We start from the raw sequence: 144,179 nt of genomic DNA, 5'->3' as shown, positions 1-144,179 counted from the left end.
GCTTAGAAATGAATAGTTCAAATTTTCATAAAATTGTGTAATCTATCTATAAAATAATTACAATGTTTTCAACTAAAATGATTTATTAAATAGCAATAATGCTTTAAATTATTTCAGGCCCATTATTTTTAATTCAAGAAAAAATTTTAATGAAAATGATTAAAAAATCCAAGTGATGAATAATAATTTTCCTTGGCATGTCTAATATTTAGAGGGTTTGGCCAATTTGTAACTGAACTAAGCCATATGTAAATGGATATTTATAACCAAAGGGTTGCAACATATGCAAAATAATTTAACAGAGTTGACAATCCCTAATATTAAACTATTCAAAGAGCATCCTTAATAACTTGTTTAAATGTGATTAGGCTTATATATTTTAAAATGTTCCATCAAAAATGCATCATTTTAAGTGGTCAAAGTTTATGTTAACAGTAGTTCTCAAAAGAAGATGGGGAATATTAACATGAAAGAATGCAAGAAGGCTTCAAATAATTAAATACTGGTGCAGTGGATACAGAATTAGATTTGGAGTAAGGGACACAAATTTGAATACCCCTCATTCACTTACTAGCTCTGTGACTGTGGGCAAGTCATTTAATATTTTTTATTATATTGTAGGAATGAAATTACAGAATATATTGTAAGCTTCACAAATTTGTGTGTCATCCTTGCAAAGGGGGTCATGCTAAATTTTGTTTCATTTTGATTTTTGTATATGTGCTGCCTAAGTGAGTACTAGATAATTCATTGGAAAGAGTTTTGTAAAACTAAAGTGCTCTATTTTATTGAAGTAAAATAACAACAAGAAACATGCATTTCAAAATAATCTTGAGGATCAGTCTTTTTTTTTTTTTGGCAAGGCAATGGAGTTTAGTCACTTGCCCAAAGACAAACAACTAGGCAATTATTAAATGTCTGAGGCTGGATTTGAACTCAGGTCCCCGTTTCCAGGTCCAGTGCTCTATTACCATACCATCCTAGATGCCCTATAATCTTGAGTTTTTAAACTATATTTAGTAAACTTGCAAGGAAGACAAAAAAAAGGACATAATCAAAGTTGGGGTTGTTGTGGACAAATTAATACATTAATGGTGGGTTTGTGAATTTGTTTAACTGTTATGGAAGCCAATTTGGAATTGTGCAAAGGAAGTGACTAAAATATGAATACCCTTTGACCGAGAGCTTCCACTAAGAGTGATCAATCACAGAGTGATCAATAACAAGAAAAAGGCCTCATATACAATACCTTTTTATGGCAAAAAACTGGGAACAAGGTAGATACTCATAGCCTAGGTAATGGATGAAAATTTGTGATATGTTAATGTAATGAAATATTACTTTATTATGAGAAACTATGAATAATGCAAGAGCAGTGGAACATAGACTTCTATGAACTGGCCCAAAATAAAATAAGGAGAACTAAGAAAATACTAACAGTGAATGGCAATGTAAATGTAAATAGCAACAAAACAATCAAAACTTAATATTATGAAATGAAAACGACCAGACTTAGCTCCTAAGAAGACATAAAAGAAGAAACTTTGCTCCCACTTCTTTGCAGTGTGGGGTGTCATATGTATAATACATTCTCATCAGGCTATTTTGACAGGTTTAGCTTTTTTTAATTCCTATTTTTAAAAATAGTATTTTAATTTTTCCAATTTCATTTAAAAATTTGTCCAAAGACATTTTGACATTCATTTAAAAACATTTTATGAGGTCCAAATATTCTCCCTTTAACATTTATCTTTTCCCTTTTCTGTCTTATTAGCCTATTTGATGGGTAAGAAATGAAACCTCAGAATTGTTTTAATTTGCATTTCCCTAATAAATAGTGATTTAAGATATTTTTATATGACAATAGATAGCTTTGATTTCTTCATCTGAAAAATTCCTGTTCATACAGTGGCCATTTATGAATTGAGTAATGACTTCTCTTATAAATGTGACTCAGTTGTGTATATATATATATATGCATATATATGTAAAATAGAGATTATCAGAGACACTTGCTGTAAATTTTTTTCACAGCTTTCTGCTTTTTAATCTTGGTTTCATTAGTTTTGTTTGTGCAAAATCCTTTTGATCCAATATAATCAAAATTATTTATGTATCTACTTTATAACTTGTAATGCTCTCTATCTCTTGTTTGGTCAAAAGTTTTTTTCTTCTCCATAGATCTTGCAGGTAAAATTCCTTACTCTCCTAATTTGTTTATGGAATCATCCTTTGTGTCCAAATCATGTAACCATTTTGACTTTATCTTGGTGTTCAGTGTGAGATGTTAATCTATATCTAGTTTCAGCCATATCATTTTTCAGTTTTGCCAGCAGTTTTTGTGATATAGTTAGTTCTTATTCCAGAAGGATCTTTGGATTTTGTCAAACACTAGATTATTATGGTCATTTATTACTCTTATCTTTAAGACCTATCTATTCTACTGATCAAACAGAGTTTTGATGACTGCCATTTTATAATATACTTTGAGATCTGGAACAGCTAAGCAACTTTCCTTTGTACTTTTAAAATTAATTTTCTTGATATTCTTGTCTTTTTGTTCTTCCAGAGGAATTTTAAAATTATTTTTAGTAGTTCTATAAAAAAAAGGGGTTTTGGAGGCAGTTTGTTTGGTAAGGCACTGAATAAGTTCTTTTAGGTAGAATTGTCACTTTTGTTACATTGAATTGGTCTATACACGAGCGATTGATATTTTTCCACTTGTTTAGATTTAATTTTATTTGAACAAAGTGTTTCGTGATTGTATTCCTATAGTTCCAGGTTTTGTCTTGGCAGATGGCTTCCCAAGTATCTTATATTGCCTACATTTATTTTTAAGTGGAATTTCTCTTTATGTAAATATGTATGTATATATATCTGCATACATATACATTGTATACACATATGTGGGTATAGATATACATGCATACATGTAGACACATATATATGCTAATGATTTATGTGAGTTTATTTAGATGGATACCACTTATCATATTAAGGAAAGTGTCATTTATTCCTCTGCTCTCTAGTGTTTGTTAAAAGGAATGGGTGCTGTATTTTTCAAAAGCTTTTTCTGTATCTTTTGAGATAATCATATCATTTCTGTTGGTTTTGTCATTGATATGTTCAATTATGCTGATAGTTTTCATAATATTGAACCAGCCCTGTATTCCTGAAATGAATCCCGCCTGGTCATTCTGTATGATCCCGTTGATAAATTGCTGAAATCTCCTTGACAGCATTTTATTTAAAATTTTTGCATTAATATTCATTAGGGAAATTGGTCTATAGTTTTATTTTTTCTGTTTTACTCTTTCTGGTATAGGTATCGTCACCATATTTGTGTCATCAAAGGAACCTGGTAGGACTCCTTTGCCTAATTTCCCAAAAAAGTTTATTTAGCATTGGAATTAATTGTTCCTCAAATGTCTGGTAGAACTCAATTAGGAATTTATCTGACCCTGGGGATTATTTTCCTTTGGAAATTCATTGATTGTTCCAGTTCTTTTTTTCTAAAATAGCTTTATTTAAGAACCTTATTTTCTCTTTGGATAATCTGGGCAACTTATATTTTTATAAATATTCATTGATTTCATTTAGATATTTAGATTTGTTGGCAAACAATTGTGCAAAGTATCACCTAATCATTGCTTTAATTTCTTCTTCATTGGTGGGGAATTTACTTTTTCTTTTTTTTTTGATACTTATAATTTAGCTTTCTTTTTAAAAATTAAATGAATGGTTTTATTGTTTTTTTCTCGTAAACCAGCTATTAGTTTTGCTAATTAGCCCAATGTTTTTCTTACTTTCAGTTTTATTAGTCTTTCCTTTGATTTTTCAAAATTTTTAATTTGGTGTTTAATTAGGGAATTTTAATTTGTTATTTTTCTTGCTTTTTTAGCTGCTTGTCCATTTCATTGATCTGCTCTTTCTTTATTTTAGTGATATTAGCATTTAAAGATAGGAATTTCCCCCAAGCACTGTTTTGGCTGCATCCCATAAAATTTGATATGTTGTCTCATTGCTGTCATTTTCTTTGATGAAATTTTTAATTTTTTCTATAACTTGTTTGACCTATTCATTATTTTAAGATTGCTTTTCCTAATTAATTTTAATCTATCTTTCCATGAGTCTGTATTACTTGCAATTTTTGCGTCATTGTCTAAGAAGGATTGATTTTTTTCCCTACCTTTCTGCATATGATTGTGAGGTTTTTATGCTTTAATACATGATCGATTTTTCTGTAGGAAATGAATAGAATTTTAGAAAAATTAGATATATAATAGATCTTTGTAGAAAACTGAATGAAGTTAAAAAAGGAATATAACTTCTCAATGGTCATGATACAAAAGAAAAAAAATACTAAAGATTTATGTACTAAATGATATAGCATTCAACTTTCTAAAGCATAAGTTAACTTTATTACTGGGGAAACTCAACTTTCCCCTCTCAGAACTAGATAAATCTAAATAAATAAAAAAAATTTTAGGAAATGAACAGAAATATGCTATCAAAGAACTCTAAGAAAGAAGAAGCAATGGACTACTTACATGACAAAAACAGGGGTGACAGATATGTACTGGACAGGTCTATTGGTATCTTTGTAAGGCTAGGAGAAAATGAGGAGGGCTGTTAGATTGTTTGGTATATTTCCTGAGGCAAACTTATGGGAGGCATGGAAAGGTTGGGTATGTAAGCATGGATTGATTACAATTAGTATAGCTGGAGGAAGCTGTGGAATTAATTAAATTATATTTCTATTTGATATCAAGTTTTTTCCAAGTTATGTTACTCCCCATTTCTGTTGGTACTTTACCTTAGTTTTTTTTTTTAGGTGAACCTGTTTCTACTGGCTGTCTTTCCCTTATCTCTGATCCCCTCTTTTTGCTTGTTACTCCTTTTCCTTTGGGATTTTGTTTTTGGTTCTATTTTTTTCTCTTGCTTTTCTCTTGCTTTACTTGAGTTGTCTCAGGAAGATTCTGAAGATTACAAAGTAAGATGAGGAATTGGACACTGAATTCCTTTCTTGAGCTAAATTGCTGAGTATTGAAACTCTACTGTAGGAAAGCACAAATTTGATGGATTGTAGCCCTAATGCCAAATGTTTCTTTATCTAAAAGACTTATGGAAAACTTGTACAAAGCAAGTGCTCACAACAGAGATCAGAAATGAAACAAGGACACTCTCAAAGTCTCTCTGAAGAATTTTAGTGTCAATTATGATTCGTGGGAGATGCTGGCACAAGACTGCCCAGCATGGTATGCTTTCTTTAATGTGGGGCATCAAAGGAAATGTGAAATGCTCAAATCTAGAGACATTTCCATCTCAAATGTTTAAATTAATTGTATTCAACCTGTGGTAGAACTTTCTGAGTGTATATTGAACTGACCAAAATCAAACACACTGATCCTTGACCCCAACATTGTAATGCTATGGATCCTCTTCGAGTACAAAGGGTGAATAACAACACTTTGGCTACATAATTCTTCTCCCCCCCCTTTTCCCTCTTAGTCAAGTAAATTCCTTTTTTCCTCTCCTATCCTTCAACTAGTCATTCCTTCCTTCCTTCCGTCCTCCTCCTCTTCCTCTATTCCCCAGTAAGCTCTTTTCTTTCTAAAACCACAAAGGTCACCTTTGTCTCATTGCTAGCCCTTGATTTGACCTTAGCATATCACATACTCCACTCTGTCTTCTTCCTTCCTTTCTCTTCTTTCCTGTACCCTTCTAAATTGTTATGTAATCCCATAAAATGGGTATCACCAGATTCAGTCCAAAATATCCCGTCTTCTGCTTCAATGTAGATCTGATAGTTTTCGGCCTTCCACTCAGTCTCCTTGTGAACATTTAGAAAGAAGTTTCTTACTGGTCTCTTTACTATCCCTCTTTTGCTGTTAGCTCTTGACTGCTGCATTGTTTTCTCCTTCCATCATTTTCATTGTTTGGGGTGTTTGAGTTGTAAATAATCTCTTCAGTTCTACTTTTCTTTCTAAATATGTTTCAAATTTTTCATTATTACTGACTACTCTTTTTTTTATTTTTAACCATATGATTAAGTTCAAGGTAGGTCATTGCATGCCCCAACCTGAATTCATTTAATTTTAAAACACATTCTATTCCTTCCTTTCATTAGGTAAATGTCTTTTACTTTGTATTTAAAGGTCTTTCTCTTGGTGGTTTGAGGAATTTGTTGTTTCTGAAATGAATTGTCAAATTTAATTGTTATGTGTCTCAGAATTCGCAACCTTTGGTTTTTTTTGCCGCCCAGAGCTGATCTGTGAATTCTTTCAATTGGAATTTCATTTTCTATATTCAGAAGTTCTGAACAGTTATCTTCTATTATTTCCATCATAGTGTAAAGGTGTTTCTTTTCCTCTGTTGTGTTCTTCTCAAAGATACATGATCCTTAGGTTCTTTGTAAGTATTCTGTTTTTGAAATCCATGTTTTACTTGTAGGGTATGTATATTTTCTTTTAATTTAATTACTACTTTTTTTTCTAGGTTGTCCTTTACTTTTTTGTATCTGGGATATGGGAATTTTGTTGTGTGTTTCATGTCCTTGTGACTGCTAGTCTAGCCTCACTTCTGGTAGAATGGGAGATGGGGGAGTTGACCCAATGAACTCAGGGTCAGAGCACCTTAGTTCATGGGTTTTTGTTTTAGATTCTGGATGTAGTAGACCACGGAAACAACTGATGTCGCTTTATCTTTGGTACATAATTTCTGTTTTAGAGAGGTCTGAAGAGTCATGGGGATCAAAAAAATTGTCTGCTTCTCTATCTTGTTGTTCATATGACCTGGATGTTCACATATCCATTTGAATACTCAACTGTTCAACCCATAGGGATTTTTCACTTCTCTGAACTAGTTTCCAGTTTGTATCCTAGAAAATATTGTATTTTTTGTGTATAAATTTACATAGATTTTATAACTTCTTTTTTGATTCATGTATGTTTATCTTATCTCCTCAATATTTTAGATATTAATCAATATTAATATAACTCACAAAGAATGTAAGTTATGCCTAGGCCACTATAAAACATCACTGATACTTAAGAAAAAAACTTGTTCTTAGATTGTCATTTTATGTAACTTGAACTGGTTTTCAGTTCTGTTATTTTTTAAACATGAATCTGATTTGAATTTTCCTCCTTTCATTGATAAATACTTTACAAAGTTTGTGTTATATACAAATATTACAAATAAATATTTTTCTTACAAAAAACTACAGAAATCAATTACATTTTATTATTTGATACATGTCTTCTTTCTAGCTACTGGTATTTTTTCCCCAAGTTCACTCTTTCCTTTTAAATGTCTAACCCTATTTCATAGTGTTATCACATTCTTCTCTTTTTTACTTTAATTGATTCCTGTTAAATGATTAAAAAAAAACCAGACAAATCTCTTACAGATTTCATTTATTCCTTAAAAAGCAAAGCAGATTTTTCTTGGCCTCCAGACATGTGATGATGCTTCTGGCTTGAAATGTTCTTTTAGGAAAGGATTGTAATCTGATGTGGTCTATCTATAGAGTGTTGTATTCTAGTGAGACACTGTTGCGTAGTAGATAGAATATTGTACCTGGTATAAGGAAATTCTGAGTTTGAAAGCTGCCTCAGGCTCAGTGCAATACTAGGCAAATAATAACCTATATTTAGCTTTTTCATATGTAAAAGGGGAATTAAAAATAGTACTCATAAAAAAACTCATAGAGTTTTGTGAGGATCAATGATATAATGTATGTAAAGTTTTTTGCAAATCTTAAAATGCTACATAAATGTTCTAATACTCTGGAGTGATTCTGTAATTTCAAAATCTCATTCCTCTAAAATTAAAAACAATGAGTAATTCTGTATCATACTTTCTTTTTCATATTAGTGTGGTAGTCTCTAGTCACTAGTGAGCCAATAAAAAATGAATCGCCTACTATGTGTCACTTTGCTAAGGAATTAAAGCTAAAGGAATTAAAGCCCCTCTTCCTAAGGAGCACATGGTTCATTGGGGGAGACAACATAAAATATGCAAATGATATTTGTCTCTGTCTCTTTTTTTGTCTGTTTTTTTGCTTGTCTCTGTCATCTCTCTTCCTCCCTTTCTGTCTCTTGTCTCATGACAGCAATATTCCTTTGTTCTTTTATGATTTTGTCACATTATAAAAGTTAGATCAAATTCTCATTCTATTCAGATTAGTTTCCTCTTGATTCTGGATTACACATTGACTCTATATTTGTTACTCCATGCTGGGTTAATTTGTAGCCCAGTAAGAATCTGTGTATTTTGAATTCTTTTTGCGTACTAATATTTGACAAATTGTATAGAAGTTTCAGAATTGTTTATGTCCCTTTTTTTGTCCTTTCCCCACAATCTTTTATTCTATCCCTTCCCCCAACACTACTTTTAGCCTGTATCTAAACCTGATTTTTTGTATTCTGTATTTTCCATTCCCTGAAGTTTAACCTAAGTATAATATACTACTTGCTATCCTCTCCTATCTCACTCACGTTATAAATGTGTTTCATATATATTACCATTCCAAATTTTCTTCTATTCCTATCACTCCTGTACAGATTGTACCCATCTGTGTTGACTTTCCAATTAAGAAAGTGCTCCCATCAGGCTTCAGTTATCCCCTCTAGACCAATAACCTTCTCGGTTTATATACACTTCTAATTCATCTTGCTTGTTTCTCATGTTCCTTGTGTTTTAGTTCATTTAGTGGCTTTTCCTAGAGCCAGCGTCAGGTAGAATTACCACGTTCTTCCAATTCCAGCCACGCTCTGTGCAACTTTCTGCTCATAAAGAGGGTTAAGAGCAGCCATTCATATTTATCTCTCTTATGCTCTTTGTATCATGTACATGAGGCTAGCATGCTGCTTTATCCCAGCCTGAAGTAACATGCTTGCTACAACCCGATGTTCAGTTCATTTGGAATAGATACATTCCGAATACCAAGCTTGAGAAACTCCTGCCAAGTCCAACAGCCATACATGCATTCATGTAAATAGAACTCATAACTTTATAGCCCAGAGCAGCAGGGGTTGAGTCAACTAAAATTTTTTATTGTAGCCATTTAGAGATTCATTTAAATATTGCTCATCAGCAACCATTGATCCTAACATGTTTCATAAGAATGAAAAGGCTTGTGGACCTGCAGTTTTAAAGTATTAGATGGTATCAAATTGTTTATGCAGAATTCCCTGGTATAATGTGCTTTCACTTTCCTGTTTGTTTTCAGGCTTCATTCAGCCAAAAAGAAGTAAGTCGTTTTTCCATTTAAACTAATGCATTTTGTTTAGTTCTGCTGGAGGATTATTTGCAATCAATTTCTAATTTATTGATCCAATAGTTAATCTCTTCAAAGTCAATGTTTATGAGTTTAAAGTAAAAATATATTTTTCTATTGTTACTGAATGCATTTATGTAGTAAGAACAAGGTTTCCCCCTTTTTCATAATAAATTAATTCTTTCTTGAAAGTATTAGGGGAATAAATGCAGCTCCAGAGTTGATCAGCACTGGATTGGTGAAAGGAGAAACATTAAAATTCAGTTAAAGCTTAGTAGTTTAGGAAACAGTGAAATGAGATGAGATGCAATGAATGTAGTTTTTTGGGGAGGGATAGAGGAGGGAGATTACATTTGTTTTATGAAGAGTAGATACAAGGTTGATCTCAGAATCAAGTAGACTTGAGTTCAATTGCCATCTCTGATATATAAATGTTAGCCCTAGGCAAATCTGTTAAACTCTCAGATAACTCTGTAAGACTTTAAGTTGACTGAGTAGATTTGCATTGATATAGAACGGGTAATTCTACACTGGAGCTCTTCATATTAATGTGTGAGGCACAAACACTTATGAATATTTTCAAATGTTTGATATTTTCCTTGTATTTCATATGAAAGATTGTCACACCTTGACTTAATATGTACTTTTTTTCCAGGCACTGTGCTAAAAGCTGGGTATAGAATGACAGACAGAAAATGGTCCCTCTCAAGGAGCTATCAGTCTTTTGAAAAAGAAACATATAAAAAAAATTAATAAATATACAAACATAAAATATATATAGATAAGTTAGAGGACAAAATAATCTCTAAAATGAGATAAAATGACTAATCTTCTTGCCATCTTCCTTTGAAACCCTATAATTAGAGTTGGAATATATTTTGTTTGTCCTACACAGGACTCCCTGATATCAGTAATAAATGTTAAGCTATGTGAGTTTGATAGCAATGGATCAATACTGGGAGCCTGAGGGTTCAGGAAAACAATTGTCTAATAAAAATATCATGAAATGCACTTTTTCCTAATCTTTACCTATGAAAACTTGTTTCATGATCCCAAAGTAAGAGAAGACCACAAGGTAAGGAAGTTCTGTTTGGTAGGGTCACGAAGCGTTGACCTTAGGAATTCAAGGAAGGAAAGGAAGTACTTTTTGCTACCACCAGGCCTGTTTATATATGAATTCATTTTTCAATAACTTATTCTTTTTTTAAAAAAAATCATATATAGTATTTTGTTTTTTCCCAATTACATGTAAAACGATTTTCAATTTTAATTTTTAAAATTTTAAATTCCAAATACATTCTCTTCCCACATACCTGTGAAGGCAAGAAATTTGATATAGTTATACATGTGAAGTTACGTAAAATATATTTCCACATTAGTCATGTTGCCAAAGAAAACATAGACCACACCAAAATCCCAAGAAAAATAAGAAAATAAAAAACAGTATGATTTGATCTGTATTCAGATGCCTTCAGTTCTTTCTCTGGGAATGGAGAGCATTTTCCATCATAAGTCCAACAGTTATCTTGAATCATTGTATTGCTGAGAATAGCTAAGTTGTTCACAGTTGATCATCTTACAATGTTACTGTTATGTTTATAATGTTCTCTTGATTCTACTCATTTTATCTTGCATAGTTCATATAAGCCTTTCTAGGTTTTTCTGAGAGCATCTTGTTTTATGCATATATGTATATTTGAATACACACACACACCTACACCAAATTTGCATCCTAGATTCAGAAATAGTTTTCTCTTCACTGATGCAACTTTAATTCCATTATGTTCATTCTTCATCAAGATAACTGGACATATATTGCCTTCTTCTTGATTCAGAAACTGAAATGGGTAGGGCTTATGTCTTACCAATGCCCTTATACTCACATTTTTAGAACATTGATTTTTATGTGAGATTTAGTTTAACCATCAAGCCCAAAGATCCTCCATAAAAATGCTAGTATTCTCAGTGTATTTACTTTTCACTTCAAGGGTTATTTAATTCATTGTATTTGCATTCCCAGTGCTCTAATGTAGTATTTGGAACACAGCAGGCAGCTAGGGAGCAGGAAGGATTTGAAGTGCAAAAGAGCTAAGTTACAGTTCTACTTTAGACATTTATAAGATGTGTGACCTTGTAAAAGTCACTTAATTTCTCTCAGATTTAGTTTCCTTATCTGAAACAATAAACGTAATAACAGCACCTAGCTCCACAGGTTTGTTGTGAGGGTCAAATGAGATTTCATTTGTGAAGCACTGTGTAATCCAATGTGAGCAATTATTATTGAATGTTTATTGATTGATTGATTACCTTTGAATGCCATCCATGGAGGCAATTGAAATAGAACTTCTTATTTCCTCTTACCCAATGAAATGCATATGGAAATGAGTGGCTAGGTGCTTAGTTTTCACATGCAAATATTGGTTCTTGATAAAATATAAATATTTGTAGAAGCTGGTAAGAGGATGTCATTCCATGCCCAAGTACAGAATTTAAAGTTTTGCCCTTAAGTTATCAGCTTCAGATTAAACATGATTCAAATGAAAAGCTTTTCCCTTTTAGCTATTAGGCTTATTGAAATATTACAATCCCTGTAAGTTTCTGTCCCTTGTTTGATCTACAAAACAAAGTGAGAGATGCATCATTAGTATATTAAAAAGTACATATATTAGCTCTTGAAAGATGTATTTGTGGTACTGTTTGATATTTATATTTATTGTTTATGAAATCTGTGTAATGTGGATGTGCTTTGTATACATGATAAAACCATCATTAAGCATGATGATGATTTATATAAAGATGGAAGAGATAGAAAAAAAGATAAATTGTCACTTTGATTGAGGGTTGCTTTTTTTTAATCTTTGAAGGAATTCATTCCATTATATTTGTATTTGATGCACATATTTGAATATGTTGTGCTCCTGTGTGATGAATGGTTATTTGACAAAGGAAATCTGGTCTTAAGCAGAATAATATAGCTCCATATTTGTAAGCAGTGGTATTTAAAAATCACATCCCTTAAATGTATATCACATTTACAAATCTAATACCTACCTATTCTGGTCTTTGCTGACTTGGTCCATGTTGACAACAAAAGGATAAATACAGTGCATACAGTAGGTTCCTCTGGTAATACCAGGAACATGACACATGTCATCCTATGATAAATTGGCTTTGTGTCTGTTCAATTTCAAATCTAAAGCTCTGGAGGCAGAGGTGTTAGGAAGCAGGCATAATTCTGGCAAACAGGGACCTCAGATGCACAAAATTAGTGTGCATGGAACAGATAACACAGAGAGAGATACACCCAGAGAAGAAGTTTGCACAGGTTTGTCGACTTCCTGGGGTTTAGGTAGTATTGGCAGATGTTAGGTGTGGAAAAAACATCTGTAAGCAGGATAATGAATGTTACCAGAATTTGAAGTGACAACTGTATCGAGCACAAATGCTGTCTAGTTGCCCCATTTGCATACCAATTAAATAAAAAAAACAAATATTGGGTTATGGAATCTGGCTGACAAATAATCTGTAGGGCTTACTCAGTACAACTGGGTCAGGTCTTTTGGTTGTTTGACAGATGCAGTATCAGTAGCAGATTGAAACAGAACATGTAGTGAGATTGTAGGCATACACATTACTTTAAGTAGTGACCTGGGATGGCTTCAAGAAAATGGGTGACCCAAAGGTATGCTGGAGCAGGAATTCTCCAGCAGCAAATGTTTTCCTTGCATTAATTTTAAAAACAGAAAATTTTTATTTAAGAAAAGTCAAAGTTTGATCTAAAAATAAATTAAAGGTTTTTTTTGTTTATTTGTTTTTTTTTTCTCAGCTCTAGGTATTTTCTCTGATTATCCTTCATTCCTGGAATGCTCTCCCTCCTCACCTCCACCTACTGAACTTCCCTGACTTCCTTTAAGTCTTTACTTTCATCTCTTTACAGGAAACCTACCTCAGCCCCTCTGAATTCTAATGCCATTCCTCTCTTAATTATTTCCTATTTATCCTGTATAGGCAACTTAGAGGATGCAGTGGATAGAGGACTAACTTTGGAGTCAAGAGCACATGAGATTGAATGCAGCCGCAGACACTTGATACTCACTGAGTGGTCTTGGGCAAGTCACTTAACCCTGATTGTCTTGTATACACAACCATCTCCAGTCATCCTGCTTCATATCTGGCCACTGGACTTAGATGACTCTGGAGGAGAAAGTGAGACTAGTGACTTAGCACAGCACATCCTCCCTCAAATCAATTCATTGCTTATCATGGTATCAACTCCCTGATGTCATGGTCTTCTTTGAAAATGAAGAAAAAAACATCCTCCTTATCCTGTAAATAGCTTATTTGTGTGTATTTGTTTTCATGCTGTCTCCCTAATTAGACTGTGAACTACTGGAAGGCAGGAACTGTTTTTGCCCCTTTTTGTATCTTCAGTGTTTTACACAGAGCCTGGCACTAGTAGGTGCTTAATAAATGTTGATTGAACTACCTATATTTATGACTGGTTTTTATTCAGTCTTCTCAGTTCCTTAACAAAAGAACTAAAATTCTGTTAAAATTGTTGGCCCTTTTTAATTACTACTCTAATTTGTATACTAATTACAAGGTTGATGGAAGAGTTCTAAAGCAGGAATTGAGTTTACAAGATTCTCCTGTAGGGGTTTATAGAATTACTAAAAGTAAATCGAACTCATTGAATTTCAATGTTACTCAATATTTCCCAAGATATCTGAACTATAGCTTCATAGGAATACTTTATACTTTAAAAGAAATTTGATAAGAAAATGAAGTTGGCCTGGGTTTGTGCTTTCCTCATTGTAAGGGACTCCCAGGGTGAAAACCTCTTTTATAAATGCAGATCAGCATCCCTTTTAGAATTTAGAGACTTTGAGACTAGTGATAGTGAGAGATTAAACAACTTGTCAAGGGTTAAAAAATTGTATGTCAAAGCTGGAACTTGAACCCAAACTGTCCTGATTTTGAGGTTTGCTTCTACCTACTATTTTACACAATGCTTTCAAGAGAATACAAAAAAAAGACTCCAAGTGATGGATCAAAAAGTTGAAAGGTCCTAGTAGTAATATCAGTGACATGGTGGAGTCCATGACTGGGGAGGCATGAACAATATTAGAATCAGGATTTTCACCAAATGAGTCTAATAGAGATAGCAAACACACAGACTCTGTTCAATGAGGCAGATGAACTGACTGCTTCTCTTCTGCCTTCCTGATAGTGTATTCCTCGTGTCAATTTTAGCTTCTCATTGGTAGGAATTCTAAGTAGAAGTGGGAGGAATTAGCCTAGTGTCATGAAATACTTTGGACAGTGCAGGTCCTCATAGTAAAAATGAATGAATCCCTGTTGAAGTGAGTAAACTTTCCCCTAAGATATTGAATTATTTACAAAACCTATTTGGAAAACTAAATTTCTGGTGCAGTTTTTTTTTTAAAATAACACATTTAAAAAAGATAGAATTTTGGAATTTATTGCTTGTATGACCTTGACAGATCACTTATCTAATTGAAATTCAATTTTGTCACCTGTAAATGTTGGACTAGATGGTCTTTCAGTACTTTTTAGGCTAGATCTATGTTCTCTAATATAATGGTGAAATTCTTACCTCAGAGAAGAGATAATAAAATGTACTTCCTTTCTTTCATTGGAGGAGTGGAAGACTGTAGCTGTGGAATACAGTATATACTTCAAAAACAGGCCAACATTTTGGTTTGTTTTGCTAATTTAAAAAATTAGATATAAGGGAAGGCTCATTGGGCAAGCAAGAGGAAAGAATTGATTAAAAATGAATATATTATAAAAATAAAATGCATAAATTTTTAAAAGGTGAACTCTTTATTTAAAGGAACCTGAAGGAGGAAGTAAGTCCTTGTTATAAATGAACAGTGCTCTAATATAAAAATAACTGCCTGTTTTATATTTCCATTCATAATGTCATAGATATAGTACTTCCTCAAAGATGCAGATCATAATTAATACTTGCTTTTTTATCACTTGCAACTCTTGACTATATCATCTTATAAATTCACCACAAGTAAGTGACTTAATTTTCTGAAGTTCTTTTAAATCCTTTGACGTTGTGTGGATATAAGAATATATTGTGTGGATGCACCTTTCCAGCTTTCAACAATTTCTTTCTTACTGAGTGACTGGGCCAACTTATTTTCCACTCCTGAGACTCAAATAAAATTATTTATTTTTCCTTTATGTCTCTATTGGTAATGTATTTTGAGTTTATCCATCCCTTCTGCTACCCCTACCCCTGGCTTGAAGCCCCACCTTGAGATACTCCATCAGACTTGGAACTTTAATTCTTCAGACTAAATTTACTTTTTTAAATGCCATGATTTTGGCATATGCAAGGGAGACATATTCCTGGAGGGGATTCTTTAACATGGCATTTTACCAAGAAAAACACTTTTTTATAGTCAATGAACAATAAAATCTTGCAGTCTTTATAACTCTCAATTTTGAGTCAAAAGATATAGTCTGCAATGGTACATTATTTGCAAATGTCTGTCTTTTTATTTCTTACATCTTCATCAAAGATACTCTAAATATACATACATTATTTTACTAAAACATTTTCATAGAGATGGAAAAGTAGGAATGTAGGTTGGTAATTTTTGAGGATTTCCCAGATACATTTCAAAATTATTGATGTCTTTTAAATAATATTAATATTTCTGATTATATATATATATATATATAATATCTCCTTGTCCTCAATAAACCATCCTTTGTATCAAAAACAAAAGTAGTTTAGCAAAGACAAGCAATATATTAATTAAACCTTGTCTTTCAGTGTATGTACAATATTCTATATCAATAAGACCCCTTCTCTGTAAAGAAGGGAAGAAAATGCTTTTTCTCATGTACTTTTCTAGGCAAAAATTTTTGTCATAATTATAGAAGGTTTAGTTTTATTTATTTATTTTTGTTCTTTCCAGGAACATTATCATCATGTACAATTTTCAAGTTCTACTTACTTTACTTTGCTCCAGTTCATGTAATTCTTCTCATTCTTGCTGAATTCATTATATTTGTCACTTCTAATGGAAAAACATTGATCTATCACATTCCTAGACATTGTTTAGACCTTGTTTAGCTATTCCTCCACTAGATGAATAACTACTTTGCTCTCAGCTCTTTGCTACAAGTGTTGTCATAAACAGTCTAGTACATGTTGAATCTTTCTTTCTATTTTTGATCTCTGTTAGGTACATGCTTTGCATTGAAATTTCTAGGTTAAAGATACTGAACATTTTATCATCAAATTGCTTTCTAAGATTATATAAACTCATGGCACCAACAGGAGAAAGACAGGATTTTTATCTTTCTGGGACTTCTCTAACATTTATTTTTCTAACTTTTTTTCATTTTTGGCTGATGTTTGAATATCATGTAAAACAAGAATTGCTTTGATTTGAGTTTCTCTTCCTAGTGATTTGGAGAAATCTTTCATGTGGTTGTTAATAGCTTATAATTCTTTTGAAAAGTGTTCTTAACTTTTGGTTTTAAATATTTGTTTTAGTTGTATATACTTTTGATAAAAATCCTTTTTGGGATATTTGATGGAGAAATTTGTTTTCTAGCAATTGCTTCCTTTGTTATCTTAGATAAACTGATTTGTATGTGTGTATACAAAAAAAATTTCTCTTTAATGCATTCAAAATTGTCTATTGTGCATTTTGTAATCACTTTTCTCTTTTGTTTGATTGCGAATGTTTTCCCCATAACTATAAAAGATAATCTTGTTCATCTTTATTTATATTCTTTTATTATTGTGAACCTTCATATTCAAATCTTATATCTATTTTGACATCCCTTTCCTTTCCCTCTCCCTCTCCCCCCACCCCAGGGGCAGCTAGGTGGTGGAATGGATAGAGCACAGGTTATGGAGTCAGGAGGACATCCCTTTCCCCCAAAGCCTTTGTCATACTTTTCTTTTTCAAAAAACTTGATATTTAATGTTTTAATTTCATTACAGTATCCATCATGAACCTCCTTTGTGTATTAATTGATCTAGTCCAGTTCTTCTTTGTAGCCTTGTTTTCTTTGGAATCATTTCTATTTCTTCATGTATCAAATATGAGACTGTGATGCTAGAATTCAAATATGGTAGGACCATGGTCACTGATGGAAATAAAATCTTTTTGCATTTATGCAATAGAAACATATCTGTATCTTTTCTGTCTTTATTCTTCTGTTTTCACCTCTAAAGGCTCTTGGGATGACTTTGCTTAATTGGCTAACTAATCAAACTCTCTATAAACTTATTTCTCTCTCTCCCCTGCTTCTTGCCACTTTGTGAGCTAACTATACTCATAGTAATTTTTATCTGTTGCATAAATTAGGATTTGCTTTGACTATCTTAGGTGAAGAGCAAATACCGTTACTATGGTCAAATTTTGGTTAAATTATTATTTGATTTGGTTAAACCAATAAAATAACTTATTTCTGACTCCATTTCATCATGTGAAAAACAAAATAACCATCTGTAAGACCAACACTATGGAATGATGGAGAGAATTTTAAAATCTTTGCATGTCTCTTCAAGTAAATTCAAGTACCAGAAGGTATTCTGTTCTCTCTAAAATTTTTTTTAGGTTTTTGCAAGGCAAATGGGGTTAAGTGGCTTGCCCAAGGTCAAACACAGCTAGGTAATTATTAAGTGTCTGAGTTTGGGTTTGAACTCAGGTCCTCCTGACTCCACAGCCAGTGCTCTATCCACTGCACCACCTAGCTGCACTGCCCTAAAATATTTTTGAGTTGACAAATTAAGTCTAGAAAGTTATAAGGAAACATTTTCTAGGATAGCTTGTAGTTTCTGAGGAAAACCCTAAAAATCTTATTTTTCAAGTAAGACCATTGCTTTAAACTGGGTTAAAAAGTCAGATATAAAATGCTTTTGCATTTTCATTAGTTTGTTTATAATCTGTGATTTGTCTTCCTTTAGTAATGAGTGGAAGTGAAGTTGAAAATTTTTATCATTGTCTCTCTTTAAATATAGAATTAAAAAAACAAAACTCCAATTGTTATGCAGGAGATTTCCACTCTTAAAAATCTTCAAAATGGACAAATCACATTTTTATTAAACTTTCTTTCATTATGTTCCTAAAAATATACTTTGTACAGAAAACATCAAAAAATTTCACCTCCTATCAATCCAGCATTTTTCTTGGCTGGCCAAATTCCCCATTGAAGGCAGTCCTTTGCTTTTTGTCTGCTCTCTATGGATAGGGTCCCAGAGAATGGGCTCTTCTCCAGCCTGTTTTCCAGAGCTGACACCGCTCCTGCCTTAGTTCAATGGATGTAGTCCCAAGTTCTTTCAACAAAGCAAAGACTTGTATGAGCTGTGACAGAGCTATAGAGCTTCTTATCAACCAGGGAGAAGGAAGAAGGTTAACACTTCCAAAAATATGACAGAAAAAGAGGAAAGGATAAAGAGTTGTTATCACACATGCCACGGAGGGCAATACAAGATAACTGATATGTCAGCTATGCAAGGCTAGAAAGGCATCTGGAGGCTAGTAACTTGGTGGTATGCCCTGGAGAATTTTTTAACTAACCTCAAGCCAATTTACTTCTCTAATGGAGAGTGGAGAGCACAATTATTTTTGTGATCAAGCATCATCAGCAGGCCACATTTATTATAAAGCAGATTATATTATCAACAACTATATCTCAAATATATCAAATTATCATGATTATCTTCATTGATTTGGAGTTAGAAGGATCCTTACAGATCATTAAGTCAGTTTCCTTCATTTTACAGATGAGGAAACTAAGGCCTAATACGGTTAAATAATTTCCTCAACATCACGTAGTAAGAAATGGTACACTGTCACTTAGGCTATCATAATTACTTTTCATTTCATTGATTTAGACATGTGTGACAAGCATTACAATAACACCTCGTACTTACATAGCACTTTACAGCTTACAAAGTACTTTTCTTATGACAACCTTGTGATGTGGATTGCATAAGTAGTATCATATACATTTTAAAGATAAAAAATGAAGCTCACTGAGATGTAATTTCTGGTCCAAGGTCACTCTAACAAATTGTAGAGTTGAGATTTAAATTAAAATCTTCTGACAACCTTGTCTGATATAGATTTCAATTCCCCACTATCTCAAGAAAAATATGATTGGATGAGACTACAATGTGCCTTTGGAAAATAATGTTGTTGCTTAGCCTAATCTGTCATTTTTCACTTTGGGGGAACAACATTATCCACTACCTCTTAAAATTATGTTTTAATTGCTATTTCATGGGAGATTAACAAGAACACACTGAAGAATCCAAATATAAAAAGGTTAATATAAAAGACATTTTAAAGTAAGGTACTGTGGTTCTCTTGAGGCTCCAAGAAGCTGTACAGTATACCTAGAAGTCATACCCCAGTAAAATCAATTTTTACAGATGGGTTAAATCAGGTTGAGGAAAGCAATAGCCCTCAAACAAGTCAGTGAATTGGAGGGATGTCTATCCCAAGTATATGAAGACTTCCCCTGATGGAATGGGCAGGAGAGGACAACTTATTCCTGTGGCTTGAAGCTAACTGAAGCTGGTCATCCACTGCATCCCAGACCATCAGCATTCTTCCTGACTTTTATCTAGACACAGGACTTTGATGGTTCTGGAAGACAGAGTGAGGCATCAACTTTGTGTAACTGCCTCATTTAAATTCAATTCATGTGTAAGTCAAAATATCATTTGTGATTTCATTGGTGTTCTCTGAAAAAGAAAGATGAACAATATCATTGCTTCAAAGGCAAAGTTAAATGTCTCCAATAGTTTCATCATCGTTTAATACCCTGCTTCATCCAATCTTCATATTTCTGGATCAGAAATAGCAGAGGATGAACTAGAGAATTCCTACAGTACACTTATCCTGCATCTTCAGCTATGGAAATCCTTCTCCATCAAGGTCCTGCTTAGGTCTCATCACTACATCTAAAAGGGATTCCTACCACATATATGGAATATAGTGACTATTTACAGTATCTAGTTAAAAAATATTTATTGAATTGAACTGAATTTAATTGCCATATGACTTCACTTTGCTTAGTCTCTTAATGATAAATGAAAGTACACTTAAACAAAGACTCACTGACCAGATGGGGCATAGTGGGGAGATGTGGGCATTAACAAGGTCATTTTAAACCTTTTGCTATCAGATACAGAAGGATCAAGGTAAAGTCCAAAGAAATGGGTAGGTCTGGGGCACTTTTAGAAACTCTTTTCTTTCTAATTCCTAAACCCTGATAGTACTTAATTCAACCCAAAGGTTTTCTACCACCAATAAGGTAATGACAGTCCATTACCAGGCTTATTTAACTTTCCATAAATATTTCTCATTAGTTCCCTTCATTTACTCCATGGTCTGGTAAAACTATATTGTTAGATCATAACCAAACTCAACATTCCATCTACTATCTCTATAACTGCAGAAACTTTTCTCCTTGTCTGGAATCTTCTCCTTTTTTATTTTCGATTTCAGAATCCTCTTCTTCCTTTAAGGCTCAGCTCAAGTATGAATTCCCTAATCCTTTCAGATTTTAGTGTTCTCTCTTTTATATTACAGTGTTTTTTATTTATCTGCATATACACTACTTTTGCAAAGTAGAATTTGAACTTTTTTTATTTTTTATTTTTTTTGCAAAGCAAATGGGGTTAAGTGGTTTGCCCAAGGCCACACAGCCATGGAATTATTAAGTGTCTGAGGTCGGATTTGAACTCAGGTACTCCTGACTCCAGGGCTGGTGCTCTATCCACTGTGCCACCTAGCTGCCTGAATTTGAACTTTTTGAGAGCAGGAAGTGATTCATTTGTGTATCTCTAGCACCCAGAAAACTTCCTTCTATATAGCAAGTTCTAAATATGTTGATTTAATTGAAAACAAAATCCATGATAAAAAGAAAAATGGAGAAAAAAGTAAATAAGAAATAGAGTTACTTTTCTGGATGTCAGGAGCTAGAGCAGAACCTTCTGGTAGCCAGAAAAGCACCTATCATGTGACAGGTAGTTTGATAGACTCTGGAAATAGAAAAAGAAAGGAGCTTATATTTTAATGGGAAAAAATTTGAGTATACATACAAACATGTATAGAATAAATATGAAAAGAATATAAATTAGGCAGGGAGGATATGGAGAGATCAGAGAAGGCTTCACATAGAAAGAAGTCATAGAGCTATGTCTTAATGGAGGAGAAGGATTTTACATGACCAAGATTAGAAGAGAATGTATTCCAGTCTGTGGGTATGCCCCTTTACACATGTCAACTCACAGAGAAGGGAATGGATATGTAAAATGTAGAGAGAAGGTCAGTTCTTCAGGATCAGAGAGTGTGGACAAAGAGAATAATCTACAATGAAGCTATAAAGTTAGGTTGAAGACCAGTTGTGGAGGGCTTTAAAAATGTAACAATTTTTATTTTATCCTAGAGTCAAAAGGAAGGCACCAGAGTTTAATAACTAAAGGAGAAACTTTGTCAGGTATGTGCTTAAGGAAAATAACTTTTGTGAGAAAAAATTCTATAAAAATGTCTGGAGAAATTTTATAATGATAAAAACTATCTCTAAGTGCAATAGGTTGACTTAAAACATATTAGATTCCCTCTCATTTAGAAGTATTCAAGAAGGTTTGATTGACTACTTGCCAGGGGCATTATAGTGGAGATTCTTTATGGTTATGACTTTTAGTAGATACCTGCTGGCATCTCTTCCTCCTCTGAAATTTTATAATTCTGTGCCAAGAAGATTGAATTGAAATACAGAATTTCTATCTTGCTGGACTTTCTTATCTAAAGCAGAGAAAAACAGAATCAGAAAGTTCCCTGGACCAGAAATTTGGAAACCACCTAGGCCAGGTTTTTGTATTAACTAGCTTCTTTCATTAAATATTTTCTATTAACTAGCTGACTATGACCAAGTCACTTAACTTCTTTGGTTATGTTAATTGCTTTTCCAAATGTTGAACCATCTTTCTATTCCTGATGTAAATCTAATTTAATTATGGGGAACAGATTTTATGCTTATTTGCTGTAGCTTTTTTTGGTGAGGAATTCAATTTTTAATCAATATTTATTAATATATTGATCTATAGTTCTTTTTCTCTGCCTTATTCCTCCCCGGTTTAAGTTATTAGGATCACATCTCTCTCAACAACAACAATCAAAGCATTTAACTGTGTGCTTCCCTTCTTTTTTTTCAGTTATTCAAGCACTTGTATAAAATAAGAACTAATTGTTCTTTAACATTTGGTTGAATTCATCTATTAAAAAATACACTGAATGCTATATGATAATACCAATTAGGCATAATTCTAGAGAAGAGTTGAAAAAATTGACCTCCCTGTCGTCTTTGGGTATAAATAGCACTTAAATTATTTTGGTTTCTCTTTCTCTCATTTTTTTTTTTTTGGTAACAAAATTTGATAACAAGTATTAGATTGCTGAGTAGGGAAGAGAAGGGATATATTTAGATCAATCTGATATCAGAACACAATGCATGGATATGTTTTGTTTTTAAAGAAAAGATAAAACAATTATTTCTGACCGACTTTTCTTTTCTTTGGCAATTTATGACATTCAGTCAAACTTTCTAAGACAGAGTTGTTTAGTAATGCTAATATTGTATTTATGTGAACATTTTATGTTTTTGTAGATACTTACTCATTCTTTTAAATTTTCAAGTTTTCTAGAATATATTTCTCTTCTAATATTTCTTTGCATTTCATCACTTTTGTGCATTAACTTCATTTATTTTTATTATGGTAATTTAATTTTTATCTTTTTCTTTCAAAAAATTAGGTCTAGAAAGGGTTTATGATTAGTTTTTTCAAAGAATAAGTTGTTTAATTTCCACAGTTTTTAAAATATTATTCTTTAATTTTCATGATTATTTTCTGTGCTTATTTTGAAATTTTAATTTGGTTCCTGAATTTTTAAAACTGCACACTCAGTTCATCCAACTTATTTTTTTCTATTTTGCTTTTTTATGTCTTTAGAGACAAACTTTTTAAAAAATAATTTTAACTATCTCTCAAATTTTGGTGTATTTTCTCATTATTCTTTCTGACATTTAAAAAATTTTTTTATTATTGTTTCTTTTTTTCCATTCTTTATTCAGGATATCATTATTGAATATTTTTATATTCTGTCTTTTGCTTCTGATTCTGTGATCAATTACTAATTTGTCATGCAGTATTCTGCCATAAAACAAGTGTTTAACATATGCACTATTTAATTTTAATTTTTCAGTTCTTTGTGACCTTCCACATGGTCTATTTTAATGGTCATATGATATGTAAATACATGCATATATATTTTAAAATCATTCCTTTGAGACCATATTTCTTTCAAATTTAATTTTTCCTAAAATTTTTATTCATTTTAGATTTTATTTTCCTTTTATTATTATTGTTTTGCTAATCTTTATTTTGAATTTTTTAACTTTTTGGGAGGGGCCATTAAAGTTTCTTATGATTATATATTTTCATATCTTTTTGATAATTCATTTGTTTTCCTTTGTAAATATACTTTCTATATAATTGGTACATATACATTTAACTATTATTGTGATTCTTTTCATATTAAATTTGAGTCTAAAGCAGCTTTTCTTTTTAAATCTTTTGAAAATATAAATTTTTATTTTTTCCTGTTTTATAGCATGGTTGCAATTCTTGATTCTTTAGAATAATTTGATATAATATATTTCATTCTATATTCTTATTTTCATTATATATATAAATTTTTTCCCTAAATGTTCCTTATATAGATCCAACTGTGGGTTTTGCTTTCTTATTCATTCTATCATTCATTTTTGAATTAATGGGTTTTTATTTCACTTTCATTCAAAGTTAGAATTTTCTAGATTTATGTTTAATTCCATTAATTTTTTTATTTTTATTTTATGCTTTTGCCACAATTTTTCCTTTGCCAAATTCTTTGAATAAATGGCTATTTCTTCTTTCTTTTGTCTCTTTCTAGGCCTGCCTTGTCTATTATTTCCTCAGATAGTTTTGAGTGGAATGTGTATATGTGTGGAGGGAGGTTTCTAAAATCTTTCCTTAGCTTATTAGGATATTTATCTAAAGTAACATTTTTTAAATGGCCCCTATTTTCAAAAAGTATTAATTTATTTTGCCTTTCTCCTTAATGTTTTTCTTTTCTAGTCTATCTTGTATTATAGTCTCTATTCAAAGTTGAATTCTATTCTTTATTCTCTTTATGTCCTTCATAGAACTTCCAAAATATTTAATTTGAGCTTCCCCCCTCTATTTCACTTATATTTTATTTCATTTGTAGATCTTATTCAATCTTTGCTTTCCTCTATATGTATATTTATACGTGTATAGATGTATGTATATATGTATAATATGTATATTTTTAATTTTTCAATTTTGTTTTATAGTCTGCCTCTTATCAATATTAATTCATAAAAAAGCAGTGTTGATTGGCAGCCATGCCATGTTGGGAGTCTTTTTTGTCTCAGTTCATGGGATTCTGTTTTGCCACCTGCACTTCTTACAGTCAATTTATGCTGTCTCTGTTTCCATGTTACACCTTCTGCCCTGGCTTTGGCCTGCTTATGACTTTCTGCATATCCCTTCCTCTTGGGTAGGAAGGGAGATATCTTGAACAACACAACTCTTGCTTGGAGAATTTTCTCCTCTTGTCCATATTAACCAAAGAAAAAGAACATTTAAAAGACATTTTGTGTCTCTCAACACACACACACACACATATATTATGTATTTATATACAAATAGATACACAAACATATATATATATATATGCACAAACATATATATGTAAATATGTAAATAAAAATGTAATTTTATATATATGTATATGCACACTATTCTATTCTTTTCTCCAATTTCTTGTGACTAGAATGTTCCTTAAATATTCAGATTAATGTTGCTTCATAGGTGTATGTCCTTTCCCTGACTGCTTGCAAAATGTGTTGTTTAATTTTAAAATTATGAAATTTTACCACTGGAGTTTCAAGCAGGGAGTTTTTCTCTCCCAACAGTTTGCAGATTTGACTAATTAGTACTTGGTTATGTGAATTCAAAAGTGCTGAGAAGTTTTCTAATATTATTTCGTATGGTATCACATTCAGATTTTTAAAATAGTGTGTCTTTCTGGCAGACCTAATTTATATTAATGTATATTTTTGTTCGTATATTACTTCATGCATTCTTTCAAAGTTGTTTTATTTTACTTTGAACAATTTCTTTCACTTCTGTGTACAGAAAAATCTTTCTTTTTTCAGAGTGCTATTTCAGAAATTCCCCCTTGTTGTGTGTTCTAAATTAATACCTTTTTTAAACTTCAGAACTTCCATTTAGTTTAGAAACATTTAATTCCAATGTCAGTTCTATTCCAACATTTTCTCTTTAAATTTGTACTTCTCATTGAATCATTCTAGAGTTTCTCTTTCATTATTTACTTGTGAATTCACAGGATTTTCTTTTTCAAATGAAGTTTTAGTTCATTTTCTTTTAGAATTTAATACTTATTCAGTCTGATATAGTGTTCATTTAATTATTTATTTTACTCCCCCCCCCCCCCCCCCTCCACTTCTGTCTATAAGATTCATTGTTGGTTTTTCTGCTTGTGATTTAGGTTTATTACTCGACCTTTCTGAACATTCGGCCCTTTGACTGTGTTCTTAGTCTCTTAATCTTTACATTGTTTCTGTGATATACATTAACCTAAGTTGAATGTGATGAGAGAGAAATCATTTCCTTGAGGAATAAAAATAAAGTATAAGAGACAGCAAAATTGAATAATAAGATAAAGGTTTTTTTTTTTAATTAAAGGTAATAGTCTTTGGTCTTTGTTCAAACTCCAAAATTTTTCCTCTGGATACATATGGCATTCCCCCATCACAGATACTCCAAAATTGTGCCTGATTGTTTCACTGATGGAATGAGTAAGTCCATTATTGTCACCCCCCATGTTGCAGTTAGTTGTGGTTCTGCTCATCTCACTCAGCATCAGTTCATGCAAATCCTTCCAGGCTTCCCTGAATTTCCATCTTTCCTGGTTTCTAAAAGAACAGTAGTGTTCCATCATATTCATATACCAGAGTTTATTAAGTCATTACCCAATTGATGGATATCCCCTTGATTTTTTTTTTTTTTAGTTTTTGCAAGGCAATGGGGTTAAGTGAATTGCCCAAGGCCACACTGCTAGGCAATTATTAAGTGTCTGAGGCTGGATTGGAACTCAGGTACTCCTGACTCCAGGGCCAGTGCTCTATCCACTGTGCCACCTAGCCACCCTTTCCCCTCAATTTTTAATTTTTTGCCACCACAAACAGAACTGCTATGAATATTTTTGTACAAGTGATGTTTTTACCCTTTTTCATTATTTCTTCAGGGTATAGACCCAGTAGTGGTATAGCTGTATCAAAGGGTATGCACATTTTTGTTACCCTTTGGGTGTAATTCCAAATTGCTCTCCAGAAAGGCTGGATGAGGTCACAGCTCCACCAACAATGTATTAGTGTCCCAGATTTCCCACATCCCTTCCAACATTGATCATTGTCTTTTCTGGTAATATTGGTTAGTCTTAGAGGTGTGAGGTGGTACCTCAGAGATGCTTTAATTTGCATTTCTCTAATAATTAATGATTTAGATCAATTTTTCATATGACTATGGATCACTTTGATTTTCTCATCTGTAAATTGCCTTTGCATATCCTTTGACCATTTGTCAATTGGGGAATGGCTTATCTTTTTTTTTTTAATTTGACTCAGTTTTCTGTATATTTTAGAAATGAGTCCTTTGTCAGAAATATTATTGTAAAAAATTGTTTCCCAATTTACTACATTTTTTTTGATCTTGGTCACAGTGGTTTTGTCTGTGCAAAATTTTTAATTTAATGTAATTATCTAGTTTGTTTTTAATGATGTTCTCCATCTCTTCCTTGGTCATAAACTGCTTCCCTTTCCATGGATCTGACAGGTAAACTGTTCCTTGATCTCCTAGTTTGCTTATAATATTGTTTTTTATGTCGAAATCCTGTATCCATTTGGATCTTATCTTGGTATAGGGTATGAGGTGTTGGTCTAATACAAGTTTCTTCCATACTAACTTCCAATTTTCCTGACAATTTTTATCGAAGAGAGAGTTTTTATCCCAATAGCTGGACTCTTTGGGTTTATCAAACAGCAGATTATTGCACCTTGTCTATTCCACAGATCCATCACTCTATTTCTTAGCCAATAAGTGACAGTTTTGATGACTAATGTTTTATAATATAATTTTAGACCTGGAAGGGCTAAGCCACCTTCTTTTGTGCTTTTTTCCCATCAAATCCCTGGAAATTCTTGACTATTTCTCTATGGAAATTTACTTACAATTTTTTTCTAACTCATTAAAATATTATTTTGAAATTTTGATTGGTGGGGCACTAAATAAGTAGCTTAATTTTGGTAGATTTGGCATTTTTATTATATTAGCTCAGCCTATGCATGAGCAGTTGATATTTCCCCATTTATTTAAACATGATTTTATTTGTGTGAGAAGTGTTTTGTAATTTTTTTCAAAAAGTTTCTGAGTCTGCCTTGGCAGATAGACTCCCAAGTATTTTATATTGTATGAAGTTACTTTAAATGGGATTTTTCTTTGTAGCTCTTTCTGCTCTATGTTGCTAGTCATATATAGAAATGTTGAGGATTTATGAGGGTTTATTTTAGACCCTGTGACTTTTCTAAAGTTGCTAATTATTTCTAGTAGGTTTTTTGGATTTTTTTTTTATTCTCTTGGTATACCATCATGTCACCTACAAAGAGTGATCTGTCTCTTCCCAATTCTAATTCCTTCATTTTCTTTTTATTCTCTTATTGTTGCAGCTAACTTTTCAAGTACAATATTGAAGAGTAGTGGTGATAATAGGCATCCTTGTTTCACCCCTGATCTTTGTGGGAATGCCTCTAGCCTATCTCCATTGTATATAATGCTTGTTGATGGTTTCAGATAGATACTACTTATTATTCTAAGGAACAATCCATTTATTCCTTTGCTCTCTAATGTTTTTAGTAGGAATGGGTACTATATTTTGTCAAAAGCTTTTTCAGCATCTAATGATATGATCATATGATTTCTGATAAGTTTGTTATTGATATAATTAATTATACTAACAGTTTTCCTAATATTGAACCAACCCTGCATTCCTGGGATAAATCCTGCTTGGTCATAGTGTATTATCCTAGTGATAACTTGCTGTAATCATTTTGCTATGATTTTATTTAAATTTTTTCATCTGTATTTATCAGGGAGATAGGTCTATAATTTTCTTTCTCTGTTTTAATTATTACTAGTTTAGGTATCAGCACCATATTGATGTCATAGAAAGAGTTAGGGAGAATTTTATCTTCACCTATTTTTCCCAAAGAGTTTATATAGATTTGGAACCAGCTGTTCTTTAAATGTTTGATAGAATTCACTTGTGAATCCATCTGACCCTGGAGATTTTTTCTTAGGGAGTTCAATAATGGCTAGTTGAAATTCTTTTTCTGAGATAGGGTTATTTAGGTATTTAATTTCCTTTTCATTTAGCTTGAGTAACATATTTTTTAAAATATTTGTCCATTTCACTTAGATTATCAAATTTGATTGCATAGAGTTAGGCAAGATAATTCCGAATTATTGCTTTATGTTGTTTCATTATTGTCATTATCTAGGATGAAATAATTAATTCTTTCTATAGTTTGTTGTTTCACCCACTCATTCTTTAAAATGGGGTTTTTTAGTTTCCAATTAGTTTTGGGTCTATATCTCCCTGGCCCAATATTGCATGCGATTTTTATTGCATTATGATCTGAGAAAGATGTATTCACGATTTCTGGCTTTTTGCAATGAATTATTAGTTTTTATGCCCTAGTACATGGTCAATTTTTGTATAAGTGCCTTGTACTGCAGGAAAAAAAGAAAATATTCTTTTGTAGCCCCATTCAATTTCTTCCATAGGTCTATCATGTCTAGGTTTTATAACAATCTATTTACCTCCTTAACTTCCTTCTTGCTTATTTTATGGTTAGATTTATCTAAATCTGAGAGCAGGAGGTTGAGGTCTCCCACCAGTAAAGTTTTGCTGTCTATGTCTTCCTGTAGATCTTTCAACTTCTCTAAGAATTTGGATGCTATATCATTTGGTGCATACATATTTAGTATTGAAATTATTTTATTATCTATGGTACTTTTTAGGAGGTTATAGTTTCCTTCCTTATCTCTTTTATTGCTATCCATTTTTGCAGATGCTTTGTTTGAGATAAAGATTGCTACTCCCACTGCTTTTTTTCACTTTAGCTGAAACAAAATATATTTTGCTCCAACCTTTTGCCCTCACTCTACATGTATCTCACTTCTTCAAATGAGTTTTTTTGTAAGTTGCATATTGTAGGATTCTGGTTTTTAATCCACTGTGCTATTTGCTTAAATTTTAAGGGAGAGTTCATCCCATTCACATTCAAAGTCATAATTACTATTCATAGCCCTCCATGTTATCTTCCCTCTGTTTCTATTTTCCCCCTTTTCCCCTTTATTCATATTTCCCATTATTTTGTTTCTGAATACCACCACTTTCAGTATTTGCTTTCCTATATCCAACACCTCCCTTTTCTTTCCTCTTTCCCTTTTGCCCCTTCTTCCTTCTCTTCCTTCTGTTAGTTCCCCTTTTCCTCCTCCTCCCCTTTCCCCCTTTTAATACTTGAAAGGGAAAATGTTTCTTAACTGAGTGTATGTATGTATGTTAACTTTAAGCCAAATCTGATGAGAGTAAGTCAGGTGGTTCTCATCTCCTCCATTCTTCCCCTCTATTGCAATAGGTCCTTTGTACATCTTAATGTAATGAGATTTAGCCTGTTCAATCTCCCCCATCCTCCTGTCTCTTTACTGTCCCCCCTTTTAAGGAGTTATTGCTTTTAAGTAATTCTATCTGAATCACAGAAAAGTCTTGAGTGTCCATCACTTCTTGCTAAATATATTCTCTCTAATAAAGTTACAATTCTAGAGAGTTATTAGAGTCTTTCTCCCAGGTAGGGATATAGCCAGTTTCATCTTATTGGATAGCAATTTTCTTTACTCTTTTTTTTAACCTTTGCATGTGTCTCTTGAGTCTCCTGTTTGAAGTCCAAATTTTCTATTAAGCTCTGGTCTTTTCATCAGGAAAAGTTGGGATCTGTGTAATCCTTACTGTGGCTCCTTGGTATCTAAATCCTTTCTTTCTGGCTGCTTGCAGTATTTTCTCTTTTTTATCTGATAGTTCTGGAATTTGGCCACAATATTCCTTGGTGTTTTCATTTTGGCATCCTTTTCCAGTGGGGATCAATGTATTCTTTCAATAACTATTTTGTTCTCTGGTTCCATGATGTCAGGACAATTTTCCATCATGAAATCCTGTAATATGAAGTCCAGGCTTTTTTTCTCTTCAATATTTTCAGGGAGACCAAAAATTCTTAAGTTGTCCCTCCTACTTCTATTCTCTAGGTCAGTAGTTTTGCCAATAAGGTATTTTACATTTTCTTCTATTTTTTTTTGATTTTTTTGGTTTTGTTTAACAGATTCTGTCTCATGAAATCATTAGTTTTCACATCCTTGAGAAGAATTTTCCTCATTTACCTTTTGCAACTCCTTTTCCAATTGGTCAATTCTATTTTTGAAAGAGTTTTCCATTTGACCAATTGAGGTTTTGAGAGAATGATATTTTTTTTGCATTTGTCTAATTGTATTTTCCAAGGATTTGTTTTTTTTTTTTTTGTTGCAAGGTGTTAATCTTCTCTTTCATTTCTTTTTCCAAATTTTCCAATTGATTTTTAAACTCCTTCCTGATTTCCATGCTGGAGACCAAATCATATTCCCCTCAGAGGTTCTAGATCTCTCTGAGTTAGAGTATCTTCTAGGAATTTTTCTATGGAACCCCCTTTCTGATGGCCTTTCTTCATTTTCCTAAGATCTTGTGTTGGGGGTGGGGCTGGTTCACAGAGCTCTGGTGTTGGGATCCCTAGAAGAGTTTAATAACTCCAAGTGCACGGGCCAGTAGGAGATTCTAGAGGCTTTGCTCACTGGGCTTAGTAATTCCACATGGGCCAGCCAGAAGGGAGTGCTGATTGCTTTGTCTGGCTTGTCTGTGACCTTGATTTGAGGTCCTCTACCTTGACCTGGAGTGGGAGTGGGTGGGCAGTGGTGCTGGATACTTTTATCCTTGCAAAATATGGGCTATGCCCTGGGGCAAGGTAATTACTCTCCTTATTCACAGCTGAGGGAGCTTTGTTGCCCACTCCTGACCCTGGGAGGAGGTGGACTGATACTGTGTTTGTTCTGGGAATAGGGTTCAGCTGAAATGAAGGTATGGAGTCTGAGGTCCTCCAGAGCAGAGGAGCACAGCAGATCAATTTGTGCAACTCTCCCACACTGGAACTTACCTTTCTTCCCTGCCAGAATGCCCCAGACCATCAGTCCCACGCCAATGCCTCCATGCCCCAGTTGACTCTTGGACAGTGGCTTCCACAGTCAATGCCTCTGCGTCTGATATTAGGTTAGTACAGCTCTCACCTCACACTCAAAGGCTCTCTGCTCTGGCTTATCCCCGAAAGACAAACCTTGATGTAGATATTCTTCTCCTAGCTTCTCTTTTTGGGTTTTGTCAATCGGATTTCTATTAAGGGGTTTGTTTCATATCATTTCTGAGGGGAAACCAGGAGACCTTAGCACAGTGCTTGTCTTGTCTCTGCAAACTCGACCAGAAGTGTTAACATTCTACCTTTCACATTCATACCTTTGCACCTTCTTCCCTTTCCCTGATCAAAAATGCACTCCTGGGGTGGCTAGGTTGCACAGTGGATAGAGAATTGGCTCTGGAGTTAGGAGTACCTGAGTTCAAATCCGGCCTTAGACACTTAATAATTACCTCGCTGTGTGGCCTTGGGCAAGTAACTTAACCCCATTGCCTTGCAAAAACTAAAATAAATGCACTCCCTCCTCACAACAGTCTCTTATAACCCTTTTCTTCTTTCAAAGCTTAGCTCAGACACACATTTGGGTCTACCACTGAGAGGGAGTGGGTACAAGTCTCCCATTCCCTGTGGGTCCAACATTACATTTGTATCAGTTTGTAACATTTTTAATCCTCCTCTGACTCCACCAAGTTCAGTGTTTAATCTTGTTTTTCATTGCTTTTGACAATGCCCTTTCAACCTCAGCTATTACATAGATTTAGAAGGGATTTTATAGAACATGCAGAATGTAATTCATTCATTTTCCAGATACAGAAGGTGAAACTCAAGTGAATGTTAGTGACTTGTCCAAGGTCACATTGATTGCCTATAAGAATTTAGGAAATCAAGCTCATGTCTTCTGATTAATAGCAATTCTCTTTTTACTATACCATATCATCTCATATTAAATGGTAAATTTCATATCAAATTTATTTTATATTTAATTTATAGTATGAATAAGTATGTCCTTTACTACTTCCCCCCACTCTATCCTTTATTTTGTGTATGTCTTGTACATAATAGGTATTAAATTATTTAAAAAAATTAAACTCAATTTATTCTGTTTTCTATTCATTGATATCCCTTTAATTTTGATTCTTTGCTTTTCTAAATAAAGATTTTTCTCCATTCAGTAACTATTCATTTTCTAGTATTAGAAAATTCAGTCCCTTTGTCCTAATTCTTTTAATTGTTGGACTCTGTATGCCATCTTTTCTTCCTTTAGGTTACCTTCTTTCCTTGTCCCTTTTGGCAAACATGAATTAGACTATAGAGTATAAGTCTGAAACTCTATGGATCTCAGAACCTTTGTAGTACATGCTTTTTCATCTGGTCCTAGGAATAAAAATACATTTTTACTGACAAATGTATTTATACACACATATATGCATATAGTATTAAATATATATGATATAGATGAAATAAAACATATGATGAAACTATTATGCTAAAAACTCAATGATTATATGATATAATTAGGTCAAAGCCTCAAAGATAGCACATGGGTACAGCATGAGGCACTAATCCTGAATTTTTGCTGATTCTAGACTTATTGACAACCATAAAATGGCAAATTCTAAGAAAGCATGGTGTTAATTTAAATTGTTCACTGTTAAATGAAATATATCCTTACAAATTTGTACTTTTCCTTTTCTAAAGTTTATTTGTGGTTATGGTTATTTGTGATTTTATGTCTATCATTCCAAAAGATACCAGACAATGGAGTCTTGGTTAATTGCCATTCAAGTAACTTGGGACCCTCAAGAGACCTACATATTTAAACTATGTCACAGGCAGCAAAGGGAAAGGTTATGATTAGTAAATAAGTTCCAGCTATCTTCGCAGGATTCTTGCAAATAATATTTTCCTAACCAGAGGTATAGCTTGCATTTAATCAAAAGCAGTCTCCCCTATACCAAGATTGCTCTTCGTCTAGTGAAACTTAAATTCTCTCTTTTCATTTAATAGGAACTAAATTAAATAATCCTAGAACTGCCAAAAGCCTGTAGAAACTGTAGTTACTTTGTATGTTTCTCTGTGCTGCCTCCACTGCCCCTGCCCTGAGACAACACAATAGCAAGAGTTTAGGTAAAGTGCTCCTCTGAAACCTATAGAAGTTTTCTTATCTATTTTCCTTAAGATTTTAAAATAGTTCTGCTTTCTGGATTTTGTATCTGGAGAAGATTCCTGAGATTAATACTTGGTAAATTTTACTCTTGAGAATTACTGTTTTTAACTAGTTAAAATGTTTGTTTGTAGTTATTTCATTCTTGATAAGAGTTTAGGGGTATTATTGTTGTAAATGTGGGGGTTAATGAGTACATGAAGTTAAGCCCTAGCTAAACCAATCAATCAATCAATCAATGGTATTACAGTGGAAAGTTTTTAATCAATTTAATAATGTTTCTCCTTCATTTTCAAAGAAGACCATGACATCAGGGATTTGGATTTGAGTGAGGGGAGGCTGTGCTATGTCACCAACCTTACTTTTTCCTCCAGAGCCATCTGGGTCCAGATATGAATCAAGATGACTGGAGATGGTCCTGTACATGAGACAATCAGGTTTAAGTGACTTGCCCAAGACCATACAGCTAGTAAGTTAATTAATTTATGATATCTTTGAAAGTAATTGGATTAAGAATCAAGATTTGAGTCATCTTTGAAATAACACATGATTCAGTCCAGGAATTTGAGTGGCTGAGGAGAGGAGAAAACTTTTCTGAGAAAAATATTGAATAAAGATCACAGCAAGAGCAAGAGAAACCCTTCCTACTGGTTGAAAGCCAAGGAGGGAAAGGACAAGTCAGTAATTATCAATTATTAAGTTTTTATGAATATGTACCAGGTGCCATTTTGACAAAAACAAACCGCCCTTGATCATCAGGGAGTTAAAAGTCTATCAGGGGAAACATGTATACATATGTGAATATACAAAACACATACAAGGAAATAGTGGGAGAGTTTCTAACTGCTGAGAGAATCAGGAAAGGCTTCATGTAGGACGGGACAGGAAACCTCCAGTCTGAGAGTGTCATGGTTGTATTGCTGTAGTGTTGCCAAGGCAACTGAAGGTGGTCTCAAAATTCAATAAATCTAGCAGCTTTTTTAAGGGGTCAAGTAATTAAATGTCTGTCCAAATATAATTCAAAGATGATCTCATAAATATCCAAATGGCCCTTGGTAGAAAACAGTTTCCCCACCCCTGATATAGAAGATGAAGTTTGAACTGGTCTTCAAATCTTGCTAGAGGGTCTTAAGCAAAATTGAGGAGGGATTATATTCTCAGAATGGGAGACATTCTGTGCAAAGGAAGAGGAAAATATAATGTTGTTCATACAGAATAGGAAGGACAGTTTGGTTATTTTATTTTATTTTTTGTTTTTAGAAGAAGGCCAATTTGACTGAACCTGAAAGTGTATGAATGAGAATAATGTGTGAAAAGCATGAAAAAGGCAAGTTAGAATCTGACTGTGAAAGGCTTTTAAATACCAAGCAAAGGAATTTTTATTTGATTCTAGAGGCAATCAAAATACATTGAATTTTATTGGGGGAGTGTCATTTGTTTTAGGAAGATTACTTAATGTGTTAAAGAGAGACCAAGGAAGAGACTATTATAATTATCCTGATAATGGGTAACTAGAGCCTGAGCTAGCAAGGTGACTCTCAGGTAGAGAGTCAATGTCAATCAGCTAGTCAGTTAACAAGAATTTATTAAGCACTGACTCCTTAAGCCAGCTAGAAGGCTTGTGGATAGAATGATGGACCTGGTCTCAGATCTGGTCTCAGATCTGGTCTCACAAGCTATGTAACCCTGGACAAGTCACTTAATCTATATTTGCTTCAATCCACTGGAGGAGGAAATGGCAAACTACTCTAGTATCTTTTCCAAGAAAACCTCATGGCCAATATTAACATTCTATGGTCCATGATATCATAAAGAGTTGGATACAGCTGAACAATAATAACAACACTTGCTGGGCACTCTATGAGAGGAGGGGAAAAATGTGAGAGATGCTATGGAGCTAGAGTTAATAAGATTTTAATGATTTCCATGGGCAAATGATAGAATTTGAGAAGTAAGTGTGTGTGTGTGTGTGTGTGTGTGTGTGTGTGTGTGTGTGTGTGTGTGTGTGTGTGTGGGGTGGGGAATGAAGGATTGAGTCACAAATCAATTTAAAGGGTGACTGATATAGTCAGGACATACTGAATTCTTAGACAAATAGAAAATGTAAGATAGAATAAACTTTAGTGTTTATCCATCCCAAGCCTTTTATTTTATAAATGAGGAAACTGAGATCCAAAAAAAAAAGTCAATTAACTGCCCAAGCCTATCTTGTTAGCAGAGATAGAACTCGAAACAAGGGATTCTTACCACACTCTTCTTTCTACTTCTCTGGTTGTTTCTGAGTCTATAATATCATGATATTGGATATTAATAGTAATGACCCTCAGTCACTTTGTAAGATTCTGAATCACCAACAAAGGATTAGTGCTCATTGTGTCAACTTCTAAGATAGGAAAATGTCTCTTTTCCCCCTTAAGCAACAATTGAAATCCAAAGTTTTATGCTACTGAAAGTCTTGATTCTCAGCAAGGAAATTCAGCAACCCAATACACCTTACTAATTCTCCAGTCTTTCAATTTACTTTGGTTTAACTGTATGTGCTAACAAGTGGCATCCTTATCTTAGAGTGATGGAAATTATAACCTCCCCCAAAAGGAATATAGTACTAAAATATTTAAAACACAAATGAAGAAAATCCTTTTCAGTACACTAGGATATAGTAAGTATATTCAAGTCCACTTATCACATAGATGTCTTATTTATTTAAGGAAAGAAAACAACCTTCTCACCTTGACTGAGTAATTAAATAAACCTCACAAAAATACACGGAAGAAAGTAACACTGGGATCAAAACAACAACAACAGCAACAACAAAGGAAAATGGTATGGACACTGAAATATTCTTTATTCTTGGGTGGAGTTAAAAAAAGAAATTTCACATTAAATGATAAACCCATGAAATTGATTTTTTGAGCACAGAAGGAGAAAATCTCAGCTGTTTGAAGAACATGGAGGTAGGTTGGAAAGCATGAACCATTTCATACTACAACCAGGGGATGCATTTCAATGGAGTGAAATGGAGCAACTGAAAATTTAGCCTGAGCATCAGTAATCATTACCAGTAAATCAGTGCTGAATTTTTTTTCTCTTGTTGAACTCTACCAGACTTTGAGTTTATCTCTTAAAAATGACAAAACCTTGAGTGCTTATGAAAGGACCCCATTCTGTGAAGGTAAACATATCAAAATAAAGATGTGTTATAGAATGTATCTTTTAAATAATCATGGTAAGTAAGGTTTATTTTTCGGATAGGAAGTAACCATTCCAAGGTTGAATGTATGCCAAAGGAAGTTTACATAGTTATATAGAAGACTTAATAAGGAGTCCAGAAATTGATGCAATGCTTGATATCATCTGAATCACTGAGGTTCATTTAATTAGTTAATCTGATTATTTTGACAATTTTGATTAATCTCATCATTTTGTCTTCTTGAAACTTCTTGTTTGATGTATTGATCTGAATAGTGGGGTGACTCAGAGGAGAGAGTGCTGGGCTTAGAATTAGAAAGACTCATCTTCTGAGTTCAAATTTGAACAAGTGACTAAATACTTTTTGCTCCAGTTCTTCACCTGTAAAATGAGATGGAGAAGAAAATAGCAAACCCAATAGAAAAACCCAAATGTGGTCATGGAGAGTTGGTTATATCCGAACAACAAAAAGCCCTATTTGTTTGATGTTTGATTTCAACTATGACTTATACTCAACATATTTGATTTAATTAGCTTGACTATTTTTACTTTTCAGTCCTTTATGAATTCCTGCATAATCACCATAAGAATAAAGTATTTATTCTTATCAAAATTTCTATTTCTCCTAACATATGTATTGCTAATAAATTTTGCTCTTTAGTCATTTTAACTGGGTATGACACTTTGTAATCCCTTTTGAGGTTTTCTTGACAGAGATATTGGAAAGTAATTTCCTTCTCTGGTTCTCCAAATGAGAAAAATGAGACAAATGAAGTTAAATGCCCTGAGCAGGATCACTCAGGTATTAATTATATGAGGTTGCGTTTGAACTTGGTTCTTCCTGATTCCATGTCCAACACTATCCACTGTATCATCTCAATGCTAATAAGTTTATATTTCTGCTAAAGCAATGCAGTTTAAAACTTCACATGAAAAATTCTCATGGCTCCTACACAAGAAGTTATGTTCTTTTAAATTTAATTCCTTCTCTTCCTCTTTCTCATCCTCTTCTCCCTCTTCATTTTCTCCCTATGCTTTCTTTCTTCCTCTTCTTCCTTTTCTCTCCTTCTTTTCTTTCATTCTCCTGCCCTTTTCTCGTTCTCTACCTTTTTTACTCCATTAATCCAAAATCCATCAACTTGGGTATTTACTTACAGCGAAGCAGATTAAGTTCCATCTATTACCATTCATTTATTTTTTTTTGGAGGAGGAGATATGTTAACCCTCATATATAAATGTGATATATCTGACACATGACCTTGCAAATAATAGGTGAATACAATTCTTTTGTTGACTGAATATATGCTATAAATATGAATAAGATATAGGAAGATATATATTTTTGTGGGCTGTTTATACAGCAAGGATGATAGATTTGGACCAATTCATCAACATTTTTCCACATAGTTCCTCTTATACCCAGTGAAATTCACTTACCATATGATTGAATGAGATTCATCTATGAAAATTTTTTTTATCATTGTGAAGAGAATTGGTTCAAGTCTGAATTGATTGAATCCATAATTTAAGTCTTTCTTACTGAAGCAATAGCTTCAAATTCACATGGATAATTCCATATTTTAAAGAGTATGATTAGAATCTCCTGTTTAAATTTTAAAATTTATTGCCATTCTCTTTTTTTCTGAGCAGTTATTGTTCTCACTTTCATTTTATTTATAAGTATTAAAAAATTTGATTACCAATTAATTGTACAAGCATCAGACCAAAGGATGTTCTATAGCTTAGCAGTATTTTTGCTAGATGACTTTCTATATAAATACAGACTACTGCAGATTAAGATGGCTTTATGCTTCAATTATTTTTCTTTCAATATTTGCTTTCTTCCCTTTTATATTTGGATTTTTTTAGAATCATGAGGATACATATTTGTAAGTTCCTATTAACATAGATAAATATGAACTTGTTTATTTAATACCATTATAAGTGGTATTAAGATGAATTGAAATTGAGCCCTTGAACTAATTCAATTTAACAAATATTTTAAAGTCTCTCCTTATGTGGGAGCTAATACCTATTGGGAATAAAAAGATAAAAAAACGGTCCTGTTACTATCCTCAAGGAACTCACAGTCTAGTGAGGAGACAGGAAAGTCTTTGTATAGATTGATATAATGTGAAATAGCAAAATAGCATTTTCATTTAGCTCAGGTTGGCTGAAATGTAGGACTTGAACAATGAAGGGGTCAAAACTAGACTTGGATAATATTGTAAAGGACCTTAAATACCAGACTGAAATTTTGTATTATTATTTTCCAATGAACAATAAGAAGTTACAGAAAACTTTTGAGATTGGCATACTTTTTAAAAATTTATTTTTTAGAGTTTTTATTTTTGTTGATGTTTTCTTTTACAACAGAAATATGGAAAAATGTTCTGCATGACTATACATGTATAGCCTATAGCAAATAGTTTGGCTTCTTAGTGAGAATGGTGGAGAGGGAGATAATTTATAATTCAATATTTAAAATGAATGTTTAAAATTGTTTTTACATGTAATTTGGGAAAAATAAAAATGCTATATAAAAAAACAAAAATTTTGAGATTGGAGGTTACAAGGTCAGACATGTCCATTCATTTTGAAGATAATTTCTTCCTGTGTAAAAAAAATGAATCAGAGAGAAACTGGAGGCAGAATATCAAATTAGAAATATTTAAAATATTCTAGACAAGGAGTTATGAACTTAACTATGCGAGTGGAGAGGAGATGAATATGAGAAAGATTGTGGGATTAGATACAAGTAATCTCATCTGGATGATGACTGGGGAAGAGTCAAAGTTGAATTTATTGTTTCAATCCTTGGTAACTATGAGGGAACTGGTACTATATACTAATGTAGGGGGATTCAAGAGATAAGTAGATTACTTTAGAGGGAACTATTTTGGAAGATCAATATAAATTAAATACATGAAATTGTTAGATAATAGATTTGATCCTAGGCTCAACATTAATTTTGATATTTTGATTTTAATAATGATAAAGTCGACTAGATCATGAACCCACTAAAAAGACAGGAGGTGACTTCCAAGTTTGGAAGGTCTAGGTTCAGCTCCTGTTTCTAATAATTGTTGACTGTTATCCAATTTTTAACCCTTCTGTATTACAGATGACTCTCTAAGACTATAAATTGCCAAAGCACTGGTAGAGGAAATTGTTCTCCCTACATCATGGAACCCCTTGTATCATGGACATCATAGGTACAGATAAAATAGCAAACTAGACATAAAAAGTGCCTGAATTTGAACCATATAGCATAATTGTTAGACCCATCTCCTTAGCGTCATTTCTGGTAAAAGAATCCAAAAGCAAGACCTGTATTCTCAAATTATTTAAATGATTTTCAGCAATACAATATGAAAGAACTGGGGGGAAGGGAGGGAAATCCTAGTTTTTTTTTTTAAGATATGTTTTTCCCCCCCTTGAATCTTAATTGGCATGAACACACTTTTTTTTCTGGTCATTTTATTCTGAATTCATTCTTGGAACTCCCTCCTCTCCCTCCTACTTTTAGATCTATAAACATGGACAACATATTTAAGGCAGCATTTGGTTGGCATCAATCTGCACGACATCTGAATAAATCTTTAAGAGTCTGTCATAGCAACAAGAGCTCTGAGCACAGAATTCCTTGATGCATGTGACCTGCACATGCTTACTTTGTTAGAGATGTGATCAAGTTCCAGTCCTGACCTTACAGTGTGAAGCACTATTGCATCACTCCATTTCTTATCTCTCTGGATGCTAATATACACTTGGTGGTTCATTTCTATCAAAATAGTGCTAGCTTTGTCAAATTTTAAACATTTGGTTTCTTTTTTCATGTGAGATTTTAAATGTGTGTGAGATTTATTTTGCGTGTGATGAGTGATTTTTTCAATTGAATCCAACACTTATTAATCATCTACTGTATACAAGGCATTGTATCACAGAGTAATTGTCATTAAAGCTGTATGCTTTGATTGCTACCCTGTTATATTCATTTGCTTAAAATACTCATGAATATGGAATAAACAATGGACCTCCCATTTTTAGCATTGTGTTCATAGGATAGGAAGCTGCATAGGGAAAAGTGTCAATGAAAAATTGTTATGTTCAGGAACATTGAACATTCATCTTTTCAACCTTATATTTACATTTCTCATTGTTTCCAAGTGCACTGATTCTCTAGTTGATAGAATTCTCCAAAGCAACCAAAATACAAAAGGTGCTTTATTTATCTATCTATCTATCCATCTATCTATCTATCTATCTATCTATCTATCTATCTATCTATCTATCTATCTATGTATCTATCTGTCTGTCTGTCTGTCTGTCTGTTTGTTTATTTTGGTTTGGACCATGCGTACCCATGAAATGACTTCCATTGTTGTCATTCCTTTCCTACATGTTCCTTAACTAATGTGAATCACTGGTTGGTCACGATCATAATTTGAAAAAAAGACTTCACTGCACTTAGAATCATATAAGCATCTATTTACAGTATTATCTAGATTTAATCTTCCAAGTTATTCTTCAAGAAAATAAATTAATAATAATGAAGATCATCAAAAGAACATGAACCTATTCAAATCATGTTTATCTCTTGAACTCTTTCTTTTTTTAAATTCATAGTAGTCTGTTAAAGTGGAAATAGTGTTGTACTTGCATTTAAGGGATGTGAGTTCAAATCATGCTACTTAATAATGAGCAAATCCCTTTATTACTCTAAGATAGAGAGCCAAAAGACCAAGAAGATGGCTCTGGAGGGTTGTCTTCCACTTTGGGGTCCATGAAGACAGTGAGAGGGAAATGAATACCTCTAGAAGCAGCCCATTCCTTTAATGAATAGGAGGCAGGAAGCTTTGTCTCCTATGAACCTAAAGTTTCCTTCCTGAATCTCCCCCCTAATACCTGCAGCTTTCTCACCCTGGAACTACCTTATCATTTCTGATCCCCTTCTGCCATTGGTAAGTTCCTCTTATGAAACCTTAACTGGGAGTGGGCCTAGTTCAGATATGCTTCATTCCCCTCTGGCTCTGCTTCTGATTCTGAGGACTTTGTCAGCATGCCCCTCCACACAACATACAACACTATGTGCATTATTTTCCTCAATTAGAATATAAACTCTTTGTGGGAATAAGCATTTATATAGTATTGAATAGTGCCAGCACTATCCTAAACATTTTGCAAATATCACCTCATTTGATTTTCACAATAATCCTGTCAGGTGCTGTTATTATTACTATTTTACAACTGATAAAACTGAGGCAGACAAAGGTTAATATAGTTAGTAAATGTCTAAAGGTGGACTTGAACTCAGGTGTTCCTGACCTCAAGTCCATGCAGTTTAGTTGCCTTTGTAGTGCAGTGCTTGCCATATACTTTATGAATACTTTATTGACTTGTTATTGCTTTTGGGTTCTACGTATTTCACTCCACTACAGTTCTAGGCAAGAAATAGGCACTTAACATGATACTTATTAAACAAATTGAATAGATAAATAACATGTAAACTGAGATTATGAAAATTTTAATACAAACTAGTTTCAAAACTTTGTTAGGATAGATCCTTTGATAGAATAGAAGCTTCTAGTCCTTATTTATCTTGATGGGTCTTGTCAGTTTTTTTTCACATTGGAGATTGCATCCCTTCTTGGGCTGCCAGTTTCCATGTTTGTTTTATTTCTAAATAGCTCCTAAACAACTTAATGTTTGTTTTATTTCTCAAAACACATTGTACTTAGAGAAAACTAAATGATGAGAGCTAGTTTTAATTTTATTGGTACTTATTTATTCCCATATCTCCCACTTGCCCTTCCCCAAACTGATAGATCTTGAAAAAAATAAAGGGATTAATTTACATCTGGTCAATCTAACCCTATTTCTCCTTTTTTGAATCCAATTGGAAAATGAATGCATGTAGATCATATCCTTTTCATCTAAAAGAAAAGAAAAGTGTATGGAATTTTCTTGAAAAATTAGCATTGCCCTGAGACATTAACTCAGTCCTTACTTGTGATGGAAATATTCAGTTGATTGTAAGGATTGTGTCTTAGAGAGTTTTTCTTTAGGAAAGTTCAGCACATCAGGTGCACTGTAAATTTCTTCCTTTGATGCATGCTGACTCCCATTAGCACTAATGAGAATTATATGCATATTGAGAAATGAACCTTCTCCCCCAAGTATTAGCCTTTTCTACTTTATTTGGGGGGGAAATTTTTCTCTAAGACAGATATTTTTGCAATCAAATGCTTGCTTTTTCATTCCCATGAGCCATAAAAATGTATCTATTCACTGGTTGTCAGTCTTTAACCTAGATTTTTCCCAATAGGAATATATTAGAAAATGTTCCTCACTTCCACTCTCCTGGTGAAGGCAGCACTTATTAAAATGATTATGCATTGTTTTATCCCTTACACCAATACAAAAGGTTAGAGAGTGTCCAAGAAAATGGCTGCATGTCAGTAGGTCTGTTCTCATGCATGTTTCATCATTGCAGCTCTCTTGGAATCATCACTTGAAGGTCATGTTCAACTAGAATCATGACAGTGACACTAGTCAGCTTCCGATCTCTTCTGATTCTTGAGGTTTGTAGGCTAGCCCTATAAAGGTCATTCAAATGTTTACAAACCCCTTTGGAAAATTTGGCCTGTCTGTTGAAAAGGTGGCTTCATGGTTAGCCATGAAGTTTTAAAGGACCATTGTTTCAGGTAAGCAAATTAGTCTGGATCCTGGATAAAAATCAGACTGGTCTAATAGACATCAGAATCAGGACCTGTCTTTTAATAGAAATTGAAAACTGGATCCCTCCAGCATGCATACATGATGGAAAACTTATCATTGTCATTGGATGCAGCATTATTAAACCTCTAGCTATATGAATATATAAATATAGGCAGATAGGTAATTCAGTGGATAGAGAAGGAGACCTGGAGTCAGGAAGACCTGAGTTCATATCTGGTCTCAGACACTCATTAGTTGTGTGACCCTGGGTAAGTCATTTAATTTCTTATACCTTAAGTTACTGGATAAACCATTCAAGTATTTTGGGCAACTAGATGGTGCAGTAAATAGATTATGAGAGCTAGATTCAGGAAGACTCTTCTTCCTAAGTTTAAAATTGATCTCAGTTACTTACTAGCTGTGTGACTCTGGGCAGGTCACTTTATCTTAATGTTAGTCTTATCTGTAAAATGAACTGGAGAAATAAATGACAAATTGCTCCAGTGTCTTTCCCAGGAAAACCTAAAGTGGGGTTATAAAGAGCTGGACTTGCCTGAAACAACTGAACAACAAATATATAATAAAATGTATGGAAACAGATTAAAAAATTGCAAATTGATCATTTTCTCTAAAAATACATTCTTTTCAGTAGACCTTTGTTTGAATCTACAAAGGGGAGTGTCTTCAACCTGAATGGGTCGGTTCTATTCTGCCACTTTAACGGTAGATATAAACTGTTTCTGAATCAATGTCATTCTTGTAGTGGGTATTGATTGTGAAGGTTGTTAAAATGAATTCATCAAGTCCAAACAAATAAAAAATTTATTTTATAGTGTGTAATATAGTTGACCCAGTTACCTCCTTCACAAAATAAAGTTTCTATATATGTTATGGATGCTAAACTATTTAATCAATGCAAAAGAAATCCATAGAAACAGAAAGGACAGGCGTGGCAGGGGAGTAGATCTAAGGTAAGAGTAACAAAGAAACCAAAACTTCTTACATAATTCCTATTAGATCCAGAACTTATTTCTGCACAGGACAGCCTTTCACATAGCAATTTTTCCTAAATTCACTGCACCTGTTGAGGGAGGATGAGTTACAAAGTAAAAAATACCTTCAATTTTATGGTGCTTTTCTGATCGGGAATTGGTATCCTAACATTGATATTTTATTTATTTTCACCATGATTTCTAATTCATTCTTCACATAGTTATTCAGGTAATTTTTCAAATTTACAGGGTTATCCATTCCTGCCCTTACTCAAAAAAACTTCAGTAGCTACCCATTGCCTAAAAAATGGAATAACAACTTCTTATCCTGCCACTTAAGGTCCCTTATGATTTGACTCCAAACCCCAGTGATTTCACTTCATTTTAAAGTGAGGACTTCCCTATTTTGGTCTATACATTCCTATATCCATGCATGCATTCTGTCTGTTCTTGATCCCATGTCTGAAACATATTCCCTCTTCATCTCTATTTTTCTTTCTTCCCATCCCAGTTCAACTGCTACTCCTCTTCAACAATTTCTCTGATACTCTTGAACTCAAATTTTGCTTTAACATTTTGTTCTAACTTCTCTTTTAGCTATATCATAGTCAACATTCTATCATATATATTTGTGTATATGTTCCATTCTCCCTATTAGAGTATAAGGCCCTTAAGGCAGAGATTGTGGTACACTTTATTTTTAATCACCATAGCCTAGTATAGTGTTCTGCTTAATAAATATTTATTGAACTGAAATGAATTGAAGAATTCATCTGATCTGGATCATTATTGTTCTTGAAATCTAACTCAACTCTACCATCATGACTCCTTGCTGCCCACAATATCAACTCCACCAACTATTCTTTATGCAGCTATGGAGGGATATCTTAAGTCTGAATCTTCTTAATTCTGAATAAGGTCATTGGACTATTTATATAAGTGAAGATGTTTTGCTTGCAACGAGAATAAATAACAATAAAATCAATGTTGACATTCAGTGTTGGCAAATTTGTGTGAGTATGTTAGGTAGAGTCTGCTACTAGAAATGCTGACACAGGGACCTTGAGGACATAATGTCCACTGCCTTGGTGCCAATTCTTTCCTCATTCTTTACTTGATGGAACAAAAACTCATCATCATTCTCATCATCATCATCATCATTATAATAATAACTCTTCATATTACTATGAGGATCTGCAATTTTTTATCATGGTTCTATTACACAGTTGACACACAATTTAATAGATGGTCTTTGAATATTGCCATGGGTGAAAAATTTATGATTTCTCCAAATTTATGACAATTTCTTAGAAAAATAGCTACATCAGTGGCTCCATACTCCCAAATTTTTCAGCTTGTTAGGAACTTGAACTTTACTGACATACTCTTTAAAAATTCAGGGTCATGGGGCAGCTAGGTGGTGCAGTGAATAGAGCACTGGCCCTGGAGTCAGGAGTACCTGAGTTCAAATCCAGCCTCAGACACTTAATAACTACCTAGCCGTGTGGCCTTGGGCAAGCCATTTAACCCCATTGCCTTGTAAAAACCTTAAAAAATTCAAGGTCTTGAAATATAGAACCAAGATGGTAGAGTAAAGGCAGGAAATCACCTGAGCTCTCCCAAATTTCCCCTCTGAATAATTCTAAAACCAGGTCTCAAATTGAATTCTGGAGTAGTAGAACCAACAAAAGGTCTATGTGAAGCAATTTCTCAGCTCAGGATAACTTAAAAAGTTAGCAAGGGAGTTATGATATCAGGATAGTGGTTGGAATTGGAGCATACCTCAAACTATGTGCCAAGGTCCCAGCACCAGGCCTATTCATCATTGGATGTGGTTCATCTGTGATAATAGCAATAGCACCTGGAGCTTTTAACCAATGGACAGCAAGGGGGTTGGACAACTTGTCAGAAGGAGATTACAGGGGATACTTTACTGGTACTTGATGCAATCTTGTTGCATGGCCTATACTCAATTCTAGATCACAGTCCCAGAGTTAAGAAGAGTATTAGCTCACTAGTGCCTTGGCCAAAGTTCCAGGGAGTTGAAGAGTGCTTATGATTGTCCACAGACCATTTCTCAGACCAAGAGAGTAGTGATCTCACTTCTCCTTCGATCATCATCTTTCAAGAAATTATGAAAGAAAACCACTCAGATATCCTTGAACACAATGAAGTAGAGCATTTTCAAGCATTGCTGTTGAAAAGACCAGAGATGAATAGAAAAACTTGACTTTCATATACAATACTCAAGAAAAACATACAAATGTCAATAGGAATAGGAAAACATAAGGAATTTAATAACATCAGGCTGTTTACATTCCCACATAGGAAGATAATACTTGTAACTCTTGAGAATGTTTTCATTATTAGGTCAGATAGAAGGAGTATAAGATATATATAAGATGTATACAAGAATATAATGGGATGATTTCAAAAAATAAAATAAAGTGGGGAAAAAGATGGATACAGTAGGAGAATGAGAAAGGGAGAGATAAAATGAAATAAATGAAATGGATAAACCATTGGTTAATTTGATTTAAAGTAAAAAAGAAAACAGGGGACTAACATCAAAAATTAAAAGTGGGAATTCAACCAGAAATGAAGGTGAAATTAATGCAATTATTAGAAGCTATTTTGCTCAATTATAACTAGCAAATTTAACAATCTAAAGGAAATAGATGATTATATACAGAAATGTAAATGACCTAGATTAACAGAAAAGGAAATAGAATACTTAGCCCTATCTCTGCACAAATAAATTGAATGTAGCCAAGATTAAAGGAAAGCAGAACTGGAGGAGGAGGAATTTGCAGCAAATTTCTCTGATAAAGATCTTATTTTTCAATAGAGAACTGAGTCAAATGATAAGTGGTCAAAGAATATTATCAGGCTGTTTTTCAGAAGAAGAAATCAAATCTACGTATAATCATATAAAATGCACATTAAAACAATTCTGAGGCACAACCTCATAATAAGGTTAGTTAAAATGACAAAAGGAAAATGACAAATGTGGGATGAAATATGGAAAAATAGGAACACTTGCATTGCTGGTAGAGTTGTGAATTGATTCAACCATTTTAGAGAACAATTTTGGAACTATTCTTAAAGAATGATAAAACTTTACATACCTTTTAACCTAAGTAACACAACTACTAAGTTTCCCAAAGAGATCAAAGAAAAAGGAAAAAAGAGCTATATCTATAAAAATATTTATGGTAGTGCCTTTTGTGGTGATAAATAATTGGAAATTTAGGGGATGCCTATCAATTGAGTAATGTCAGAACAATGTGTGGCAGATGATCATGATGGTATACTATTATGCTATAAGAAATGATGAGCAGAAGGACTTCAGAAAAATTTGGATTTATATGAATTGATGCACAATGGAATGAGCAGAACCAGGAGAACATTGTTATATGTTATGATAATCAAATGTGATTGACATACATATTCTCAGCAATAAAATGGTCCAAAACAATTCCAAAGGAATTATGTTGAAAAATGTTTTCCACCTCCAGAGAAAGAACTGATGGAGTCTGAATGCAGATCAAAATATGTTTTTTACTTTCTTTTCTTTTCCTTCTATACTTCATTTTTTCTTTCTTTTTTATCTGTTTTCTTTTGCAACTTATCTAATATGGGAAAATATTCAGGATCACCACTTATTAGGGAATAAGAGAAGCAATTTAATGGAGAAAAATTGTGTTTTTTCCTTCTCAAAATGATTTATGTTACCTACCATATAGCAAATCATCTCATTTTTATTTTTACAAGGCTCATGAAATTCAAGCATATAATTCTATTTTACAGATAAGAAAGTGATAGCACTTGGAGACTTGTTGACTTTCTCAAGGATATAAAACTATTGGTGACAATCCAGGTCTGCTGACTCCTAGTCCAGTATCTTTTCACCATACAATACTTCTGGTGTCAGTCTATATTGTTAAGACTCCTATATGTCATTTAATATTTATCATCACTTCATACATTTGTGTTTGGGAAAGCCAGTATTGTGGTTTCACTTGTACCTCCAGCATTGTCCACTTATATTCAGCATAATTACAATTCCCCTTTTTCCCCTGACTCCTTTGCACTATTCTTTGATCCCCATATCTTTTACATTGGGAGTATTTTTTATGTATCATATTTTTTAAACATGACTTTAGAATTCAGTATCAGAATACCCCTCATTGTTCTATATTTGACTTTAAAGTTTTGTAACCATGTTTTTTAATAGTAAGAGATCTCCTTTTCGTAAACAAGCATGAAATTCTGTGACTAAATTGCTACAGTGTTTAATTGCATTATTCACCAAAGTTCTTCCATTAGTGGTAGGTTCCATTATCCATGTTCTCAGAGGTAGGCTCACTAACTGCTTTCACTGAGATGCTATGTGAGACAGTATTAAATATCCTTCTGCATTTAGATTGGGATGTATGGTTGCTTAGTTACTTGTCTTTCCATCGCTTCCTACTTAAGCCAATGACTAAATGCACAATTAAGACATTGGTTGTGTGAGAAATGTGTTTTATTTGGCATGAACCCTAATGATCAGATAATGAAGAGCTTCATTCCTATCAAGAGGATATGCTAAAGGATTCTTTCATTTCTTAATGCTGACCCTTACGCTGAAAGAGAGACTGTTCTAATCATGATGGTTAATGACCAATAAATGGCCATTTGTCACATTTTCATTCTTTATTCCTATCCTCAACCAACCTCTGACATAAAAGATGAAATCTTCTTTTAAACAGGTAATGATGGAAAAGATGGTGAGGAAATACAGGGCAGGGTTCAAGTTCCACATATTCTCTACAGTTATCACATTGAAAAATAGTGCCATTGTTCCAAAGTACTATGATTTGAGAATGAAGTATATGAAAGTTCATTTTGTCACCAGGCCTATATGGGGAAAAAGGTCTCAAGAATCTACAGACTTTAAGAAAAGCCTTATTTTTTTCATATGTATCCTCAGCTTATGCATATTTGACTTTCAAAATCAACATAACCTAACATTTGAAAGTGCCTGGTTAAATTGTGGAAGCTCATTAACTCCATGATTAAAGCTGGTTTGTTATATTCAAATTTCCATAATCCATTTAAAAAAGTTTATCCATTTTAAATCCCCAAATTAGCAGTATTCTATGTTTCTATTATTCAGGTCATTGCACCTTAGCTAAGCTAAATGTTTAAGCCCTTTCCTGGAAAGAAAGCAAACAAAATTTAAATTTCTTATGTGGGGAAGATGAAACTGTCACATGAAATAAGAGAGCAAATGCAGCTGATGTAAAAGACATGATATTATTATATTCAATTCAGTCCAGAGATACATGTATGTATAGCATGCTATAGTAGAAAGAAGTATAGTTTTGGAGTGGAAGGACCTCAGTTCCAATCCTCCTTCTATGGTGTATTTTTGTGGTCTTGGGAAATTCACTTACTCTCTCATAAGACCTCAGTTTTCTCATTTGTAAAATGAGGAAAGAAGTAGACTAGTTGGCCTATCAGTTCTAAATCCTATCATTCAGCAGTAATGAAGAATTTAAAAGATTATACTATGTCCTAACTGCAAGCATTTTACTGTATTTTCCCTCTAATATTTCAAAGCAAAATCTAGCATATAAAATAAATTATTTTCTAGCCCTAGTGTCAGACACTCCTTATACATGTATAAAGTGTCCCAGATATACTCCCCCACCCCTTACTTTCTTGTTCCTAAAAACCAAGTAAGAAAAAAATGAATAAATATTTGTTAAATACTTACTAAACGTTAGGTATGGTGCTAAGCTAGCCCTGGGGATAGAAATACAAAAGTGAGACAGCCTTGCCATCTGTCAGTATGCCTATGTTCAAATAGAAAAAAAACACACATCCAGGGAGTGGTGGTCAGGGAAGGATTGAATGACTGGAAAATAATTTATTGAATGGTGGACAGTTTCCCTTTTAATGAACTTTCATTTTAATAATGTAAAGTATGTAAAATAAAGTAAGGGACAATACAAAAGGGGACAAATAGCCAGGGAAAATTTTTTTCCCTCCTCTGGAGATTAATGTGGAGGATGAGTAGATCCTGTGAATAGCTGATTGTCACCCTCTTTTCAAAAGCAATGGTAGTCAAACTATAAAAATTTATTAAGCTGTTAATATGAGCCAGGCTTTGTGTTAAGGGATGGGTTATATAAAAGAAATTCAAAAGACAGGCTGCTTTCAGGAAAGACACAGTCTTAAAGAGGAGATAATGTGCAACACCTATGTACAAACTAGTTATCCTTATGATAAATATGAAGCCATAGATCAATAGATCAACAATAGTTGTCAGTAATTTCAGATGTGTCTGACTCTTTGTGATGGTATCTGCCAAAGGGGCTTGCCATTTCCGTGGCCAACTTATTTTACAGATGAAGAAGCTGAGGTAAACAAGGTTAAATGTCTTGTCTAGTATGTCTGACACTCAATTTGAATTCGGGTCTTCCTGACTCCAGACCCAGTGACTTTTCTACTCTGCCACCTAGCTAGCTATCCTTCAACAATTGGAAGGCACATAGAATTAAGGGAAATCAAAAAAGGCGTCCCATAGAAGGTGGGATTTAAGTTGGAATTGAAGGGAGAAAGAAAAACCAGGAGATAGAGTTGAGGAGGGTTAGCATTCCATGTATGGGACATAGGTAGTGGAAATGTCCAGAGTTGGGAGATAAAGTGTCTTTTTTAAAGGATCCATGAGAAGGCCAGGATTCATGTTCTAATGCCTAGGGGAAAAAAACACATTTTGGGGAGTGGTGGTCAGGGAAGGGAATGAAGGACTGAAAAAGCATTTATTGAATGGAATCCATATGGTAGGCTTTGGTGCTAAAATAATGAAACAGTTCACCCTAAATGAGCTTTCATTTTAATAACATAAATTAATAATGTAAACAAATAATTTAAAATAGAGGATATATATATATATATATATATATATATATATATATTCCCTTTCCCTTTCATTTCTTCCTTTGCATAACTGAGGAAAATTGTGAGCCTAATATAGAACAGAGTTAAAAGAAGAGTTCAGGCAGTGCGAAAGTAGTAGCAATGAAAAGGAAGATTGAGATCAATTTGTATTGTTGTCCTGATTTGGGCATCAGAATATTGGAGAGGAAATGTAACAGAGCTGAAAGATAAAGTATTCTTTTTAAAGAAATGAAGGGGCAGTTAGGTAGTGTAGTGGATAGAGCACAGACCCTAGAGTGAGAGGGAACTCAGTTCAAATTAGACCTCAGACCCTTGATACTTATTAGCTGTGTGGCTTTGGGCAAAGCATTTAACCCCATTGTCTCACCAAAAAAAACAAAAACAAAACAACAAACCAAAGTGTCAATAAGAAGGCCAGTCTCACTGTATTGTAGACTATATGGGATGGGGGAATGTACGGTGTAAGAAGACTAGGACAGTAAGGAGAAAGGATAGGTTAAAAATGGCTTTGAATTCTAGAGGATTTTATATTTGAGTCTCTTCAGATATCAGTGGCTTTTTGTGACATAATCAAACCTGCAATTTAGGATGGTCACTTTGACAGCTGAATGAAAAGTGGCAGTGATGATTTCTTTACTCTTTCCCTGTTCGTAGAAGGATGAATAGAAAGGCAAGATGAGGTAGTGGTGACTAATAAATAGTAGGACAGAAGATGAGATTTTCCCAGAAGTCCTGATTGGATAATTGTGAAGGATGGTTTTGAGGTCATTTTCATGGCCAAGGGCAATCAAGTAATCCTAGGGAAGAGTTCCAAAGATTTGTGGGGTAACTTATCCCAAGTGGGAGGTGGAGTATCTGGCCTGAAGGCAACTGCTGTTTCAAGTGAGTGGATGTGAATATGTGGCAAAATATCCTAGGATGTTGGGGGTGGCTGCTTGAATTGTAACCACAAAGGGAGTGTCTGGAGAATTATAATGATGATGCCTTGATTCATGGGGAAGTCAATATTGAATCTTTTCCAGAAATAATGGTACTGTAATAGTTTGACATCCAAGAAGCCAAGACCAATAGGTAGAAAATTGGGATGAAAGGTCAGATAGTAATATGGTTGGCATGGGCTGGTGAGACTCAGTGTGAAGCTGAACATGTTTCAGTCAAGACACTTTATCATCTAATGGGAGTTCCAAAGATGAATGGGGAGATTTATTATTTATTATTGTTGTTGTTTTCTTTCTGGAGAGTTATTCAGGAGGAAATTTTTTATTAAAACAAAACAATTTAGATGGAATTTCTAAAAAAGATCTACCATTAATCCCAAAGATGTATGCAAATCTTTATTTGGTTATAGTCCAGAGGAAGAGGGATCAGCTAATTGAGACCCTTCACCTAAAGTCCTATATGTTCTTGTTGCCCTTTGGACATAGATTATTGATTTAAGAGAGGATAATATTGATATCTTTTTTCTATCTTTAACTCTCTATTGGTAGTCAAGGTTCCATTGTTCAGTAGCTAAATAGTTTTTCAGGTGAGGTGGGTAAATCTCTATTAATAGAGTGCTCTAATATTTTGTTGTCCAAATGCAGCACAAAAATACACATTAATCCAAATCTTCTCTTGCATTGCAACTACTTTCTCACTACCTGAACTTCTCCCTTTCTTTTATCACTAACCTTTGATAGGTTCACAATTTTCCTTAGTTATGCAAAGAAAAAAATGAACAAGAAAGGGAAAATATAGCAATATATATTCTCATTATAATTTAGAATAAGAATAATAAAGTTATGGCTTATTCTTAGTTTATTGGGTGAAACCTTACTTTGAAAATATCTAGGGAAGATAATGTTTGACTTCTCAAAAACCAAGCATAAAAACTAATGCTTTAATTTAGAACTTAGCTTTTCTGGTAGTGTTCTACATAAATTCTTTAAATAGTAAATATTTTCGATTAACTAAAAATGCCACCCTGAAATCTGAGAATATCATTGGTCAGGAAAGGAAAAGTTAAAGAACACTGGGAAGTAATTAAATTTCATTCATAATATAAGGGAGTATATCTTCCCCTCCCCTGACCCCCCCCCCTTAAGTTTCCTTTAAGGCTAGGGAAAAAAAAGATTCCTGTTTTTAAATGCACGATAAAAAATAAAAATAAATGCCAACACATATTTGAAAGAATTTAAAAATAAAATACAGAAGATACTTCTTAGGTAATTTTTTTTGTGTTATGTCTCCTAGTTTCTAGGAGTTTATAAGAAAAAACATATACTGATAATCCAGTCCATATTCTAACTTCAGAAACTTTTTGGCTTTATAGCTACTGTAAGAGAAATCAAAAGGGTAAGACTAATACTAGGAACACTGCATTTTATTAGTTACTGAGTATGGTTATTCTTTAAGATGTTTCCTAATGCAAATGAGAATTATTTATTTCTTGATTATGTCCAGGCAGCTGTGTTCACTTGATAACGAGTGCTCAGTTCATAACTTAGGAAATGCTTCTTTTCCAGGAATCCCGTCATCTAGGCAAGACAAGAAATCCTACTGGAGACAGGTTAAAAAGAAATAAGATTAAAATACAGTAAAAATGAAGTGAGGTCCCAAGGGGTAGGGAGGGGAAGTCAGAATTCTTAGCTGAAGTGGGAGAAGGAACCAGTAAGGATAAAAGTACAATTCTAATACTTAGCACAAGTACAGTAAGGAAATATGACAAAACTCAATGTTAAATGATTGATCAAACTTTCTCCTACTGAATTGCTGGAAGTGATTTAGCTTCTTCACTCACCTTTGGATATATTTCCTAGGGGAAAAAATTCAATCAGAATATCTGAAAAAATTTTTTCCAATAGTATATAAAACTGTTTCCTCTTAAAATCCCTGAGAAAACTTCGTGAATTGATCAACCTTAAACAAATGAGATCAATTCTCCCTACTTTGAGAGGCAGCTTTGTATAAAAAAAAAGTCCTGGACTTGGAAGTCAGAGAAACAGAGGTTAATATAAGAATTTAGACATGGAGCCAATAGACCAAGGACTCATTCTCATTTTTTTGTCATGAATTCCTTTGCAAGTCTTAGATTGCTTTGGCAAAGCAATGTTTTTGAAAGCATGAAACAAAATATATAGGATTGCAAGGGAAACCAAATATATTGAAATAATTATTAAAAATCTTTCCAAAATTTGACACCCCTCCCAGGTTAAAATCTACCTGATATAAACAATTGGTTCAACCTATTTTACAGACAAGGAAGATGAGGCCTAAGGATATTAAATACAACTGCATGGTATAGTGGAAGGACCATAGGATTTAGAGCTAGAGGATTTTGGTGTAAATCCCAGCTCTTCTGTTTGCTGTCTGGGTGATGAACTAATTCTAATACAAAATCAGTTACTCCTCCCTCCCCCTTTCAGTTTTCCTTATGTGTAGAATGAGGGGATTAGTCTAATTGACCTTTTTCTTTCCAATTTAGATTTATGGTCCCATGATCCTGAAAGTAAAGAATTTAGAATACAGAGCCTGAGAATGAGGTCTGGATTTCAGCAGAATGATTTAAAATAAAGAAATGATGGCCATTTATATAGAGTATCTAGAAAAGAAAGGCAAAATGTGTTTGGGACTTAAATCCAATCAAAAGGAGTTTATACTGAAAAGGAAGGGAAAGGAAAGAGAACAAACATTTATATAGTGACAATTCCATGTTAGGTACTGTGCTAAGTATTTTTACAAATATTGTCTCATTTGATTCTTACAAAAATCCTGGCATGTAGGAAGCTGCTTTTTATCCCCATTTTACACAGGAGAAAATGACCAAACAGAGGTTAGGTGATTTGAATTCAGGTCTTTATTCCAAGTCTGGCATTCTATCCACTGCACTGAAGAGTGTCTGTATTTCAATAGTGACATGGCTATTATAGAGAAGAGTGACTATAGGAAGATGAATAGAAGTGCAAAATACCCCAAAATTCATAGAAAACAAAATTCAAGAAAAATTCCTGCAATAAAAATTCTGATTCAGATATATATATATATGTATATATATACATATATATATATATATATATAAATTATGTTTAGTAATCAAGATAAAAATATAGAGTCTAATAAAAGAAGACAAATCTGGCATAATGGCTGTCACTAAGATGATGTCCTATCATTTTGATTGAACTGGGTTGGTTAGAGGTAAGAAAAAATCCATATGTCAAAGAGAAGACTAAAAGGCCGAAGGATGACTTCTCGATGTACTCAACCATCACTAATGACTATGAGTATGCTAATTTGAGAAGATGGAATCTTCCATATTTTGAGTTGGCATTGGAGATGAAGCAATCAGTAGAATGTTCTATTTTGTTGTGTGACTTAACTCAGTCTCTTCAGTTCCATCAGGAAAATATTTTCTCTTCTTTATACTGGGCTGAAGAATGGAACCAAGGACTGAAGCAAGTATTTATAACATTTCTCTAGACAAAGAAATTGTGGTTGTGACTTCCATGGAAGCTTACATTTTACTCGTTCCCAGGGAATAAAACAAGAATATGGATCTGATTATTTATATTTTTAAACCATGTATAATATAGACATACTAACAAATTCCCTCAAATCCATGTTTTTCTGACCATCTCCTTATACTCTTATTTTTTTCTCTTTTCTCTTCTTGGCTTCAATAGCTACTAGTAAATCTTTTCATCATTCTCTTTAATATATTTATTTTAATTCTTTATAACAATGATAATAATATTCCACATTTATAAGTCACTTTATGATTTGCAAAGTGTTTTATAAATATTACTTATTGAGGACTTGAAGTTAGTTATTATTAGGTTCCATTAACTGTTTTATTATTTTAAAACATTGCAGTGATTTCTCAGTAGTCTATCCTACCTGTCTCCAATGATGCCCTTGCTATTCCTTAAACAGAACATCATTTATCTTCAAACACTTTCACTGGCCATTCCCCATTCTTGGAAAATTTTCCCTTCTCATGTCTGCTTTCTACCTTCTCTCAACTAATGTCCAGCTTCCTACAAGAAGTGTCGCAAAGTACTCCTTAATCTTTGGGTTTTCCCTCTGAGACTTCTTGCAATCTATCCTGTCTGTCTGTCAATCTATCTATCTATCTATCTATCTATCTATCTATCTATCTATCTATCTATCTATCCATCCATCCATCCATCCATCCATCCATCTATCTATCTATCTATCTATCCATCTATCTATCATTTGTTTATTATCTATACAATTAGAATTATATCCTTTAGAGTAGGTTCCCTTAGATTTTTGTCTTTCTTTGTAATCCTGGAACTTAGCACATAGTAGGAATTTAAATCTGCAAGTTTACTGACATTCTGACATTCCTAGGCTAGCATTCAATCTGTCATGCCAGATTGTGATTACTTAACACCTTGACAAAATTTAATAAGATAATGGAGAATATTTGAATATGAAGTGATCAAACCTATTGTTATGAATATAATTCTACAAACCTAAGAATGGAAGTTCATCTCTTCCAATTTTCCAACCATTGTAAGTTTAAGGTGGATTGAATTGAATAACATACCTGATAGTGACCACCTATCCTTAGCTAGAACATTTCCATTAGCTAGGAATTTTCTGCCTCCAAAGGTAGACCATTTGATTTTTTTTAACCGCTCTAATTACAGGGTTTTATAGGATTCATGAACTGACATTATTCATAAATGTAGAGGTGGAAAGGACATTAAGAATAATATAAATCCAACCTCCTCATTTTAAAGGTTGCAAAACTGAGCTCCATAGTAGTTAAATGAATTGCCCAAGATCATACAACTCTGTGTAAGTATCTGAGGCAAAAGTTTGAACACAAGTCCTCTGAATGTAAATTCACAACTCTTTCTATCATACTAAATTGCTGATTAGCTATTATGATTTTGAATATTTTAAAATAAACATGTCACTTATAGTATTTTATATTTTTTACTGATTGAAGTAGAGGATTTGTAAAAATGTATTTTGAATTGAATCTTATTATTGCTGTATGCTATAAAATCATAGGACAGTCTGTTGCTCCTGACACTAAGGGGAAGTTTTGTTCTTTCTACTTGGCCTACATTTTAAAGGTTGGGTATTGCTATCTCTGTTCCTCATATCACTTTCAGATATGAAGGAAGTCATACCAGAGGTCAGAGAGAAGGAAAACAGTATACAACTTGCAGGCAGTTTATCTCAGGTACCAGGGTGATATCTCGGGAGACTAGAATAGGAGAAGAGTACATAAGAAGTTCATAGTCTTGGTTATGCTCTGATTCCAACTAGATGCATGAAATTAGGAAACATCGTTTCTGCTTGAGGCCTCCAACTGTTAAAGGGAGATATCAAATTCATTTTTATTTTTTGGGACCAAATAATTAACACTCCATAAATGTTTAATAATTAAAGAACAGTTCATCCTGGCTATTTTTGTACCCAAAGAGCGAGATGGAGACCAGATTTTGATAAGGTTGGAGATCTTTATTCCAGGGGACTGTCTGGTGATTGAGTACCCAAATCAGACAGTACCTGAGTGTTCAGGGGATAGGATTTTTATAGTGTTTTGAGGGGGAGGTACTGAGAGCAAGCAGGATATAGAAGCAAAGTCAGCAGTTAGATATATTGTCTTGTTATGCTAATACAAACATGTAAACATATGGCTCAGTATATATAGGGGGCTGGACAGAGTGGGAAAGGATCAGGGTCTCTGTGTTATGTCTGAATATGTTTCCTGAGATGGAGGGAGTCAAAGATTCATGGGCTTCCCACAGGTTTGAGGGAGTTAACTTTACTATCTTATGGTTCCAGCTGCATCTGGGGAAGGGGAGGCAGTCCTGGGAGGAAGCAGGAATCTTACAGATAGAGCAAGATAATTAGGCTAACAAGGGTGCTTTGTAAATCTTTAGACAATTTTATGGTATATCCATGACCCCTTGGGTCCTAGTTTCAGACCCAAAGGCGCCTAGTCAAAGTTATATTTCTAAGGAATTTCTCAGGGCCCAGAAAGATGTCAGGGACCCCATTCTATACAGAAATTTCACAAACATTGATATTGTACTTCACTATCAATCAGTATAACTGATTCTGTGTTGTGATATTTATATGAATAAGATTTGGCAAATTCTTGTCATAGTCAATCATTAGACAGACTTTCCAAAGATAGCAAAGCAAACCCATTTTACTGTTACTCCCAGGAAAAATATAAACAGTTTGAATTGTGTCAAATGCCATTTTTGGGTCAGTTTTTTGTCATTTTGCTAGAATTCATGAAAGAGGGGAAATTCAGGAGAAAAGGAAGTCTATATAGTGAATCCTGACAAAATATCTAGGAAATTGAAGAGGAGAAATCTGCGATGGTAGATTCAAAAGAACTCCCATAATGTTTCATGCATCTCTATTGCCATTCCATCTGACTCATTGCTAGGTTGTTTTTAGCAATAGGTGATAATATAGATGTGTTATAAGCTACAAAGGAGCTATGATATGTGTTTGTGGACACATATTCATGAAATCATGAAGAATTAAAGTAACATTATCTTGGTTTACAGTTGCTTGAGTACTTGTCATCCCCATCTTCTCCAACTTCCCAAATCAATCCTTCATTGTTTCACTCTGTGGTGCCCCCTTCTCATAAAACACATTAATTTTAGAGCTGGAAAAGACTTTAGCAGTTATTACAGACTAAGAAACACAGTCACAAAGAATCTGATTTTCCAAAAATCACATGTGTGTTCACTGTGAAGATCTGTTAGTGAAAATAAAAGGGATGGTATTCATTCCTTCCTCTGGTTGCCATCCTAGCAATGTGGGTTTTGCTCCTGGTCCAGACATTTCTTTTTTTCTTTCTTTCCAGAAAGAGTGAATGTGAATGTGAGAAGGATAGAAGCAATGTTGAAAGAAATGTAACCCACAATTATAGCCTTCTAACAGACAACAATAATGGCTGGCTTTCTTTTGTTTAAAGGAAGATACCCAAGATCAAGCTTTATTCTCTTTGGAATGTTTATTACAAAAATTAATTCAATACAATTTTCTCCTACATTGAGATCGACACTTCATTTCATATCTGTTGGATCCAAGTCTGGGTTTCACTCCCAACCATTTGAACCTGACTGAATATCTGTTCCAGAGAAGCAAACTTAACTGAGAAAACAAATGACTCTTACCTTCGTAGAAAGCCCGAACAACTTTCAGTCTCCATGGAGACCTCCCAATGACACTCAATTCTTATGGAAGCCACAACACCCTGCTTCCTATATCATAAGCACATACATGTATATACGCATGCATGCATACCACATATTTTCATGATGATGGTTTATTGTTAATATATATGGATACAAATATATATGTCATAACACACACATTTATAAATACATATATGTGTATACATATATATTCAAATATTCAGTCCATTAATAAACAATTTGTGCCAGGCACTGTGCTAAGTAATGGAGATATAAAGAACATGATCTGTGCTCTCCCATTTTCTTTCCCATACTCTCCTTTAGATTTGACCACTCTTATGATCTCATTGTTAAACCCTAGCAAGGAAATAACAGAGATCCACACATTTTCTTCAATTTATAATCTTAAAGAGAAGTCTGGGGTTCTAAGAAGTTAACTGATTTATCCAGGCTCCTAGAGCTAGTATGGAGGGAGTATTTAAATTTAGGTTTTCCTATTTCAGAGATCAGCTATGCATTCACAATGCCAAGTTCTACCTCTAGTGAAAAGATTGCTGCTGGTTTGTGGAAAAGAAAATTGAGAATATGAGAGGTTAATTGACTTCTGTAATGCTACTCAGTTAGGAAATCTGGAATTAAAGGTTGGTGTGAAAGGTAGGGACAAAAATGGTCTAAAAGCCACTGTAGGTGGTTCATGTTCTAAATCTTAGAAAAACAAAACCCAAAAAACATTCCATTTCCCATCTTGTTTTGGTGAAGTGCTTTAAAAAATCAATTAACTACTAAGAAAATATGAAGGATGATACTCTCCACATCCAGAGAAAGAACTAGTAAATAAAAATATGTAGACCTTGGTTTTTTCATATTTGTACACATTTGAGTCTAATGGTATCCATTTCTAGGGTAGGGCAGGGAAGAGGAGAAAAAAGGATAGAGAAATATATCTGATAACCTTCTTATATATTTAATAGGAGTGGTAAATTGCACTAGTAGATTCATAGTTTCATGTGCAATCATCTTTTTATTATACTATGTTATAGAATCTTATTTTTTCCATAAATTAAAAATAAAATAAAAAAAAATTTCATTAAGATCAGTGCATCAAAACGTAACATTGCTAATTGTACCGACTTAACTGAACAGACAGAATAAAAAAAATACCTTTTCTCTAAGGGAGGACAATGAAATTTAGAAATTTTACCTGAATGCTAATTTCTTATAGCCATTTACTCAATTTAATTACTACATTTGGCATATATTCTCTTCTTCCTTATTTCATTATCAAATCTATAGTAGGGATTTTCATTAATACATTTATTTCAATAACTTCCTGCCAGTATCCAATCTCTATTATTTTCTTCTGCTATATTTCTTTCATTTCGTGCCTATTTAGTCATATCTGAGTGTGATACCATTTGAAGTTTTCTTGGCAGAGATACTGTTTGCCATTTACTTCTCCAGTTCATTTTACAGATGAAGAAACTGAGGCAAAAAGGGTAAAATGACTCACCCAGTATCACACAGCTAGTGAGTATCTGAGTCCAGAATGAATTTAGGAAATTCAATCTTCCTGACTATAGGTCTTTTGTTCTATCTACTATACCAACTCACTGCCCTTCCTCATACCACTACCGATTTAGGTTAATTTTTACTATGCACAGATTTGATCACTTTGTTCTTCAGTTTAATAATTTCCTTCTGCCTCCTGAATAGTGTTCAAACTCCTCAATTTCTCATAGTTATACACCCTCTCCTTTCAATTTTATCTTATAATAATATTCACATTGTTGATTTTCCATTCATGTTGTACTACTTGTTATCTAACATTCAGTTCTTGACATTTCCCACTTCTCTATTTCCCCACACCCTTTCCTAGGCTTAGAATGATTTGCCTATTGAAATCTTACCCATGCTTTAAGACATCTTCAAATGACACTTCCTCAATGAATCTCTCTCTGTAGCTACCCCAGTAGGAAATTTTTTTCCCTTCTTAGAATTTTTATTGCTTTTAATGCTTTTCTCATGTATTTCTAACCATATAGGTGCTTAGCAGGGACATCAGAAGTAATGGTTCAATCCCCTCATTTTTCAAGCATGGAAAATGGAAATCTTGGATTTCAGTCACAAATAGTAATAAATGTCACAGAAAGAATTTGAACTCGGGATTAGGGATCTTTCTGTTCCACTGTGGTGTTTTTCATGTGCCAATTTTACCTTGTTAATCAATGAGTTTGAATGAGGGCAGAGCTGTTATTTCATTATCCCTACCATATTTCTCCCTTTTCATGAGGCATGGTACCCTAAATATAGGAATTTAACAAGTGTTTGTAGAATTGTGTTGAACTGAAACAATCATTTCCTTATGTTATGTTTTCTTTTCCTGAGGGGGTTGATCCTTTCCTACTGGATTACCAGTTGCTATTTCTGCATCTATCTGAAATCTCTTCTTTGAGACCTTTCCTCCTCAGTTCTTTACTTATAGGGACAAGATAATATTATCAACAGATTATATCAGTTGAAACTAAATAACTAGCAATAGAGAGAAGGCTTCTGACATTCCAGAAAACATACAAGGAAGGTAAGGAGATAGGAAAAATGTAAAGTTGTATGGCAGTTTCAAAGAACAGATCCAGAAAAAACAACAACCAGAAAGCCAGAAAATACCAGTGGTCTTTTATATCACTGATATAAGTTGTTCTTCCATACGTGTTTCTTCTATGTATTCATTCTTCCCATTGAAGGTGTGTGTGTGTGTGTGTGTGTGTGTGTGTGTATTTGCCTTAGAGTACATTGTAGACTTATGAAGTAAAGTCTTTCTAATATGTGTGTGTATGTATCTTTCATTAAATACCTTTAGTTTGAATGAATTGATCCTTCACGGTGACCCAAAAAAAGTAAAAGTACGAACAGGGGCTTTGAACTTTGATTTTAGCAGATGTGGATCTATGGCAATCTGGGGTAGCTTTTCAGGGTGGGGAACCTTAGAGAGTATATCCTAAATCTGACCATAAATAATTCAAAGGTCCACTCCAATTCTGCTAGTCTAGGATTGTGACACTTACGTCTTAATAGAGAAACCTTCAGTAAGTAGAAGAATGAGAATTTGGTTAGCTCCACAATTCACAGCCCTTTCGGGATGTGGGGGTGTGGGAAGGAGTTACTGGGTATCTGTCCCATACTGTATTTATTGTTTTATTGTGATCTATTTACCATTTAAAAATATTTCATCTAGGATTTTCTCTTTTTCTAATGACTAAAACTGGGAATTTGGTGGAAGCAATGATTCATGGCTTTCAAACTCTTTGTGCTTATTCTGAATCAAAAAGGACATGAACACATTGTAGTTTCTTGAAGTTAATTTCCTTCCCCCTCTACCCTTAGTTTTACAGGAACAACTAACTCTATCATTTTCTTTCCCTTCCAGAAAGTCATTTATCTTCATGCCAAAGTGAACCAGAGGTGAATCCCAAACAGAAGAGAAGTGAGTGTGCGTTTTGGGGGGTTCGAATTTGGAACTTCCCTAGAGGACAGGAGTCATGAGCAAGGGTTATTTGTGTTCAATGACTTACCAGAAGATGGTTTAAGGAAATGGAGTACTTAAGTGGTGAGACAAAGGTCAAACAGGAGCGATGCCTCTGCTTGTAAAACGTCCATCATGGTGCACGAGTCCCCAGGAGCGCACAGCGGCAGTCCTTGGGGAATGAGAAGTAGCATCCTTAGCTTGTGCCTGTGACTTATTGCTGTGACATGATACTATTACATTTTGGTTTTTAGCATTTTTAAAGAGTAGGTAATAGTTATGAGAGATGAAGAACTCAGAATTAAGTACTGTAGTTATACACAGAAGGGTAATTTGGTTTTGATGTATTGGCCTGGGCCTGTTAACTAATAATACAAATTTTTAAGTAGCATCTCACCAGTATGAAAAAGAGGTAGCATCATTATTAATGTCTAAACTATAGTGTGTTTCACACAGGATTATGGTAAAGGTCAGGCCATGTTTCTCTGAATTAAAAGCTATTCTGAGCTATAGCATTCCTAATCAACTCAGACCTAAAGGTGCATAGCTCAGTTATAATGAGGCACAATGAATTTAAATAAACTGCAAGATACTGTATAGTGATTTATAAATGCACTGTGGTATCCTTTTAACTCATTAGCAATGAATGATACTATGTGTTCGCAACTGTTTTTTGCTGTATGACTATTTTTTAATCACAATATTTCTTAGTAAAAGTGCCTTGTGTTCCTATTTCTTTCCTATATGTGAAATGTAAATGGCAGTGGGTGTGCCTAGTTTATTCCCAAACCTGGGTCATAGCAGAAAGGAACTGACAAATAACCACTCAAATAACTTTCATAAATTAACTATTTGTAATGGTATCTCATATTTTTGCAGCTCCTAGATGTAGAAACGTCATGAAAATTATGGAAAAAAAATGAAGGTTATCATTGAGTCTGTTTTTCAGAATTACACTGCAAACTTAGCCACTTGGAGGAATTTTTCAATAAACCATTGAACATAATTCAGAATTTATTGAGAAAGAAAAGCAATGCACTAAGAATTGGGTAGAATATGTATTTTAAAATATTTCAGTGGGCAAAGTCAGAAGCCTTCACACTCAAGACATGTTCTCCTCCATTTTTTCTGTTCTTTAACCCAGTAATCATATGTCCCCCCAAAAGCACACAGTATATGTTCATATCTTTCTATAGACATATGAGTATCTTCATATAATACATACATGTACACATACATGTATATATATCTATATATTTTACACATATATTTCAATGAAGGGTGTACCTCAAATCTCAGTGATATTGCTTTGAATGATATGACAAAAGCATCTATGTCCACAAAATCTACTGTGGCTTCATTCATATTTTCTAATGCCATCTTTCTGCATCTGGGTTAAAGAAACATTAAAAAAATGAAAACAAACTCAATGTGAATAGAGAGTCAGAATTTATAAATTTCATGAGATTATAGATACAAGAGGTCTCAAAACTATTAAGTCTAATTCCCTCCTTTTACAGATGAATTAAAGAACAGAGATTGATGTGGCATTTCCAGGGTCTCACATTAATAAGTATATGAGGCACAATTCAAACTCAGGACTTCATGACTCCTGAAAATCCAGGATCCCACCATTGTCTCATAAAGGGACTAGTTTGATTAATTCCTTTAATGAAGCTATCTACCTTGCCCTCAAAAGAAGTTTACTGATACCACATTCAGAGATCTTACTCCTTAAAACTTTCACTTAGTATTATGTCAGACGAAATGCAGTTTTTTTTGATGATATAAGATATCCCAATTTTTAGAACATTTTTGAGCTCTATTTTTTTAAACTTACATTGTCTTATGATACATTCCACATTAGACTTGTATTTTGGGGATAAGGCTTCTCACAGTCCTGGAGAGAGCTTCCTCAGGATTGGCTTTAGAGGTGGCCCTGAATATCTTATGAGAACTTTATTATCAATGAGTCGGAGCCCCTTCTGCCTTGCCTTAATTCATCCTCATTGATGACCAAAGCCTTTATGTTCCCTTAAATCTATTCCACAACTTAGAATGAGCACTAAATGAAACTTAGCTATTATTTTTTATAAATTAAATATATAGAAATAAAATATCATATCCATTTGTGTTACGTTTTCTCATTATACAAGTATGACACATACCACTAAAATTCTATAAATAACAGAAAATATTCTCTTTTGGATTACTCTCATCCTGATGCTTTTTGAGCCTTGTTCTGGGGAGCTACTTATGATATAGTAGAAAGAGGAATCAGGAAGATAGAGTTTGAATTCTAGCTTTGATGTTGAATAAATCATTTAGGTTCTCTGGAGTTCAAAAAATGGGAACAATATAGTAAAACAATGCTTGTTCTCTTTAAAAGATTATTGTGAGGCTCAAAGAGATCGTGTCTATAGTATGCTTTGTAAACTCTATTCCACTGTATAAATGGCAGCTACTAAAATCATTGCTGTAATTAAACAGAAATTCTTCCTTTCTGAAAAATCACTGGAGGCATGAGAAGTAACCATAATCTACTCATATTTGTTTGAGTATTTCTGGAAGGTCGTGTCAACTCTTTTTCTGTCTCCTTTCCCTTCTGTGCTATTTGTGTGGCCTCATTCTGCTATTTTCACACTGATCAATGAAACATTAATAAATGTTTGTTGAATTGAATTGAATTGAACTGAGAGACAAACCTATGCTAAATGGTACATAGACATTTCCAAAGGGATATTTGTCTTGTATGTGTTAATTGTAGATGATGGCATAGTTCTGTCATAGATTTCCAAGATCAGGGACTCTAAGGAAAAGAGCAATTCCTTTCCCTTCTTATAATACCATAACTTTGTAGGTATCTTGGGCCAGTGGTTTCTATACTAATTTTAGCAACTTTTAATGGTAAACTGACCTAGTATCTCACGGTTCACATAATCAGAAAGATTCACTTCATGTCTAACCTAATTTTATATTGCTTCAGTGTTTTCCTAGTTTCTCTTCTATTCTGTGTTTTATATTCAGCACTGGGATTTGGACAGGTCTTATTATGACTCCCAGTAAGACCTGATTGATATACATGGATGCAGAATGAAGAAGTACCCAAGGATGTTGGGCACAGTAAGAATTTAGGTAGATGGGCACAGGAAAACAGTTTTGAAGGGCTGAAAAAATCCAGAAAAATAAGATTGTAAAGAAGGGAGGGAGAGAGTCCACAGTCATGCTCCAATTAGTTAACTAACCTTTATTAAGCACCTATTATAGGACAGATAATGAACTTCGTTCTGGGGATACAAAGACAGGTAAAAGATAGTCCCACTCTTAAGGAGTTGACAGTCTAATGGCAGAGATGACATGCAAACAATCATGAATGATTAAGATGTGTGTGTGTGTGTGTGTGTGTGTGTGTGTGTGTGTGTGTGTTTGATAAATTGAAGATAATTTCAGAGGGAAGGAATTAAGGTTAAAGAGGATTGGGAAAGGCTTTTGCAGAAGATGGAACTTTAACTGAGACTTTATGGAAGCCAGGTTGTCACAAAGTCACATAGGATAATGTTTTCATAAGTCCCAGGACAGATGCAGCATCCACCTTTTGGAATTGAAAAAGCAATGTCAGAGGGATGGGGTTGGGGATGAAATCATTGGTCCCCTGACTACTGGAACTTGGAACAAACTTTTTTTTTTTTAGAAAAGCAGAGAAGTCTTATCTGTGAGCATTACTCACTAACTGTAACTGCTATTGGGTTAATTATTCATCATTTCTCCTTCATTCCTATATCCTTTTATGTTCATTAGTAAAGAGACTAAAGTGCTCTGAAACTGTTCATTCTTAGTTGAATCCAGAATGGAGACCCTCCATGGCTAATGCAGTTATGTTTAAAGAGTATATTTCTGTGCTTAAAACATATGACTCGTGTCATTGAGAAATTGCCTGAGATTAGATGGCCAAATGCGGTGGGACTCCTAAACTCTGAAACATCCTTTTGGAATTCTTCTCTATTATAGTTTACATCAAATAGCTTGAAGCCTAAGTAGTGCCCCAAACACGTGTCTAGCTGTAGAGCTGAGAAGACCTAAGAGGAGAGAATTTGCTTGCTCTCCAGAAAAAGGATAGGTTTAACTTGACTGTATGGTAGTAATTCCATCTACCCACTCTTGCATTAAGTGATTATCCCACTGGAAGTCAGTGATCTGCTTTGAAGTCCCTAGCTTCAAAAGACTCACCACATGATGTCTATTCATATAAGCCAGGGTTCCTCTAAATACAAAAACATCCTCTGCATCTCATTCTTAATTTCTTGCTGTTGATGAAATGTCTTTGAGCATCAATAGGATTTGGAGATTACCATAATTTCTCCTCATATGCACAACTGGGAGGGCAGGCGCTTGAAAGCTCATGTGGAGTTTCATATTCCCTTTAAATTGGGGAAGTCTAGTCCTAGAAAATTGCTCTTAGGATTTTCTGGTTGCTTTGGTTTTCCTATCATAAGGTTAGCTCAAATTCTAGATGACAATTTGCTGAGATTTTGAGAGTGACATGGAAATACTTAAGGATCTTTTAGTCTCCCCCCCCCTTTTAAACTACAGATCAAGATTAAGCATTATTAGTTATTTATACTTTTTGGACTTTGGAATCCTGAATAGTTTGTCCAGTTGGTAATTTAAGGCTTAATTCTGAAATTAGACATTATTTCCAGTTGATCCAAAAGTAGAGGTCAAATGAAATACTGGGTTTAATCAATGTTTCTATAAAATTCACTGCTTCTCAGTCCACCTTCCTGTTGGATATCCTGTTGATTTTATTTCTTACTTCTAAAACATTGACACCATTAAAAATTTCTTTCAAGAATTTTTTACTACAGTGAAAGTAGATTTGAGTCAAAAGTTCAAGTTGATAATGAACATAATGCCATGCATTTTAGGGTTCAAAGATTATTTAATAGAAGAAAAAGTGTAAAAGATATATAATAATACAATTGTTTGAAGTATTCATATTTTCAAATTAACATTTTTTTAAATGGGTGAGGATTTGGTTTCTATAATCTCCTAGTTCTGCACCTTATTGTTTTAGAGCAGTGGTGTCAAACTCAAATAGAAACAGATTCAGGGGGTACATATTGACTGAGAAAAAGAAACGATTAACTACAAGTATTATATTTTATCTTTTTGTATCATGTATGTATTTGCAGATCTACTTATCACATATATACATTTATTTATTTAATTAAAATATTTGCATTTTAATATGATTTGGGATAGATTCAAGAATTTTGCCTGCCCTTGCTTCAGATGGGGTAGTTTGACATCTCTGTCTTAGAGAATCTTTTGGGGCATTCAGAAACCGGGAAGAGGAAGCCCTGGAAAGAGGACAGGACAAGGAGAGTGAGAATTTCTTTAAAAGACAAGAGGAGGGGCGGCTAGGTGGCATAGTGGATAAAGCACGGGCCCTGGAGCCAGGAGTACCTGGGTTCAAATCCAGTCTCAGACACTTAATAATTACCTAGCTGTGTGGCCTTGGGCAAGCCACTTAACCCCATTTGCCTTGCAAAAAAAAACCTAAAAAAAAAGACAAGAGGAGGGGGAGGCTAGGTGGCACCGTGGACAGAGCACTGGTCCTGGAGTCAGGAGGACCTGAGTTCAAATATGACCTCAAATACTTAATGATTACCTAGCTGTGTGGCCTTGGGCAAACCACTTAACCCCATTGCCTTGTAAAAACCTAAAAAAAAAGACAAGAGGAGGGTAAAGGGTTAACCATTCCCCAACACCATTCCCATAGCTACCCAGAATCTGAATCTTTACTTCTCTATTCTCAACTAGTGTATAAGTTCCTGGTTGCCTTCATTGCCTGTATCAAATTTTTATACTGTCCACATTTTCCATTCCATTCTAACCCAAAGTCCCAGTGACTCTAGCCTAGTTATGACTCAGGAATTTAGTATGAAGTATAGGATAAAAAGACAAAAGTCAGTTTTTTCTCAAGGAACTTTTGTTTATTGGGGTAGGATAGGAGGGAGGAATACACAATATAGAAGGATAAATAAATTCAAAAATAATAGAATAGATAGAGAATATATAATAAGAGATAAAGGGAATTTTATGTTGAGGAAATCCAGGGACTTGTATAGGGTGGGAAAAGGTAGATAATATATGGATGAAGAAAGAGAGAGAGAAATAGAAATGATATTGTAATGAGCATATATTATGGATCATCTGAAAAGACATAAAAATTATGAGAAGTTTATGAAAAATAACAAATTTTGCACAAAGGCATGGTATTGTAATGACAGAGAAAATGCCAATTGGTACTAGAAACAAAGACAGAACAATTTGATATTAATTGACTTGACTTGATATTAATTTTTAGAATAATTGAATTTCTGGCCCAAAGTGATCTTCAGAAACCTTCCAATCTATAGTTGGAATCTGAATCAGAAACTTCTCTCTAAAACTTTTTTCTTTTTTAGAGTGGGACCTTTTATCTTTTTAAAAAATTAATTAATTTTCCAACTACATGCAAAGATAATTTTGAACGATCATTTTTTTTTCAAGGCAATGGGGTTAAGTGGCTTTCCCAAGGTCATACAGTTAGTTAATTATTAAGTGTCTGAGGCCAGATTTGAACTCAGGTACTACTGACTCCAGAGCCGGTGCTCTATCCACTGTGCCACCTAGCTGCCCCTGAACAATTACTTTTATAAGATTTTGACTTTCATATTTTTCTCCTTCCTTTTCTTCCCTTCCCCATCTCCCTGACAGAGAGCAATGTAATATAGGTTATATATGTATAACTATATTAAACACATTTCCATATTAATCATGTTATGAAAGAGGATTAAGAACAAAAGAGAAACAAAAACATGAGAGGGAAAAATCCAAAAAAATAAAACAAAATTTAAAAAATTGAAAATTGTAAGCTTTGTTCTATATTGTACTCCATAGTACCTTCTCTGGATGTATATGGTATTTTCCATCACAAGTCTTTTAGAATTGTCTTTGATAATTGTACTGCTGAGATGAGTAATTCCATCATAAGTTGATTATCACTCAATGTTCTTCTGATCCTGCTCACTTCACTCAGCATCAGTTTATGAAAGTCTGGAACCCCTGTCTTGCTCAGAAGGCAAGTTCCTTCCTGGAAGTGGAAGAAGATGGAAGGACTTGCTGGGACTAGTCACCACTTCAATTCAACACTCATGATGTGGAAGTTTCAATCAACTCTTTTCCCTTTTGGCATCCTGGGTGCCTTTTGATGCCTTCCTTCACTTCCTTTGACTCACCATATTGGTGCTAAAGTTTTTGCAAATAGCAGATTGACTTAAAATGCCCTCTGCAATTCAAAATTCCTGAACTCAAATGATCCACCAACTTCAAATTCCCCCTTTAGTGGGGATTATAGACATGAGTCAATGCAGTTACCTCTTCCCATTGTATCAGTTGAAGGGTTTTCATGCCTTTTCCAGAAGACTCAATGGGGCTAGGGGGAGGGAGGCAACTATTTCCAACACTCAATAAATGTTTACTACCAGAAGTACTTTGTTCATATCAATGGAAAGGGTTAGGTCCAGTATTAATAATGAGAATAATAAATATCTATCTTTTAAATAGCACTTGAAGGCTTTTTAAAGAACTTTACAAATATTACCTTGGGAGGTAGGCACTATTGTTATCTTAATCTACAGATGAGGAAACTGAGACCAAGAGAGGTTAAGTGATTTGCTCAGGGTCATACAATAAGTAAATGATTGAGAAACTCAGGTCTAGTATTCTTTCTCATCTAAAGACTGACTAGATATTTTTTTCATTCTTGCAAATGTATGTTCTTGCTCTCTTTATTTTGCTTTTTAGTCACCTTTTTGCTATCATCATGGCTTAAGCTGAATGATGATTTTGACTCATCTCAAGGTATAAGGCAGAGCTTAATATTTCCTCCTTTTTCTTGACTCATGCTACATCCCCACATAATCTAGGATATTGCTCTATTAGACAGCATCTCTTTCTCTATCCCTGCCAAAGAAGTTCCACACTGTTTTTTCTTTATCAAACTTCTTTCTTGGATTTGTATATATTTTCTCCTCAGGAAGACATGACATTAACTCTAATGGCCATTAATCATCCTGACAAAGGTGTGTCTCTGTGTGTGTGTAACTTAAAATGAATGGTGTTCTGACTTCAGGAGATGAATGGCAATAAGCAATAAGTGGGGGCTGGTAACTGATAGAAACCAGAGGGAAAAGGAACAATTAGAGATGGTAAAAGGAGTTTTGAGGGGAGAAGAGGAAAACTTTAGAGATTTAGAGAAAACTCCACTAGAGAGGTAACCTTAAAAAAGCAAAGATCATTGGTCTTGCTACCTAGATTAAGAAACTGCTAGAAATGTGATTGTACTATGTATCTATAAAGAATGACAAGATATTTGGAGGGACTGGTAGAAGAAAACAGAGATAAATGTAGAGACAGAGGGACAGAAACAGAGAAATAGATAGGTATATACCAAAAGACAATTCTATTCTTTAATCTCTTTGAATTTCAGGGAGCAATGGACCAAGATAATATTTGACTCATTTGAATTGGGATGTGGGGGAGAGAGAGAGAGAGAGAGAGAGAGAGAGAGAGAGATCTTTACTATTAGATCTGTCATATTCAGAAATGGAAACAACTCTGAAGTTTGGCATTCCTGTTGAAATTAAGTAGCTACTTATCCCCCTTTTTAAGGAAAATTTTCTTCTGTAATTTTGTGAACTTCGTTCTTGCCAGTGTATACTCAGAATACTGGGGTATACTAAGCATACTTCTTCCCTTCATCTTGAGTGTGTGTGTGGTGTTATAGCTAAGGAAATACCCTTGTATTCATGTAATTACTCTTTGGACATACATTTTCTCATATAATGTTATTTTTTTACCTGAGTATGTTTATTTTATTTTATCATTTTTTTAAAATCACAAACATAGTGAAGTGGGTAAACTAGGACAAACATTTAATTCAACATTGTCTTTATGCTTGTTAAATTATGATTCATTTGTGGAGATGATCTTCTAGAATTTTCTGGGGACTTGCCAAGTCTGGATTCCCAGAGATAGTCAGTTGTTGGGAAACACTGGGAACATGGATGAGATCTTGAAGATGTTTAGAGTGAGAACTCAGTTGTCACTTTGAACCCATTTTATAAGAGATTGCTAAAGCAATCAGAACCAAACCAATCTTCCAGAGAACCAGTGTATTGCAGATGGCCTGTGCTTCTTCTACCCCAGAAACAATTCCAAACTGAACCATTCTAAAGCAATAGCTGAGTAGATATTGAATACAATTTTGAAGGCTCCCATGTCTCCAAATAGCTCTACATTCCAAGTTGATAAACATTTACTTTGGGATAAAAGATTGAGAGACAAAAGGGCAAGTGAACCCAGGGCAGTCCAAAACCAGCAGAAATGAGAGAAGACATATTATCAGAGGGTCAAATTTATGGGAAAGAACATTTAAATGTTCGAGAATGTGGAAAGCAAATTTCATTTATTTCATTAATTTTGCTTAACACCAGATATTTTCACACTTCACTGAAATAATCATATTTTATAGCACTTTATGTTTACAAAGTGCTTTATATGTATTTTGCCAATGAATTCCCATAATAAACCTGTGATGCAAGAAGTATAACTATCCCCATTCAACAGAAGAATAAAATGAGGTTCAGGGAAGTTAAATAATTTACTTATTATTAGTAAATGAAGGGTCTGAAATTTTAGACCATATCTTTTAATTCTAGTTTCTGAAAGTCACATGATTCTATTTTTGGATCTAGATGTATTTTCATTCATATCAGTCCCCCTACACAGTAAAACCAGTTTCTCTCTTTGTTGCCCCAGGATAAAATACAAAGTGATCTATTTGGAATGAAAAGTTCTTCAAAACCTTGCCCTCTGCTACATTTCCTTCATTCTAATACCTTACTCGTTCAAATGTACTCACTCTTCAATTAAGTAATATTGTCCTCCTGGCTGTTCCATAAACCAGCTACTTCATCTCTGGGATTTTCTCTAGCTGTCCCCTAATTGTAGAATTCTTTCCCTTGTCTGCTCTGACTAGTAAATTCCCTGACTTTAAGAACCAGATAAAATGCTGTCTTCTATGGAAAGCCCTCCCAAACCCCTCTTTATTCTAGAGCCTTCCTTCTGTTAATTATTTCCTACTTATTTTGTATATAGTTTGCATGCTGTCTCTCCCCTTATATTGAGGGCAGGGACTGTCTTGTTTCCTTTTTGTACTGCCAAGGCTTAGGACAGTGTTTACCACATAGTAGGAGCTTAATAAACATTTGTTGATTGATTAAATTTCTAGAAATGTCAAGGATAAAGTACTATTCAGTTGATGAATAAATGAATCAATAAATATTTATTAAGCACTTATTCAGCTAGATATTTGTTCAGTAGTGTCTAGCTTTTCTATTTTTATTCTAATTATATGATTACTAAGGATCTAAAGAAGAGAATATATATTTTTATGTTATCACAACAACAGTATGATATAGTGGAAGGAGTCCATGAACTTGTATGTTTGTGTATGGTTCTGTGGAAAGGACTGTGTCTGGGTGTTTGCTGAGAAGTGTTTGTACTGTCAATACAAAATGTAGGAAAGAATGTGTTTCTTCCAGATCAGGAATTAGGACCTGGTTAAGAAAAAGAGCAGAAAGCAAACAAAAATCTCTACTCTAATATTGCCTAAATAGGTGTTCAACAAATTTAGGCTTTAATTTAATTTAATTTAAATTTAGGATTTAAGCTTTGATTTCCTCATCTCTAAAATGAGGGAGTTTGTCTAAGTGATAAGACAAGAGGTGACATGATCTAATGAATAGAGAGTCACAAAGTCAGGAAGACTTATGTTCAAATCCTACCTCTGATACACACTGACTGTAGGACTTAGGGCAAGTCACTTAGTGTTTCCATTTCCTAAGCAGTTCTTTGAGATTGTACCCGAATTAGAAGGAAAAGTTCCTCATACCAGTGAAATCACTTAGAATGTTCATTTAGAATAGTTGATGTCTTAATTCCCTTCCAGCTCTAAATACTAACTTTAGACTTCTAAATGTTCTTTTTCTAAACAATAGGTATAGGATTCTTTTAGTACCCTTGATTCACCTTATTTTTCCCTTTAGCCTTCCTTCTCTAAGCATTTTCATAGGAAAAAAGAAAAAGGGAAATCTCTAAAATAATAAGATGATTTTATGGGCCTACTGAAGTCAAAAAATGTTTTAGAATACCTACAACATATAAATGTTATCATTATTACTGCTGCCATATAAACACCAGTGGTCCTACTGAGTGTAGATGCTCTCTCTAGTCTGTTAATACAACTATTGCAGAAAAGTTGAGTATGCTTGTATTTCTCCATCCTTTCATTTGCATTTTGTGAGGCTTCCACCAGGAAGTGTATACTCACTCTCATTGTCTTCTTTTTCAATCACATTCTTTAAATGTTGGCTAAGAAATGTAGATTTGTTTGCAAATGTGTGTGTGTTCTGCACTTTGTTTTTGTCACTGATGCCACCAGGGGGGGATTAAAAAAAACACTGAACTCAGAAATACAGATTATAATGAGCAATTCATTTTTAAAATATGCAGGTTAGATGAGGAGCAAGATTTTAGCTTAACTTAATTTTGAGCATAAAAGGACTTGACAATTTCTATTCGCCAACATGTATATTAAACAGGAAAAGATTAGCACCCATGAGAAGTCCTTCCTTCAAGGATACATTTCCAGCATTTGTTTACAACATTCTGCTTGCTTTGTTTCAGGAGGTGGCTTAATATATCATTTGGTTCTACATGTTTCTTTCTCCTGATATTTCTTTTACTGTCAGATGCTGCCATGTCCATTCAAATCTAAAATTGTCTGAAACTATCTAAGTCACAACAAATCTGCTGTGCACATAAAATCTTTATGGAGAGCTGTGAGGGTTCCAAGGCACATGCATAATAGAAATTCAATATCACTTCATTTGAGTATAGGCTGCACTCCCAATCGCTGCATTTCATGGAGTCCCACAAATTGTGCTATGAAAAGAATGATTACGACAGAACCACAGCCTATGTATGGGGAGGAGCCTGAGTAAAGTATTCCAAAGGCAACTGTGGGCATTGCCTGGGAAGAGAAAGCAACCTATGAATTCACATGATTCTCATATTTGTCAGAAGATATTACTCCTAATAACACTGCATTTTGTTGATGTTGGAAGCTTAGAGATCTTAAGTGGAAATGTGCATAGATGGCTATAATTTTGAGAATTTGAAGCTGCCTTCTTTTCATTTGTATTGCCAGCAATCAATAGGAAAAGACTTGGGGAAGTTAATGGGCCAAACATTGGATGAATCAATTATTCATACTGAAAATATTTTGAATGATTATTATTATTTATGACTAACATGAAATCAGAATGAGCAAAAGTTAGACATAATTAGACATAAAGAGTTAAGGACAAATTAGATTCTGATAGATCAAATTCCAAGGAATTTTCCAAATCCCCCTACTCCTTAACAGGATTTCATTATTCTAAATATTGCTTAAACTTATTTCAAAATATCCAAAAACAATTCAAAATATTCATGCTCATCAATGTTTTATTTTTCTTCTCTAAAAAGTAGAACATTTCAAGAATATAAGAGTATTAATTCAGATAGCCTGTATTATTTTCTAACATCTCCCCCTTCTTCAAATAAATTAAGTTTTACTATATTTTTAACTCTCCCAAAGGAAATAATAAAACAAAAAAAAATTAAGGAGGTTCCATGACCTTAATCTCTAAGAGAATTCAAACTTGGAAAATAGGCACTTTGCTTTCAGCAAACAGATTTTAGCCAGTTTCTTTTCTGTCCCTCCTTCTCCTTACTTTTTTCCCCAATAGAGTAGATCCAGCCAACTTCTAAAGATTCTTAACCAGGACAGCATTCATCTCTTGTTTCCCTTGTCGGTTCTCCATTATGAATAACTATTGTCTTTATATTCCTTCTTGGGATAATTTGAATTATTGTTGTCTGGTTCATTAGAGTAGGTGGCTATTATATGAGTAAGAGCTAGGTAAACAATGACAAAAGAAAGTAAACCTGGTTGTAATGAATTATGAATAGTAATTCTGGCCCAACAAAGCACTGTGACTAGGCTATTGTATGGAACTTGAAAATGCTTTTCTTGTGAATTTTTTTTTGCTATTATGGGGAAAATATCACCCCTGCCTCTCTCTCTAACCCCATTAGTTTTACATCACACATTCTGATAGGTAAAACAAATGACCAAAAACAACAATTTTATAGTCCTTCTAAAACAAGGCTTAATTTTGAGCATGACATTAACATAGGATCATAGGATCCTAGTTTTCAAGTTTGAAGGGACTAATCTCCTATGTTAATAAATGAGAAAACTTAGACACAGAGAGTGAAAGTGACTTGTTCCAGGTAACACTGAATCCAGAGGGAAGGTTTGAATTTGTTCCTCTAAATCTAAATCCAATTTATGTTTTCAATTTACTGTCCATGGGTCTTTCCTGCTTTAGAAACAATTGTGGAGTCATATAAGGTAGGACAGAAGGTAATATGCATATATATATTATATATATTATATATATATATATATATATATAATATTCTGACTTTTTAATAAACATTCATTTTTGTCTTGATACCCAGGGTCTGGAGTAGAAAAGACTCATCTTCCTGGGTTCAAAGGCAGCCTCAGACACTTTCAAACTGGGGTGACCCTGGGCAAGTCATTGAACTCTGCTTGCCTCAGTTTCCTTATCTGAAAAATGAGTTGGAGAAGGAAATGGCATACCACTCCAGTATCTTTGTCAAGGAAACCCTATGTGGGGTCAAGAAGAGTCAGACATGAGTAAAATGACTAAAAAATAACAAAATGCAATGTATGTTCTTTTATTTTTGTAGGACAATGGACTAGCTCAGCTAGTAAGTTAACAAAACTAGTAAGTGTCAAGTATCTGAGACTGAGATTTGAACTCAGGTCCTGAATCCAGGGTTTGTACTCTATTCACTGTCATCTAGCTGCCCCTCAATGTAAATACTCTTTTAAAAAATTATGACCACCTTTGCCCCCCCCCCCCCCACTAAGTTAAAACTATATGTGTTTGTATTCCCAGAGTCCCTCTGGCATTTGTTATTTTCCATTTTGTTTGTCTCTTCAAATCTTTGAATATGATATAGGGACTCAAATTTGCTTTAATTTGCATTTCTCTAGTTCTTAGTGATTTTGCAGCATTTTTCCTTGCTGTAGTTTAGTAATTTTCAGTTGTGTCTGATTCTTTGTAACGCCTTTTTGGAATTTTCTTGGTGAAGATACTGCAGTGGTTTGTTATTGTCTTCTCCAGATTTCATTTTTTACAGTTGAGGAATAAAGAGATAAGGCAAACATGGTTAAGTGACTTGCTCAGGATGACACATCTATTAAGTGTCTCAGACCAGATTTGAACTCATAGTCTTACTGATTTCAATCCCAGTGCTCCATCCACTAAACCACCTAGCTATCTAGCTTGGGTTGCTTCCTTATAAAATTGCCTCTTCATATACTTTACTCATTTATTAATTGAAAAAAAAGCTTATCCTTATAAATGGGGCATTTATAAGTATGATATTTATGTATGTTAGAAATAAAACCTTTCTTAGAAAAACTTTTGCAAAATTTTTTCCCCATTTACCTGCATCTCTTCTATTTTTAGCAGCATAAGTTTTGTTTGTGCAAAACCTTGTTAATTTTATGCAATTGAAAGTATTCATTTTATCCTCTGTGATACTTCCTAATTTTCGTTTATGAATGCTTTCTCTATCCATAGATCAGAAAAGTAACATTCCATGGCCTTTTTAAAAAGCCGTTTTTTGTTGCCTCCATTAGTTCTGAACTTTAAAACTTGTGATGCTGTTTTTGCAGAATCATACCATGCTCATACTTATTCTCTACCTTTATGGCAAACATTTTATAAACACATATCTTTAAATATAAATGCATATATAATATATGACATATATGCATGTATATATAGTAATAAATATAGAAATCTTTATTTATCATTAAAACCTGGAACTTCCAATGAGGAAGCTCTTTTTGGAGCAATTCCAGATGGCAAATTGCTATCTTACTCCATTTAGCACACATTAGAGCTCACCATCATTCCAAAATAATCCACTTCAGTAATGAAAACTTCTGACATTTCCCCATCTCACTCTACCTTCTGTCAAGGAAGGGGAAAGGAATAAGTGTTTATATAGTGCTGACTATGGACCAGGAACTTTGCTAAACATGTTATACTTCTGTTTTGAATCCCTTATTTCTTCTCAAATCTCTGCCAGTCCTGGATGATTATTTCCACTAACTGTATCCTTTGCTCTTTCTCTCTAGCTACAAAACACTATATAGAAAATTTTGAAACAATGCTGGCTGGGTGTTGGCAAATTTTTAATTACTAATTACCTGGTTCCTCTTTGAAGCATGACAGTCACCTTATTCCTCCCTAATAATTCATGTGCCACAGAAGTTCCAAGCTTCTTATCCTCAAGCATCCCACAGTTTCTCCTTTTCCATCTCTCCACCTTATTTCTTATTTTACTGTGAAAACTGAGATCATTTAATGGAGATCCCTCTTCTCCTATATGAGTTTCCTCTTCTCCCAGTTTCTTAATTTCAAAATCCCTTGATATCATGTAAAACTCTCATCTTTGTCTCTGTCTTTCTCTGCCTCTTTGACTTTGTGTCTGTTAGTTTGTCTGTCTCCCTGATATGAATCTCTTTTAGCACTCACAATCTCATTTGATGGTTCATCATTCCATAACATACATAACCCTTAACTGTGAGTATTCCAAAAGGATCCTTATTTCTGTAGAAGATTCTGCTAAACTTCCAGTATCCCTACTTCATAGACTTCATTAACTTTGAGCACTCAATGTCCCTCACCCAACATATCCAATCAGTTACCATATCTTCATTTCTATTTTAACATCTTTTGTATCCAACCTCTCACTGAACTATCACCATAGCTTAGGTCCTCCTTAATTCTCATCTGCAGTTTTGCAACCTAGTAGATCTATTTGCCTCGAGGTTTCATAATTTTTCAGTTTCCTAATTCTTAGTCATGCTAGAATGGTTAGTCATGCTACCATCCCATGGGCAATCCTGGCTCCAAGTGGGTTGCCATAGTTTGGATTCTCAGTTCCAGTGATTTCAGATGCTTATAGTCATCTGAAACTTAGAGAGACAAGCAAAATAGAAGAGAGACAAATACTTCCAGGTTGATTTTTTTTTTTTTTGCTGTGATAAAAGGAGTAGGGGATGAAAACCCCTCTCCTCTCATTGGTTCAGTTAATGATGCATAGCAATGGGTGAATGAATGCACAGCAAAAAGAAAATAACTGATTCAGTCTCACTGATTTTAAAGATATAAGTAGTCAACCAAAGGAGACCACACTCTCAAGGTAAGGGATGGAGGACAATCTGAAAATGTTCCAAAAGTCCCTTAGGGTGCTTCCATGTTTGTTAGCCTGGACACATCCAGACAAATCCAGGTTACAACTGACTAATTGTAGGGGAAGCACTTGGGCTTAGTCTGAAAGGAAGCTATATTATTATAAGTGTTCCAGATATGGGAGTTCTAGAGGCAAGATGTACAAAAGCACATACAGAAAATGGTCTCTGAAATATAATGTGTGGGGAGCATTAAGTGGCTTGGTTTGGTAGAATTAGAATGTCTGGTAGAGAATGATGCACAATTAATTGTTTTCTGATTGCCACTGTTATATTCCTTAATTTTTGGGAAGAAATTCCTTTGCCTTCTTTCTCTTTTATCCCCAGTTCAGAGAATTAGGCTTGGGTTGTTTGTTTCTCTTCTGGTCTTTTTTTCTTTTGTCCTCAGTTTTAAGTGCCAACAGCAATCCCCTCAAGATCTGTAGTTTGAGTCATGGCAACCACCTTGGAAGCAGAATTGCAAATGGGATGATGTCTTCAACAAGCATGGCAACAGAAAACAATGACATCACATAACCTTAAGGCAAATGGAATTATTAGAAGGCTGTTAAAATAATATGGGTGAGAAATGATGAAGGTCGAAACTATTTGCCATGCCACTTTTGATTGTGTGTGAATATTTTTACCATTTAGGGTTTTTGTAATTGTAGGAACCATTCTTTTGTGAATTCAAATAAATTATTTTTGCTTGCTAGAAAATATGCATATATAATGTATATAGATCTATTCATTCAAATTAAGTTAATTAGAATAATGTTAGGGGGAACCATTAACAATGAAGAGAACTCCATTGGTATATACTATGAAGAATACAGACACACACACATACACACATACAAACACACACACACACACACACACACACACACACACAGATTTTTATTTTTTTCAGAGCATGAAGTATGTTTTCCACTATATTTAACTTATATCCCTAAACTATTAAGAAGACTTTTTCTGTGTTCAAACATTACATTATTATAGATAATTCTCAACTCGGCCCAGATGAAGGATTTTGTTATTATAATTGTTGTTTCTGGTAACACTCTGGTTTTAATAGATTCCAGATTTCTAAAGTCTGAGCATAAGAAAGATGTACTTTCAGATTCTATGTTTGCTTTCTTAGCTAGCCAGTCTGTGTTGAAGAACTCCTTGGAACTAAAAATGTCAAATGTCATAAACATTTGTGAGAGATGGAACTATTTCTTATAAAAAAAATGCTGGTTAGCCTTCTTTTTATGTTGTTTCCTTGCCCCCATTTAGTGGGTTAGGTGGTTAGTCTGGGGTTAGTGTGTTATATCTGAGGCTGTCTATGAAATCTCAACAGAAAATCACAGCACTGCAATCTTGGCACTAGATTTTGTTGCAACACAGCCTCTGTGTTGTCCAGATAGGAGAACATCTTCCTGAGACCAAGAATTGAGAAGGTAATCCTTGTTTAATTGTGAGCTCCTTGGGAGCATTATCTATCTATAACCTCTTTTGGTATCTTTAGCAGTTTGTATATTGCCTGGCAAAAAGGAAGTGCTTAATAAAAACTCATTGACTGACTTCTGTCCCATCTCTAGCTTCCTGACTGTGTGAATGGTTAGGGAAAATTATTTTGAGTGATTTTGGATCTCTTCCAGGAGATTTTACAATGTTTAGAGTTGATGCAAACCCAATGCTGTCATCATCAGACAAAAACATCTGGAGGACCAAACTTGGACCCTGATAGTTTTCTACTACAGTGGGGTACCCCTTTAAGACATGTCTCTCGATTTTATGTCTCTCCTCATTACTTAGAAAATGTTCAACTAGGTTATATATGTGCCTCAAAAAATCTGGAATGAAGTGAATGGATGAATGAATAAACGCACAAAATCCAGAGAATTTAAGGCAAAAATCTTTTTTGTGGTTTTTATCAAGTCAAATCCTTAACGAAAAAGAAAAAATAAGGATCATTCTGGGATCCAAGATTATAGATTATAGACCAAGTTAGACAATGATAAAGATGTTGGAATATTGCTTGTGAAAACCTGCCTATTACTTAACGTCACTGAGGATTCCCTTGAGTTGTAGGTAGATTATTCTTACAAAAACTGAATTCAGATAGAAGATAGGTCTATAGATAAATGAGGCCCAAAGTCCTTTCTAGACCTAAATCTATGATCCTATAACAAAGCATTGTGAGATATATAGGAAAGATATTTTAAAGTATTTTGGACTGGAAGGGATCTTAGAGGTTGTCTAATCCAATCACTTCATTTTATAAATGAGGAAACTGAGGTTAGGTGAGGTTTTACCCAAAGTCATTTAGTTATTAAGTGACAGAGTAAGGATTTTTACTTGGGTCTTCTGAGATCACCTCCAGTGCTCTTTTCGTATTAGTATTATAACTGAGAAGATGCTTACATTCCATATGTTAGCTTTAAAGGATTAATAATTTTAAAAATTACTTTTTGGTTAAAATTCCTCCCCCCCGCCCCCTTATTTTAAAGAAGAACTTTTCAAGAAAGCCTATATTCCTCTTGGGATGTTTTTGGACCCTAAGCAAAATTATATTTCTCATTTTAAAATTTTTTCAATCTTTTTTTAACTCTTGAAAAACTCATCTAATGATTTTCATTTAAAAGTTCTGATTTGCCATTGGCTTTTATTACCATTGTCTATTTAAGAACAGTCTCTGATTTCTTAAAAGAAGACAAAGGTTAATGAATTCTGCTAATACCAAGTAAATGAGTTTTGCTAATTTTTTTTAGCAATTTAGAGAGTTTCTGAGCAGTGTAGATATATATCTATATCTACATATATAGATACAAAATTTTTAACAATGCTGAGAATCTTATATGTGTATGTATGTATATAAGTCAGAAAGATAAATATATGTAATGTGTACATATATTTATGTATACATATATACATCTTTGAGATATATATTTCTTGGAAATATTTCTTGGAAATATTTGGATGTTGGATATTTCTTAGAAATATAACAATATATTTTAATACATAAATGTATAAAGATATGTAAAAGTATACTTCTATATATTCATATGTATGTACACATGCACATGTGTATCTAGATGCATGCATCCATGCTTGAGCGAAATGTGGCTTCTCAAATATATACAGAGTAAAATACACATATATTCTCATAAATATACATGCACATATATAAATTGCATTTGTATGTATTATATATTTGAATAAACTTTTTTTGCATAAAACCTTTGAGAGGCCACATGCATCTGGAGCTATAGAGAGCAAAGGAAATGCAGTTGTGTAGATATATGTCAATATAATATAATATCATGTTTACTTGAATCACACATACATATGTTTATCCCAATGTGTGATATTTGAATTTCAATTCACACTTTGCATGTTTTTTCTTGAAAAAAAAATTGCAACAAAATCCAGTGCCAAGACTGCAGTACTGTGACTTTCTGTTGAGATTTCATATACTGCACTATTTGGACATTACATGTTAAATAAGCATTTTGAGTAGATCTTGCCACTGATTTAAGTCGGGTTTTTTAAAATTTTGTTTATAAGTCATCTTTTTGTAAATATGGAAGGTTAGTTATAGAGCATGTATTCATTTGTTTTCAGTCATGTCTGTCTCTTCATGGGTTTTCTTGGTAAAGATATTGGAATGATTTGTTCCATCTCTAGCTCATCTTACAGGTGAGAAAATAGACAAACAGGATTAATTATATGACTTGCCTAGGATAGCACAACTAGCCAGTGTTTGAAGGTCAATTTGAACTCAAGTCTTCCTGATTCTAGGTCTGGTATCCTAACCATTGCACCACCTAGCTTATGAAACATAAACTATTTTTAAAAAAAATCTCTTTTATGATTTGCCATGACAAAATAATTCAACTCTCATTGATGATGAGCTTCTCCACACTTAATTACATGCTACTTGAATAAAGGAAGCATTTATCTCCCCAGATCTATCCTTGAACCCTTGCTAACTTGCTAATAATACCATTATATTCACATAGATATTTATTATTTTCTTTTTTTCTTTTTGAAGGCAATGGGGGTGACTTGCCTAAGATAACATAGTTAAGTAAGTATGAAGTGTCTGGGTCCGGATTTGAACTCAGGTCCTCCTGACTCCAGGGCCAGTGCTCTATCCACTGTGACACCTAGCTTCCTCAATTATTTATTATTTTCAAGGAATTTTCCTCATACTATAATTGGTAATTTGTATAAATATTATTTTTCTCCATTTCACAGATAAAGGCTCATACACTTTATTGATTTAAATAACCTCCCTCATAATCTAATTTATTCTTACCATTCCTCTTTACCACTCCATTTTACAGGTAAGGAGACTGAGTTCAATGACTTAAGTAACTTAATCCAAGGTAGCTCAGGAAGAAAGCTATGGTGAATTTCAAACTAGCACTCTTCACTCCAAATTACATCTTTCTTTCTACTATGTCAAGCCACCTTTCTATTAGAGACAAAATCATGCCATACTCATTGAAAACCCAAACCTGCTTCCACCTCATGATAAGTCCTCAAAGAAGTACTTTGCCAGAGTACAGCTATGTTCATACTTTTATATCAATATCAATATCAATATCAGTATAGATATATACATTTATGTATATAGTCAACTTTTAATTTTCCTGTCTGTGGATTATCACTTCTGCGGCTTAACTGTGAATAGATTTTACAGGGTTTCAAAGGTCTTAGACAGATGCCATTCTACATCTAGTACTAGTACTACCAGTTATTAGTATAACTAGTGCAACTAACTGTTGTTAGTACTAGCAAGACATCTGTTGCTATTACCTCCTAATAGTAACAACACCAATAATAACAATCATGTATTTGTTAGGCACTTTATGACTGGCAAAGTGCTTTCATATATACTGTCTCATTGCCACAGTGATAGTAGTGCTCAGTGCATTGAAACCGGAAAGAAGAGAATTTGATATGAGCACTTCTGTATTCACATGGGAATGGGAAGGGAAGAAGGCAAAGAAGGTTCTCAGTTGACTCAACTTTCCAGAAAAAAAGGATTCAGCTGTTACTATGAGAAAACTCAAATCATCAGACAAATTGGTTAAAATACCAAAGGAATGTGTTATTTCAGCCTCCTAATTAAAGAAACTATGGAAGTTATTGTGAGGACAATTTTTGCAAAAATACATTTAGAACTGAGGAATAGGTCTATGGGAAACCAAAAAGAAAACTAAAAATGATTTTAAGGAAGTAAGATAGAAAAGAAGCTTCATATTACATATATTTACCATGTAATCCATTTTTTGGATGTGTCTTGAAAATTAACTGAATTCTCTTCAAATTAAAAATAACTGTTTTCCAGATTTTCATATTTAAAAGAGATATTTTTGGCTTGGATCTAACTCAGAACAAAGTATGAAGAGAAGGGTGAATTATGTTGCCTATGGGAAATTATAGAGCTCTTTAAAGACCCCAAATTTTGCCTGAAAGGTTTATCTTTTTTAATGCTAATCTATTAATTCCCATGTTGCTTAGTTGGGACTGATGGAACACTATGATCTCTGAGGAATTAAAATGAAATATCACTCAGAGGTCAGAGGTGAGCTACAGGTTGAGTATATAAGAAGGTCATAATCCTAAACTAATAAAGAACTAAAAGAAAAACGAGTAAAGAAATGCCTGTTCAAAAGAAATGGTATATAGGCATCTCATAGGAACGAAGTATAATTATCTGATGGTCCGGGTACTCCACTAGTATTCTCACAATGTTAGGAGGAAGTGAGGAAGATTTCCAGGATGTTGTGTGGATAACATGGGGAAACTTCTGGAAAGATGGGGACAAAATAGTTATCTTACAGGATGGGCAGGCAGATGAATTGAGATCTGCATCAGTGAAGGGAGCGTCCAAATTGATGAGATTTACTTGAGAAGCTGGATATTGCATGTATTGAATTGCATGTATTTTTGGTATGGGGTTATTACTATTCAAGGAAAGAATCAATAATTTTAATAACAAATGTTTGTAACATTAAAGACAGAATATTGTATTGCTGAACTAATGAAATTAATTAAAATTTAGCCTGTGTTTGCACCATATGTCTTCTTCTTTTCCACGGATTAAATAACTTTACAATTATATACAAGCTATGCAATTAAATGCTCACTTAAAATTAGCAATTATAAGCATGTATACACTTATAGGATATCTTAGGGAATGTAGTGCATTTGCAGCAATATCTAGGATATTGTCTGTTGCCTTTTGGCTGCTCAGCTAAGGGACAGAGTGGGGGAAATAATTTCACACTGCATATAATGCATCTGATATGAAGGAAACTTGAAAATTATTTAGTTACAGATTTCTCTGACCAGGCTTGCAAAAATGGCATATATTATGTTAATGGGCAAGCATTTGGAAATGAATTTGAATATTAAACACACTTAGTTTAGGTTCTAACATGAAGGAAGACATAGTTGATATATAATCTAAAAATAGGTTTTTTTTAACTTTTTCATTTCTGCTGCTGACATAAATACTAAGAGCATGAAGACATATGTGGAGAAATGCAATTCTTTTGTCAATGAGAATTCTGATTTTTGCCTAGGATAACAAAAGATATACAGAAAAAGTGCTCCATAATACTGGTAGATTTTAAACTATATACAATTTTTGGTGTATTTTTGCTCAGTGTAAAAGAAAAGACTCTTGTCTGAAAATCTTCCATGGAAATGACAAAGGATAACTTACATCATGAAGTAATGAAATGGAGTGTCACTTTAAAAGTAAATTATTTGAATTATAGTTAAGCTATAAGATTTATACACACATATATAATATAGACACTGCAAAAATTAATGTGTATACATATATGTGAGATTATATATTTATATGTGTTTTACATATGTACATATTGTTATATATGTCCATATGTATGTATGCCTGTTCTGTGAATAGCCTATTATTAACATGTCTATATATAAGTTTTGTATATTTATATGTAATATACACATTTATAGGTTCACATATATGGCATGTATGTGTGTCATTTGTGATTAGCTCATTACTAACATACATGCATATGTGAGCCTTATATATTTTATATGATACTTATATGTACATATATGTATACACATGTTTTTATGATTAGCCTATTGCTAACATGCAAGCATATGTGAGTTTTTATATTTATAATGTAATATACATGTATATATTGTTATATGTGCATGTCGGTTGTAATTAACCTATTACTAACATGCATGCTTTTGTAAGTCTTTATATGTAGTATACATATGTATTTATTGTTGTATATGTAAGTGTGTATGTTTGAATTCAGTGACCTTGGGGATGTCTCTTCACCCTGATTGCCCCACATCCAGGGCCATCTCTAGTTACCCTGATTCATATCTGGTTACTGGGATCCAGATAGTTTTGGAGGAGAAAGTGAGACTGGTGACTTAGCACAGTTCCTCCTCACTCAGATCCAGTTCACGTGCTTGTCATGGCATCACCTCCCTGATGTTGTGGTCTTCTTCAAGAATGAAGGATAAAAATTACATAAAATATTGTTATGTATATACACACACACACACACACACACACACATATATATATATACACATATATGTAAAATGATTAGCCTATTACTAATATACATGTTTATGTGTTTTATACATTTATATGTAGTATATACATGTATATTATATATATGTATGTATGTATGTCAGTGCTGTGAATAGCCCACTACTAACATACATGTAGGTGTGAATTTTATATAGATATATGTAATATATACATATATTTCTATGTATATATATATATGAATGTATACCTTTTCTGTGATTAGCCTGTTACTGGCATACATGCACATGTGAGTTTTATATATTAATATGTAATATAAATATGCATATATTATGTGTATGTGAATGGATGCCTGTTCTGTGATTAGCCTATTACTAAAGCTTCAGCATACACTTTACTGAAATGTCTCCTTTTCAAGTTCGAGTAAGGCTCACCAATATCCTGCCTATGGCCTCTATGAATAGTGTTTGCATCTGCAGGAAGTCAATGGTTAACAGTAAACATTCTCTCCAAAGCATATTTTTATTGAAAGAGCAAAGCATTACAGTAGACCGGATGTTTTAGGTCATTTATTTTGTTTTTGCTTTGGGTCATTTTACAAAAGCACTTCTGCTCTCTAGCGTTAAAATGAGAGCCACTCTGGTCCCCAGATATTACCCAGCAGCACTTGGGGGCTCTTAATGATTAATACCATCACAGTCCAGCCACAAACCTTTCTGCCGCAGATAATGCCAGCCAGCAAGCACGCTTGACACTTTTAATGTATAATTAAGTAGAAAAAGTCAGCACTCAGTATGCAAATTTTTCAAAATGATAAATGATGCCATACAGCAGTAGGGATTGATTTGGTGTAAATGAAACTAATTAAGGAAATGTCAAACATAATTAATAAAACAGGTTTAAGCTGCAAAACATTGTCAATTGAATGAATGAGGAGGCATTGGCTCCTATTGTTTCTGCTTTATTTAGGGCTTGTGTTTAGCTTGTACTCTGTTCCTAAATGCACTTTCTCTACCTCACACCCTCCACTACCAATTCCCAGAGAGGGGGAAAATAAATTTGCTTGTCTCTCCACTGACTGCAGAAATTAATTGCAGAAATCTTGTCCCATCCAAGTGTTACATTCACTCACAGGACATTAACATAACTAATTTGAAAGAGCCCAAATGACTGCATAATAGAGCACTGTCAGTATGCCTGACAGTCTTTGGTCATACCAAATTAGCTTGGTTTTCTAATTGAAATTTTTTTCCTAGGACTCTTTTTATAATTTTTTCCTCAGCTATTCATTTTTGATAAGAACAAAGGTTTTATAATTTACAAAAGAGTGCTTGACCTATAATTACTAGGAGGAAATTAGGGGAGGTAGAAAAGTCAGATTTAGTCCTGGTAATGATGCTAGAGACCTTGCTCCCTCTAGGGAGCCTGAAGAATAATGGAATCTTCTATTTTTATGGGCGACCTGTGCACTGGTGCTGACTCTAACTGTGAATCCACTTTACTTTGCAGATCACTTGCTTAACACTAAAAGTGCCAACAGAATCGCAGGCCATTATTCCAAATGTCATTTGGTGCCAATGCCATTTTGAAATGTCCTTCCCTCTAAGTGAAGGAATCAAGGAACATCTGCCGGTCCTCTTAATTTGTCCTTGTAAATCTTCCCTTGGAAAGGATTTTGTGCAACTTAAGTTTTAAATGATGTGAACAAACAGGATCAGAAGGAAGACTTTGGCTCTTAAAAATGGATACTTGTGTACCTATGTGGAGAAAATGGCACCTCAATGGTTCTATGATTTTGATAGTTTTTGAATCTTTTTCTGAAATTCTTTAAAAAATTTTTTTTAATACTTGTCCTTGTTTTTAGTTTAGCCACTGAAGAAGTTTGTTAATGTGCCAACTTTAGTTAAATCTTAGAATAATTTTTTTTGTAAGGTCAAAAAAGAAAAAAAATAAACCAATTGGAATTTACTGTTGGCATTTATTTATTTAATTATTTTTCTGGAAAGAGATTTGAATTTTGAGTCAAAAGGCCTGGGTTCAAATCCTTGCTTTCCTTTGAACAAGTCACTTATTCTCTTTAGACCTTTGTTTCCTCATCTGTAAAACAAAAGGTCTAATGATGACTAGAGTTTTTCCCCAACTCTACATCTGTGAACCTTTGGTCTTTTAATCACAAATAGATATCAGTGATCTATATTGTGTAATAAATCAGTTTAAATTAACATGGTAGAATTTTATTAACTCAGACATTTAGATAAGAAGACTTATATAGTACAGATATGTTTCCTGATCAGTGAGTCTTTGTTGAGCCTTGTGACTATGTTCTGAGGTCATATTCTTTCCTTGACTTACCTCAAAATATTTTATTCCTTCTGAAATTTGTTTACATAATCTAAGTTTCTTTCCAGTTTCTTGAATACATTATAGTTTTAGGGATAATAGAGACCTAAGAATGTAAAAATCAAATGACATTTTTTCTTTCTTCCAGAATATATTTTAAAATAATTATATTTCATCAGATGAGATGATATTGATAATGAGCTTTGTAAGCCTTAAAGTGCCATGTAGATTTTGGTGACATTATCACCATGGCACCATTTTCAACAATATCATTACTGAATAATTTGGAATTTGTGTCACAATATTATGGTATATATTCATTCTCTAATGTTAGCAAAATTACAAATATAATCCTTGCATAGTTGTGTAGTATTGTATTTACTACAGTTCTTGTATAGACCTAATAATTCCTTTATTTGCATCTTGTGAATCTGAAAGCAAAGTCTAATTGTAAAGTTCTCCCTTATATCAAAACTGGATACAAAGTAAAACATTATTTATGAATTAAAAAATAAGAAATATCCTTTCTCAAAGATTAAAAATGATATGGAAATTATGACTGACTCTTGCCCACAAAAGGTTGGAAAAAATACCTCACTTCAGTTTACAAAGTGCTTTTCTTGTATTCTGGGCTGGGGCCAGTCTCAGGCCATGCCCCTCATAGTTTATGTTCAGTATGGGAATGAAATGAGACACTTGCAGGTCAGTCGACAGCTTTAATAAAAAAAAAAGGAGATTTACTTAGCAATAGCAAGAATATATTTGACAAGGATATGCAAGGAGAACACCTTGAATTGATTCATATGAGTAAAGGTCTTCTGCTTCAGACATAACCGTTATGATTTGCTAAACAAGTATCAGAGTAAAGGGGGGGGGGATGGGTTCAATGTGGTAAAAGCTCCTTGTGGCTGTTCTCTACCAAGAAATGAAGTTAGTAGCCTAAGTCTTTAGTCGTTTGAAGTCAAATTTTGAGCATGATCTCAATATCTTTTAAGGGGAAAATACAGATTACCTCCATTGGGTTAGGGAATTAGAAAATTTTTCCATCACACCTTCAATTGTCATTTGAAATTTTTATTGCATTCTTTATTGTATTCTAACGCGTATTTTATAGAAGGGTAAATTGAAGTCCAAGCAAATGAAATGCTTTGGGCAGGATTTTGCAGGTGTTAAGTGGCATGGGCAAAATTAGTTTATATGTCTTCTGGACTCTTGGGCTTAATTCATTATAAACACTGCCTCTCAGATGAGTAGTTTAAGGTATGTTTTCTTTAGAGGAAAGGAAACATGGAAAAGATCATTGTCTATGAAAAAATAGGAAACATCTTTCACAGTCTATTGATAATATGTGTGTGTATGTTTGTCTTTGTGTGTTTGTGTGTGTGTGTGTGTGTGTGTGTGTGTATGTGTGTGTGTGTATTATTCTGAACCTATGGTTTTATTGATGTGAAGAATTTCTTACTTGCAAATTGTAGATGGTGCAGTGGCTAGACAGAGCCTGGAGTTAAGAAGGCCTGAGTTGAAATCCCGCCTCAGATACTTACTAGATGTGTGGCCCTGGGCAAGTCACCTTATCCTGTTTGCCTCATCTGTAAAATGAGCTGGAGAAGGAATGACAAACCTTTCCAGTATTATTGACAAGAAAATCATATATCATAAAAAACAGTATCCAAATGGTATCACAAAGAGTTGGACATGACTGAACAATAACAAAACTCTTTCCAGAGATACATAGTGTTATAAGTAATCTGTTGAGCTTCACATCTGATGTGATTTCCTATGCTACAATATGAACTAAATTCAGCAGAAGTTAAATGTTATAAACATTGGGATTATGATGATGATGATGAATAGGTGGTAGGTAGGATAAATCAGTAGTCAACTTTATTTTTTTATACTTTTATTTATGCAATTGTAAGTATTTCAGAATGAAGACTAGCTGGAAAACAAAACACAGCAAAACAAAAACTTAATGGAGAAAATGATCCAACTTAACTCCATCTATGACTCTATTTAGAATTAGGGAATATGATAGCATCTCTTCATAAGTGGAAATATATGAGGTGATGGTATCTACTTGAATACCTCTGCTTAGCCTCTAATGTTGTACGTTATTCTCTATGACAGAATAACAGACTTTCTTGTCAATAGTTGGTGATCTACTATATCTGTACCTGAGCTGATGTTTCCTGCTGTGTCTAGTGAGATTTTACTTTGCATCACAGAGATTCCTCCTTTCATACATGATTTTTCAGTTTCTGCAAGCTGTGCTGCTTTGAGTACAGAGATGTCTGTACAAGACTCAAAGATATATATTACTGACAATTACTTAGCATTATTAAATTAATTCCTCAATAACAACAAAAGATGTTGTATAGTCTATTAGGAATTGGTACCAATGTTTTGTAACAGTAATTAAAGACTACATAATTCATTTACTTGGTATTAATTTTGGTAATTGAATCATTATTTGCTTTACTAGGTAAAGGAAGTACTGAGCACTATATCCACTAAATAATGGCACCACTAAGTAATCTTTATAAGTAAATTATTTAACTTAGTTTGACAGGAACCAGTTTTTGTTTGTTATGATTTTTATAACGGAGTAATAAAATTTCAGTGTGGTGTTAGGCAGGGGGGGAAACAATTGCAGTTGGAGTAAAACAGAATAAATTTTAGTTTTATAAATGGATTCCTCTTATATTAATATTTCCTTCTCTTTTTTAAGGTTTTTGTAAGGCAAATAGGGTTAAGTGGATTGCCCAAGGCCACACAGCTAGGTAATTATTAAATGTCTGAGATCGGATTTGAACCCAGGTACTCCTGACTCCAAGGCTGGTGCTTTATCCACTACGCCACCTAGCCACCCCTCCTTCTTTCTTTAATGAACATTATTTCTGCCTAGTTTTCCTTACTTTCTTCAATATTAATGCCAAAAAAGGAAATAATCAAATCTTAAAAAAACTGTAAAGCTAGCAGACCAATGAGGAATTTGGAAGGATGTGATTTTTGGTGAAAGAACATAATAATCTCATCATTTTGTGTTTGAATGACAAGAACACTATGAATTTTATAATTATGTATTTTTTAGACTTTTAGATTGCTTTTTAATTGTGGAGAGCAGAATTTTTATTTCTGTTTTATATATATATATATATATATATATATATATATATATATATATATAGTAACTGTGACTTAATTTTGATAAAAGCAAAGAGTTGGCCTTCAAAAATAAATTGATATATGTTGAAGTCTCCACTCTTGATTTGAACACAGGTCTTTCTATATCCAAACCCAACATTTTATTCACTCTGAAAAATCACTTCCTATGGGTCCTTCCACTTTGTACAATTGAAGATTTAGAGTGCTAATCAATCAACAGGTATGAATTAAGCACCCACTATTTGCCAGGAAGCACAAAGAAAAACACAACCTGACACTTGATGGCAAGACCCTTAAAACTGCAATGACCAACTCTTTAACTTCAAGTTAAAAACTGCATTGCAAGTGGTTAGAGGTCATGTTCAAGTCTAGGTTCCCTAAACAGATGGGTCATATTTACAGACTAAAAAAATAGCAAAAGATTGACTTTAAGTGAATTAGTATTTAAAACAGAATGTTCCTATATAACATTTGTTTAGTCATTTTTCATTTGTGACTACTCTGGGTTTTTTTTTTTTTTTTTGGCCAAGATATTGAAGTGGTTTGCCATTTTCTTTTCCAGCTCATTTTACAGATGAGGAAATTGATACCAGCAAGGTTAAGTGACTTGACTAGGATCATACAGCTACGTGTGAGGCTGAATTTGAACTCAGGTCTTTCCGACTTCAAGTTTGGCAGTCTATCCACTATGCCATCCAGCTGTACTTCCCCTAGAAAACAAACATTTTCAACAACTTATAATTTTTTAACATTGAAAAAATCAATTACAGTGACAAAATAATATTATTTTAAACAAAATAAACAAAACTCTTCTTGAGATTATTTCATATCATAAAGCTAGGTGGCACAGAGGATAGATTATCGGGCCTGGCATTGGGAAGACCCAAGTTTATATGCAGTCTAATACACTTAGTAACTGTGTGACCCTGAACAAGTCACTTAACTTCTGTTTGCCTTAGCTTTTTCAATTGTGAAATCAAAATAATAATAATAATAATAATAACAATAATAATAATAATAAATAGTACTTCCTAGGGCTGTGAAGATCAAATGAGGTTTTAATTGCAAAGAATATAAGATCTGGAAAATACTAAATACTTAATAAATACATGTTTCTTTCTTCACCCCTTTGTACCGTCATTTACCTCTCCTTGATTGTCAAATTTCTTGAATTCATAATCTGTATCTGTCATCTTTCTTGAACTGGTTTGCTCCTTCATATCAGCCTAGTTGCGCATGGACTTAGTACTTGGACACTTAATTGATTTACAGTCTATTGCAGCTCAGAACCCCAAAATTGAGCAGTTTTAGGCTCTCTCCACCCCTACAGGGATATCTGACTTCCATTCACTTTAACACCATCTATTGCTCTTCATCCCTTTATATTTTAGTTGGTATCTAGTATTATTAACCTATTGAAACTACTTTCTCAAAGGCCTCTAATGACCTTCCTCATCACACACAGCTGTGGATTTGGAGTCAGAATTTCAATAATTATAGAACCAGAGATTGCAGTTAAAATTTAAAAATACATTTCTTTGAAAAGGAGAGTCCCTAAAAATATGACCCTTATATCCACCCTCATGTGGAACTTAGCCAGATAATACAATAATGTCACTAGTATTTAGAACAAAATGGGAAGTGAACCAGGCTTGCCTGATGGCTTTTGGTAACTCTACTTTTGTCAGCTTCTTTTTCTCTTGGAGAACACTTTTATTTCAGATGCTCACTGTCTTTGCATTATATGGATACTTTTCTCTATCTCTTCACCCTATATATAATCTTGACTTTTCCCCTCCTACTTTTTTAGGAATGAGAAACAAGAATTGGCAAGTGGAAAGAACACTACCCTTGAATCAGAAGGACGTGAGTTCAAATCCAGACTAAGATACTCCCCAGCTGTGTACCTTGGACAAGTCACTTAACCCTGATTGCCTTGCATTCAGGACCATTTCGAGTTGTCCTGATTCATAACTGGTCACCTGACCCAGAAGGCCCCAGAGGAGAGAATGAGGTTGATCTTCTAGCTCAGCCCCTCTTGCTCTAATATAATTCACTTGCTTGTCATGACAACACCTCCCCGATGTCAGGATCTTCTTCGAGAACAAGGTCAAACATCAAATTCCTACTATTTGTCAGACACTGCTAAGCACCTTAAATATATTATCTTATTTAATGTTTACAATAACCTTGGGAGATGGGGGCTACTCATATCCTCATTTTACAGTTAAGGAAACTAAGGCAGAGATTTGCCTTTCCCAGGGTGACCTGCTTAGATTCTGGGGACAGATCTGCACTCAGATCTTCCTGATTCCCAATTCAGCTCTCTACCCCCATTCCACCAGGACCTTTCATTCAACAGGTAACAGATGAGAAAGGGTTAAACTAGATAAGCTTATCATTGCTAATTTGTTTGTTTATATGTCAATTATCCTAGACTTTAGTTCAAAGACCCTTAAGGCTCAATTGCATGGGAGAAATGTTGGGTACCAGGCTAATGTGTAATATTATTTGTATTATATTATGTTACAGTGTATCCAAACTTAAATGTAGACTTTTGGTCAAGCTGAATGCCAGCCTCTATATTCCTGTTCTAACAAAAACCTAAAAAGCACATCAGATCAAATGATGATGAATAAATCCAGTGAGAAACTATGGTAAGTGACTTTATCCTTCCCAGAATGTCACCCAGAAGTCTCTAAGTATTAAGAAAAGGGTTACCATGAGCAAAGTCAGTGCTAGAAGACAAGCAAGACTGTAACCTCCTAATGTGATCAGAGACATATAGACTTCCAGTTCTCTGGATTCAGAGGTCAAAAGCACAAAGGTGTTCCTTGAGAAACCACAGGAGAGTTGGAAATCCACAGCAGGGACCCTTGAAGTGACAGGGGCAGTTCAGGTCTGAGATCTCCCACCCAATCCAGGATTTCCACTGTCTGTAGCTCGTAGCACTGAGACACCATTGACTCCTGCAGATATAACATTCTTCACCTCAAAGACCTGGAATATCTAATTCTAGGAGGAAGTCAATGTATCAACCCAGCTAACCAAGTGACCAAGTCCAAACAGAATTGACCACCTCAGTCAAAGTAAAGAGGCTGAAGTTAACACAAAGTCCCATTTCAGGCTTGAGAGATGAGTAAAAACAAGAAGATGTAGACTACTATTAAGAATTATAATGGGGGTGGCTAGGTGGCACAGTGGATAAAGCACCGGCCCTGGAGTCAGGAGTACCTGGGTTCAAATCCAGTCTCAGACACTTAATTATTACCTAGCTGTGTAGCCTTGGGCAAGCCACTTAAACCTCATTTACCTTGTAAAAACCTAAAAAAAGAATTATGATGATAATAATGATAATAATAATAACAAAATTATAAAAAAATTATAATAGATTCAAGAGTTATCAAAAACTCTAAACTGAGATAGGTAATTCCATATCTACTAAAATAGAGCAGGAAAAGTTTTTAACAAGTAATGAATAGCTCAATGAAATGAAGTAAGAGATAAATGAAATAAAAATAATGAAGGAAAGAATTAGAAAGAATATAAATAGATTGGAACAGAAAGTTGTAATTCTTATCCAAGTAATGGCCTTACTGAAAATTAGAATGGACCGAAAAGAAGTCAATGATTCTATAAGACACTAAAATATATTAGGACACAGTTAAATGATTAAAAAGAGAAGAAAACACTATATTAATTTTCAGAAACAACTGACTTGGAAAATAGGCCAAGAAGAGAGAATTCAAGAATCTTAAGACTTCCTGAAACTATGATTTAAAACAGGGGCAGGAAGTGGGGTGAGGAATTGAAAATCCAGCCTTCAGGCCATTTAATCTGATGCTACCACGACAAACACAGATGGGACTCGAAATTCAATAAAGCTAGGAGCTTTTCAGGGGTGAATCAATCAAAAGTTTGACCAAAAAGTGTAGGCAAATGATGTTATAAATATTCAAATGGAAGAAAAAAAGGTTCCCTACCTCTGATTTAAAAAAAAAAAAGCTTGAGCCTTTATGTTATAATTTCAATAAGTTTTTTGCAAATTATAATAAAATTAGATTTATAACAAATTTTGGGATTTTTGCATTTTAAGTATTGGGAACTGAAGTTTCTAAAGAACTTTGATGTAATTGCAGCTGAGAAAATGTTTTAATAAAAATTTATATAGCTTTGACTACCAAAAATCCAAATCTTCAAATCAAGATCTTTTTAAAATTTTTTAAATATAGTTTAAGAAGTACTCAAGTTTAATATTTCTTAAATAAAAATTTTCCATAATTTTCCAAAGAAGATACCAAGAAATGATGAGATGACAGTTATGAAAGTCCAGTTCTCCCTGTACTTCAGCATGTAAAATAAAATACTGACAATGAAGAATTAAAAAAAAAGAATCTCTAATTAGTACACAAGTTAGATTTCTTTCCATAACCTAAATAGCTCAACTTGGATGTGGTGGAAGTCTATTGGATTATCTCCCATAAATGAATTATAAAATAGGGAGTCATGTTTTGTCAAGGCTATCTTCTGAAAAATATTTCTAAGTTCCACATGAGTCCAAAATGTGATTAAAAGTTTTTTTTTTTTAAATATCACAGTGATATTAGATTGCATTAAGAAAGGTATGGCATGAAGCATCATGGAGCTGCTTGGAACTCTTGCCCTAGTCAGGTCGTGTTTGGAATATTGTTTCCATTTCTGATAATTAAGGAATTATGTCAATAATATGGAAAAATTATAGAGGAGGAGAATGATAAAGTTCATGACATATGAGTTTATCTGAAAGAAACTAGGGATATTTAATCTAGAAAAGAAAAGACAGAAAGCAGGGGGATAGTTGTTTTTATCTACCTGAAATGCTGTCATATGGGAAGGAGAATATATTTCCTCAGGTTGTTCTCACAGGGTAGATGTAGGACAATTGGCTAAAGTTTCAGAAGCTAGATTCCAGGAAGAGCTTTCTACATTGTGATATTATCCCAAAATGAAAAGAGTAGCTTTAGAAGACAGTATGTTCCTCCTTGGTCCAGTATTTAACCAAGGCTAATGGAGGGATTCCTTTTTAGGAATGGGTTAGATTCAATGGCCCTGGGATTCCCTTCCAAATGTAATATGGTATGATTATGTGGAAGCCCTACTTATTGCTCCCAGTGATACTTTTGTGAGGGAGCTAGGTGACACAGTGGGCAGAATGCTGGACCTACTATCAGAAAATCTTGAGTTCAGATTTGATCTCAGATACTTCCTCCCTGTGTAATCCTGAGCAAGTCACTAAATATCTGTCTTTCTCAAATGTGAAATGCATATAATAACATTTACTTCCCAGGATTATCTTGATCAAATGAATTTATATTTGTAAAACACTCGATGAACTTTATTGTTTGTTGTTCAGCCTATTCAGTTGTGTCTGACTCTACATAAGAAGAAAAAACCCATTTGGGGTTGTCATGGCAGAGATATTGCAGTATTTTGCCATTTTCTTCTTCAACTCATTTTATAGATGAGGAAACTGAAGTAAACAGAATTAATTAAGTGACTTGCCCAGGGTCACACAACTAGTAAGAGTCTGGGACCAGATTTGAGCACAGGAAGAATAGTCTTCATGTCTCCACCCTAGAAGTCTATCCACTTTACCTCATAGTTGCCTCTTATAGTACTAGATAAATGCTAACTATTGTTGTAGTCATAGCATGTGATTAAGCACAAAGATGACAGAAGAAAATCAATGATGAAAATTCAGCAATATGGATGATTACTGAATAATGATTGGTAGCTTGGCAAATATGTTTTCTCTTCAAGACATTGTTATTTATTAAGTGCCATCTATGTAAAAATACTTGGACAAGACAAAAAATGTTTAAGTCCAGATTCCTACTCTCAAGGAACTTGCATTTTATTTGGGGGAAGAGAATCAACTATAGGCAATACAGAAAGAGGAAGTAAAAAATGAAAAACAACCATAGGAGCTGGGGAAGAGAGAAGTCACTTCCCACTGTAGCCAACGTATATTATATTGTGACAGAAGATGATTCGTCTAACCGATTCACTATGATTTTTTTTTTTTCTATTTGTGGTGATGGATTTGTACTGATCCACACACATTCTTTCACCTACTTCTCCCTTCCCCCTTCTAACCAAGGGAATGTATTTGTGAGGTGGATGTCCAGGGCTTAGGTTTCAGTCTTTGACCACAATGGAGTGAAGTTAACAGGCCCATGTGGGGATTGAACCCATGACCTTCATCTCATTAGTTTCCACAGCTAACCAAAGGGAGCTAGCCTGCCTCAAAACCTTAATACCACTATGGAAAACTGCTCTAGCAATACAGAGGTTACTCTGAGGAAACTTTATATCCATTCTTGGTCATTAGGGGAGAAGATCTAAGAGACATTTCAATGTGACTATTGATCTCACCCTTAAAATACATACATGTGCATACACACACACACATACACACGGTAGTTCTCTTAATCTGAAAGTTTTATAATTAGTGATTAGACTGAGGGATAAACTCACCTACTGGTAACCATTCAAAATTTTAAAGATCTATTGCGATAGTCCTTGTTTCATTCAATCCTAAAAACGTTTATGAAGTTTCTACAGAATACACTGAAGTGTGCTCTATACCAAGGGAGACATGGAGATGATGATCTTGTGCTTCCTCTGAAGAATCATGTACTTAACATCCGTTTTTTTTTTTAAAGTTACTTAGAACTCACAAAATTTCAACCTAACAGTGAGGATATCTACTCCTGTTCTCTCATCTTAAAAAGGAGGCAACTAAAGTCAAGAAAAATGGAGTGTCTTGCCAAAGCTCACAAAGGTTCTCAACAGTAGCATTATCCTTAAAAAATCAGGTCTTTTAATAATTGGGTGATTTTTTTCCTGTTTGTATAGCTTTGAGACCTGTGGCAATGTAATTTGGTTGTCAAATTTTGAATTAAAATCCAAATTATGAAGAAACTGTCTTAGTTACAACCAGGAGCCCTTAACACTGAGATTCATGAACCTGTTAAAAATTATATCTTTTAATTCATTTTTTTATAATCTATACATTTTATTTTAAAAATGTTATTCTTAGAGATCATCCATAGGTTTCACCAGACTACCAATGGAGTCCATGATATACATAATGGTTAGGAACTCCTGAATTAGATATATTCCCTCTCTGCCACTGGAAGAAGGATAGACTACTAAGACTTGAAAGGTGTAGCAAGAATGTTTATCATTCCATTTACAAGGATGTGCTAATAAGAGAGGTTCCCCCCCCTAACATGGCCAATATAACATCAGAATCATTACCTGCTAGCAACCTTTCTCTCAATCCAGGAAGACTAGTCTTTTGCCCACTGTCATCATCTGTTGTTGGGCTATTCTAGTTTGGCAGAGCCTCTAAGAGCCTTAGCAGATCCAAGTCACAGTCACTGAAAGAAGAGTCAATGGAATAGACTCTTGTGAAGGATGTCTGTGAAAATAGTAATAAAGAAAGTGACATCAGTCTGTTGGACATCTATTACTTCAAGGATTTTCCGGTTTTATTTTTATTTGCATTGGGAGGAAGAATAGTGTAGAAAAAGAGCGCTTCCTCCCAGTGAAATGCACACAGTCATGATTCTTTCATATGCCGCTGTGTGACTTTGAACTAGTCATTTAATCTCTGTTGGCCTCAGTCGACTAGATATCTATCCTCTTTAGTCATTTTCAACCCTATCTCACTCTATCTGAGAAAACAAAAACTATTAATACTGCACCTAAACATTTGATTATGGGTGTTATTGACATATTGGCAAATATTGATCATTATCCAATATTCTGCCAAGTGAAATTTATAATGATGAAAGTTGCAATTTCAATATAAAGAAAGAACTTCTTGATTATTAACATTGCATGAAAATACATGGAGTAGGGGCAGTTAGGTGGTGCAGTGGAGCACCGGCCCTGGAGTCAGGAGGACCTGAGTTTAAATTTGGCCTCAGACACTTAATTACTTTAGCTGTGTGTCCTTGGGCAAGTCACTTAACCCCATTGCCTTGTAAAAACTAAAAAAAAGACCAAGCAAATACTTGGAGTAGGCTTCCTTGTGACATACTGCATCTTATCAGATGTATAAAACAGGACTGGTTGACCATTTGCCAGGGATGTTAGATAGAATTATTATCTCTTGAATATTGGACTTTTATTGTTTAATCATTTCTTGTCATGTTGTCTGATGCCGATTCATTTTGGCATTTTCTTGGCAAAGAAACTATAGTAATTTGCATTCCCTTTTTCAGCTCATTTTACAGATGAGGAAACTGAGGCAAACAGGGTTAAGTGACTTCACCAGGGTCATATAGTTAGTAAGAGTTTGAGGTCAGAATTGAACTCAGGTTCAGATCTTCCTGATTCTAGGCTCTCTTCTCTATCCACTGTGCCATTGGACCAGAAATATTCCAAGGATTTTTCCAACTCTATGGCATTAGAATGGGCATTAAGTATCTAAGGCACTCATTAATGTCTAAATTTCCATATTTATTAACTAAAAAGAACTTTCAAGGTTATAAATGTTTAGATTAGGAGGAGGGTTTAAATTAATAGTTGAGGAGTTATATGACAAAGGGAATAAAAGTCTAGCCTGGGAGTTAAACCCCACTTCTGACAAAGTACCAGATGTGTGGACTTGGGCAATTCATTTAACCTTTCTGTTTCTTAAATACTTCGTTAACACTATCATTAGCAATGAATTGTTGATTTACATTGATGGAAGGAAATTCCACATGTTGAATTTCTTATCACAATGAAACCAATTTTAAATCTGTACCAAAAGGGAAAGAAAAATTATTCTTTATTAAAATAAGGAATACTTTTCATATCATTGTATTTGTATGAAGAAATGCATATAAGGACCATCAGGAGATCTCCTTTGTATAATAAATTGAATCTATGGACAATCAAGGGCTAGCATTCATTGTAATGGTGAAATGAATGTTTGTTCACATGAGTAAACTGTTCTCTTCACATTATAGAAGAATGTAAAGAAAGTCCTCTGAACACTGTGTGAATCTTTCTGGTGAACTGATGGGAGAACATGTATAAGAGTTGCCCAGGACATATGAATGTGATTGACTGTCTATTTGAACTGTTGTAAGGAATATCCACATAGATGAGATTACAAATATATCTGGACTATTTGAATATTTGAAAAGAAACAAATATAGAAAAGTCAAATCACCAGTTGTTGATGACTCATGAAACCTATGACAATGATGAAAATCAGGTAGACGATGACTTTGTTAAGTATGTATTTATCTGTAAAGAAGCAAACCACAGAGATCCACTATTCACAGAGGAAATGAGTATGTTTCAAGAGTATTAGAGAGGTAGACAATCAAGATGAATGTAATAGTTCCTTATTTATCTATTTTATTTAAAACGCTAAAAAGCATAGTGATAATGATCCTTTCCTTAATATATTGAACAGAATTCATTGACAAACAAAAAGTTAGCATTCCTTCTATTGGAGAATCACTAAAGGTCTTTTTCAATAAGATCAGGGATAGAGGATAGATGACAATTATTATTACTATTATTTAGTATATGTTAAATTGAAAAAGTGAGACAAGAAAAAGAAATTAATTAAATAAGTTTAAGCAAAGAGAAATTAAATTATTCCTTTTTATTGATTCATTTAGAGAAGAATCTACCATTCTACTAAGATTAATTGAAATCATAATTTTAATAAAGAGATATGAAACAAACCTCAAAAACCATTAGCTATGTTCATAATTACCAACAAAAGCTAGCAGAAAAAGGCAGGAAATTAAATTCCATTTAAAACAACAGCAGAATATATAAAATATCTGGGAATACAAAGATCAAGGCCCACATGGTAAGTATGCAAAATTAACTGCAAAACCCTGTCTTAAAAATGTATTTTAAAAACTAATTTTTATTTATATATTTTGTTGTTACAGAACCTAAATTACCTTCAATATACTTTCTATCTTCCAGCACATTTCTAAAATAAAGAAATCAAAAAGCAAAAAAATTCAGTTCAATTGATCAATATATTGAAAAAGTACGAAAATATAGTTTGTGGACATTCCAGAAAGGAGGGACTGAAGTGTCTTCCCACATTTTGGCTCTGCTTACTTCACTCTGTGTCACTTCATTTAAGTCTTTCCATATTTCTCTGTATTCATGAATTTCTTTTTTAGCAGCAAAATAACACTCCATTTTCCATTATTACATCACAACTTGTTTGGTTATTCCCCAATTGAATGACATCAGATTTGTGTCAAATTATTTGATACCACAAAAAATATTACTATAGTTTTATCATATATATGTATATATACATATGTTTGTGTGTGTGTGTGTGTGTGTGTGTGTGTGTGTGTGTGTGTGTGTGTGTAGTGGAAACTTTGGGTCAAAGGATATGAACATTTTAATCACTTTATTTCTATGATTCCAAATTGATTCAAAAAGGTTGATTTATAGTTCCACCAACTATGCACTAGTGTGTCTATCTGACTAGAAAAGAGTGTACAACCTTTTTGTTCTTCTGCCATGTTATAAATATCTATACCATCATTTGCCTGTTGTATTTGATAAAACAATTAATTTGCCAGGCAGCTAGGTGGTGCAGTGGATAGAGCAGGAGGATGAGAATTTGAATCCAATCAGACACTGAACCTTGATTGCCTCTCATCCAGGGTCCTCTTCAGTTGTCCTGATTCATATCTGGCCACTGGACCCAGATGATTCTGGAGGAGAAAGTGACTGGTGATGTAGCTCAGCACCCCTTCACTCAAATCCAATTCATATGCTTGTCATGGTATCACCTCCCTGATGTGGTCTTCTTCAAAAATGAAGGACAAACATTATTAATTAATTCGTCTTAAAAAGCTCTTGGATTTCTTGAATTTCGAGTCCTGCCTGGGATTGGCAGTAGCAGACCAAATGATTTTCCTGGGCCTTATGTGATTCATGGACAGACACCCCTGTTCTAGAACTACCTCTCCCTTCATTAACTACTATTATTTTTTTTGTCCCATTTGCCAATTTCCATAACCCCTTTTTTACAGAAATACAGGAATCAAAATAATTAGATATTAGAGTTCAAGTGGTACCTCTGACACATATTGACTTTTTTGCTATTGGTAACTCATTTAACCCCTTGATGTTCTAGGAAGTTCTGTAAAATTGTAAAATATAGAAAAGTTGCTTATATATCAGTAGAGTTCAATACTAGTGAAATCACAGATTCAATCCTTATCCATATCATCTATCAATTGTTCATGGTTGAGCAAAATCAACATAACAAAATAAAAATACTACTTTAATGAATAGATTTAAAACTATGAAAGGATTCTTTATAGAATTAGACAACACAACAAAATTCTTCTGATGAAACAAAAGATAATCTAAAGTGAAATCCTATATAAAAGTGGGAAGGGACCTAGAAGTTCTAGATAGCAAAGTTTATTACAAGACAGTAGCAATCAAAACTATTTTGTATTAGTTAAAAAATCAAAAGTAGTGTATGTTTGATAACTATAAAGGCACCAATAATTGAAGTAAAGACTCACAATTTGACAAAAACCATTGGGAAGACTGGTGATAGAAAAAACAGGAAAGAACATCAGTGAAATATTAAAAATTTTGCAGAAGAGACCAGAAGAATGTTCAGAAGGAGATGGTCCAGGGTAGTATTGGTCATGTCATATTAAAATATACAATTTTAAAAATCCAAGTTGTACACAGTATACACACCTTCAGATACAGATCTCTTATTCTTTGTATGTTCAATGTTCAATTTTGTTGATATTTGTCAAGTTAATAAAAAATAATATTTTTTAAAAAGGATATCAGTGGTTAGTGGACAGGTAACTGATTCATTTCTGATACTACTTTGGATAATTCACAGAACCTGTGTTGGTATCAGTTTCTTCATTTATTACATTGTGGGGTTGGACTTCATGGTTTCTAAAGATTTAGATGGAGCCAGGTAGTTCAGTGGATGGAGCCCAGCTCTGGAATTAGGAGGATTTGAGTTAAAATATGACCTGAGATACTGAACTTTTACTAACTGTGTGACCTTGGCTAAGTCACTTTAACCCCTATCAGCTTGCATATGGGCCATCTCCAGTCATCTTGATTCATTTCTGGCTACTTGCACCAAATGATTCTAGAGGAGAAAGTGAGGCTGGTGATTTAGCTCAGTACCCCCTCAATCAAATCCAATTTGCTTGCTTGTTATGACATCACCTCCCTGATGTCATTGTCATCTTCAAGAATAAAAGACAGGGGTGGCTAGGTGGTGCAATGAAAAAAGCACCGGCCCTGGAGTCAGGAGTACCTGGGTTCAAATCTGGTCTGAGACACTTAATAATTACCTAGCTGTGTGGCCTTGGGCAAGCCACTTAACCCCTTCTGCCTTATAAAAACCTAAAAAAAAAGCATAAAGGATAAATATCATCAGTTGTATGACATGTGAATTCCTGGGGAAAATAGCAAAAATTAGATTGCCTTAACATCTTCATAAACTTAATTTTAGAGACTATTTAAAATGTATTTATATGATAGAAGTGTATTCCACTTGATAGCAGGTATTAAAGACTTCATGGACTTTTGTATCCTTTTAGATTAGAGAAGTAAAATCCCCAACATGATAACTCTTATTAAATATTTATTAATTTATAAAAGGTAAAATTAGTTAGAAATGAGAGGGGGAAAAGAAGGAAAACATCATTAAAATGCTATGCTAAATGATGCTGATGAAAAGGATTAAAAATGCAATTATTATAGCAAAGCTTCAATTTTTTTAATAGGCTAAAGTAAAAGCTTTGTTATACCTCAACACAATGTAAGAAGAAGGGCTCCTGAGTCTCTGACTCTTTAGAGGGAATTGAGTAGCCCACTACCATACTTAGCCCCATAGTAAGTTTATTACTTAGGGCTTCTGTGGTGCTATGCAGGACATAATAATTTTTGGGGGGGGAGGGAGTTGTTTATATGATAATACTTATTAAAGTAAGAAGTTGCCCAACTAAAACTAATGACTAGTACATTGAAAGGTTTAAAAAGTTAGCACACATACAATTACATTTTCAATTGAAGAAACTTATTTTAAGACAAATTATCATCTACTTTATACCTATTTTTAGCAAAGATAAATGTATCTTTATAAGTTTCATTAAATGAAAGCCTATGATTAATTAAGCAACAATTATTTATTGAGTAGACTTTATGCTAAGAATTATGGAGCACAAAATATAGGATATATATATATATATATATCAAAGGGGATTGGGTAAATAAATTCTGTGAAATAGTGAATAGAATAATTAAGAGAATTCCCTCCTCCACCATCTTTCTGTCTCTGTCTCTCTGTCTTTTTGTCTCTCTGTCTCTCTATCTTGGTCTCAGTCCTTTTCCCCCCTTGTTATTTCTTTCTCTCTTCTCTCCTTTGTTTCTCTATAGCTATAACTCCAAATCTAACTTTATTATATTTATCTTTTTATACTTACATTTATAAGCAACCTTATGTCCAGATGCAGTGGAGATGAAGATAATTAAACATGAATCACAGTATTAAAGTTAATCTAAAAAATGTTACTAGACTGAGAGTCAAAATAGCTAGCATTTACTTCAGAATATACATCTAATTATGTGACTTACTTTACACCCTTTCTGGGACTCAGTTTCCTCACCTGTAAAAATGAGGCAGTGAAAAAAAATTATCTCCAGACTCTTTTCTAGTTATTCTATTCATGACTCCATAATTCCATTGTTTTGTAGGTATGATAACAATGTACATGCCAAGGCTGAGCTTACACACAGGTGAAATATGATAGTCCAGTTGTTTTGATATGATTTGTGCTGATCTGGATTCCACTTCTCCAAAGCTTGTCAGTTTATCCACTAGATTATCACAGTGGTTCTTTAAAAAAAAAAACCAACCCTTCCAGTACGGAACATTAAACTAATTCACCTTTTAGAGTATAGCAAAACAGCTTTCCTTGTTATCTGGGAGTGGAGGAAGGAGATGGCTAGGCAAGAGAGAGCTGAGCAAGGGGGCAATAGTAGAAAGGGAAGTTAAGTTCTACTTTGTGATTTTACATAGCATCAGCTTCTTGTATTGCTTCATATTAAATGGACATGGGTGACCCATGTGATACAGCCATATTTGTGTGAGAACAAAACAAGATTTGAGCGACATTGATTCGCTCATTCAACATAAAAACAATATGTACGGAATGGTGCCCAAATCTATTTTAATTAATGTATTCCTCCACATTATGGTGTGGTAAAACTTAGCACATGAGAAAAAAAGAGAATCTGCTAACAGATGAAGATATTTGTGAAAGCTGTTTTAAATATTTAAAATGCTATTCAGATATTATGCCTTTGATATAATTATTATTGTTATTAATCATTATAATTAAAGTAGGTGATTTTTAGGAGACTGATATCAAAGAATCCTTTAGATCTTGGTCAAAGTACAGTCTTAAAAAATATATTTAACTTTTTCTATAATCTTGATTTAAGAAGAGTTGATTCAGATGATCACATATACTCATTTAAAAGCTGCATATATCTTGACTCTACCAAGAAGTGAAGTCCTATAAACTGATAATTTTACCTAACTTCCTGGGATGTAACACATTTAAAGGTATTCACAACCTGGTTCAATAGACCTTTCTAGGTTTATGGTATGTTGTTCAACTGTATGCATGATATTTCTAGCTGAATTGAACTTTCTATTGTTCCTCAAAGTGTTCCATTTTCCCATGGTGTGCTGGAATGAGCCCTCACTGGCTTCTGAGAGTAAATTGTTAAATTTTCTTCATGTGTCTACACCTCCAAATTGGCAGTGACTACAGACCAGGATTTGGTTTATTATCTTTACTTAAGAATGTGTTAATAATGATGATTAAACCTAAAAGTTTATGTAATTTTTTTTTTCCTGGAGAGTCTGGTTGTTAAACATTTATTAGCACAACCTTGTAGTTCTCTATAAACACGATTAGATTTTGGCAGGAGTGGGTTAGAATGCTCATGAAATGAAGTCATCATAGGCTAATGATTATAACAGGCATTTTCCTAAAGATTTTAAAGTTTATTAAGTGTTTATAACATTTATTTTCTCACTTGAGCCTACAAATATCCCTGATTTCTCTTTTCCACATCTTTGAACAGGTTACCTCCCATGCCTGCACTGTACCTCTCCTCATCTCTGTCTCTTAGAATGTCCACTTTCCTTCAAAGATTGACTCAAGTGCTAATGTTTACATGAACTGGAAATTGGAAAGCTTATGGTTGAATGGAGAGCCATAGAGATAATGAAGCTCTGTTATCCCCCATTCTAATCTGTTTTTTTCTAATTGTCCCCTACCCCAACCTCATAGGGGAATCACCTTTCACAGAAAATAGACTTCTTATGGACAGAGCCTTTAATTTTTGTCTGGGTATCTTTTGTGTTTAGGACAGAACCAACACTTTTAATACATGTTTATTGATTTATTAATCAATTGATTGATTAAATAAAAAATATGTTAGTTTTGTTATTAATCCAGATATTTCTTAGCACTCCTTAGATGGAGAAAACATAGGGAAATATTTTCTAATATGATTTCAAACAAGACCTTACATAAATCAAGTTTTCTTTGAGTTGCAGATTAAATATAAAGGTCATGCTTCCTGTACTAGAATCAGTATTTATCAAAGTTGCCTTTTCCTATTTTGCTCATACTCTTCCACTCTCTCCTCCATATGGGGTTCTCTCTTAAATCCCCCTACCACTATTCTTCAAAAGGCAACAAAATTGCCACAAGACTCTGTCTTGTCCTAGGAGGATAATCCTGAAGTTATGCCTCTTTTGAAGCATCTTTCTACAGTCTCTTGACTTACTGAAGTAGTTTTTGACCTTTTAATTTCACTAGAAGAGCAGTCATAGCTCTTTTGGCTTGAGGTCACCACCTCCCCCAGCCAAGGATTATAGGACTCTTGTTGAATAGTCTTTCTATGCTATAATTAATCAAATTTATATTTGTTAATGAAAGCAAGCATTTATTAACGACTTACTATATTTTGGGGGTCAGTGAAGTGGGGCAGTGTTGGACCTGGAGTCAGAAAGATCTGAGTTCAAATTTGACTTCAAACATTTCCTAGCTGTATGGACTCTGGGCAAATGACTTGACCCTGTTTAAGTTTCCTCATCTGGAAAATAACTAAAGAACGAAATGCCAAACTGCTTCAGTATCAGGAAATTTATGACAAATTTATGTGACAATCTCAATCGAAACCTCTCAGAAGCAAAACAATCCCCTTTCGCCTCCCTAATTTCCCACCTACCATGGGGTCTTTTCTAAATATTTTCATTCAACCAATATCTCTCAAAGTTCCCCCTATTCTCAACCTCCCCACTAAGAACTTTGTCTCATATTTCATGAAAAAATTAAGTCAATTCACTAAAGTTTCCTCTTTTTCTTTCCTCTTCTTCTCACATCACCACATGCCTCCTGCCATTATCTTCTCATTCATTAAAAGTGGAAACTAAGGCAGAAGTTGAGTGGCTTCTCTGTGAAGTCCTTGAAAGCAAAGACTATCTCTTTCTTGTATCTCTAAAGTTGAGTGTGGTGTCTAGAACATAATGGTGCTTAATAAATGTTTATTAATTGACAGCTAAGCCATCATAAGAAGAAAGAAATCATCTATGATATAAAATTGAGAACATATGCATTAACTCAAGCACTGTATATTTGCTTTCTGTAGTCTTTATTCTGATCCCTACAAAATATAATGGGAATAAAATTGTTTTCCTAACAGTTGGTCAGTGCCAGTGGTGAAAGTGGAAATCATTTTCTGTTAAACATTGTAGCCCAGTGATTTGAAAACTGATTGGACTGGGAGATCACAGAACTTTATTATCATCTGTATTTGCCTATTCAGCAACCAGTTCTTTAGTTTTGATCGTTGCCTGGTCTAGAAAAGTAAACTTAAGGGAGGTAGAAATTGTCTGATCGTGTTCAATGCTCCACACTAAGAATGTTATACTCCTGTTTAATGCATGGATCATACAATGTATTTATGCAATGTCTATTCAATTGTCTACTTTATGTTTGACCCTTGCTGACTTCAATTATATAAGCTTCCTGAGAGTAAGTTGCCTGCCTTCCTTCCTTCCTTCCTTCCTTCCTTCCTTCCTTCCTTCCTTCCTTCCTTCCTTCCTTCCTCTTTGTTTCTTTCTTTGTTTTATATAGTGATATTCAAAGAATATGTTTCCTTGAATGAATCAATGTAAAACTTTTAAAAGACCAAGATCACAAATTTCTTTCTATGATGTTCAGCAATGGCCCATTACAAATAAACACAAATAATCTATGTTTTTGATGTGAATGATAAATAGATAAACATACAGACTGATAGACAGAACAAACATTAAAACATTAGTTAAACCCTTATTATGGGTCAGGCAGTGAGTAAGCCTTGGAATACAAATGCAAGCAAGATTGTCTTTTCCTTCAAGGAGGCTACATTCTAATGACAATACATAAAGGTAATCTAGAAAAAGGAGACAGTATGTGGCATGGCATAGAGATAGCTGGGAAGTGGTGGGGGTGCATGAGCCTGGGCAAAATTAGGCACAGATATTATGATGTAAAAATATTCAGTAGCAAAGGTTGGTTGTTATTACGTAATCTTCATTCCATGAATAATTCAGATATCAGCCTTCAAACTCTGGAGGACATTGCTGGGATATAGCTATTTCCCAAGTCTTGTTTTTTATTATTGAGATATAAGGAGCTACTGAAAATGCAGGGTCCCTGGGGCCTTGTTACAGGGGCCAGCCCTTCAATTCCATGGTAAACTCTAAAGAATATATCAGAAGAAACTCTGGAACAAGAGACCAACAGTCACTGGTGAATGTGCAAATAAAGGTTTTATTTTTGGTGGGGGAGGGTGCCAACAATATATACAAGTTACATGAATGCAACCATATTTATTTAGGTCAGGGTCATGAGTTAGGTTTTATTATCTGCGCATATTTGTCTTTTTTTAAAAATGTAGCCATGGGCTTGAGACTTCTATGAAAAACATGTAAAAATAATAAGGAGCCCTATAGATGCAAAACATGGATGGATGATTTCAGATAATTATAAACAGATAATTATATATATATACCATAATGTGAAATATTATAGATATAATTTAGAGATATTGTTATCTTATTGTTATCATTGACTCAGATCAACTAATCACAAGATAATCAGCTGTCACTGGAAGGTAAAAAATGTATATGCAATAAGAATACCTGCAAGATATCTTAGTAAAAATGAATTAATGCTCACTGGGAACACAAGACTAAAGAAGTTGTTTGGTCTTATACTCTGCCCTTTAAGCCAAACTAAACCAGACCAAAACAAAAGCTCTTTTAAACTGGAAGAAGGCCAGCCTTCCAGACATTTGTTTTGAATAGGAAGTTTTTCTGTGTTGAATAAGTAATCACATTAGTGGATTAGCTAGATCTGTACATTTCACTCCAAATATGGAAAAATAAATATAGCAAACATATATTTTATATGGTTCTAAGTAATATTGTTTCATGAAAGCAAATAACATTTAACTTTAATAAAGGCAATCCCATAATCAGGGGAAAAAATCAACTTAGTGCTCTTTTCTTTTTTTGCTAGTTCTGATTTCAATGAAATAAACCATTTTTCTACACTACTAACTTTTCTTTTTCAAGTACAGCAAAGAAATAAAATCCTAGGTGAATATTTTAAAAAATATTGCTTCATTTACAATTTTGAATAATACTTTTCATAAGAAATCTTATGATAAAGGCAGCCCAAACAGGAAAAACAATAGGAAAGTTTATGACGTATAAAATGAATTCTTCAAAAGAATTTTGTTTCGAAATGCCAAGGGTTATAAGTCAAATATATGCAGCACATATTACTATTTATTACCTTGCATTGGCTGAAATTCATCTCTTCTGACAGCTCTGGGTAAATCATGTTACATATTTTTATAAAATATGAGTGCTGGTCTTTTTCTGAAGATACCACTTAGTGAGTGAACTCACTGCTATTGGCTGCATCCCAGTTGCTGTAAGCTCCCTTAAGACTCTTACTCCTACATAGTACTATGGCAGTTGAATCAGAGAAGAAAGGGTATTTATAGAAAACATATGCAAAAGGTTGATGGCTCGTCCAGTTTTTTAGTGCACAGACTGACAGCTAAATACAAATTGAGAAATGTAAGTTTCACTTTCGAGCAAATTTACTGGGTGAAAGCCTCATTTTTTCATTTCATTTGAATATGTTCACTGCTTCTCCGAATATGCAACTTTATAGTGAGCATATTTTTTATTCTTGAAGGCTCATTATTTTACAGTGAGGTTACTGAACCTAGACCACGTAGTGCAGATTACACAGCATAGTATTAATCAAAATATACATGGCAAATGGGATTCCAAACAGTGCCAAATAGGCATCTGCTTTTAGCAGAGAACAAAAAAATGCATTTAACTCCTTTATTAAAAGGTATTATGGGCAATTTATTTTTAAACCATCTCTCTAACACCATTAACTAGCATGTAATTTAATGTACTCCCAAGTAACTTGACTTTTACATTTCCTTCAAAACATTAATTTGTAAAAGCAAGTTGATGTAAAAGATGCCTTTGACCTCTAGGAGCGATTCGAGCCATTAAGAATAAATTAAATTACCTTTTGAATGTATGCAACTGTGACTTTTAGGGTTGCAAAATATCATATTTACAGTTGTCACATGTGGTATAATATCACCAGGTAGGAAAATTAAAAAAAAATGAGCTATTTCTAATGATGGAATTGTTTTCTTCTTAACTAATGATGTCAGTTTCTGCCAGATCAACTGAAACATGAAGATAGTCTCAATATGCCTGAGCATTGATAACCAAACAAATTAGTGAAATCCCTCAAGGATTATCTAGGATTAAAAGAAGAGGGATATAGACCATATAGGATATATTCACCCAGAGACTCTGGTGAATGCAGTCAGACATTTTTGCATTGAGTGTATTATGCAGTGCTTTTAAGAAGAAAAAAAATAAACTAAGCTTCTGACCCTGCAAGCCAACCAATTCGTGCAGGGGAGTTGAAGGGGAACAAAGAAGCAACAATACTTAGAATTCACTTTGAGTAAGTGATATTTGCTAATTGAGAATCACTTGTGAGTAATAACCTAAATGTTATATATGTCCATTTCCTACCCTGAAGTGTGATTTTTATTTTCTTTCTTAAAGTATCTAATTAAAGATTAGTTAATTCAAATCATTAACTTAACTGGAATAATTACATCCCTATTTCCATGAGGGAAAAAATGATAGAATTTAGAATATAAGACTGACTTGCTATGGTTAATTCACAATATAGCAGATGCAGAAGCATTAACTTTTTCTGTCTATCAATCAAAATGATTGAAATAAAATGAGACCTATTTTTGGAATGGTCATATTTCATATATATCTGGAGGGAATTGAAGCACCCATTTCCTTTCAGGGTTCCAGGAGAGTAGATAGAAGATATCTGAATGAGGCTGTTATTCATACCTACAGGCAAATTGGTAAATGGTTTGATTTTGGACAACATGAATATCTATTGTGAAGCTACAGTCAATTGGTCTTACCTGAAATCTCCCTAATTTCACAAAACAGAATTTGCTTAAATATAAAAAAATGCTTTATTAATATCTTTATGAGGTATTTATGATATGTGTGTGACTTTACTGGAACCCTGTCTGAAAGATGAGTTATGATTAGAATTATCAAATAAGCCACATAGCAGGACAGATTTTTGAATGACTAGATAAAGCTTCCCTTCCTTGAAGATAAAATGTCATCCTCTTTAAGGAAAAAGCTGGAGTTTATTTTCTAATTGTAATTTTTAAAGAAGTATGGGGCCTTCAGTTACCAAGTAGCAAGAGAATCAGTAACAACAGTTACTACCTTCCATTTCAGCTTTGATCTCAACCTTAGAATTCTTTGGTTCAACATTGTTTTTTAGGTTTTTGCAAGGCAATGGGGTTAAGCGACTTGCCCAAGGTCACACAGCTAGGTAATTAGTAAGTGTATGAGGCCACATTTGAACTCAGATCCTCCTGACTCCAGGGCTGGTGCTCTATTAGCTGCGCCATCTAGCTGCCCTGGTTCAACATTTCTTAATCTTTTTGCTCATAAGTCTTCTTACCCATCAATTATGAATGGAAAAAATTATGGTAGGCAACATAAAGCTTATAACTGTTTTAGTTTCTAAAATGATAATATGGTCCAAATTGCTGGAAAATTGCTGATATCAACAGAAAATTTTTTAAAAATCTCATTCATTTAGCAGTTATTCTTTAAAGGTTATTCTTTTTTTAAAAATGCTCTTTATGTTTAAAAGAATACGTGGTTTTTAGCCATCCTCTTTGGATATTTATATTTCAAATTTTCTAAAAAAATCCCTAGTACAATCTAAAAAGAAATAGACAAAAATAACAATGTAAAATAATAGTCACACACTTTCAAAATAATCTGTTATAAGTTTAAAATTTTAAAAGTCCAGGTAGTTTCTGAATAATGTTTGTTCTTGATTGAATGTAAGTTCTTGGAAGAGATTTTTTAATTTCTTTTTATTTTTATATTCCTCAACACCTAGTATTGTGCCTGTCCCTTTGTAAGCCCTTCATTTATCCTTGTTGATTGACTGATTATTTGAATTTCCTTTAAAAAATAATCCTTAAGGGGGCAGAGCCAAGATGTGACAGGAGAAGAGTCTCTCTTAGGTACTCTCTCTATAATATGTCAAAACTTATAAAATAACGACTCTAAATTTTCGAGAGATGGAACCCACAGAACGATCCAGTGAGGCAGCTCTCCGGAACAAGGCAACCTGGAAAATAGCAGAAAGGCTCTGCTCCACAGGCTTAGAGGGGCAGGGACCAGAGTGAAGGAACTTCAGCCTCTTGGAGGCAGCCCCAGGGCACCTAGGATCATGGCAGTGGGGGCAGTTTCCTGACCTACAACCCGGGGAGCACTAGCCACAACTTGGAAGATGGCGGGGGGGCTCTGCCAGAGTGAGCTGTGAAGCCCAGGCCTCAGGGCACTCAGTGAGCCCCATGGCCATGGCAGCCCAGGTCCAGGAAGTGGAAGCAGGTGGAGCTGGTAAGCAGGAGCCTCCAGGCAACTGAGCCTTGAGTACTCAGCCTAGGTAGGGGAGTGGAGAGAGACTTTCGAGGTCTGTCCTCTGTCCCCTCTGACTCTGTGGACTCTGACCACATTCAGATCCTGATCACAGTCTAGGCCCCCCATAAACAGCCCCACCCAGCCCCATGGCAGAAGGGTGCTCTTGTGGTCATTCACAGACCAGGAGGGAAGACAGAGCTTCACACACTGAGATCCTTGTGTGTGTGTGTGTGTGTGTGTGTGTGTGTGTGGGTGTCCCAATAATACTCAAAAGCTCAGGAAGCACCCCCAAACCAGGCACAGGCTAGAGAAATAAATAGAGGAAAAAGAGGAACAGCATTGAGAAATACATTGTCTATGATCCCAAGAAGGATCAACATAGCCAATCTGAAGATGAGGAAGTATAAATTCCTAAAGACTGCAAGAAAAAATGGAAATTGGGCCCAGGCTATGAAAGAGCTCAAAAAATATTTTGAAAATCAAGTGAGAGAGATAGAAGAAAAATTGGGAAAAGAAATGAGAGAGATATAGGACAAACATGAAAAAGAAGTCAATGGCTTAGTCAAGGAAATCCAAAAAATGCTGAAGAAAATAACATGTTAAAAAACCAGCATAGGTCAAATGGATAAAACAGTTCAAAAAGTTATTGAGGGCAAGAATGGTTTAAAAAGCAGGATTGGCCAGATGGAAAAAGAGATAAGAAAGCTCTCTGAAGAAAACAAAACCTTCAGATGTAGAATGGAACTAAAGGAAGCTGCTGACTGTATGAGAAGTCAAGACACAATACTTCAAAACCAAAAGAATGAAAAATTAGAAGAAAATGTGAAGCATCTCATTGAAAAAACAACTCATCTGGAAAACAGTTTCAGGACAGATAATTTAAAAATTATTGGGATACTTGAAAGTCATGATCAGGAAAAGAGCCTTGATATCATTTTTAAAGAATTCCTACAGGAAAATTGCCCAGATAGCCTAGAAGCAGAAGGCAAAAATAGAAATTGAGAGAATCCACCGATCTCCCCTGGAAAGAGATCCAGAAAAAACCCCAAACAACCCCAGGTATATTATAGCCAAGAACTCCCAAGTCAAAGAGAAAATATTACCAGTAGCCAGAAGGACACAATTCAAATATCATGGAGTTGCAGTCAGGATCACACAGGACTTAGCAGCAACTACACTAAAGGCTCATAGGGCTTGGACTATAATATTCCAGAAGGCAAAAGACCTCGGAATGCAACCGAGAATCAACTACCCATCAAAACTGTATGTCCTCTTCCAGGGAAAAAGATGAACTTTCAATGAACCAGGGGAATTTCAAATGTTCTGTTTAAAATGACCAGAGCTGAACAGAAAGTTCAATCTTCAGGTATAGGATTCAACTGAAGTAGAGGGAGTGGAGAAGGGGAAAATATGAGGGATTTAATGATGATGATGAACTACTTGAATTCCTGCATAGAAAAATGATATTGATAATACTCAGGAGAAACTTCTCATTTAATAGATCAGGTAGAAGGAGCTTTTATAGATGAAGCACAAGAGAGAGCTGAATTTGAAGATATAATATATTGTAAAAATGTAGTCAATGGCTAAAAGGGAAATGTAATGGGAGAAAGAGAAAGGAGAGGTAGAATAGGCTAAGATATTATAATAAGATTCTTTTTATTACAATGAGCTATTGCAATGATATGGAAGCTGGGGGAGGTGAGGGGGAATGAGGGAAACTTTGCTCTCATCAGAGGTGACTCAGAGAAGAAAGTGCATATATACTTAATGGGGTATAGACATCTAGAGTAAGGAGAGAAGGGGGACAGGGGGAAGGGGCAGGTTGTGAGTGATGGAGGAGAGGCTGGACCATGGGGGAGAATGGTCAGATATAACACATTTTCTTTTTTACTTCTTGCAAGGGACTGGGATTAGATGGCCTGTCTGGAACCACAGGGCTGGGTGGTTGCTGAACCTTAGGGGTGGTATGTGGTCTTGGGGCCCCTTGGCCCCAGGGCTAGTAATCAGTCTGCTGCACCACTCAGCTACCCTACAGTACATTGAAGAAGAGGAATAGAGTGAAAGAATAGAGAAAATATAGTATATGGTAGTGGGAAAGTATGAGTGGAGGGAGTTGTGATCAGCAATGGCAATGGTGGAAAAATATGAAAGTGGCTTTTGTCATGGATTTATCCTAAATAATGTGATCCACCTGAAACAGAGCTGGTAGTGTTGGAACACAGACTGAAGCACATTTGTTATTATTATTATTTTTTTGGGGGGGTGGCATTTGCAGGACAAATGGGGTTGGGTGGCTTGCCCAGGGCTGCACTGCTGCCTGATTGTTGGGTGTCTAAGGCCAGATTTGAACCAGGTGCTCCTGGCTTCAGGGTCAGTGCTCTGTCCACTCTGTCCACTAGCTGCCTCTATTATTATTATTATTATCATTATTATTATTTTGTTTTTGCAGGGCAATGGGGTTGGGGTGGATTGCCAGGGTCACATAGCTGGGTAATTGTTGGGTGTCTGGGGCCAGATTTGGGCTCAGGTGCTCCTGACACCAGGGCTGGTGCTCTGTCCACTGTGTCACCTAGCTGCCCCTATTATTATTATTATTATTATTATTATTATTTTTATTGTTTTCCTCTTTCCTTTACTTTATTGCTCATGAGAGTTTTTTGGGGGAGGGGGTATTATGTTTACTCTTAAACAAGAATATTTTAGTAATGTATAAAATCATTTATACAAAAACAAAAAAAAATCCTTGAAATAAGCAAAAAAGAACATCAGACAGATTTTTAAAAATACCCCCCAGTAAGTATGGACTAGAAGTAAAATAATATTGAAGTGTTGACAGAATTCTACTCATGACTGGAATATGAGAATAGAAGATTATACCTTGTTAAGGATCATATCTGGTAGAAGAAGTTAGTAAAACACTTAATAGGAACATTTACTTACTTCTTCCAAGTAATGCTCATTTCCCTCTTATTTTCTTCCTTACTAGTGATGCTACAGATCAACAAGTATTTATATTACATCTTTAAAAAAAATAAAAATTCTCAATTGTTAAAAGGCAATGGAAGAATTCATCAGAGATACTAGTAGCGAGCACCCTATAAATGACAGTGTGTAAAAGCAGTGGCATATGAGGTATTTTCAAGAATATATGCAACATGTTACACATGCAACATATATATATATATGTGTGTGTGTGTGTGTGTGTGTGTGTGTGTGTGTGCAACTTATATATGCAACATATAAACCTGAAAAAGGAGATAGGTCATTCAAAAAGAAAGAATGAGGAACAAAAGGTTGATGACTCGAGTATCACTATAATATTAAAATATTCAATTAATTGAGCATATTAGATGGAGCCTCAGTGAAAGATTTTCAGAAAGATATGAATGATAATCAGAACCTGAGAAATCATCTAAGGCTGATAATCTGTACTCCACAGAGGAAGGTAACAAACATTTATTAGATGTTTACTATGTAATAGTCATTGTGCCAAGTGCTTTACAAATATTGCCTTGAGTTTCACAAAATCAGTGGGAGATAACTATTTTTATTTTCCCCATTTGAAGTGCAGGAAACTGAGTCAGACAAATGACTTGTCTAGGCTCTCAAACATCTAATAATTGCCTCAGGGCAGATTTGAACTTAAAGCTTCCTGACTTTAGGTCTAGTGCTCTACCCACTGATCCATCTAGATACTCATTACCAGATACTATTGATATTAAGAAAATTGAGTTTTTACATTAATGAGAAGTAGTACATGTTAAGATTACTATAGAGTTTGCCTACTGTAATTCAACTCTCTTTTCACTTCCTATTTGATCATGAGGCCATATGACCGTTCATCTGCACTGCCTTGACATATAGTCTGATAGAGAATCTCTAACTGTATGTCATCTGCGCAATTAGCATTTTCATCTACTTTATTTTTCCAATGTGGATGACTAGGTTGATCTTTTTCTATACAGTGTACAGATGCACTTGAGGAGATATTATACTATAATGGGATTAAATACAATTAAGACAATGCCATTTATGAATAGGAATATTTAGAAAACCTGGCAACTGTTAGGGAATCACTTTGTTGGAATCTGTGTAAGACATTCATGAACATACATTGATGCCCAATATATGTCAATACTCACTGTATCATTTTCATTTTGCTTTGTGATGATATCATAGAATCTTATTAGATTTTTAGAAAACATGGGTCTTATTTGAGGAAAGACTGTAATTCTGGAATTTTGTCCTAATAAATCCAGGACTTTTCTGAAGTCAACAAACAATAGACACAACAGGATTTTTTGTTAGATATACCATTTTTTTTTCCTGTGACTATGGAACCCTAATGCTTGGGAGGCTTGGGCTATGATTCCAGCTGTGTCACTCACTAGCTGATTGATAAAAGCCAAAAGACTTATTAAACTTTCTAGGATTTTCTTTTTCCTATATTCACAATGAAGGAAATGTACTAAACATTCCCTTTTAACCCTAAACAACTATTATTCCAGGCCTTTCCTATTTAAAAACAAGTTTTACTTGGAGGCCAGAGTTTGCATTAGGAAATTGGCAGAAATATGTTAATTATACATCAAACTCACCTAAATAATTAATTTCAGCTATCCAGGGGAAAATGGGGGTGAGGGTTGGGAGAGGAACCTGTTATGAAAGTTTCAAGCAGGGACTGGGGGACAGAAATGGGATAAGCAGAGACAAATTGTAAGTAGGTGCTTAATAATGTTTGTTGGATTGTAATAAATTCTTGTTAGATTAGAAGAAGCTAGCATGATGACTAAGTAGTAGTGAGAGAACAGAGGAGAAAGAAGAGATTAGTTGGATTTCTAAAAAAAGAACCTTTCACAGGTAATAACTGACAGTAAGTCATTTATAATCCATGTTGCCAGAAAATCACTAATTAGAGATTAAACAAATCTGAGCTACTAGTTATAGTCATTGTGAGAAAAGGATGGGATGAATCTGAAATTTTTAACATGATTTCACTAAGAAGTTTTCAGGGAGGGATGATCATGCCATACAAACCAGTCCACTTACTATTCTTCAAACTTTTTCTTTTTCTTTTCAGAGCTACATATTCTCCCTATCCTCTAAGATCTTGAAAGGATTTCTTCTTCATTTTGCCTTAATTTAGAATAACTTAGCTTTCTACAAAGTGACAGTTTATTGATGATAGTAGAAATGGAGAGCCTATTTTAAAAAGGATTGTTTCCCTGGAGAATGGGCTGGAAGTTGAGGTGACTTTCTAAGTTCACTGTTCTCTGCAGCTGTTAAAGGGTCATGGACTTCCTCAACCAAAATGTGAGAGGAGATGAAGGACAATGCAGTGGTCATGACTTCACAGGCCTGGCTCTCTGTTGGATCACAAGATTGTTTTGTTTAAGTTGGCTTCCCTAGAACTATCAGATATGATTATAATTGTTATTGTTGGAAAATCATAGATAACTAATGAAAATATACAATATTGAGTAAGGGCAAATGTTGCCACAATTAAAAAAAAGGTGGGGAAGAATGGAGTTTACAAATTATAAAAGTTTGACATGAATCTATGGAAAAATTACACATTACATGATTAAAAGAATGGCTAATGAACACATTAAAAAGAAAGCTATGCTCCCAAAGAACTAGCATGGCTTTAGAAAAAACAGGTCATGACAAGCTAATCTCATTTCCTTTGTTGAATGGTCAGTTGGAAAAAATTAATAGATGTAATAATAAAAATACAAAACAACATCAGAAAAAAGGGATAAGATCTGGACGAATATGGTGATAATAGGTAATGGAGAAAAACCAGTTGCTGTCCAGAAGGTGGATTATTCAGGCAATATGTTATTGAATTCTAGAGTTGTTCTGTTTAATATATTTTTAATAATTGTATTAATGAAAACATAACTCATAGGATCACAGAGTTAGAACTGGAAGGGGCAGGATTTTGATTTATGAGATTGTCATTCCTCTCAAAAGAGAAGATTAAGAATTCTTATGAAATATCTCTCTGTCTTTCAAGTTTCTAGGGACACAGAACCTAGACATAGATAGGTGCTACAGTGAATAAAGCACTGAGCCTATTAGAGTCAAGAAGATCTGAGTTCAAATTTGGCTTCAAAAATTATCTGTATGATCCTGGAAAAATCACTTAACTTTGTTTTCCTCAGTTTCCCCAACTATAAAATGAACTGGAGAAGGAAATGGCAAACCACTCCAGTATCTTTGCCAAGAAAACCCCAAATGGAGTCACAGAAAGCCACACATAACTTAAAAAAACAATTCAAAGAGCAGAACTATTCTTACATGAAGTAGAAGCTAGATTTTAAGCACAAAAATAAAGATACTTGAGATATAGAAGGTGAAATTTGATTTTTTATGCCAGGAGGATGGATGCTGAAGGAAACTGGAGGATCCAGTGAGTATGCACCTGCTAGTCCTCTAAAGAATGACATTATATAGCTCTAGAAGCTATCAGATAAAAGGAAATTGACATTTGATTGAAAACTAAATCTTAGGTTACTTGATTTGGAGCCATAATGTTAAACAAGTGTAGTACTGCTGTTACCTGACTGAGACCTTAGGTAAGTCATTTCACTCCTCTAAGATAAGAAGATAGTACCTGAGAATAGAGCTTAGATTGCAAGAAAGTGGCTTAAAATATAGAAATATTGATTCTTGGCCATTACTATAGTGTACTGCAAAAGGAAATATCAATATATATTTGCCTGGAGACATAAATCTAACCAAAAGGACTTTTAATTGGCAAGGAAAGGGGAGGGATAAAGCTACCTATGTATCTCTACCAAGATATAGTGTATATAATGTAGGAAGAAGAGTAGTAGCTGTAAGGGTGATATTGGAACCAGTCCACTCCATTTTGTCTCTGATATCTTAATTGGGTAAAACTACATCTCAATCAATCAAATGAACTTAGACTAAATGTGAAACATCTTTAAAAGTCATTGGATGAAGTGAAATAATTGCAGAGAGAGAGAGATTATTTCAATGGGCTGGGAAAATTGGTTATGTCTCCAAGGATTACCTATACAAAAGGAATTTCTATTAAAGCACAATTTGTACTAGATGATCCTGAAGTTTTATTCAACTCTGGTATTCTGTGGTTGAGTGAAATGAAAGACTAGATTTTCATTAAAGAGATGGATCACTGTCCAAAAGTTTGAACTTCTCAAGAATAAGGTTTAATGATATTTAGATTTTCTATGATATTCATTTTTAATTTTCCAATTGATATTATAACTTGTTAGATAGAATTTGAGAAAATGATTATGTGTATAAGTTAAGCTTGTTTAATTTTTCCAGTGAGAACTAAATCAAGAAACTGAAAGATTATAAGCTTTGTTTAGCTATGCCCCCTGACTGAACAATAATCTTTGGGGAAAATTCCCAATACTCCACACAGTATTCTTCATCTACTAGATATCTAATGAATGATTGTCTAATTTAATTGATTAACTCAGATTTATTTTTTTATGCTTCTCTTTGGCACAAATATGCCAGAGACAAAATGTATTAATTAAATTCTAAGCATAAATATCTCCTCCTAAATATCTCCTTGTTGTAGTAGAGAGGTTTGTGTAGTTCAATGAAACTATAATCTATACCATACAAGCTTACCTAAGACAGACATGTCATAGTGAAGAGTTTTGTCAAAAGGTGATCCACTGGAGAAGTTTAGTAAACTAGTTTAATATCTTTTCCAAGAAAATCCCATGGACAGTATCAAAATGATAAAATATGAAACTAGGAGATGAGCCTCTCAGGTCATAAGCTGTCCAATATGCTGCTGCTGAAGAGCAGAGGACAACTACAGATAGTTCAAGTATTATTAATAATGAAATGTTAGATCCATAGCAGAAAGGATGCTCATCTGTGATGAGTCTTGTGATAAAAATTAAGTCTGATGCTATAAAGATTAGAATTAGTTAGGAACCTGGAATGTAAGATTTATAAACCAAGGTAAGCTGGATGTGGTCAAACAGGAAATACAAAAAAGATTAAGCATAGACATTCTTGGGGTCAGTGAATTTAAATGAACAGGAATAGATGAATTCAATTCAATTGTTCATTACAGATACTTCTGTAAGCAAAAATACCTTAGAAGAATTGCAGTAGCACTCATAGTCAATGAATGGATGAGAAAAGCAGTTCTAGGGTATAATCTTTAAAACAACAGAATGATATATGTTTGAATCCAAAACAGCTTATTTAATATCACTGTAAAAAGTCCATGCTCCATCCACCAATACCTAAGAGATCAAAGTTGATAGATTATATGATTTACAACATCTAAAAATAACTCCAAAAATAAAGATGTCATATTCATCTTTATGACTCTAAATTCTAGAGTGACAAAACCTACAAAAAGACTAGCTCAAGACAACTTGGAAGACCCACAAAAAGGATCTGTTGTACCTGGGTTAGAAAGATCCTGTGGTGCAGTTTGGCCAGTCCAGAGTAAAGTAGCTCCAGCCATCCAGGAAGAGCAACCAAGGCATAGGTGGGTGGGGGTGTGGGGAAGTTTGAGTTCCTGGGGACACCTGGGTCCATGGAAGCCGGGCCTGTTTCCAGACTTCTCAGTCCAGGAATTGCTAAGCACAATTGGGAAACTCAGCAGGCAGACTACCACACCAGAGTCAGCACAGAGCCCAGCCCAGTACAAGCCTAAGTGCAGGCCCAGGAGGTGGCCTGGGTAGCCACCTTTCAGGGAACCACTTGGCAGATGTTTCTGGAATTCTCAGACCACAGCTGCTAAGGGGACTGGGGGAGATTATAGAGGTCTCTTTGAGGCAGAACTCTGTTGCTTTGCCCATATTCAGATTCAGGTTGCAATATGGGGCCCCAGTCTCAGGATAATGAGCTTTACTGCCATAGCAGAGCAGGGACCCTCCTTATAGCTCCAGGGAAAAGGGTAGTGCTGTGGTTCTCTACAGACCAGAATACAACCCAGGAAAGCAGTCAGAGCTTCTCATAAGACTTTGGAGGAATTGAAGTCCCTGAGGGTTGTCCCTGAAAACAGTTGCAAAAACCCTCAAAAGTTTGAGACATTGTGTCCTCTAACCTTTACAAAAGAGAGCCTCACCTTTACAAAAAGTTAAAATTAAGTTATAGGCTGGGGAAATGAGGAAACAACAGAATAAAAAGCATACAACCATAGACAATTACTTTGGTACTTATGGAGGATCAAAATATATAGTCAGTATGTAGCAAAGTCAAAACTTCTGTATCCAAGGCATCCAAGAAAAAATATGAATTAGTCTCAGGTGATGGAAGAGCTCAAAAAAGAATTTGAATATCAAGTAAGGGAGGTAGGGGAAAAATTGGGAAGAGAAATGAGAGCTATGTGGGAAAATCATGAAAACCAAGTCAGCAGCTTGGTGAAGAAATTACCAAAAAATACTGAAGAAAAGAACATCTTAAAAACCTGTTTGGGTCCTATGCACAAAGTTGTCTAAAAGGCCAATGAGGAGAAGAATGCCTTAAAAAGCAGAACTGACTAGATGGCAAAGGAGATAACAAAAGTTCTACAAAGAAAATTAATTCCTTCAAATGAAGAATGGAGATAAGGGAAACAGATGACTTTATGAGAAATCAAGAAACAATAAAACAAAGCCAGAAGAATGAAAACTAGAAGAAAATGTGAAATATCTCATTGGAAAAACAACTGACCTGGAAAACATCCAGAAGAGATAATTTAACAATCATTGGACTTCCTGAAATTCATGATCAAAAAAGACCCTAGACTTCATTTTTAAAGAATTTCTTCAGGAAAATTGCCCTGATATCCTAGAAGCAGAGGGCAAAATAGAAATTTAAAGAATCCACTGTTCACCTCTTGAGATTCCCAAAATGAAAACTGGCAGGAATAGTATAGCTAAATTTCAGAATTCCCAAGTCAAGGAGAAAATATTACAAGTAGCCAGAAAGAAAAAAATTTAAATATTGGGAAGTTATAGTCATGATAACACAAGATTTAGCAGTATCTACATTAGGGGCATGTAGGACTTGAAATATGATATTCCAGAAGGCAAAAGACCTTGGATTACAACCGAGAATCAACTACCCAACAAAACTAAACATCCTCTTTCAGGGGAAAAAGATGGACATTCAGTGAAATAGGGGCTTTTCAAGTTTTCTAGATGAAATAACCAGAGCTAAACAGAAAGTTGAATCTTCAAGTACAGGACTCAGGTGAAGGGCAAATTATGAGGAAGTTAAGGATATTGGGCTGTTTGTATTCCTGCATGGGAAGATGATACTGATAACTCCTATGAACCTTCTCATTTATTTGGGTATTATATAGACAAGGGATAGGAAGGAGTTGAATTTAAAGAGATATTAAACAGATGGAGTTAATGCGTGAGAAAGGAATATACTGTGAGAAAGGGAAAGGAGAGGTAGAATGGGGTAAGTGATTTCACATAAAAGAGGCAAGGAAAAGTTTTTGCAATGGAGTGGAAGGGGGGGGGAAGGTAAGGGAGAGTGAGCAAGCCTTTACCCTCATCAGGAGTAGCTCAGAGAATAAATACTATGCACACTCAATAGGGTGTATAAATCTTTCTTACCCTAGAGGAAAATAGGAGAGGAAAGGGATGAGAGAAAGGGAATGGGTAGAGGGGAAGGGGTGTAGGTGATAGAAGAGAGGGAAGATTATGGGAGAGGGTAGTCAGATAAAACACAATTTTGAGTAGGGACAGGGTGAAAGGGGAGAGGGGGGGAATTGGATGGAGGGAAGTACAGCTAGCAGTAGCAACTGTGGGAAAAATATTGAAATAATTTCTCTGATGGACTTGTGATAAAGAAAGCTGATGGTGTCTGAATACAGATTGAAGCACACTTTTTTCTCATTTATTTTTGTTGAGGCTTCTCTTTGTGGGCAGGAATTATGTCTATTTTTACAACATGACTTATAGCTGGAAAACACAACAGTGATCATTGGATTGGGAAAAAAATCAATTTACATCCTAATCGTAAAGAAGGACATTGCCAAAATATATAATCTTGCTCATGAATCCTCATCAGTGTGTTTCTCATTTATTGTCAGCCAGTAGCCTAAATTAGCTTTTAGAAAAGAGTAATTATTGAGAACATATAGCAAGAATAGTCTTTAAAAAAATTGCCAAAGTATTGCTCTCATTTTATACCATCAGGGTTGTGTTTAAGATTCTGGAAGTTAGGCTTCTGCAGGATGTGAGCCAAGAATTACTAGAAGAGTAGGCTGACTTCTGAAGGGGCGGAGGGATTAAAGAGCAGATTACCAATATTTGATGAATTCTTGCAAAAGCAAAGGAGTTTCAGGGAAAAAACAAGTAAACAAAAATACTATTAAAAGCATCTACTTCTGCTTCACTGACTAAAACCTTTTCCCAAACATATGCAGTGGTAGTTTTCAACAATCATTTTTTGCAAGGTTTTGAGTTTTAGTTTTGAATTTTACATTTTTCTCCCTTCCTCCCTTCCCTCCCCCCTTTCTCTGACAGAAAGCAATCTAAGTTATACTTGTATAACCATGCTAAACATAGATCTATGTTAATCACATTGTGAAAGAAGAATCAGATCATGTTATTTGTCTCCTGAGGAATCTGTATGTAGGGCAAGAAGGAATAGTTAGAATTGAACACAGAACAACTGATTCGTTTAATATTGGAAAAAGGATACTTATAAGGTCATGTATTATCATTTTATTTATAGCTTATATGCAAAATACATCATGTAAAATTCCAGGCTGGATTGATCAAAAGCTTGAATTAAGGTTTTTGGGAGAAATATTGACAATCGCAGATAGGTAGAGGATAATAATTTGATGGCAGAAAGTGAAGAGGAATTAAGAAACTTTTTGAGGAGGGTGAAAGAGGAGAGTGTAAAAGGTGACTTTAAGGTTAACATTAAAAAAACTAAGATATTATTAACTGATCCCATCATTTCCTGGCAAATAGAGGAAAAAGAAAGGGAAGCAATGTCAGATTTTATGTTCTTGGCCTCAAAGATCACTACAGACTGTGACAGCAGTCATGAAATTAAGACTTACTCCCTGGGAAGAAAACTATAGTAAATCTGGACAACATATGAAAAACAGAGACATCACCATGCCGGAAAAGATATGTATAGTCAAAAGTATGCTTTTTCCAATAACAATGTGACTGTGAGAACTGGACTAAATTGATACAGAATTGATACTTTCAAATTTTGGTATTGGAGAAAATTTTTGAGATTCCCTTGAACATCAAGATCAAATCATTCAATACTTATATTAATTAAGGCTGCACACTGGAAGGTTAGATCCTGATATTTAAATACTTCGATTATATAATGAAAAGATAGGATTCATTTGAAAAGACTCTGATGTTGTGAAAGATTGAAAGCAAAAGGAAATGGGTATGATAGAGAATGGGATGGATAGTGTCATGAAGTAATTAATATGAGTTTGGACAATCAATTAGGGAATGACTGAACAAATTGTGGCATATGATTGTGATGGAACACTTTTGTTCTATAAGAAATCATGATGAATGGGACTTCAAAATAGCTTGAAAAGATTTGTATGAATTGATGCAGATAGCAGATCCAGAAGAACATCATACACACTAATAGCAATATTGGCTGATGATCAACTATGATGAGCTTACACATTTCAGCAGTATAATAATCAAAGGCGATTTTCAAAGACTCGTGATACCATTCATATCCAGAGAAGGAACTGTGGCGTTTACAAGTAGACCAAAGCTTAGATTTTAAATTTTTAAAAGAGTCTTTTTGTATTATGTCTATTTTTTCTCTTTTTTTCTGTTTGCATTTGATTCTTCTTTCACAATGTGATTAGCATGAATCTATGTTTAGCATGGTTATACAAGTATAACTTAGATTGCTTTCTATCAGAGGAAAGTGAGGGAAGGAAGGAAGGGAGAAAAATGTAAAATTCAAAACTAAAACTCAAAACCTTGCAAAAAATGATTGTTGAAAACTACCATTGTATATGTTTGGGAAAATAAATGAATAAAAAAATAAATAATTTTATTAAAAGGACCATGGAGGATAGAAAGACCTGGTATGAAAAGTCCATGCAATCATAAAGACTCTGACACAGTTGAAGACTGAATAGTACCAAAAAGCGCGCGCGCGCACACACACACACACACACACACACACAAACACACACACACACATATATATATATATATATATATATATATATATATATAGATAGAGAGAGAGAGAGAGAGAGAGAGAATCCAGTGACAGAGCTATGCATCTCTCTTATACAAGCCATTTCTACTCACAATAAATAGAAATTCCAGACAATGGACAAAATTCTATAAAATGAAGACTAAATAGGAGGACAAAGTTTAGTATAACAAGGATGCTCTAACCTTATCCTTTCAGATCCAGTCAAGCTATATCTGTTCCTTCAATTTACCAATGAGGGATCTCTTTTGTACTGCCAGTGGCTTAATAGTAGTCCCTCCACTGACTCTGATGTGTTGCCTCTATTGTTAGTCAGTAGTGGCAAGCATCCTGAGTTGCATGTTCCATCATGCAATCTATCAATAAACATAGATTAAATGCCAGCTATGGGCTATTTAAGTGCTATATTAGATTAGACACATAATATCATTTGCTTTTGCAAAGGGAAATTTACTTCAAAGATAAGGGAAGAAGAAAGTATAAACATTTTATCCTAGTATTTTAGAGCCATTCTTTTTCTCATAGGGAAAGGCTTAGGGGCAGTTCTGTGACTGAATAGAGAGGGTCAGGGACATGGAGTCAGGAAGATCTGAGTTCAAACCAGATATTTTCTAGCTATGTTAACCTGTGCAAGTATCTTAACCATTGCCTCAGTTTCTTTATAAGATGAAGATAAAAATAGCAAAGACCCCCCCCCCACCAGGGTTGTTCTGAAAAGGATAAATGTCAAATTCTTAGTACAGTACCTAACACATAGTAAGAGCTATAGAAATGTTAGATATTTATTATTATTATTATTATTATTGGTAGTATTAGCAGCAGCAGCAACTGTGAGTAGTAGTAAGAAGTAGTAGCAGCAGCAGCAGCAGCAGCAGCAGCAGCAGCAGCAGCAGTAGATCACTTTGGTCTTTGGGGTCTAGGGTCAGCATTGATCTCACCAAATTTATATCCAGAGGAGATCAACTTTTACTGGCCTGTGTCCAGAAGGAAAATTTGCTTTTTCTGGAAGCTCTTTGCTCTTTGCTGGGCTGCCTTCAAAATCTGAACTAGACTCATTCCTGGATTCCTGTTGCTTGTTCTTCTGATATTTTGAAATTATAAAATCAGAGACTCCAAACCCATCAGATAGAATGGAAAAAGGATAAATGAAAAGGTTAAGAACCATTTGCTCTCAAGGGGAGAAAGTTCCAAGAACTTATTTCCTTGAAGCACAGTCATTAACAGTATTCTGCAAAGGAGTTGTACCATCACAGCAAGTTTGAAGGAGGCTAAAAAGAATCGCGGAAGTTGCCTTAAGTCCCTTGAATGCCTCTCTAGTCAATCTAGTCATTCATCATCTAGTTAGAGGACCAGAAATAGTTATAAAATGTCTATGTGATATCTCCTAGGATTTTATATTACATATCATTATGAAACTCATGTTTATAAACTCCTCAGTTTCTGCCATCTGAGGAACTCTAGGCAGGTGCCAGAACCCTTCATACTCTGTACCCTTTCTGAAAAATTTACCATCATTGGCCAAGAGGCAGAGGTGCACTTTGCACACATTTTCTATATCTTTAATCCAGAACAGTCTTCTGGGATATCTGGAAAAACATAAATATTGTCCTTTTGTTTGCTGACTTATTTGCCACTTGGGAGTCTTATATAATTCCAAATACATAGGCAAAATCGCAATTGTCCCTAAGTAAAAAAAATAAAGTTATGCAGATTCAATAATCAAGGAATATTTCTCAAAGTTTACCAAAGATTATTGCATGCTTCAGTACTCTACAAGTACTTGATTTGCTACCTTTTTCAATTTCATAACAAAAAAGAAAAGGCAAATAAAATTGGCTTCCTAAACCAAAAGGAAACAAAATCACCAGAGTTCTGCTTGAAGGGATTTAGGAGCTTGGTTGACTGGAAATAATCTCCTGAGTCCTAGGAGAGAAACCAAACCAACTTAGTTGTATACTTGCAACTGACTGGGTCAAAGGGAGCTGGAAATGCTTCATCCTCTCCATTTTTAAATAAGGGGGATCTTTATTATTTTCTTTCTCAAGCACCCATGAATGCTTAGATCTAATTCTATGCAATTGGTAAATGAAAGGTCTATAATACCAAGAATTAAAAAATGTTTATTTGGACTTTTACAGATTTTAAATTATATTTTCTTTTGAATAAGGGTAAACTAATTTTACAAATTTTACAAAACTTTTTGTATATTTCATTTTGATAACTAAATTCTTTGTTTTTAATATTTATAAATAAATAAGATAATAAATGAATATTTAAAATATACTAAATATTTAGTTAAATTTTTGTCTTTTCACTTCCATAGAATGGCATATAAACTCAAGTGAAGGTTCTCATCTATGTAAAATTATGGATATTTTGGATGATTGCAAATTATAGACAAGCAAACACATTCAATCTCATATTACATTTTATAAATGTTAGCTTATGTAAGCCATGTGGATCTATCTGTCTTTGTTTCTTGAGCTATCAAACAAGCTACTATAGAAAATAAGTTGAATTACCCAGTGAAGAACTGTAGTCTCTATAAGCAAGTTACATTTTGGCAATAAGTGAGTCTTACTACTTGAATACTTCTTTCTAAGTGGACAAGATCATTGTAAAAAATGTAAAGGAACAGATCAATGGCAAAGGATATGTGGATTTTCCCTGTAAATGGCCTATATGGGAATTAATTATAACTCATGACATCAATGTCAGAGGTCAAATCCAAGACCTTATTGCTAAATCAGGGAAAATTCTTTTCTCAATGACATATGATATGACCTTCAACTCTTAGTAGTTATGGAGGAATGAAGGTCAACTATTCCTATATTCAGATAATCCAAATTATATATTTGACAAATGATAGAGTCTATTGTAACTGATTTCTGAGGGCATTTGCAGCAAAATATTGCCCTTTGGGTTAAAAGGTTTCTGACCTTGTGATAAAATGTCTGATGTTAATCATTATTTCTCAATTGAATTATTTCAAAGGATAGTCAATACTGTGTTTGTTACTCTCTCTCTCTCTCTCTCTCTCTCTCTCTCTCTTTCAAATGAATGGCAAAGTCAGTAAGTTCCTAGAATTAGAATCTATCTTTTTCATTTGGGAATTTGCCAGTCTTGACTATATTTCAAGGAAGAGAGTTTTTTTTTGTCTGTTTTTAATCTGTGTTGGTTTTATTTTAATATGAAACTTTTTCCTTGCTCCTCAATAAGTAAGAAAAAAGATTTTAATTCCCAGTTTTTATAGATTCCTCAGTATCTTAGAAAAAAGATTTAGTGATGCATAATGTGTGGCTTATTTTTGAAAATTTTTGATTTGCTTAATCTTTAGTGCTTTAGAAGTACTTAATCTGTCCTGTCTATAAAATGTCCAGTGTTGCTGAGCTGTGTAGTTTTGCCAAGTATGTTCTCCCTCCCTTTCTAAGTTGACATTTTCTCACCTATTGTCCCCTTTCACAGCTATTTTCCAGGCGTCCAATTGCCAATTAACAAATGCTACTCAGACATCTTCTCATAACATAGTGAATTGTTTTAAAGGCCATTGTCCCATTTCATTGGGCAGCCCATCCATTATACTGTGTTGGCCATACAGTGTTCTAAAAATTTAATGTATCTGAGCACCATATATTCAGGCATCTACTGTCTACCTCATCAAAGTCACTGTATGGATTTATAGGCAAAAGAGTAGAATTATAGGTGACCTTCTGATGAAAACCAGAAGTTTGAAGAGAGGAAAAAAAAATATTGTGATTTTTAACATTTTTCTTTAATGTTTTATATAGTAGAGGCACCAATGATATCATTGTATTCCTTAGTTTCATCTCACAATTCTCCTTTCCTTTCTTCCCTCAGCCCCAGTCCTTATTACTATTTAAACCTTGAACACTTAGCCACCCAGGAGACCTTGCCTTTGGAAAAGAAATACACCTTTTCCTATACTTCATTCAGGACACAGAATGTTTCTCAGTCTTCCTTTGGGAGGAACTTTTCCTTTTGAACTTCTAGATTCTCCAAGGTTTATACTTGACCCCCTAGGCTGTTCCCATTTCCTAGCTCTGTGCTGGGAGGCTGGGGGGGGGCATAAAGGTTTTGTGAGGTTCTTAGATTTAGTGTATATACTTCATAATTGGAGAATGACTAAATAAATTATGGAATTAGTCAACTTATTCAAGGGCTCTTAACCTGGGGTCCCTAGACTCCTATGAGGCTCATATATTTCCAGGGACCTGTGAACTTGGATGGGGGGAAAAATCTATTATTTTCGCTAGCTTTTGGATTCTTTTGTAATCCCTTTGAATTTTACACATTTAAAAACATTAATTTGAGAAGGGTCAATTTGATCAGACTACCAAAGTGTTCAGAATACCCAAAAGCTTAAAAATCCCCCCCTGATATAAAGGACCTGAAAAACAAACAAACAATAATAAACAATAAAATACAATATATAAGGGGAAGCTAGGTGGTGCAGTGGATAGAGCACTGGATCTAGAGTCAGGAGGACCTGAAGTCAAATCCAGCCTCAGACACTTAATAATTACCTAGCTGTGTGAGACCATGGGCAAGTCATTTAACCTCATTGCCTCACAAAAGAAAAAACTCATAATAAATATGATGCATATAAGGAAAATGATAATACTGGAACAAGGTGTAAATCAAAGAGTAAACAAAGCAAAATCAGCAGATCCAGAATTGAGTACAACTATGTATGAAATAGTGATGGGAGCTGGTCTTGAGGTTTCATTGGAATAGAAAATTGTTAGGTGAGGAAATCTCCCTAACAATGTAAGTTGTACCTTCTTTAAAACAATTTTTCCCCAAAAATTATTTTCCCAATTACTTGTAAAAAGAATTTTAATCTTTTTTAAAACTAACTTTGAGTTCCAAATTCTCTCTCCTTTTTTCCTCCCCTCATGGAAAAGGTAAATTATTTCATAAAGGTAAAAATTAAAGTTTTAGAATGTTGAACATATCACTGAGAAGTTAAACGATCTGCACAGAGTCACATATTGTTTTGGATGAAAAACTTGAACCCAGATCTTCCTGGCTTTAAAACTAGTTAGAAAATCCCATAATGGCGATTTGCTCAGTGTTGCTGGGACACTGTGTGTCTCACTGATACAGGAGGGAAACAAGGTCAAGAACAAGCACCTAGACCTTCACCAGAAGTCCCATTTCTATTAAATAAGACCATGGAGTGGAAGGGCTCTGGAAAAGGCAATGAGAAGGATTTTTTTTTTGTACAATACTCCCTTCACTATAATAAATATAATGTACAAGTCATATCATCACATATATTGCCACATGGTCCTCTTTGAACATAAAGGACAATTATTATATGCACATTGCTTTTATTAGATAGATAGATAATAGACATAGGTAGATGATAGGTTATAAATAGATTTAGGTGGATAGTTAATAACTATTAAACTAGCTAGTTAGATATTTAAAAGAAGAAAGAAAAGTGACTCCTAGGAGACAGAACTGAAGTATTTTCTTTGCTTGAAGCTGTTAATTTTTCTCCTAGGTGTTGAGGGTAGAGCTGATTATATAGAAGATTTTGCTCCTTTCTTTGATTTGGTTGTTTTGTTGCTGATTATCACATTTATAATTTAGTAGAAAGTAAATAAAATTAATTTGTATACTGTTGGCACCATCAATAACAGTGTAAAATGACAAAATCTATGCTACAAAAGTCTTGTCAACCTTGCCCTAGAAGCTCCCTAGAATTATACTTCATCACTGACTTAAGTTGGAGGGCATATCCATTTTCCTTTGATGAGTAATGGGTTTAGTAGGGTGGATATGCTTGTGATCTAATGAATACTATAGTTAAATTTCCTATATCTATTAAGCTTTCCCTATAGAGGCAAGGATTCAAGTAGGCTCCCTCTTTTCTGATGATAAATGGTATAGTTGAAAACATTGGATACTACAGATTAATTTACTCAAATATCAGTCAGTACCACCACTTGCTTATGGCACATCTGAAACACTATAGGGCTCAGGTAACATAAGTGGCCATTCATCCTTCTGACCCCACCTATGACTGTAGATTCACACTAGACTTTGAGACTGGGAGTTTGACCCCAAAGAAGTGTATTAGTTTTTTTTTTCCTTTTTTCAATTCCTCCACCCAGAATAAAGGTCCAAAGAAATCTCTGTGAGCACCAAGATTCCCCCAATTCAATTCAACAAAAATCTTCTATTAACTGCCATATTTTATGTACTAGGCATGTAGAAATCAGTGAGGATCCAAACAAGTAAAATAAAGATAGTTTCTGCCTTTAAGCAGTTGACAAACTAATGGGGAAAAATAATATACAAAATGGAGTTGAAAATGGGCAAGGAAGAAGGAGCAATGAGGTAGTTAGGTGGTATAATGGATAAAGTGCTTAGACTGGACCTAGAGTCAGGTTCAGTCTGACCTCAGACAATTGCTAGCTCTATAACTCTGGACAAATCATTTAATTTTTATTTGTCTCAGTTCCTTGTATGCAAAGTGGAAACACAGGGGAGAAGAAAATGGCAAAGCAACCTGGTATCTTTGCAAAAAAACTGACTGAACAAGTGAATGACAGTTAAACTAAAGGACAAATATCAGGGGAAATGATATTCTACTGAGCTGAAATCAAACTGAGGTCCTGATAGAAAATGGAGACTTACTTGTAAATTTCTGAAGGTTGCTAAATCATCTAACAAGGAAGCCTTTAAGAGGAGTTAGTGTTCCATCATCTAGTTCTCTAATCTAAGAGGAGAATCCATGGTGTTGAAATTTCAAGTGACTGATTTATTTTGGAGGAGACATGGGATTCCCTGGAGTCAAAACCAAGTAGAATTGTTTATGGAAATGAAAAATTACCCAACTCTAAAGCAATGATTTTTGCTCTCCAAAATAATGCTTAGGTATGGGTCATGACTAAGGTTTCCTCACTTATAGATAACCAGATTCTTTTTGCTAAAATACTCATCAAATAATGCAGGTATTGGATATAGAACACCTTTTTATTGTCCCTGCCAGAAATCGAGCAAAATGCAATGAACTGAAAGTATAACACTATACAGAAGATAAACTAGTCAAATAATCCATTAGTCTCCTTACTTTCATTGCCCTAAAAAGGAAAATCTCATCGTAGGGCTGCTGAAAAAAGATATTTCTTATTCACCATAGACTTGCACTTTTGGAATAAGCTCCAGAAATTATCACACAGGATTGTTAAGGTACAGCTCTCCTGACTTTTCATTGAATAGCTTTAGTTTGCCAGGTGTAGGGTTATCCTGTCAGTAATATGCTTTTCAAAAAAAAATTTTGCAAAGGAAATCTTCCTTTATAGTATTTGAGTAATCTCAGGATTTTATCAATTAATCAATCAAAATTTATTAACCCTCTGTTATCATCAAACATAGTGTTAAATCTTGGAAATACAAAAGAAGGCAAACAATAATCCCTGCCCTCAAGTAGTTTACAATCTCACAGAGTGTTAACATGTAAATAAACATATACAGAGCAAGTATTATATACAAGATCAGAGCTTTTATTTGACTTATGTTCTGAAAGAAGACCATGACATCAGGAGATATGCTGCCTTGACAAACACATGAATTGACTTTGAGTGAGAAGGTGCTGATTCCAAGGTTAGTGCTCTATCCACTGTACCACCTAGTTGCTCTACATATAAAAGATGAATAGGAAATAATTAAAGATGAAAGGCAGTAAGATTAAGAGGGATTGAGAAAAGCTTCCTTTAGAAAGATGACTTAAAGGAAGTTAGGGAAGTCAATAGCCAGAGTTGAGGGAGAGTATTCCAGGAATAGAAATTCTTGGGCATGTCACAACTTTTATTTGCTTCAGTTCCTCATATGTAAAGTGGAAACACACTGGAGAAGGAAATGGCAAACTACTCTAGTATCTTTGCCAATAATACATACTCATATAAAGCTGAATCTGATTGAAGGACTGAAAAATAATAGTTTAAAAAAAGGAGACATACCAGAGGATACGATATTCTACTGATCTGAAACCAAACTGAGCTGCTGTTGGAAGATGAGAGTACATAGAAGGTTCTGAAGGTTGTGAGTCCTCTATCAATAAAGATTTTAAAAAGATTTTTGTATTCTACCTTCCAGCCCTCCAAAGGGGAGAAAATAACTTGTTAAGACATGAAGTGACTTGTTTAATGGAATAGCCAGGAGGCTAGTTTCACTGTATTGAAGAAGATATTCATAAATCAATATGTAAGAAGACATAAGAGGCAGGAGGAGATTAGGTTATGAAGGACTTTAAATGTCAGAGCATTTTTATTTGTTCCTGGAATTGATAGGGAGCTAATGGAGTTTCTGGAGTAGGGGAGTGACAGTCAGACCTGTGCTTTAGGAAAATCACTTTAGTGAATGAATGGAGGATAGATTGGAGTAGGGAGAGACTTGAGGTGGGTAGTCCCATCAGAAGGTTATTACAATAGTCTACTTGTGGAGAGATGAGGACCTCCAACAACGTGATGGCAGTGACAGAGGAATATTCAAGGGAGATATTTGAGAGATGAACCTGACAGGCCTTGGCAATAGTTTGGACAGGGGAGAGCGGGAGACAGTGAAGAATACAGAATGACTCCTAGGTACAAACCTGAGAGTTTGGGAGTCCCTGTATAGTAATAAGAAAGATAGGAGGGAGAGAGTTAAGGAGAAAACTAATGAGTTTGTTCTGGGACATATTTAGCTTAAGATGGACACACAGTTTGAGATATCTGAAAGAGGTCAGCAGAGGGGGAGGGGCAGGATAGGTAGATGTGAGGATCTTCAGCATAGAGACGATAATTAAATCTATAAGAGAGCTGATAAACATCAAATGACGTAGCATAAAGTGAGGAAAAGGCTCAGGAGAGAACCCTGAGAATGACCTTTTATATGAGGTTGTGATCTGAATATGCATTCCAGAAAATGAAAAATAGAAGGAGTTGTCAGATAATTAGGAAGAGAACTAGGAAATAGCAATGTCCCCAAAACAGAGAAAAGAGAGTATCCAGGAGGAGAGACTAATTACCAGTGTCAAAGGTTGCAGAGGTCAAGGAGAATGAAGATTGAGAAAAGGCCTTTGGATTTGGCAATTAAGAAATCATTGGTAATTTTGGGGGAAAGATAAGGTTGGAAGTTAAATTGTTATGGATTAAGAATAGAAGTATGGGGGTGGCTAGGTGGCACAGTGGATAGAGCACCAGCCCTGGAGTCAGGAGTACCTGAGTTCAAATGCGGTCTCAGACACTTAATTACCTAGCTGTGTGGCCTTGGGCAAGCCACTTAACCCCATTGCCTTGCAAAAAAAAGCCCTAAAAAAAAGAATAGAAGTATGGGTCAGAAAGTGGAAGCACCTATTGTAGATGACTATTTTAAGAGTTAAGCTAAGGACAGAAGAGAAATAGGATGAAGACTCCAACCAAGTCAACAACTCTTTTCCAAAGAGGCTTAGGTGGAGTCTTGTGGAGTGATGGGGATGGAAGGATCAAGTGAGAACTTTTTCAAGATGAAGGAAACATGAGCATATTTGTAAGCAGTAGGGAAGGAACTAGTAGACAGTCAGAAATTAAAAGTGAGAGAATGAGGACAAAAGAGGGGGCAATCTGTTGGAGTAAACAGCATAGAATGGTATCATTTGAACAGGTAGAGGGATTAGCAATAATAAGGAGTACGTCCAAGTCAAAGGATAAAATAGTGGCAGAAGTCATCTAAGTGATGTGAGATGAGGAAGAGGGGAGGAGAGAGCATATAAGCTCATTTTTTTCCTGTAAAATAGGAGAGAGCATCAGCTGTGATGGGGGAGGGGAGTGAGGGAGATTTGAGGAAGATTGAAAAGCTTTGAAAGAATCTCTGTGGAGAATGGAATAGGGAGTTGATAAGGGAGGTGTAGCAGAATTACCTAACAGCAACAAAGTCCTAATTGAAGTTGCAATAATTTAAATTTGCTGTGCATCCAGTTAGTACAGTTGTGTGACTTTTTTCTACTTTTATTTAGTAGCATATGCGTCAGGACAATGAATGGTATGAGTCAAGATTTGAACTCATGAACTTAAACTCACCTATGAAGTAATCCCCAAGTTTGGAAATGTAAACTTTCAGAGTTGACTTCTTATCCTTGCATACAAATTCCTACTATTTATAGTTGGAATTTCTAAAAAAATTCTTCACTCTCCTACTCACTCCAACCTCCTGAAAAACTCCAGTAGTTCCTTATTATCTCTGAGATGATCTGGTATTTATAGCCCTTAACAACCTGGCTCATTCCTACTTTTCCAGTTTTCTTCCACATTGCTCTTCACTCTACAATCCCAATACAACACCTTCTCATTGTTCTCCACTCATGATGCAACTTTGTAGTTTTGTACTGTCGTCCATGCAAGAATATTTTCTCTTTTAATCTCTATGTTCTGATTTTCTAAGCTTTCTTCAAAATTCTAAATATCAACTGGAAGAGGCTTTTCTTGGACCTCTCAGTTGCTAGTCCCTATCCTCTGAGATGATCTTCCTATTGTATTTTTTATTAGACATGCATATTTATTTACATGTTATCTCTTCCATTAAAATATGAAATCTTTGAGGATAGAGATTTTGTTTTTGCCATTTTTTTTGGTATTGCTAGTTGAGTATTGTGTCTAGTACATATTAAGTGTATAATAAATGTTTATTAACTGATTGATTTTGCATGTAAGAGGCATCCAGTTGCAGAGTGGATCAGAAGACTCCACCCAAACCCTTTGAGAATGGATTGTTGACTTGATTGGAGTCCTCATTTTTTCCCCCCACATTTATCTTATTTATTTATTTTCATATCACTAGAATAGTTTTGTTGTAAAAGTAAAAACAACCCCCTTCCCCCATAAAGATAAAGAAACCCCCCAAAAAATAAAGTGAGAGGGAAAAAAAGTATACTTTGGTCTGTGTTCAGATACCATTAGGGCTCTGTCTCTGGGATGGTTCACATTCTTATCATAAATCCATCAGAGAAGTTGCTTCAATTTCCCCCCCCCACCACCACAGTTGCTTTTACTAACTGCATTTTCTTCCATTTTATTCTTCTCCACTCCCCTTTATTCTACTCTCTCTCTCCTTTCACCCTGTCCCTCCTCAAAAGTGTATTGTATCTGATTACCTTTTCACAGGATCTTTCCTGTCTTCTATCACCAACACCACTCTCCCCTCCCCTATCCCCTTTCTCCCATCCCTTTGCTCTTCTTTTAGTCCTCTAGAATAAGATGGATTTCTACATGGGATGGAGTCTTCTAACTCGCTCAGCAACTAGATACTCAAATCATCCTGGTACCAAATTAGTTTGCCATTTTATAAATTGCCACAAGTTATGACCAGCTATTCAAATACCTTGAACACACTTTCTGTACAGTGATATCAGAGCTCATCTAATAGCTTTCAAAGACAGCTAAACTGCTTTTTTGGTCCTGAATCTAAAGACTATGATTGGTTGACTCAATAGGAATATGTTCTCACTAGAACATTTCCATGTCAACATATGGAATCATCAGTTCTTTAAGTAGAGGTGGGGTGATTTGATTGATTTAATTCATGCTCATTCTAACAAATTTCAAGAAACATAGACATAAAACACGATATTTTCTCTGGAAAAGTTTAAATTCATTGTGATTCTGCCTAGCTTTAAATCTACTAATAATTATGAAATATGAGTGACAATTTAAATAGTGACCCACAAGTAATTTCTACCTTAAATCAGAAAAATACTTCAAATGATGATTCCACCCTTGGTAAGCATGAAGTTGAGGTAAAAAATAGTTAAGCCTATGTTAAATAATTAGCTTGTTTTATAAAACTTTGACTCCTGGGCAATGAATATATATATATATATTATATATATATATATATGTGTATATATATGTTTTTAGGTTTTTGCAAGGCAAATGGGGTTAAGTGGCTTGCCCAAGGCCACACAGCTAGGTGATTATTAAGCGTCTGATACCAGATTTGAACCCAGGTACTCCTGACTCCAGGGTCGTTGCTTTATCCACTGTGCAACTAGCCACCCAGGCAATGAATATTCTTGTAAAGAGTGAATTAAAATTCAAGGCACTAAGAATATAATTCTCTTCTCCTTGGAGGAAAAACTGCTATAAGTTTTCCCACTGTCTGATGACAATGTGGGAGGGCCTTGCTTATCTAAAATGACTTAAAATTGGGGGGCGGTTAGGTGGTGCAGGAGCACTGGCCCTGGAGTCAGGAGTACCTGAGTTCAAATCCGGCCTCAGACACTTAATAATCACCTAGTTGTGTGGCTTTGGGCAAGCCACACTTAACCCCCATTACCTTGCAAAAATAAAAAATAAAAATAAAATAAAATTACAAAATCTTTGAATTTAAGCTAAAAGAACAATCAATGGTAGAGAGACTCATCCTTCTCTATGTTAAGGAACTAACACCTTCCTTAATACCACCAGCTGAAGACTGAAACTGGAAAAAGTAAGAAATTTCATTCCTGCTCAATAGAAACATACCTGTCAACCATGTAAAGACTACAGGCAGAGTTCAGGTACAATCAATATGTAATAATGCTTGGTAGAAATCAGGTATCTAATGGGTAATATATGTAGTGGGAATCATTTAATGACATCACCAAAATAAATCAGGAAGTTCTGAAGTATCTGAGCTTTGTATTGCCTCTCAATAGGTGTACCCTGTCTTACCATGTGTTTTCAATATCTGTATTTACTTTTCTCATTGATAATTAGTTGTATTTGTGGGAAAGTAAACCTTAGGTTTATGTCAGAAATGTTCTATGGATACCTTCATTATATACTATCTCATTAAATATTTTATTTTGAACTACTTAATTCCTCTTGCTAATTAGTAAAAATAAATAAATTGGTATGGTTTATAAGATATGACTTAAGGGATATGAATCCGAATAATACTTTGAATATGGGGTAACTTTGTCTATATTATATATAAGTTGGGAAATGCTGTCAGAGTCATCTGTATAATAATAAATAGTTGTCCTTTCTTGCCTTTATAAATAGATAAACATAGCCACAGGAACAATTATGTGACTTTTCAATGACATACCTTCTGACTGCAAACCAAGAATGGAAATGAGATGAGGATCCATATTTCCTGACTTAGCCTGCCTCTGGACCTGCATCAAAGATTTTAAACCTGCCAGAGTCAGTGAAATGATCAAATAGGTTCCATCTAACACAGGAAAGGAAGTGGTGAGGATAAGAAGTACAACCCTAGGATGCAGTATTTTTCCACTTAAATTCATCATTTTTCAGACAATAAGACTGAAAGTACCATTATGAAACAACAAGGGCAAAAAGGATATTTACTGCTGATCAAAAAGGATTAGTAATTCTTTGTTCGCTCTCATAAAACTCACACCATACAACAATGAAAAGATATTAAAGGAACATTTAGAAGGCCAGTGACAATGGTATATCATTGCAAAGGAGAAAGAATGAGAGAATGTGAAGTGAAGTATAGGACCTTCAAAAGAGAAGTGAATGTCCTTTGGCTTCTTATCATCTTGTAGTATTCATCACATAAAACTTTTTGAACTCATTCATGGGTGCTTCTTGTAGATGAAAGAAAAATATTTTGAAATGGACAAATACATCCCATGCATATTAATCTATGCGCCGTTGTTAAAACCGGTAGAAGAAGCATCAGTACTTTTTAGAAGAATGAAAAATTTTCCCTTTATATAAGGATATTTGTTTCTAGGGGAATATAATAAATATACTAATAATATCTTACATTTCTAAAGTAATGCTTTTAATATTTTAAATGAATTTTTGTATTTCTTTCTTATAAAAACATGATCATTATAGTACTCCTATTAATGACAAAGCTATAATATTGTTATATCCATTTTTACAGATGAAGAAACAGAGACATACTGAAGTTATATGACCTCCCAGATTCATAGACTGAGTTACAAGTAGAGCCAAACTCGAGTCCAGATCTCCTGAATTTTGTTACTATATCATATCAACTATGAAAGAAGAATGTGAGTTTCTGATTCTGTAAACATTAAGATTCAAAGAAAAAATACAGAGAAACCATTTGAAACTAACTTAACCTGAGATGCATTCCATGAGAAGCATCATGATATAATGGATAGAGAGACTTGAAGTCAGGAAGATGTAGATTCAACTCTTGCTTCTTATGTAGTATTTGACTGCCTCTAGGTAGCATTTGAATGCTGAACCTGAAGTTCTGTAGACCTGAGTTCAAATTTGGTCTCAGACATTGATTAGTTGTGTGACAATGAATGAGTCATTCAATCTCTGCCTCAGTTTTCTTATTTGTAAAATGGACCTGATAATGATAGTATGTACCTCCCAGGGTTGTTGTGAGAATAAAATGAAATAACATTTGTAAAGTGCCTTGCAATCCTTAAAATTCTATATAAATGCTAGATGATGGTGATGCTGATGAGATCTGTGTGACTTGGACTACTTTTAACCTCTCAGTGCTCTAAGCTAGAAGTGTCAAACATTACTCCAGTGGGCTGCATAGAATCCATAACATTCCTATGGTCCTGAAACATAATAAAAGGTAGTTGGAAAATATTTAACAAAAGAATTTTTTTTAAAAACAGCTAATGCTAATGTGATTTTCTAAGTCAATGCACAGGAGTTCTTATGAGTTTGACACTACTATTATAAGCAAATATCTAAAAATATGAGAAAATGCAACTCCTAAAAGTTGCAACTCTCTTGACCTGAATTGAAAGAGGAAGCTTCCTTGCCTGAGAGAGTTCTCTTCAACCAATTAAATCATAGGAATATTCCTCCTATCCTTATAGACTCCATGCTGAATATTTTTTCCTGGACAAAATACTTACCCTCTTTGAGTCTCAATTTGTTCAGAAATAAAATGGGGATATTAATCCTCACACATGATTTGTGTGTTGAAAGAACTTTTAAATAAAAGTTATGAAAAGATGAGTTATAATTATATTATAATGATTATTATTATTATAATTTTCTTGAGAATCTTGACCTGAAATTTTATCAGTGTGTTTCCTGATGAGGAATCCTATCTTCTTGTTTATATCGGTAAATTGTTTACAACTTTCATTCTTAGAGAAATTACTGGAGAAGGCAAGTAGTTGAATAACTTGTCCAGAATCACATTGTTTCTGTGTCAGAGTCCTTATAACTATCTCTTTCTGATTCCAAGACCAGTTTTCTGTCCTCTACAATGAAGCCCTCTGATGATGATGTTGATGATGAGGATGAGAGTCATGGCAAAACATTGTAGAATTCACATGAATGACATCAAGTTATTTGTCTCCTCTACAAAATACATCAGATAAGTTCATTATAATTTTCCTCAATAGTATCAAAATATCATTTAGATTTAGTAAGTGTGACATACAATGTATATGTCAAGGAAGACTAGAAACTGAACAACATGAACTTGAATCCAGAGATAAAATTGAGGAAAAAGTTACATACAGACACCTGACTCTTCTTCAGGCAAGTTACATCAAGTACAAAATTTTTAAAAAGAAAGAGGGGGCTACATTATTTTAAGACACTGATTGCTACCCTGATGTGAAAGCTTAATGGGAAGAATACATTTCAAGGAATTAACACCAGTCAGTCTTAAAGTATACTTTTGGATTAGTAAAAGAGATGGTAATAGATTTAGAAGATGTCCAAACAAAAACCCACATAATGTTAATGACACATAGGCT

The 144,179-nt window shown here is 34.2% G+C and overlaps 1 long non-coding RNA gene and 1 other non-coding gene across 2 annotated transcripts; one reads left to right on the top strand and one right to left on the bottom strand.

The window, feature by feature from the left end:
* Window positions 1–634: 634 nt before the first annotated feature.
* LOC141503779 (U6 spliceosomal RNA) lies at window positions 635–739 on the bottom strand. The gene has a single exon (XR_012473090.1). It is a non-coding gene; the product is annotated as a U6 spliceosomal RNA (small nuclear RNA).
* Window positions 740–35,792: 35,053 nt separating this feature from the next.
* LOC141496817 (uncharacterized) lies at window positions 35,793–94,926 on the top strand. The gene is made up of 4 exons (XR_012471175.1): window positions 35,793–35,843; window positions 36,650–36,764; window positions 63,401–63,457; window positions 94,871–94,926. It is a non-coding gene; the product is annotated as an uncharacterized LOC141496817 (long non-coding RNA).
* Window positions 94,927–144,179: the final 49,253 nt, after the last annotated feature.

This window comes from Macrotis lagotis, chromosome X, assembly GCF_037893015.1.
Source record: "Macrotis lagotis isolate mMagLag1 chromosome X, bilby.v1.9.chrom.fasta, whole genome shotgun sequence".
Taxonomy (NCBI): Eukaryota; Metazoa; Chordata; class Mammalia; order Peramelemorphia; family Peramelidae; genus Macrotis; species Macrotis lagotis.
Note: the sequence above shows the minus strand (reverse complement) of the source record. Positions and strands in the feature narration are given on the sequence as shown.